General features: G+C 44.0%; 3 protein-coding genes, 1 long non-coding RNA gene and 1 other non-coding gene across 7 annotated transcripts; 2 read left to right on the top strand and 3 right to left on the bottom strand.

Annotated features, from left to right (window-relative positions):
• Nucleotides 1-6,182: 6,182 nt before the first annotated feature.
• On the top strand, nucleotides 6,183-9,255 carry NKX2-5 (NK2 homeobox 5). The gene is made up of 2 exons (XM_027519937.1): nucleotides 6,183-6,629; nucleotides 8,142-9,255. The coding sequence occupies exons 1-2, from the start codon at nucleotides 6,299-6,301 to the stop codon at nucleotides 8,780-8,782; spliced, it is 972 nt and encodes a 323-aa protein (XP_027375738.1). The 5' UTR covers nucleotides 6,183-6,298; the 3' UTR covers nucleotides 8,783-9,255.
• A 12,102-nt stretch (nucleotides 9,256-21,357) lies between these two features.
• Nucleotides 21,358-21,476, bottom strand: LOC113879275. Its single transcript, XR_003507257.1, has one exon. It is a non-coding gene; the product is annotated as a 5S ribosomal RNA (ribosomal RNA).
• A 43,847-nt stretch (nucleotides 21,477-65,323) lies between these two features.
• BNIP1 (BCL2 interacting protein 1) lies at nucleotides 65,324-78,407 on the bottom strand. Its single transcript, XM_027520129.1, is given in 7 exon segments — nucleotides 65,324-65,447; nucleotides 65,449-65,618; nucleotides 69,156-69,274; nucleotides 70,897-70,998; nucleotides 74,386-74,477; nucleotides 75,725-75,817; nucleotides 77,961-78,407. Coding segments are annotated over 7 exon segments (687 nt in total). The 5' UTR covers nucleotides 78,045-78,407; the 3' UTR covers nucleotides 65,324-65,420.
• A 471-nt stretch (nucleotides 78,408-78,878) lies between these two features.
• Nucleotides 78,879-82,794, top strand: LOC113879260. Its single transcript, XR_003507254.1, has 2 exons — nucleotides 78,879-79,284; nucleotides 81,281-82,794. It is a non-coding gene; the product is annotated as an uncharacterized LOC113879260 (long non-coding RNA).
• On the bottom strand, nucleotides 82,290-143,089 carry CREBRF (CREB3 regulatory factor). Of its 3 annotated transcripts, none has more exons than XM_027520579.1 (9): nucleotides 142,966-143,089; nucleotides 119,677-119,872; nucleotides 117,428-117,553; nucleotides 114,900-115,986; nucleotides 108,421-108,615; nucleotides 106,280-106,469; nucleotides 104,785-104,858; nucleotides 95,019-95,141; nucleotides 82,290-87,958 (listed from the first exon to the last, which is right to left on the bottom strand). In XM_027520579.1, exons 2-9 carry the CDS (start codon nucleotides 119,683-119,685, stop codon nucleotides 87,843-87,845), a joined length of 1,920 nt encoding a protein of 639 aa, XP_027376380.1. In that variant the 5' UTR covers nucleotides 119,686-119,872; nucleotides 142,966-143,089; the 3' UTR covers nucleotides 82,290-87,842. The 3 variants fall into 3 exon arrangements, with proteins under 3 accessions (XP_027376380.1, XP_027376381.1, XP_027376382.1); XM_027520580.1 differs by lacking the exon at nucleotides 142,966-143,089 and adding an exon at nucleotides 141,413-142,089; XM_027520581.1 differs by lacking the exon at nucleotides 142,966-143,089 and adding an exon at nucleotides 119,960-120,377.
• Between the last annotated feature and the right edge of the window lie 1,090 nt (nucleotides 143,090-144,179).

Here is a 144,179-nt window from a genome sequence, read left to right as displayed (position 1 = left end):
GAGGCCTGTGTGCCGGGGTGAGAGATCCCGCATGCTGCAACGAAGAGCCAAAGAGCCAAAAACAAATAAATAAATAACTTTTTAAAGAAGAGATGTAGAAATCAGGCCAAGTATCCATTAGTGACTAATGAGTCACCTGGAGGCTGGGTGGAAGTTCTGGCCCATTCTTCTAGGCCTTTCTCCGGGCTTCCCCCACCCATCTTCGCACCTTCAACATAAACTCACACACCACCTAGCAGCCAGGCGGATCTGCCTGCTCTCTCCACTTTTGTGTGCTCCAGGTCCTTCTTATGGCTGAACAACTTTGGACAGACAGTCTTTAAAGCAGCCCAGAGGACTTCCTGCCTGTCCCAGCTGGCTAGAGAAGGCTAGACCCTGGGGCAAAGGAAGCCACAAGGCTGAGAGATTACAGGGGCCTGGGAGACATGGAGATAGTATTTCCAAGACTCTACTCAGACTGACCAGAAATCAAGACCAGTTTATAATCGGTGGGGCCCAGCGCACAACAAATGAAATGTGGAGCCTCTTGTTCAAAACTTACCAAGAATTTTCAGACAGCAACAACAGAACACAGAGCCCTTCTAAGCTCAGGCCCGTGTGAGTGCACAGTTGGCAGACCCATGAAGCCAGCTTTCAGGGAAGGACAGGGTTAGTTAAAGGGGCAGGCAGGAGAAGGGTTCCCCCCCACCCCAGATTTCTACAGCTCAGATTTTAGGGTAGAAGTGAACTGGGGGATTAGTCGTAATAGCCAAAAGGTGGAAACAACCCAAATGTCCATCAACTGATGAATATAGAAGCAAAATACGGTATACCCATACAACAGGATATCATTCTGTCATAAAAAGGAGCAAAGTACTGATATGTGCTATAACATGGATGAACCTTGAAGAAAACATTACGCTAAGTGAAAGAAGCCACATGTTACGTGATTCCATTTGTCTGAAATGTCTAAAATGGGTCAATGTATAGAGACAGAAAGTAGATTAATTAGTAGTGATCTCGAGCTGGGGAGGTGGGAGATAGGGGAAGGCGTTGGAGTTGGTGGCTAAAGCCTACAGGTTTCCTTTGGAGATGATTAAAAAAATGTCCTAGAATTAGTTGTGTCATGATTGCAACTGTGAAAATATTGAAAGTCCTTGAATTGCATACCTTAAATGGATGAATTATATCTATTATCTCTCAATAAAGTTGTTACCTAAGAAGAAGAGAAGATTAAGGATGTGGGGGAGGTGGAGGGGGTAAGAAATGGAGGAGATTGTGGAGGAAATGGAAGAAGAGGGGGAGGAGGAATTTTAAATGTCTCCCTCCCCTCTCTCCCTCACTCAGGTGAACTATATGTCAGAAGTCCCCTTGGCTTTGGCGAAGCCAGCAACCCCAGTCCAGCAGCCTGGCCCTCCTCTCTAGCTACGTGGGGTATGTACTGGGGGAAGGAGTAGTGTTCTGCTTCCTCTCCAGATGATACTTCAGCGATGTGCACTTAAAAAACAATAACAATTCATAGTTCAGTTCAGCCGCTCAGTCTTGTCCAACTCTTTGCGACCCCATGGACTAAAGTATGCCAGGCCTCCCTGTCCATCACCAACTCCCTGAGTTTACTCAAACTCATGTCCCCTGAGTTGGTGATGCCATCCAACCACCTCATCCTCTGTCATCCCTTCTCTCACGCTCAATTTTTCCCAGCATTAAGGTCTTTTCAAATGTGTCAGCTCTTCACATCAGGTGGCCAAGGTATTGGAGTTTTAGCTTCAGCATCAGTCCTTCCAATGAATATTCAGGATTGATTTCTTTTAGGATGGACTGGTTGGATCTCCTTGCAGTCCAAGGGACTCTCAAGAGTCTTCTCCAACACCACAGTTCAAAAGCATCAATTCTTCGGTGCTCAGCTTTCTTCACAGTCCAACTCTCACATCCATACATGACCACTGGAAAAACCATAGCCTAGACTAGACGGACCTTTGTTGGTAAAGTAATGTCTCTGCTTTTTATACGCTGTCTAGGTTGGTCATAACTTTCCTTCCAAGGAGTAAACGTCTTTTAATTTCATGGCTGTAGTCACCATCTGCAGTGATTTTGGAGCCCCCAAAATAAAGTATATCTCTGTTTCCACTGTTTTCCCATCTATTCTCCATGAAGTGATGGGGCCAGATGTCATGATCTTAGTTTTCTGAATGTTGAGCTTTAAGCCAACTTTTTCACTCTCTTCTTTCACTTTCATCAAGAGGCTCTACAGTTCTTTGCTTTCTGCCATAATGATTCACAGGTCTGTAGTTAATCCTGTGTTCGAATCCTGAAATTGTCCCTTTCCGTCTGTGTGACCCTGAACAAGTCACGTCACCTCTCTGAGTGTCTTTCTCCTCTCGGGAGCGATCGAGATAAGCAAATCTGGGATGACGTTCGAGGGCAAATGGCTCCTCCAGTGGGAGCGCAAGACACTGGAACCAGCTGAGCCCCTGGAACAAGGCAAGTCCGGGGCAGGCAAAAGCCAGTGCCGCGGAGCCCGCTGGGACTCTTCCGGAGCCCGAGCGAGGGCGGCAGCCCCGAGAGATGCCCCCAAGTCTCAAGCCCCGGCCCGAAAGGAAGCCAGGACGGCTGAGGGGCCCCGCGGCCGGGGAGCCAGGGAGCCGGGGCCAGGGCCGGGAACCGGCCGCAGCGCCGCTACTCATCCATCAGCCGGACGAAGAGCAGAGGCGCGCTCTCGGCCCTCTGTTTGCTTTCTCGCCAATTATTGCCGTGCCGTAGCCCCTTTGTTGATACAGTAGTCCGAAAAAGTGCTAATGTTCATTTATCAGGGGGCCTGCCGGGGACTCCCACGAGTTGCGATTCTTTCCAAAATATAAACACGGGGCGAGCGTCCCAGACAGAAATCCCCATCTGTTTCCCCGGCGCGGGCCGAGAGCGAGGCGTTGTTGAAGATAAAGCCGAGGATAACGCCGCCTGTCTCCAATGGACGTCTCCCCGGCGCATTAATGACATTCCCGGTGATAGTTCCAGCTTATCTTTCAATTAATCATATATACCTTTTGCGGCCGGCCGTGCTGATTGCAGGAAAGCGGGGGCCGGCTCAGGCCGCTCCGATCGCTTTTCAATTAATAATATTTTATGTGCGCAGAACGCGTTCCAGTCACCCTGGAATTTGGCTCATCTTAAAGCACCGACTCTTTAAAAGGCAAGGAAATGGATAGATTTTCGATCTCTCCTCTCTGCCCCCTTTTGTCTTTCTCTCTGTCTCTGCCTTTCTCTGGACTGAAGGCTGTTTGTTTGTCCTGCTAGTTTGGCCAAAGTGCGGCTTAGAGAGGCGGCCAGGTTGGGTCAGTCGCCCTTGGGAAAGAAGATGTATCCCTGGTGGGGAGAATCAAGTTTCCTCCCTCCCCCCTCCCCCCTCCCCCCTCTTCCCCCCTCCTCCCTCCTCTCCCCCAACCACTGCAGCTTCACTGAAAGAAAACAAAAATGTTTTTACTCAGAAACTGTGAGGACTGCAAAGAAAGGTTAGGAATTACTCTTCAATTACTCTTATGAATTATTCTTTGTCTGCAGACCAACATGGGTCACCTCAATTTTGATTTTGCACGTATTTATCCAGTTTTGTCCTGTTTTCCTCTCTGGCAGCACTAAGGCCTATTTTAGACCCAAGAGGAAATATTACCAGATTCACAGAGGGTGTAAGGGGTTGAAAGTTATCGATTTTGTTCAAATATGGAAGGTTTTCTTTCCTCTCCTTTTCATGACACCTGACCCACAAAACTATTTGTCAGCCTTAGGGACCCCCTCCATGCCCCAAAATAGGTGATAAATCTTTACCGCCTTGATTTGCAGAGGACATGCTGAATTTCTCTCTTCCTTCAGAACTCTCTCTTAAAACACACACACATACACACACACACAAACTAAAAACAGAGATCCCGGATGCAGCCTCAATGTCCCCCATTAAACGGTAATATTTCAGGCGTCGGCTCACACTAATCTTTCAAACTGTCATCGCCAGCCGCCCGGCCAGCCCATTCACTTAACAGCGCTCCCAGGACCCTCGCTCCCAGCTCTTTTCAGCGAGACGTTTAATTGAATCGGATGTGCCTCGTTTGCCAGACGTCACCGCCTCGGCGATAGGCATCCTCTCCCACTCCCCAAAAACATTCTTGAAAGGAGAGGTGGGCCCCCAAGCTGGGTTAGTTGAGGGCAATTACTGTACTGTTGGCGGAAAGCCCGTATCGAGGTAGGGCCGAAGAGAGGCCACTGATCTGTAGATTCGTCGAGGGAGAACAAGGGTTGGGAGGTGGGTGGATGAGGAGGGTTCCTGGGGCTTGAGAATTCTCCATATTTGAAAAAAGTCATCTCTACGAAAGACCAAGCTAACAGTCTCAGAACCGACCGCGGTCCCCGGCTGAAAGACTTGAAGCGGGACTCCCCCGCTGGCACTGACGGCTGGCGCCTGCAAGCCGAGTCGGAGGGCTCCCGAGACTCCGCGATCGCTGTGCGAGGCTCCGCTCCCCTTTGCCCTAGCCCGGGGGCCACAGGTCCCGGGAGTGCGGATCTGATGAGGGGCTGGCTGAGCCCCAGTGTTGGGCCTACGCTTGACTCCTCTCGCGCCCTTCCCAGTGGCGCTGTGCAATGGTTCACCGTCGGGCTTGAGGGGCGCCTTGAGCGCGCAATGCGGAGCCTAAGGCCCTGAGCCCTGTCCTTAGGTTGCCTTTCGCCCTGTGCGCCTTTCTTCTGGGCCAAACGCTTCTTCCCCAGTTCCCAACTAGTCCTGCGCCAGGAGCCGAGCCCTACAAGCCTCCGTTCTCAGAGTCTGCGCGCTCCCCCAGACTTCCCACAGAAGCCTGAGTCGTGGGAAATCGGCGCTTTCCCCCTGACAAGCCTGGCCATCGCTAAGATAGGATAAGGCGGAGACCTTAACCTGGGGCCATTCTGTCTGCCCGGACCCTTCCTGAAATTGTACACAAAACAGAATGCCTTGCTACAGTTTTCTGGGGGTGAGCGGAAGGCCCTACAAGTTTTAATCAGATCTTCCAAGGGACCCAGAGGGATGAGGCGGACTAGCACAGAGCTAGCCCAAGATCTGAGCGGGTAGATTGTTCTGAAACACTCAAAGACTAGTCTGACCGAAGATCCCTACTTTACTGACCCTGGGCTAAAAAGTAACACCCGCCTCAGGCCCTCTCCGCATTTGCCTGGCCCCCTGCCGCCGCCGCCGCCGCCGCCGCCGCAGGGGCACCCTACTCGCAGCCGGCCCAGAGAAATCGTGGGCGGCTGGGTTCAGAGGAGCCCCGCCTGCCTGAGACCTAAACCTGAGCTGGGGACAGAGGCCATGCAGACAAAGGCCTAGGCAGGGAGGGCAGGTGGGGAGAGGGAGGCCAGAATGACTGGCGGGCCCTGAGCTAGGACTCCCTAGCAGACGGCTCTACTCCGAGTCGCCGAGTTGGCCTGCTGGGATGCTGGCCTCGCTTCGTTATTAAGAGGAGGGCCGTCTCTCTGGGGGGAGACTGGCGCCCCCTGCAGTTGTGTTTGTGTAACTTGCACTGTCAGCGGTGCTCCCCCATCCCGCAACCACCCACCTCGCTCTCCAGCTTGACTCATTCCAGGAGTTCCCAGGGCCTGGCCTCTTGGAGAAAGGCCACCACTCGGCCTGTGAGCCAGCTACACAGAATCCCAAGTTCTCCAGAACGCCTCCCTCCGGCCGTCACCCCAGAGCAAACTCTTTCCCCAATGCGTCTCTTCCTATTCAGACTCTTCTACCATACCATCAGTAATAAATAAACGCCTGGAAATAACTCCATCCCCGAAGCCCCACCCACCCAGTCCTTCACTTTCCTATTCTGTTTCAGGTGCTGAGCAACATTTCCTCAAATCCCAGATCCACCCAACCCGGCCTAAAGGTCGGATTCGGAGAATAATCGCGTTCTTTCCTATGCTTGCATCCTGGTAGGATTTTCAGGCTAACGCTAAAGGCTGCAGGAGCGAAAGGAGTCTTCCAAATGTGTCGCGGCCCCTTTAAAAAGCTCAGAGGGATTTTTTTTTTTTTTTTTTTTTTGAGCCGTATGACTATATTAGGTGACACGAAAGTGCTCATCGCTCTTGTCAACGAGGCCCCCGGCCCAATGGCAGGCTGAGTCCCCCTCCTCCGGCCTGGTCCCGCCTCTCCTGCCCCTTGCGCCCCGCACTACCTGCCGCCTGGCCACATCCCGAGTTGGAAGGCGGGTGCGCGGGCGCGCGGCGGGCACCATGCAGGAAGGCTGCCAGGGGCCGTGGGCAGCGCCGCTCTCTGCCGCCCACCTGGCGCTGTGATTCGCGCGCTGCCACCATGTTCCCCAGCCCCGCGCTCACGCCCACACCGTTCTCGGTCAAAGACATCCTGAACCTGGAGCAGCAGCAGCGCAGCCTGGCCGCCGGGGAGCTCTCGGCGCGCCTGGAGGCCACTCTGGCGCCCGCCTCCTGCATGCTGGCCGCCTTCAAGCCCGAGGCCTACGCGGGGCCGGAGGCCGCGGCGCCCGGCTTCCCTGAGCTGCGCGCAGAGCTGGGCCCCGCGCCCTCGCCCGCCAAGTGCGCGCCTGCCTTCTCAGCCGCCCCCGCCTTCTATCCGCGTGCCTATGGCGACCCCGACCCTGCCAAGGACCATCGAGCCGATAAGAAAGGTGAGGAGAAAACCCAAGCTCCTTCACTTCTCTGGGATAGCTTTCGTCCCCAAACCTCGCGGCCCAGAAACTCTGGCGTGAGTACAGAAGAGGCGAGTGCCTGGGCGGATGGTGGAGCAAAGGGGTCTCCGAATGTGAGAAGTGAGGTTGTTGCCAGGGCCCCTGGGCGTCCAGTCGGAGGTTTAGAGGAAATGCTGGATCGTGGTTATCAGAAACAGGAGAGGAAAGAAAGGGAAAATATTTATATATTTTTTCCGGCCTAACAAAGCCCCAGGCGCCGCAGCCCTGCTCCTGGATCTGTTATGAAGTTGAAGTTGAGCGATCTGTTTGTGGTGGACACAGCAAGAAAGATTCTATTTTTTTAAAGGTCTTCTTGAGGATCTGACCAAAACCGCTGCAATTAAATTGCTGCACACCAGAAGTACTTTTACGCACAATTGGAGGAGGTCCAAGACCTTCTCTAGCCCACCCGTTTACCCGGGGTTTCTGGGGTCTTTCCTCCTTTGTGCCAGGAGAGTGGCGTCATTGAAAACAAGGATCTTGAATTTTAAAAAATGGGATACCTCGGACTCAAGAATGATTTTAGCAGCTTTCTTTTTCCATAACAATTTCCTCACGCGGCCAGAGCCTAGGGGGTCTTTCCGGGAAATAGAAAGTGTCTCGAGACGAAAGGCTTGTAGCAATGGAAGAGATGACTGAGGGAGGTGGTCGTATCCCCGCGCACATCCCGAGGTCGGGGGGAAGGCTGGCCGGGCAGTAGAGAATGCGCGGCGGGAAAACCGTAGCCCAACGCGGGGTTGGCAAGAACCCGGGGAGGCCGGGGGCGCGGGTGTAGGGCCGCTGTGAGCCCAGGAAGGGTCTTGTGAGCCTAGAAAGATTTGTCTAGTAGCAGAGGGAAAGTCCCGGAACAGCTGCCGGCGGGCACTGCGGCTTCAATTGGTCCATTCGGATTCGAATCCAATTCGATTTCAAGGCAGGTTCCAAGGCCGCCTGCCCACCCACTGCTTTTTGGGCGCTGCACAGTTCTCACAGCATTTGAACGGGAGCCTTCGATAGATCACCGAACCAACTGCCTATTGACGTTCTATTTCTTCGGTTGCCGTAATTTTGAGACAGTGTGACCAATCCTAGGGTGAGGCCTAGGTCTCCTTCCTTTAACTTCGCAAACCAAAGTCTTCCTAATCTCATTCACTCCAGCGCATCACTGAGCTTTATTTTCTTTGCCGCCTATCTTAAGTCACTGTCCATCTGTCTCACCAGAATGTGACCTACCCGAGAACAGAGACCTCTCTTGTTCTCCAGTGCCAACAGCCGTGCCCGGCACATAGTAGGCAATCAACAAAAGCTGGCTGTCGAGCGGAAGCCCAGTGTACCGTACAGTCTGCCGCAGCCAAGCTAGGGGCTTCAGGCTGGACAGGGGTGGCACCCACTGGAGCCCATCAGCCGGCGAGAGCTCCGGGGGGTTGGGTGGCCGTGACACAGCGTCTCTCTGCTTTTCTGTTCCCCACTCAGAGCTGTGCGCACTGCAGAAGGCGGTGGAACTGGAGAAGCCAGAGTCGGACAGCGCCGAGCGACCCCGCGCACGACGGCGGAGGAAGCCGCGCGTGCTCTTCTCGCAGGCGCAGGTCTACGAGCTGGAGCGGCGCTTCAAGCAGCAGCGGTACCTGTCGGCTCCCGAGCGCGACCAGCTGGCCAGCGTGCTGAAGCTCACGTCCACGCAGGTCAAGATCTGGTTCCAGAACCGGCGCTACAAGTGCAAGCGACAACGACAAGACCAGACTCTGGAGCTGGTGGGGCTGCCCCCGCCGCCGCCGCCGCCGGCCCGCAGGATCGCGGTGCCAGTGCTGGTGCGCGATGGCAAGCCTTGCCTGGGGGACTCGGCGCCCTACGCGCCAGCCTACGGCGTGGGCCTCAACGCCTACGGCTACAACGCCTACCCTGCCTACCCCGGGTACGGGGGCGCGGCTTGCAGCCCCGGCTACAGCTGTACCGCTGCTTACCCGGCCGGGCCGCCACCGACGCAGACGGCCACGGCCGCCGCCAACAACAACTTCGTGAACTTCGGCGTCGGGGACTTGAACGCGGTACAGAGCCCCGGGATTCCGCAGGGCAACTCGGGAGTGTCCACGCTGCACGGCATCCGAGCCTGGTAGAGAAGGGACCGGTCTGGGAGGCCTCCGACCGATCCCACCTCTCAAGAGAGACACTGACTAAAGAGGGGAGAGGGAGGGCTCCGGACACGATCCTGCGATCCCTCGGATGTCACATGCACTCCCACGGAGGCTTCGGAGCTTTTCCCGCCCCGTGCGCCTTTGTTCCCCGAGAGGGAGAGTTTGTGGCCAGGTTTACGCAGCTTGTGGTGAGTGAAAAGGCAGCCTGGTGCCTAGCTGTGGCCCCAGGAGTGCCCTCCGAGCGCCCAGGAGCATCCCTAACCGGCCGAACACCAGCCCATTGGGACTGGGAGCCCGGGCGCAGCAGCCTCGTAACGGCCGCCTTTCCCCAAGCCTGGGCCGGGCGCCCGGGCCCTTGCTGCCTTGCGGCTGCCCCCCGCCCCCACCCGTATTTATGTTTTTACCTGTTTCTGTAAGAAATGAGAATCTCCTTTCCATTAAAGAGAGTGCGCTGATCCGGCCGTGTGCTTCTTTCAGCTTGCCCATTTTTCAGAAACTGAATTTGGAGGGCAGAGAGCCGACCTTGAGTTGTAGGAATAGGTATTCACTGAGCACATTGATGTTGATATAAATAAAGGCTCTCCTGTGCTGGGTCCCATGTTAGGTACTTTCTGGGGTTGTTCATGTCATCCTCAGTAACTCGGGAGAGGGAAGTTCTGTTTTAAAGATTAGCAGACAGGACTGGAGAGATTTAGTGACTTGTCTGGGAACAAATAGCCAGTGCTGGGAGAACTGAGGTTTGATTCTGGGTCTCACTGCAAAGACTGAGGACACAGCCCAGAGGTTCCAACCTCACTTCCTTAAACTCTACTGTTCCTGGCACTGTTTCAGGTAGGGGGCATTAAATGGAGAGTAAAAGTACCTGAGTCCCGCGAAATTGCAGGGCACGCGAACTCATCCTTCTTAGAATAACGCTGCCTGCGGCCCATTTTATAGATGGAAAAACCCAGAACCAAAGCCCTTGTGAAGGTTCTCAGAATGCCCCAGCCCAGCGATACTCAGATACGCCAAATGCAAGTGCAGCATGGGTCCTGTGGCCTGGCCTCTCCGCTGCTCTGCTGGGGAGAGAGCGGAGCCTGGACCACGAAGAGGTAACTGAAGGACCGCAACTGCCTCCTTCTGCGGCCAGGCCCCATAAGTTCACGTGGTCAGGGAACCCTTCTCCCCCATTTGACAGTTTTTTCAGCATTTAACGAATTTTGTCCTAACCCTGACCATCGACCGCTACTGTACAGATTTTACAGATGAGAAAATTGAGGCTCAGTGAAATCAAGCTAAAAACCTGCTCACTATGGGAGTTTCTGGCTGTATGCCCATTTTTCCCCCATCAGTAAAATAAGAATAACAAAAATACTTGCTCTGAGTCCTGAACCACCAGTCCGAAGGGGCTGACTGCAGCTCCTTTACCTCCAGTTCCACTCAATTCTCTAAAAGGGAGGAAAGTGGGAGAGCGTCAGAGGTTTTGCGTTCCTATGGAATATGGGTTTTTTTCTGGATTTTGCCTGGAAAGTACCAGCCCGGTTGTCTGGCCCCAGAGTTCTTGGTGGAAGACAAAACATTACTCCTGGCATATCTTAACCTCATATGCTGGGAAGAGCCCCCAAGCCAGGCCTGGGGCCATCCTGCTGTCAAGCTGAGGACCAAGCAGCTCTGCCAATGCCGGTGGTGCCGTCTGTCCCTCAGGCTCACCCCACCACCTTTGAGGGGAGGGGAAGATGCCAGGAGACTCTAAGTGCTAAGAGCCAAGCTGGATGCCGCTTGTGATACAGGGATGCGGGGTGTACGGGCTGAGCTCTGTAAGGAGAGGGGGACATGCTGCCTCAGAGCTGGGCTCTAGGCCCTCAGACTTGAATCTCTCTGCTGTGAGGCACATGCCGAGGGCTGCGGGAGGGGGATGTGTTCAGCCTAGTGCTTGCGTTCTGCCTCCTGTGCCTACAACCCTACTTCATGCCTTCAGCACTCTCTGAGATGCACGTGGCAGTCCCATCTCCTGGAAGGGCACCAGACCAGTTCTTAATTCAGATAACCCTTTCCTACCGGGCTAGCCACAGCAGGTGGCCTAACTCACACAACCAGGGAGATCCTTCTACCTGGAGCTCACCCACATTCTTGCCCTTCGTCAGTGTCCACTACCTCCTGGGGGTCCTGCACACCTCTGGGCCTTTTTCACCTTACACTCATCTACAGTAACACCGTGTGTGTGTGGTCAGTCGCTCAGTCGTTTCCGACTCTTTGTGACCCCATGGACTGGGGCCCGCCAGGCTCCTCTGTCCCTGGAATTCTCCAAGCAAGAATACTGGAGCAGGGTGCCATTCGTTACTCCAGGGGACACCACCCAGGGATCGAACCCATGTCTCCTGCATCTCCTATATTGGCAGGTGGATTCTTTTTGACTGCACCACCTGGGAAACAGTAACATTAGAGAGAAAAAAATCTTTCTCATATTATCCTGCAAGGTTTTTCTATGGTGCCTCCCTCTCCTTTGTCATCCTTCGGGGACCAGCAGAGTGACTCCAGGGTCTCTCACAAAGGGATAAGAATGGCTGGCTGACTCTGGCTGCACAGGCTAAATGCTTGGGGGAGTTTGCTGATCTAATCCATCTTAATTTGCAAACCGGGAAGCTGAGGACCAGAGGTTAAGGCAATGGTCAAGGTCATACATTCCCTAAGCACAGAGCTGGGAAACCCACCAGGCAGCTACCGAAAGGCAGGGTGGGACAGCGTTTAAGAACGGAGAGTCAGTCTCCTGAAGATGCAGGGGACCCTGCTCTCCACCCTGGGCCAGGCCACGCTCTCACTAGTGGGTGGGGATCTCAGGCTTGGTATCCAGGCTCATTATGGAACAAACTGTAGTTCTCGGAGCCCTGGGAAGCAGCACACAGCTCTTTCTGGCTAAGGGTGTGGGGTCCAGGAGCCAGAGGGCTGAGGGTCAAGGGGTCGTTACTATCTTAAACTAACGACGCCTGCCTTCCCGTAGCGATCCCTTCCCAAGGCAAATCGGCAGATTTGTTTTCCAAGTATATCCTATAAACGACGCATGCTGAGTGAGAAATTTCAGCCAGGACAGAAAAGTGAGAAACCCCGGGCGCCTCCAAAGTGGCAAAGCGCGCGGAGATAAGGATGGTGTGGCGGGCTCCCTATGTCCAGGGCTCTGAGGGTGCACGTAGAGAAGTAGTTATATCTAATATTTAAAAAAAGAAATTAAACAAGTACCAGCCTCACCGACCCAATGGACATGAGTTTGAGCAAGCTCAGGGAGATGGTGAAGGACAGAGAAGCCTGGCGTGCTGCAGTCCACCGGTCGCAAAGAGTCGGACAGGACTGAGCGACTGAACAACAGCAACCCCCTGTGGTTAAAAATTGAGAGATAAGCAGTGACATTTAAAAGAAAAAAGCTGGCTCCACAGGCTAGGATGCGGTTCCCTCAGCCCAGCGCCGCCCTGCACAAGCCGGCAGAGGAGAGCCCCGATTGGGGGTCCCCAGAACGAGAGACCGGGCCCACAAGCCTCTCCCCTTTCCACCGCACTGGAGGCCCAGACCTCCTCTCGCTTCCTCACATTGCTCCCAGCCAGCAGACATAGGTTTTGCCTAATCAGAATAGCCCCCATCTTATTTTGTAGGGCTTTCCCCTTAAATCAATGCCATGCAGCCCATTTCAATACTTGTATTTAAACAAATTTGCAGCAGACCTGCCAGCTTGACGCCTTAACATCAGCTGGAAAACCTGTGCAGCTACCGGGCAGGCTCCCGCGTCCTGGGTCCTGGCCGGGCAGGCCCTTGCCTCCTCTGGGAGGTTGTTCCCAGCTCAGGCTGCTGGCCCCTGGGGAGCCAACAGACCCACCTAGCCCCGGGTCTTGCTGACCTTGCTGCTAGACGGGGCTCCTGGAAAAAGGGACCGCAGCTTAGATTTCACTTGTTTATCATTTGTGGAGCTTACTGTGGTACAAGCATTGTCCTAACTCTTTAAAATAAACCCATCTAACAGTCTTTTACATTTCTGAGTTCTGCTGAGGAATCCATCTTAGGCCCAGAGAGGAGGAATAACTTGCCCAAGATCACACAGCCAGAGCTTGATTTCAAACCGAGGCAGTCTGACTCCAGAGCCCAAGAGCAAGGAAACATTTCATCCTCAGTTCAAAGAGTAGGCACAAAAATGTCTGTTGATTGACTGAAGGGTAGGTACGGCAGTAAAATTAGCTGACAACTCTGCAAACATTTCTGTGTGCCAGACTTATCAAGCACACAAGGTAAGCATGATTCTTCCTCACTTGGGGCGGGAGAGGAGACTGAGGCACGTGGAAGCGGCCCACCCAAGCTCTCACAGTGGGGAAGGCAGGGCAGCTGGGATGCGGGGAGGGGGCGGCTGCCCTGCACCACTCTGATGCTTCTCAGGAGAGCTTACTGCAGAGGGGCGTGGGCAGTGAGCAGTCCTGGCAGGCTGGTTCCCCGGAGCCACGTGCTCCCCACCCCGCTCCCACCCACAGCTGCCGAGGATAACAGCGGGGATTAGTGCCTAACATCTGTTCTTGCTTCCTTTGTGCCAGGCCCAAGGCTAAGTGCTGAACCTGCGAATCTCATTCTGTCATTTCCCAAGGAGGAAACTGAAACTCAGAGAAGTTAAGGACATTGACTACCTAATGCCACTCTGGCAGTGTGGCCTGGGGAATCCTGGGGAATCCAGATGGTTCCAATAGAGGCCTGGCTCTTTGAACCACTCTCAGGGGTTCCCAAAGTTGCCTAAAGACACAAACTGCTGGAGTCTGGGACAACCTCAACCCCCTCCCTGCCCCAGCTCCCTTGAGTTGGACTCCTTGGGGAAGGCGCCTGCAAAACCACATTTGTAACCAGGTGATTCTCATCATCTGGCAAGTTGGAGAACTGCATCTTTTCCCAGAGGCCTCTGATTCTGCAGGCTCCTCTCTTGATGGCCTGGGAGAAGCTGGAGTCAGATTTCCCCTCTCCAGGGCCTGCTTTTCCATCTCAGGGTCTCTGTGTGCTTGCTAGGATGCAGTGGCTGAGCACAAGCCTGGTAGCCTAGGGACCCTGGGAGCGGGGAGGAGGGCAAAGGGAGGGAAAGAGGAGGAGAAGGTGGGAGAGTTACTGGGGACACAAGTGGCAGAGCTCAGACGGAGAGGAGCCACCCTGTGACTTACACAGCCAGCTCCTGCCAGTGCTGCCTGCACGGACGGCAAGGGGAGTCGAGGGGGGGACGCTTCAGGGACAGTCCACCTGTTCTGCCCAAATCCTAAGCTCCAGCTGGAGCCCCAGAGGGGAGTAGGGTTGAACCAGACTCCATAGGCGTTTCAGTTCAGTTCAGTCGCTCAGTCGTGTCCGAGTCTGCAACCCCGTGAATCACAGCACGCCAGGCCTCCCTGTCCATCACCAACTCCCGGAGTTCACTCAAACTCATGTCCATCAAGTCAGTGATGCCATCCAGCCATTTCATCCTCTGTTGTCCCCTCTTCCTCCTGCCCCCAATCCCTCCCAGCATCAGAGTCTTTTCCAATGAGTCAACTCTTTGCATGAGGTGGCCAAAGTATTGGAGTTTCAGCTTCAGCATCAGTCCTTCCAATGAACACCCAGGGCTGATCTCCTTTAGAATGGACTGGTTGGATCTCCTTTCAGTCCAAGGGACTCTCAAGAGTCTTCTCCAACACTACAGTTCAAAAGCATCAATTCTTTGGCGCTCAGCTTTCTTCACAGTCCAACTCTCGAATCCGTACATGACGGCTGGAAAAACCACAGCCTTGACCAGACGGACCTTTGTTGGCAAAGTAACGTCTCTGCTTTTCAATATGCTATCTAGGTTGGTCATAACTTTCCTTCCAAGGAGTAAGCGTCTTTTAATTTCATGGCTGCAATCACCATCTGCAGTGATTTTGGAGCCCAAAAACACAAAGTCTGACACTGTTTCTACTGTTTCCCCATCTATTTCCCATGAAATGATGGGACCAGATGCCATGATCTTCGTTTTCTGAATGTTGAGCTTTAAGCCAACGTTTTCACTTTCCTCCTTCACTTTCATCAAGGGGCTTTTTAGTTCCTCTTCACTTTCTGTCATAAGGGTGCTGTCATATGCATATCTGAGGTTATTGATATTTCTCCCGGCAATCTTGATTCCAGCTTGTGCTTCTTCCAGCCCAGTGTTTCTCATGATGTACTCTGCATAGAAGTTAAATAAGCAGGGTGACAATATACAGCCTTGACGTACTCCTTTTCCTATTTGGAACCAGTCTGTTGTTCCATGTCCAGTTCTAACTGTTGCTTCCTGACCTGCATATAGGTTTCTCAAGAGGCAGGTCAGGTGGTCTGGTATTCCCATCTCTTTCAGAATTTTCCACAGTTTATTGTGATCCACACAGTCAAAGGCTTTGGCATAGTCAATAAAGCAGAAATAGATGTTTTTCCAGAACTCTCTTGCTTTTTTGATGATCCAGCAGATGTTGGCAATTTGATCTCTGGTTCCTCTGCCTTTTCTAAAACAAGCTTGAACATCTGGAAGTTCATGGTTCATGTATTGCTGAAGCCTGGCTTGGAGAATTTTGAGCATTACTTTACTAGCGTGTGAGATGAGTGCAATTGTGCATAGGAGTTTACAGGGTGCCAAAGTTTCATCCGGCCCTCTGTCCACTGGAGGCTATAAAAGGTTTTGTCATTTGCCCTGTTGAAGAAGTTAAGGAGCAGCCTAGCTGAATTCTAACACCAAACCCTCTTCTTTCCAGCACACCACCAACGAACCCCACCCCACCCAAATTCCAGCCTACAGAAATCTCAGTTGCCGCACTGACTCACTTTAATTCTGCCTCTCACCCCAAAGTAGTTTCCTTTGCCTTCGGCTTCTTAGGGTAGGTTTACCACACAAGGCTGGCACATTCCTGCCTCTGGGACTTTGCACTGACTGTTCCTTTTACTTGGAATGACCTTCCCCAGATATCTGCCTGGCTGATGCTTCATCTGTTTCAAGTCTTTACTGAGATGTCGCCTTATGAAACACATCCAACTATCGTATTTAAAATTGCATCCTCTGTGGGAAAAATAGAACCTTTCTCTACACTGTTGTAGGAACGTAAATTGGTGCAGCCACTATGGAGAGCAGCATGGAGGTCCCTCAGGAAATTAAAAATTTAAATAAATTTAAATTTATTATTATAATTAAAAATAAATTTGCCATATGATCCTACAATCCCATTCCTGGGCATATATCCAGAAAAGCTGAAAAGTCAAAAACATGTGCACCCCAATGCTCATAGCAGCACTGTTTATAATAGCCAGCACTTGGAGACAACCTGGATACCTACCAGCAGATAAATGGACACACACACACAACCTAAGATTATCCAGCCAAAAAGAAGAATGAAACAATGCCGGTTGCAGTGATATGGATGGACCTAGGCATTATTATACTATTATTCACTTCTAATACTTATAAGTGAAGTAAGTCAAAGACAATGCCATGTGATATTACTTATATGTGGAATATTTTTAAATGATACTGATTTACAAAACAGAAATAGACTTACAGACACAAAAAAGAAATCTTTGGTCACCAAAGGGAATAGATGGGGAGTGGGGAGGGAGAGATAAGTTAGGAATTTGAAATTAAGATATACATAATACTGTATATAAAATACACAAACAAGGACCACTGTATAACACAGGAAACTATATTCACATCCTATAATGAACTGTAACGGAAAAGAATATGAACAGATATATGTGTGTGTGTGTATGTGTATATATAACTGAATCACTTTGCTGTATACCAGAAACTAACACAACATTGTGAACCAACTGTATTTCCATTTTTAAAATAGAACTAAAACAACTATAAATATATTTATTGACTATAAATAAATTTATTCTCCTAATTTTTCATTTCATTTTTAAGACAATGTTCCAAACTTATCTTTCTGTTTTTTTCCTAGAATTTTTTTTTTTTTTTTTTACATTTTTGGAGTCTGTTTATTTTAAATGCTTTTTTTTCTGGTATGTGTTTTCTTTAGAAAATGATGACCCCCTGATCTAACTGTCTTAGAACAGAACTTTCTGTTATACACTCACAAATATATAGTCTGGTATTTGAAGTTCCTTCTTTCTACCTCCTGATCCTACCCATCCATCAAGGTCCATGTCATATGGCCCTCCTTTCTGAGAGTGTCCACCGTTGTTAGAGAATTGACTTTGTAACTTAGCAGTCACCATAGTGTCTGACTCATCTCTACGCCCACAGTGCTCAACAAGGAACAGGCTACGGAGTAGGTGCTCTCATCTGATGAATGAATAGGTGAATGAATAAAGCCTGCGTGTGGGAAGCAGTACACCTACAGATCCATAATCTCCTGTACTTCTTCTCACACTCATGGCATTTGTAAGTCCCGTTGTAATGCTCTCTCTGCTGCTAAAGTGTGGGTTCCATGTAGGAAAGAAGTGTGTGCCCACCCTGCCCAGAGCCTGCTGGTAGCAGGCATGTGATAAATACGCAGTGCCTGAGGGACTTCCCTGCTGGTCCGATGGTTAAGAATCTGCCTTGCAATGCAGGGGACATGGATTCAGTCCCTGGTGGGGGAACCATGATCCCATATGCCAAGGAGCAACTAAGTCTGTGAGCTGCAGCTATTGAGTCTATGCCACAAGTAGAGTCTGCTATGAAAGGTCCCACATGCTACAAAGAACCAGCGCAGCCAAATGAAGATATAAATAGATATTTCTTTAAAAATATGCACTGCCTGAATGAAGGAACTGATTTGCTTACTCTGACTTGCAAGGTTAAAAGTTGCATTTCCGGAAAAATAATATTTTAAGAGTTTATTTGAGCAAAGATTAATTCAGATAAGGCAGCACCAAACTGGAAGTGGCTAGAAGCAAAGGAACCAGGGCAAAGACTTCTACTGAGGAATTGCAGAAGCAACACAGAGAAACCATCTGACTGGCTGTACTTTAAAGTCTACTCGGTTGGCTATTTGTGATTGGTTGTCCCTACTGTTGTGGGTTTTTGTTTTTTTTTTAATTGGAGTGTAGTTTATGTATAATGTTAGTATAGTGTTAGTTTCTACTGTACCGCAAGGTGAATCAGTTATACATATATATATATCTCCACTCTTTTTTAGATTCTTTTCCTATATAGTCCATTACAGAGTATTGAGTAGAGTCCCCTGTGCTATACATGCATGCGGGCTGAGTTGCTTCAGTCGTGTCCAACTCAGTGTGACCCTCTGGACTGTAGCCTGCCAGGCTCCTCTGTCCATGGGATTCTCCAGGCAAAAATACTGGAGAGGGTTGCAGTTCCTTCTCTGATGCTATATGGTAGGTCCTTGTTAGTTATCTATATTGTATATAGTAGTGCTTATATGTCAGTCACAATCTACCAATTTATCCCTCTCCCCTTCCCTCCTGGTAACCATAATTTATTTTTTACATCTGTGACACTATTCCTGTTCTGTAAATAAGTTTATTTATAACATTTTTTTTTTTAGATTCCACATATAAGCAATATCATATTTGTCTTTTTCTGTCTGACTTAATTCATTTAGTATGATAATCTCTAGGCCAATCCATACTGCTGCAAATAGCATTATTTCTTTCTTTTGAGTAATATTCCGTCATATACATGCACCACATCTTCTTTGTCCGTTCATCTGTCGATGGGCATTTAGGGGTCTTCCTGAAACAGTGCCACAATGAACACTGGGGTGCATGTACGCTTTTGGATTATGGTTTTCTCCAGATAAGTGCCCAGGAGTGGATTATTGGATCATATAGGAGTTCTGTTTTTAGTTTTTTGAGGAACTTCCCTACCCTTCTCCATAGTGGTTGCATCAACCTACATTTCCACCAACACTGTAGGAGGGGTCCGTTGCTCCACACTCTCTCCAGAATTTGTTGTTCATGGACTTTTTGATGATGGCCATTCTGACTGGCGTGAGGTGATACCTCATTGTAGTTTTTTCTTTTCTTTTCTTTTTTTAATATTTATTTGTTTATTTGGCTGTACCGGGCCTTAGAACCATGTTGGAACATGCAGGGATCTTCAATCTTGCATTGCAGCACTTGGTATCTCTAGTTGCAGAATATGAAGTCTTAGTTGCTACATGTGATATCTTGTTCCATGACCAGGATTGTACCTGGGCCCTCTGCTTTGGGAGCTCGAAGTCTTAGCCACTGGACTGCCAGGGAAGTCTCTCATTGTAGTTTTAATTTGCATTTCTCTGATAATTAGTGAAGTTGAGCATCTTCAAGTGGTTTTTGGCTATCTATATGTCTTCTTTGGAGAAATATCTATTTAGATTTTCTGCCCATTTTGGAAAAAGAATTTTAAATATGCCTATTTGCAACTTACTCATCACCTTTTCAAACTTCCCTCCTCTGCTCCTCCTTGGCAGCCCTGAAATTGGTTCAATACATATTTAGTAAATATTGTGCAAGGCACAGGGGAGCCCACCAAAGAGTAAGATCCCTGCCATCATGAGTCTTTGGTTCTGATGGGGAGACAGACAGTAAACAGATAAATATTTAAGATTTATTTAAGACAATTATCTTGCTGAGAAGCAAATTTGGCTAGATGATATGACAGAGGCTGCTGGGAGCAGGTAGGTGGTGGGGGTAGGGGGAAAGTGAAAGTCCCTCAGTCGTGTCTGACTCTTTGCGACCCCATTGACCATACAGTCCATGGAATTCTCCAGGCCAGAATATTGGAGTGGGTAGCCTTTCCCTTCTCCAGGGGATCTTCCCAACCCAGGGATCAAACCCAGGTCTCCCACACTGCAGGCAGATCCCACATTGTGGCAGCTGAGCCACAAAGGAAGCCCGGGGGTAGGGAGAGAGGTATTTTCCTTCATTTTTATTGATCGATTGATGCCCTGGTCCTCACTGCTGCGTGGACTTTCTCCAGCTGCGGTGAGCAGGGCTGCTCTGTTGCGGTGCGTGGGCTTCTCACTGCAGTGGTTCTCCTGCAGAACACGGGCTCTAGGCGCTCCGCCTCAGTAGTTGCGCCGTGCGGGCCCAGCCGCTCTGTGGCATGTGGGATCTTGCCAGATCAGGGATCAAACTAGAACAAATAATTTCAAAATTTGTATGGAAACGCAAAAGATCTTGAATAGTCAAAGCAATCTTGAGAAAGAATGGAGCCGGAGGAATCAGTCTGCCTGACTTCAGACTTTACTATAAAACTACAGTCATCAAGACAGTATGGTACTGGCACAAAAATAGAAATATAGACCAATGGAACAAGATAGAAAGCCTGGAGATAAATCCACGTCCCTGTGGGCACCTTATGTTCAACAAAGAAGGCAGAAATATACAATGGAGAAAGAACAGTCTCTTCAATAAATAGTACCAGCAAAACTGGGCAGCTAGGTGTGAAAGAATGAAATTAGGACACTTCCTAACACCATACACAAAAATAAACTCAAAATGGATAAAAGACCTAAACAATAAGACTAAAAACTACAAAACTCTTAGAGGAAAACATAGGCAGAACACTCTTGACATAAACCACAGCAAGATCCTCTATGACCCACCCCCCTAGAGTAATGGAAATGAAAACAAAAATAAACAGGACCTGATTGAACTTAAAAGCTCTTGCACAACGAAGGAAACTATAAGCAAAGTGAAAAGACAACCCTCAGCATGGGAGAAAATAATAGCAAATGAAACAACTGACAAAGAACTAATCCCCCAAATATACAAGCAGCTCACAAAGCTCAATATCAGAAAAACAAACAACCCAATTAAAAAGCGAGCAGAAGACTTAAAGAGACATTCTCCAAAGAAGACATAGAGATGTCTCCTACATACAGATGTCTATGTCTTCTATCTACACATAAAAAGATACTCAGCATCGCTTGTTATTGGAGAAATGCAAATCAAAACTACATTGAGGTATCACCTCACACTGGTCAGAATAGCCATCATAAAAAAATCTACAAACAATAAATGCTGGAGAGCGTGTAGAGAAAAGGAAATCTTCTTGCACTGTGGGTGGGAATGCAAATTGATATAGCCCCTGTACAGAACAGTATGGAGATTCCTTAAAAACCTAGAAATAAAACTACCATGCATGTGTGCTCAGCCGCTTCAGTCATGTCGAACTCTGTTACTCTATGGACTGTAGCCCACCGGGCTTCTCTGTCCATGGGATTCTCCAGGCAACAATACTGGAGTGGGTTGCCATGCCTTCCTCCAGGGGGTCTTCCCCGCCCAGGGATTGAACCTGTGCCTCCTGTGTCTCCTGCATCTCCTGCATTGCAGGTGGATTATTTACTGCTGAGCCACCCAGGAAGCCCATAAAACTACCATGCTGCTGCTAAGTCGCTTCAGTCGTGTCCGACTCTGTGTGACCCCATAGACGGCAGCCCACCAGGCTCCCCCGTCCCTGGGATTCTCCAGGCAAGAATTCTGGAGTGGGTTGCCATTTCCTCCTCCAATGCATTAAAGTGAAGTCGCTCAGTTGTGTCCAACTCTGTGCGACCCCATGGACTGCAGCCCACCAGGCTTCTCCGTCCATGGGATTTTCCAGGCAAGAGTACTGGAGTGGGGTGCCATTGCCTTCTCTGTTTAAAAGCCTACAGCACCCGGTATTCCCAGGTGGTCTCCCATCCAAGTACTAACCAGGCCCAACCCTGCTTAGCTTCCGAGATCAGACGAGATCGGGCGCCTTCAGGCTGATATGGCCGGAGACAAACTACCATATAACCCAGCAATTCCACCACTGGGCATATACCCTGAGAAAACCATAACTGAAAAACATCCTTGAGTTTCATTGTAACCTTTATTTATAATAGCTAGGACATGGAAGCAACCTAGATGTCCATTGACAGATGAACGGATAAAGAAGTTGTGGTACATATTCATGATGGAATATTACTCAGCTATAAAAAGGAATGCATTTGAGTCAGTTCTAATGAGGTAGATGAACTTAGAAAGTCAAATATTATAAATTAATACATATATATGAAATCTAGAAAAAGAATACTGATGATCCTACTTGCAGGGCAGCAACAGAGAAGCAGATATAAAGAACAGACTTTTGGACACAGTGGGAGGAGAGGGTGGGATGATTTGAGAGAATAGCATTGAATCATATATACTACCATATGTAAAATAGATAGCCAGTGGGAATTTGTTGTATGAGGTGGGATAGGGGTTCAAGAGGAAAGGGACATATATATATATATATATGTATGTATACTTATGGCTGATTCATGTTGATGAATGGCAGAAACCATCACAATATTGTAAAGTAATTATCCTCCAGTTAAAAATAAAATTACATTTGAAAAAAAACCACCCAGTGCCCTGCATTGGCAGGAAGATTCTTAACTACTGGATCAGCAGGGAAGAGTCTAGGGGAGGCATTTTAGACTTTGTGGTCTGGCAAAGTCACACACTGAAGGTGACCTTGAAGTCCTGAAAGTTTAGCTGCAGCAACCGTGGGAAGATCTGGGGAAGAGAGTTCAAGGCGGAGGCAGCAGCTTGTGCAAAGGCCCTGGGGTAGGAATGACCTTGACATGCTCCAGAAACAGCAGGCGTGGTCAGAGGTTAGGTGGTTAGGTGGGGGGTGGAGGAATATGATGTGGGCTTGAAGAGGTCAGTCTCATAGGCATAAGGCAGATTGACTTGGTGGTTACAAGTCTCCATTCCCCTGTGCAGTATTTCTACCCAGACTCAAATTTCTCTGACTCTTGACTTTGGACTTTGATAAACAGATGTTAGCAGATATGACACAAGCTGAGGCTTGACATGTGCTTTCCAGGAGGGGCTTACTCCTCTATGTTTCTGCCATTGCCATGGGAAGAAACAGCTCTGCCAGCCCACGGGACTAAGGAGGAAGAGAGACTCTTGGACCTGACCTATGGACCAAGCCTCTGCCAAACTCCATCCAACCTCCTTAACCAAACTCCAGCCAACCCAAAGATGTGTGAACAAGAAAAGCTAATGTTTTCAAGCCATTGGATTGGTGAGGAGGTTTGTTTCATAGCATTATTGTGGATACAGTTAACTAGTAGATGGTCATTGCAGGAAGGAGGATATGTAGTTAAAGGGTAATGAGGAGCAAGCTGGGAATCCTTTCTTTCATGGCCCTTAGATGGTGGCAGGCGGGTGGTCATGGGGGTGGGGCAGTTGAGTTATACTCTATTTGTCCTTTCGTGGGGCACAGAACATGACTTCATTTTTTCCCATCACATTAAATTTAGCGTGGCCTTGTGACTTGTGAGCAGAAACAGTATCAACATGCCACTTCCGGATGAAAGCTTTAGGAGCCAGAGCGCTGTTCTATCTGTCATTCTTCCTCTGTCAGGACAATCAGTAAATCTCACTTCATCTCACAGATTTTGCTCCACTTCCCCTGCTCCCAGCTCGGTCCAGGCTACCATATCTCTGGCCTGGTTGACCACAGTGGCCTCTAGCTGATCCCGACTTTTTCACACTGCTTCCCTGTGTTAAAGGGAATAATGACCCCCACTGACGCCCATGCCCTCATCCCCAGAACCTGTGAATGTGCCAAAACAAAAACAAACACAAAAAAACAAACCAACAACAGGAAGCAAACGCCCATGCGGATGATTCATAAAGGTTTTGAGATGGCGAGATTGTCCTAAATTCTCTGGGTGGGCCCCATGTCACCACGAGGGTCCTTACAAGAGGCCAGACAGTGAGAGTCAGAGGGAATGTGAGGACAGCAGGCGAGGTTGCCGCGATGCAGCCAGGGGCCAACAAATGCAAGCAACCTCATGAAAGTAGAAAAGCTAAGGAACAGACTCTCCCTGGAGTCCCTGGAGGAAGGCATCTGTGCCAACATCTCAATTCTAGGACTTCCGACTTCGTTGCTGTAAGATGATAAATCTCTACTATTTTAAGCTGCTGTTCACGGTAACAGAAGATGAATCTACTTCCCTACAGTCTGTTCTCCACTCAGTAGTCAGAGTGACCTATCAGAAACTGTAAATTGGATGCTATCACTTACCTGCACAAGGTCCTCCAGGTATCCCCCTTGCTTGTAGGGGATTCTGAACTCCTTGCCTGGGCAGCTGGCCCTGCCCAATTCTCTAGACCTATTGCTCACTCCTGATCACCAGTTCCTGCCTCGTTGGCTTTTCCTCAGCCTCTTCCTGCAGATCTCTTCTGCCCATGATGTTCCTTGCCTCACTTGTAGCCTGTGTCTTCTTCCCTCAGGACTCAGCTTGAATGCAGCTTTCCCAGAGAAGAACTTTCTGAGCCCTGGTCTAAACTGGGTGCTCCCATGTCCTCTATTTCAGCAACTTTATTAGAGTCTGTGGTTACACGTTTGCAGGTGCATTGCTATATCGCCTTCCCTTCCAGACTATAAGCACCAGGAGGGAAAGGACTTGGCAATCAGAGCCAATACTTATTGAGTGACTACGAAGTGTCAGGTTGCACTTGCAGCGTTCTATTGAATCCTCACAATAATTCTGTAGTTGGACATCATCCTTATTCTTTTCATAGGTAAGGTCCAGAGTCTCAGCTCACAGGACACCAAGAGTAAGGGGCAGAGCCAGGACTGAACTCAGAACCCAGGCATGCTGGTCCAGAGCCCATTCTTTAATTCACTGGACTCTATTGCTTCTGTCTGAGTCATCACTACCTGGTACACAGTTGGTGCTCAATAAATATGTGGCAAATGAATGGTTGTTATCTAGAGGTACATCACAGGGCTGAGGATATGTGTGCCCTTAAAAGAGTGGGAATGCTGGACAGAGCACAGCTGCATTGGTTAACACACAATACACAGATGAAAAGCAAAAGACGACAACACCAAACTGGAGGCGTCCATGACCCGACTGCCCACCTGTCTCCCGTGGTGCCCTGTCCCTGGAATATCAGGTCCATGAATCAAAGCAAATTGGAAGTAGTCAAACAGGAGATGGCAAGAGTGAACGTCGACAATTTAGGACTCAGTGAACTAAAATGGACTGGAATGGGTGAATTTAGCTCAGATGACCATTATCTACTACTGTGGGCAAGAATCCATTAGAAGAAATGGAGTAGCCATCATAGTCAACAAAAGAGTCCGAAATGCAGTACTTGGATGCAATATCAAAAATGACAGAATGATCTCTGTTCGTTTCCAAGCAAACCATTCAATATCATGGTAATCCAAGTCTATGCCTCAACCAGCAATGCCAAAGAAGCTGAAGTTGAACGGTTCTATGAAGACCTGCAAGATGTTTCAGAACTAACACCCAAAAAAGATGTCCTTTTCATTATAGGGAACTGGAAAGCAAAAGTAGGAAGTCAAGAAACACCTGGAGTAACAGGCAAATTTGGCCTTGGAATTAGAAATGAAGCAGGGCAAAGGCTACTAAAGTTTTGCCAAGAGAATGCACTGGTCATAGCAAACACCCTCTTCCAACAACACAAGAGAAGACTCTACACATGGACATTACCAAATGGTCGACACCGAAATCAGATTGATTATATTCTTTGCAGCCAAAGATGGAGAAGCTCTATACAATCAGCAAAAACAAGACCAGGAGCTGACTGTGGCTCAGACCATGAACTCCTTATTGCCAAATTCAGACTTAAGTTGAAGAAAGTAGGGGAAACCACTAGACCATTCAGGTATGACCTAAATCAAATCCCTAACCATTATACAGTGGAAGTGAGAAATAGATTTAAGGGACTAGATCTGATAGACAGAGTGCCTAATGAACAGAGGTTCATGACATTGTACAGGAGACAGGGATCAAGACCATCCCCGAGAAAAAGAAATGCAAAAAGGCAAAATGGCTGTCTGAGGAGGCCTTACAAATAGCTGTGAAAAGAAGAGAAGCAAAAAGCAAAGGAGAAAAGGAAAGATACACCCATTTGAATGCAGAGTTCCAGAGAATAGTAAGGAGAGATAAGAAAACCTTCCTCAGTGATCAGTGCAAAGAAATAGAGGAAAACAATAGAATGGGAAAGACTAGAGATCTCTTCAAGAAAAGCAGAGATACCAAGGGAACATTTCACGCAAACATGGGCTCGATAAAGGACAGAAATGGCATGGACCTAACAGAGGCAGAAGATATTATGAAGAGGTAGCCAGAATACACAGAAAAACTGTGCAAAAAAAGATCTTCACAACCCAGATAATCACGATGGTATGATTACTCACCTAGAGCCAGACATCCTGGCATGCAAAATCAAGTGGGCCTTAGGAAGCATCACTATGAACAAAGCTAGTGGAGGTGATGAAATTCCAGTTGAGCTATTTCAAATCCTAAAAGATTTGTGTAAGCGCTGTGAAAGTGCTGTACTCGATATGCCAGCAAATTTGGAAAACTCAGCAGTGGCCACGGGACTGGAAAAGGTCAGTTTTCATTCCAATCTCAAAGAAAGGCAATGCCAAAGAATGCTCAAACTACTACACAATTGCACTCATCCTCACACGCTAGCAAAGTAATGCTCAAAATTCTCCAAGCCAAGCTTCAGCAATACATGAACCATGAACTTCCAGATGTTCAAGCTAGTTTTAGAAAAGGCAGAGGAACCAGAGATCAAATTGCCAACATCTGCTGGATCATCAAAAAAGCAAGAGAGTTCTGGAAAAACATCTATTTCTGCTTTATTGACTATGCCAAAGCCTTTGACTGTGTGGATCACAATAAACTGTGGAAAACTCTGAAAGAGATGGGAATACCAGACCACCTGACCTGCCTCTCGAGAAATCTGTAGGCAGGCCAGGAAGCAACAGTTAGAACTGGACATGGAACAACAGACTGCTTCCAAATAGGAAAAGGAATACATTACAGCTGTGTATTGTCACTGTGCTTATTTAACTTACATGCAGAGTACATCATGAGAAAGCTGGGCTGGAGGAAGCACAAGCTGGAATCAAGATTGCCAGAAGAAATACCAATAACCTCAGATATGCAGACGACACCACCCTTACGGCAGAAAGTGAAGAACTAAAGAGCCTCTTGATAAAAGTGAAAGAGGAGAGTGAAAAAGTTGGCTTTAAGCTCAACATTCAGAAAACAAAGATCATGGCATCCAGTCCCATCACTTAATGGCAAATAGATGGGGAAACAGTGGAAACAGCACAGACTTTATTTTATGGGGCTCCAAAATCACTGCAGATGGTGACTGCAGCCATGAAATTAAAAGATGCTTGCTCCTTGGAAGAAAAGTTATGAACAACCTAGACAGAGTATTAAAAAGCAGAGACATTACTTTGCCAACAATGGTCCATCTAGTCAAGGCTATGGCTTTTCCTGTGGTCATGTATGGATGTGAGAGTTAGACTATAAAGAAAGCTGAGCTCCAAAGATTGATGCTTTTGAACTGTGGTGTTGGAGAAGACTCTTGAGAGTCCCTTGGACTGCAAGGAGATCCAACCAGTCCATTCTGAAGGAGATCAGTCCTGGGTGTTCATTGGATGTTGAAGCTTAAACTCCAGTCCTTTGGCCTGATGGGAAGAACTGACTCATTTGAAAAGACCCTGATGCTGGGAAAGATTGAGGGCGGGAGGAGAAGGGGACGACAGAGGATGAGATAGTTGGATGGTATCAGTGACTTAGTGGGCATGAGTTTGAGTAAACTCCTGACAGGGAGGCCAGGCGTGCTGCAGTCCATGGGGTTGCAAAGCGTTGGACACGACTGAGTGACTGAACTGAAATAAACTGTCCCGTCCCTGTTAAGTGTATGGCTTGCAAATATCAAATCACTATGTAGCATACCTAAAGCTAATGTAATGTGGCATGTCATATATATTTTGACTTTTTTAAAATATGTAATCTGGGGATAAATAATAATGGAAAACTATATTTTAAAAAAGATATGTGTATATGTATAAAACTGGAAAGTTTTAGTTACTCAATAGTGTCTGACTCTGTGACTCCCTGGACTCTAGTCTGCCAGGCTCCTCTGTCCAAGGGATTCTCCAGGCAAGAATATTCGAGTGGGTTGCCATGCCGTCCTCCAGGGGATCTTCCCTACGCAGGGATCAAACCCAGGTCTTGCGCATTATAGGCAGATTGTTTACTGTCTGACCCAACAGAGAAGCCCATGTACATGTGTGTGTATATATATATATATATGTATAGAGTGAGTTAGTAGCTCAATTGTGTCTGACTCTTTGTGACCCCCAGGGAATAGCCCACCAGGCTCCTCTGTCCATGGGATTCTCCAGGCAAGAATGCTGAAGTGGGTTTCCATTTCCTCTCCAGGAGATCTTCCTGACCCAGGGATTGAACCTGGGTCTCCTGCATTGCAGACAAATTCCTTACTGTCTGAGCCACCAGGGAAGCCCATATGTAAATATGCTCATATATATCACTGTACAGACCATACTGAATCAGTTTGATATACAGCAGAAATTAACACATTGTGAATCAATAAAAATTTCAATTAAAAATTATTTTCCGGTGTATAGCGCATAGAGTTTCATCTTATTAGAACTGAAACCAAGCTCTACCTTAACAGTGTTTACAGACAAGGAGAGAGCCATCCAGCCTCACTGGAGAATGATGGGTTTAAACCCTGACAGCATCTCCTGTCAAGGAAATGCACTCTTTGGTCCTGCAGGAATCATCTTCAAAGCCAGAGAACCTGGTTTAAGCATGGCCTTTATAAGATGCTAATCATGGCCTGACTCCCGCCAACCAGATGGCTAGGCCGCCTTCCCCTGGTGGAATGAGGGGCCTGCTCCATGCAGCTGTCCAAGCTGGGAGCTGACATGAAGATGCTGGAATCTGTCTGCTCCGCTCTTTCATCCGCAGCCTCTGGGACCTGCAGTCCAGAGTCAAGAGTGGGGTGAGCTTCAGGGGCTGCAGCAGGTGAGGCCTCGCCAGCAATTAGCTTCCATGCCCAGATATTTGCTCCTTTTCATGTTCCTAATCTTTTTACCAGAAATACCCTGGATTTTGTTCCAAGCTGTACTGGAAGCATCACCCTCTTCAGAGGGCACTGGGAAGTCAGGTGTTTTCAACACTGAGGTCCCTTTGGAGAATGGCCCTCACACTGAATTTTGAAGTTCCAAAAGCATCACCAAGCTACTAGGGAGAACGTCAGCATTAATGGAGCACTCCTAGACAACAGGTTAAGAGAGAATTTTGTATCAAAAGAAAAATTAGGTAAATTGGACTTTATCCCAATTAAAAACATTTGTGCATCAAAGGGCACCATCAATAGTATAAAAAGGCCAATCCACAGAATGGGAGTATGTATTTGCAAATCATATATTTAATGAGGAATTAATATGCAGAATATACAGAAAACGCCTACAACTCAACAAAAAGCAAACAACCAGAGACTTCCCTGGTGGCCCAGTGCCTAAGAATCCACCTGTCCATGCAGGGCACACAGGTTCAATCCCTGGTCTGGGGCCCGTGGGCCCAGCTAACGACACTCGCGTGCCCAGAGTCTGTGCTCCGCAACAAGAGGAGCCGCCGCTTGCTCCACAACTGGAGAAGGCCTGTGCACAGCAAGACTTAGCCAGAAATAAATAAACTAACTTTTCAAAAAATATATATATATAAACTGGATTTTAAAATGGGCAAAGGAACTTAAATAGACATTTGTCCAATGAAGATATACAAATAAGCCAATAAGCACATGAAAAGACAGTCAATATTATTAATCATTGTGTGCGTGTGTGTTCAGTGGCTCAGTCGTGTACAATTCTTTGTGATCCCATGGATTGCAGCCCTCCAAGCTCCTCTGTACATGAAAATTTTCAGGCAAGAATACTAGCGCGGGTTGCCATTTCCTACTCTGGAGCATCTTCCCAACCTAGGGATCGAACCTGTGTTTCCTGCGTCTCCTGTCTTGGCAATAAGATTCTTTACCATTGAGCCATCATTAATCATTAGTGAAATGCAAATCAAAACCACATATCCATTAGGATGGCTACCATCTAAAAAAAAGAAGGAGGTGGAGGTTGATGAGGATGTAGAGAAGCTGAAACACTTGTGCACAGCTGGTTGGGATGTAAAATGATGCAGCCTTTGTGGAAAACAGTATGGCAGCTTCTCAAAAAATGAAACGTAGAATAATCATATGAATCAGCAATTTCACATCTGCATACATATTGGAAAGAAGAGCAAATAGGAGTCAAAAATATCTGTGCACCATGTTCATAGCAGTGTTATTCATGATGGCCAAAAGGTAGGAACAATCTACATGTCCAATGTTAGATAAGGGAGTAAATGAAATGTGGAATATATACACAATGAAATATTATTCAGCCTTAGAATGGAAGGAAATTCTGACATATACTACAAGATGAATGAACCTTGAAGACTTTATGCTTAAATAAGCCAGTCACAGAAGGACAAATACTGTACGATCCCATTCATATGAGCCCCCTAGAGTAGTCAAATTAATGGAGACAGAAAGTAGAACCCTGGTTTCCAGCAACTGGGGGCAGTAGACATGGGGAGTTAGTACTTGATGGATAAAGCATTTTAGTTGAAGAGGATGAAAAACTTCTGGAGAAAGATGACGCTGACGGTAGCATAACAATGTGGATGTACTTGGGGCCACTGAACTACACACTTTAAAAAAATGGTTAAACAGTAAATTTTATGGTGTATCTTACCACAGTGAAGCAGAAAAGGTGGTCAGCCAAGTAACTGAACCACAGACTCACCCTTGACCTTGTCCCCCTCCTCAGCTCCATTGGTAAAGACATAGCGATTACAGAGCTCTCGGGATTTACATTCTAAATATCTGTGGCAGGTTGATTGCAAATTAGCGCCAGTTATCCTTCTCTCCATAAGCCTCTTATCCTTCTCCATCAGAGGGCAGACAGACTGAAAACCACAATCACAGAAAACTAGCCAATCTGATCACATGGACCACAGCCTTGTCTAACTCAGTGAAACTATGAGCCATGCCATGTAGGGCCACCCAAGATGGACAGGTCATGGTGGAGAGTCCTGACAAAACGTGGTCCACTGGAGAAGGGAATGGCAAACCACTTCAGTATTCTTGCCTTGAGAACCCCATGAACAGTATGAAAAGGCAAAAAGATAGGATACTGAAAGATGAACTCCCCAGGTCGATAGGTGCCCAATATGCTACTCAGTGGGGAAATAACTCCAGAAAGAATGAAGAGACAGAGCCAAAGCAAAAACAACGTCCAGCTGTGGATGTGACTGGTGATGAAAGCAAGGTCCGATGCTGTAAAGAGCAATATTACAGAGGAACCTGGAATGTTAGATCCATGAATCAAGGCAAATTGGAAGCGGTCAACCAGGAGATGGCAAGAGTGAACATTGACACTTTAGGAATCAGTGAACTAAAATGGACTGGAATGGGTGAATTTAACTCAGATGACCATTATATCTACTACTATGGGCAAGAATCTGTTAGAAGAAATGGAGTAGCCATCATTGTCAACAAAAGAGTCTGAAATGCAGTACTTGGATGCATTCTCAAAAATGACAGAATGATCTCTGTTCGTTTCCAAGTCAAACCATTCAATATCATGGTAATCCAAGTCTATGCCCTGACCAATAATGCCAAAGAAGCTAAAGTTGAATGGTTCTATGAAGACCTCCAAAACCTAGAATTAACACCCAAAAAAGATGTCCTTTTCATTAGAGGGGTGGTGGTTCAGTTGCTCAGTCGTGTCTGACTCTTGAGACCCCATGGACTGTAGCCCACCAGGGTCTTCTGTCCATGGGATTCTCCAAGCAAGAACACTGGAGTGGGTTGCCATTTCCTTCTCCTCATTATAGGGGACTGGAATGCAAAAGTAGGAAGTCAAGAAACACCTTGGAGTACAGAATGAAGCAGAGCAAAGGCTAATAGAGTTTTGCCAATAGAACACACTGGTCATAGCAAACACCCTCTTCCAACAACACAAGAGAAGACTCTACACATGGACATCACCAGATGGTCAACACCAAAATCAGATTGATTACATTCTTTGCAGCCAAAGATGGAGAAGCTCTATACAGTCAGCAAAAACAAGACCAGGAGCTGACTGTGACTCAGATCATGAACTCCTTATTGCCAAATTCAGACTTAAATTGAAGAGTGTAGGGGAAACCACTAGACCATTCAGGTATGACCTAAATCAAATCCCTAATGATTATACAGTGGAAGTGAGAAATAGATTTAAGGGACTAGATCTGATAGACAGAGTGCCTAATGAACAGAGGTTCATGACATTGTACAGGAGACAGGGATCAAGACCATCCCCATGAAAAAGAAATGCAAAAAGCAAAATGGTTGTCTGAGGAGGCCTTACAAATAGCTGTGAAAAGAAGAGAAGCAAAAAGCAAAGGAGAAAAGGAAAGATACACCCATTTGAATGCAGAGTTCCAGAGAATAGTAAGGAGAGATAAGAAAACCTTCCTCAGTGATCAGTGCAAAGAAATAGAGGAAAACAATAGAATGGGAAAGACTAGAGATCTCTTCAAGAAAAGCAGAGATACCAAGGGAACATTTCATGCAAAGATGGGCACAATAAAGGACAGAAATGGTATGGACTTAACAGAAGCAGAAGATATTATGAAGAAGTGGCAAGAATACACAGAAGAACAGTACAAAAAAAAATCTTCATGACCCAGATAATCACGATGTTGTGAGCACCCACCTAGAGCCAGACATCCTGGCATGCGAAATCAAATGAGCCTTAGGAAGCATCACTATGAACAAAGCTAGTGGAGATGATGGAATTCCAGTTGAGCTATTTCAAATCCTAAAAGATGATGCTGTGAAAGTGCTGCACTCAATATGCAAGCAAATTTGGAAAACTCAGCAGTGGCCATGGGACTGGAAAAGGTCAGTTTTCATTCCAATCCCAGAGAAAGGCAATGCCAAAGAATGCTCAAACTACCACACAATTGCACTCATCCCACACGCTAGTAAAGTAATGCTCAAAATTCTCCAAGCCAGGCTTCAGCAATACGTGAACCGTGAACTTCCAGATGTTCAAGCTAGTTTTAGAAAAGGCAAAGGAACCAGAGATCAAGTTGCCAACATCTGCTGGATCATGGAAAAAGCAAGAGAGTTCCAGAAAAAACATCTATTTCTGCTTTATTGACTATGCCAAAGCCTTTGACTGTGTGGATCACAATAAACTGTGGAAAATTCTGAAAGAGATGGGAATACCAGACCACCTGACCTGCCTCTTGAGGAATTTGTATGCAGGCCAGGAAGCAACAGTTAGAACTGGACATGAAACAATAGGCTGCTTCCAAATAGGAAAAAGAATACATCAAGGCTGTATATTGTCACCCTGCTTATTTAACTTACATGCAGAATACATCATGAGAAATGCTGGGCTGGATGAAGCACAAACTGGAATCAAGATTTCCGGAAGAAATATCAATAATCTCAGATATATAGATGACACCACCCTTATGGCAGAAAGTGAAGAGGAACTAAAAGCCTCTTGATGAAAGTGAAAGAGGAAAGTGAAAAAGTTGGCTTAAAGCTTAACATTCAGAAAACAAAGATTATAGCATCTGGTCCCATCACTTCATGGCAAATAGATGGAGAAACAGTGGAAACAGTGGCAGACTTTATTTTTTTGGGCTCCAAAATCACTGCAGATGGTGACTGCAGCCATGAAATTAAAAGATGCTTGCTCCTTGGAAGAAAAGTTATCACCAACCTAGGCAGCATATTCAAAAGCAGAGACATTACTTTGCCAACAAAGGTCCATCTAGTCAAGGCTATGGGTTTTCCAGTGGTCATGAATGGATATGAGAGTTGGACTGTGAAGAAAGCTGAGCTCTGAAGAATTGATGCTTTTGAACTGTGGTGTTGGAGAAGACTCTCGAGAGTCCCTTGGACTGCAAGGAGATCCAACCAGTCCATCCTAAAGGAAGTCAGTCCTGATATTCATTGGAAGGACTGATGTTCATTGGATGTTGAAGCTGAAACTCCATTACTTTGGCCACCTGATGCAAAGAGCTGACTCATTTGAAAAGACCCTCATGCTGGGAAAGATTGAGGGCAGGAGGAGAAGGGGATGACAGAGGATGAAATGGTTGGATGGCATCACTGACTCAATGGGCATGAGTTTGAGTAAACTCTGGGAATTGCTGATGGACAGGGAGGCCTTGCGTGCTGCAGTCCATGGGGTTGCAAAGAGTTGGACACAACTGAGCGACCGAACTGAACTGATCCATCTCTCCCTGAATCCATGTCCTTTACAATGTGACTTTGCTGCTCCTCTCATCAAGAAGTAGAGTCTATTTCTTTAGCCCTAGAATCTGGGCTGGGCTTGCAGCTTGCTTACTCCAGTAGGATCTCATAAAGTGGTGTGCCAGTTTTGATCTTGTCCTCAGGAGATCTTGACTGCTTCTGCTTGCTCTGTTGGAACCCTATCACTGTCATCAGGGTGAGCCAGAGGTAGCCAGCTGGAGGATGAGAGACTATAAGAGAGCCCAGTTACCGGCTCAGGTCATCCCAAACCGTCCCACAGCCAGGGGGCCCCAAACACATAGTGAGGCCAGCCATGATCACAGAGCTGATAACATTCAGTTGACATGAGTAGGCCCTGCCAAGACCAGAAAACTGGCCAGTTGACTAGTAAACTCAAGAGCAATAATACATGTTTATTGTTTGCAACCATTCTTGGGGTTGGGAGGAGGGCTGTTATGCAGAAACAGCTGGCTGACGCAGTACCGCCACCAGCACTGTCTTCTACTCTAAGGAAGCGGATTGACATTAACCTTAGTTTTTCATCCTTCTGAGAACCAATTTTTTCAATGGCTAATGGGAAGGAAACTTTAAATTTAAAAACTTCAGCAGAATATTTGATTGACAAACACTGATTGATTTGTTCTAATTTTTCAAGGTTTTTTATCTTTGATGAGTGAAGCGTTTTTCAGGTGAGAAATGGCCTTCTGCTAGCTCTCTGATTCTTGTTCTGTTCCGAGTTTTCTTTTGTGCTTGTTTCTCTTTCCAGTGCACACAAGCTGTGTCATGACGGGTCTGTGGGGCTTTTCACCATGTTTCCTACCCTCCCCTTCATGGCCTTGCTTCAGTCTTTTTCTCTGTGTTTTGAGAGAATTCCTCTTTAATTCATAAATTTAGTATTTTGTAGTATTCAAATTCCTGTCGCTTCCTCCATGACATTTAAAATTTCTGATCATCATCATTTTCACCCTCTAGAATATTTTTCTGATTCTCAGATTATTTTCTTTTCATTACTGCTCAACCTTGTTTTCCAAAGGCTGTGTCCTTTCAGATCTTACTGAGAAGATAAATGACAACTTGTTACATATATCCCTGTATGAATGTAAAGATGTTACATACATCTTTCTGCTGCTGCTGCTAAGTCGCTTCAGTCGTGTCCGACTCTGTGCGACCCCATAGATGGCAGCCCACCAGGCTCCCCCGTCCCTGGGATTCTCCAGGCAAGAACACTGGAGTGGGCTGCCATTTCCTTCTCCAACGCATGAAAGTGAAAAGTGAAAGTGAAGTCGCTCAGTTGTGTCTGACTCTTAGCGACCCCACGGACGGCAGCCCACCAGGCTCCTCCGTCCATGGGATTTTCCAGGCAGGAGTACTGGAGTGGGTTGCCATTGCCTTCTTCGTACATCTTTCTGACCTTTTAGTGATTACATTTTAAGGGAGATTATTCCTTTCGGACTATAAAGAAAGCTGAGTGCCAAAGAATTGATGATTTTGAACTGTGGTTTTGGAGAAGACTCTTGAGAGTCCCTTGGACTGCAAGGAGATCCAAGCAGTCCATCCTAAAGGAAATCAGTCCTGAATATGCATTGGAAGGACCGATGCTGAAGCTAAAACTCCATTACTTTGGCCACCTGATGTGAAGAACTGATTCACTAGAAAAAACCTGATGCTGGGAAAGATTGAAGGCAGAGGAGAAGGGGACGACAGAGGGTGAGATGATTGGATGGCATCACTGACTCAATGGACATGAGTTTGAGCAAACTCTGGGAGCTGGTGATGGACAGAGAGGCCTGGCATGCTGTAGTCCATGGAGTTGCAAAGAGTCGAACATAACAGAGCGACTGAACTGAACTGATTGCTTTTGGGGTTTTTTTTTTGGCTGCATTGTGTACCTTGTGGGATGATCTTGTTCAGTCCTTACCAGGGATCGAACACGGTCCCCAGCAGTGAAAGCACCATGTTCTAACCATTGAACCAATAGAGAACTCCCAGGTGACTTTAACTTTAATTCCTCCAGGTAGACACTTTCTTTTGATCTGCTGAATCCTTTCCATATTCTAGGTAATTCTGCTGTTTGTTCATTCTTATAGGAATGGTGGTTTTCTTAACCAGTGGAGTGGTGGTGATGATGGTGGTGGTGGTTGTAGTGGTGGTGGTGGTGGTGATGGTGGTGATGGTTGTGGTGGTGGTCGTGGTGGTGATGGGAGTGATGGTGGTGGTGGTGGTGATGGGGGTTATGGTGGTGGTAGTGGTGGTGGTGATGGTTGTGGTGGTGGTGGTGATGGTGGTGTTGATTGTGGTGGTGATGGTCGTGGTGGTGGTGATGGTGGTGGTGATGGTGGTGGTCATGGTGGTGGTGATGGTGTGATGGTGGTGGTGATGGTGGTGTTGGTGGTGATGGTTGTGGTGGTGGTGGTGATGGTGGTGTTGGTGGTGGTGGTGGTGGTGGTGATGGTCGTGGTGGCGGTGATGGTGGTGGTGGTGTTGGTGGTGGTGGTGGTGGTGGTGGTGGTGATGGTCGTGGTGGCGGTGATGGTGGTGGTGAGGGCGGTGGTCATGGTGGTGGTGGTGGTGGTGGTGATGGTGTGATGGTGGTGGTAGTGGTGATGCTGGTGGTGGTGGTGGTTATGATAGGGGTGGTGACCTCACCCCAGGGCCTTGTCAATCCTCATTGGTTATATGCAGAGCAGCTTCACCCTGAGTCTATAGGAGAGGTTCCTGAGGGCTGTGGTCACCTGGAATCCGTCTCTAACTGGTCTTGACCAGAGTGGGAGGACCAGCCACATCCTACGCCACAGGCAAGCAGAGCCTGTAACTGACCAGCCCTTAAGGAGTCCCTGTGGGACAGACAAGGACTTGGCTGAGAGAGCAGAGGGCGTTGGAGCAGGGAGGGTAGGGAGGCCTTCCATGGGAGGGCTGTGGGGTAATGGATCAAGCTCTGGTTTAGCACCCACTGCCTTATATTATTATCCCAGCTCTGCCACCGTGAGAGCTTGGGGGGTTTATTCCACCTCACTGAGCCTTGATTTTCTTGACTGTAAAATGGAGTTAATAGTGTACTATTAGTACACTAATAGTAACTCAACAAATGTTACTTCCCTTTCCCATTTTCCATGAGTCTCAGTTCAGGCAAGAGGCTAGGCCTAGATCCATCTGAGATCCCAAAGCTGAGATTCCCCACAGACAATCTCAGGCTGGTGGAATTGGAGGTGGGGTGTCATGGTTAGAGCGAAAACTTTAGCCCCAGACAGCCCTGAGCGCTGCTTCCCAGCTGCGTGACCTTGGCTAATACACGTGCCCCAGCTGCACCTTGGGTCCTTAGGCATTGTGGGGTTGATGCTGTACCACCTCACGGAGCCGCTGTGAGAGGATGCTGGGACACGAGAGCACTCTGTGAACGGTGTTTGTGAAAGGATTTGGCAATCCCTGATGTGGGTTTGTATAATGTAGTTTGAAGAGAAATATTTCAGTGTTGCTGTGTGTGCTCACTGGCCAGGAACCAGCTGGTCTGAATGTTTCTTGCGAGAGAGATTGACAAGGGCACACGTCCACTCTGCTGTCACTGTCCCCGGTCACCGTGGCTTCATTCAGAGCGGGCACGATTGGCCTGGAGAGGGACGAGTCAACAGCCCTCCCCTGGTCATATTTGACCGTCACACAGTCAGAAAGGAGGGCTCAGCAGGCGCTGCTCCCATGCTGTTCTATATTTACCCCTCCCTGGTCTATCCATGGGACCGGGTGTGTGCTGATCCCTGCCCAGCGCCTCCCTGGCTCCCAGGGGCTCGTTATCACGGGACACAGACCCCTTATCTACGTTGAAGGCTCAGGCAGCAATTTGCTTTCAGGTTGAAACCTCCTCAAATCAATTTCGGATGCTTTCTGTGTGACAGCCTGTGGCTGTGGGCACCTCCCTGGTCCCCTTGACTGGTCTCTGCCTCTCGGCAGTGGTTCAAAGGAGCTTTTGGAAACCTTTTACCCTGCCAACAAGTCATCATTCATTCATGCACTCAATCAATGCTTATTGAGACCTTGTGCTGGGGGCTGGGGATATAAGGGCTCATAAGATATATATGAAGACACGACCCTTCCTGCAGCTCATAGTGAATAAAATAATCATGTGGTAATGAGTGCTGTCTTATGAAGAGCCAGCAGAAAGATAATAAAAAGATTGCCTTTGGATCGTGTGGTAAGCTCCCAACGCTGCTGCGTTGGGTCCCCAAGAGGCACCCCCCCAGGGGAATATCATAGGTGTTCCCCCAAACCTCCACATCCTGCTGGTTCAGAACTTTTAAAAATTATTTCTTTATTGAAGTATAGTTGATTTACCATGTTGTGTTAATTTCTGTTGTGCAACAAAAGGACTCAGTTAATTCATATATACATTCTTTTAAAAATTCTTTTCCAGTATGGTTTATCCCAAGATGGATTGGAAAGATCCCTTGGAAGAGGAAATAGCTACCCAGAATACTCCAGTATTCTTGCCTGGAGAATCCCATGGACAGAGGAGCATTGTGGGCTACAGATACAGGGTCACAAAGAGTCGGACGCAACTGAGCCGTGCACTGTGCAGTGTAGTAGGACCTTGTTGTTTATCCATTCTATATGTAATAGTTTGCATCTGCTGCTGCTGCTGCTAAGTCACTTCAGTCGTGTCTGACTCTGTGTGACCCCATAGACGGCAGCCCACCAGGCTCACCCGTCCCTGGGATTCTCCAGGCAAGAACACTGGAGTGGGTTGTCATTTCCTCTCCAATGCATGAAAGTGAAAAGTGAAAGGGAAGTCACTCAGTTGTGTCCAACTCTTCGCAACCCCATGGACTGCAGCCCACCAGGCTCCTCCGTCCATGGGATTCTCCAGGCAAAAGTACTGGAGTGGAGTACCATTGCCTTCTCCCCCCAAACTCCCAGTCCATCCCTCCCACACTGCCCTCCCCTTGGCAACCAAGAGTTTGTTCTCTATGTCTGTGAGTCTTCCTGTTTCGTAGGTAAGTTCATCTGTGCCGTATTCTAGATTCCACGTATGAGTGATACCACATGGTGTTTGTCTTTCTATCTTGTTTAGTATGGTAATGTATGGTGTCGTCTATGTTGCTGTGAATGGCATCATTTTGTTCTTTCTTATGGCTGAGTAGTTTTTCATCGTGTATCTGTACCATATCCTCTTTCTCCATTCATCTGTTGATGAACATTTCAGTTGTCTCCATGTCTTGGCTATTGTGAATAGTGTTGCTATGAACATAGAATATGTGTATCTTTCTGAATTAGAGTTTTGTCCAGATACATGCCCAGGAGTGGGATTGATGGATCATATAACAACTTTATTTTTAATTTTCTGAGGAACCTCCGTACTGTTTTCCATAGTGGTTGTGCCAACTGACATTTCCACCAACAGTGTAGGAGGATTCCCTTTTCTCCATACTCTCTCCAGCATTTGTTTGTAGACTTCTTAATGATGGCCATTCTGGCTCAGAAGTCTTATCAACATCCTGGGATCATATCCTTAATTCAAAGGTTGCCCACGCTATAATGGGCTGAACTGTGTCCCTATACAGATATGTTGAGGGTCTCAGCATGTGACCTTATTTGGAAATAGGGTCATTCCTGATATATGGGGTCATTAGGGTGGGCTCTATGGTATCCTTACAAGAAGAAGAAATTGGACACAGAGACAGATGTGCACCAGGGAAGATGATAGAAAGAAGCAGGCCGAGAACAGCCAAGAGACAACATAGACAAGACTGGAGCGAGGCAGCCGGGAGGCAAGGAGTGCCAAAGACCACCGGCTACCACCAGCGGCTGGGGGGCAAGGAAGGCTTCTCCCCTAGAGCCACCAGACGGAGATGGTCCTGCGACCCCTTGATTTCAGACTTCCAGCCTCCAGAGCTCCGAGAATATAGTTCTCTGTTGTTTTACGCCACCTACTCATGTACCAAGTCCTCAGTGAGCAGTTACTCTGTGCAGACACTGTGCTAGATCTAGGGACACAGCTGGGGCCTGGGCCCAGCCGAGGGGTAAGCTGGTGTAGGGCCTGGGGCAGAGGTGCCAGGTCCAGGGCACCATCACGGAAAGGCATCTACGGCTGAGACTGGAACCAGGGCCAGAGGAGGTGTGAAACCACCCTCCTTGGTGAACAGAGCTGGGAGGGGGACTGTGAGATGGGACTTCCGGGGCGACCCCTCCCATCCTCTGGGCTGTGGTCATCACCAGGTTGTGCTCTTGATGGGCCCAACACAGCAGATGAGGCTTCTACTTCAAAAACTCCAGTCTCATCCAATAGTTAGGCCTCCCTGAGACTGCCCCAGATGACACTGGATGGAGTTTGGGGGCATCCCCAAAACTCTCCATTCACATGTACCAGGGTGTTACCAGTCTAACCCACATGTCACTCAGGGCTCACTCAGGGCCGTCGTATCAGCATTCTGTCTGCAAGGCCCCGTGTGTTTGCCCCACGCCACGCCCTCCCCAGACCTGTTCTCGTGTGTTGACCGCATGCCTTGTCCAAGACAGAGCAACCAAGGTTAAGATCCCTGACTTCCTCGGACTATTGATAATGTTCCAGGTATCTGTTGCTGTGGAAGATAGCCAACCTATGCTTAGTGGCATCAAACAACCACCATTTAACTCTTCCATGGGTCAAGAATTCAGACAAGACACAGTGTGGGTCCAGACTGCATTCCACCCGCCTACTCTGGCCCTCTGGGCTCTCCCTGAACTGGCCAAATGTGTGCCAGTTCACACAAGTGTGCCACCCCCTGGCCAGCATGGGCCCGAGGACCCGTGACCCTCAAAGGGTGTCACTGAGGCCACAGCTCCTGGGATTATCCCTCCAGAGGCCCTGAGTCCCCAAGGGGACACAGAAACTCACCTGGACCTCTGGATCCTCAGCCTAGAGGTGATGCCCCTCATTCCCCACTAACGACTCAGCCACCTGTCTTCCCTCCTTGAACTCTGCTCCACTTGAAGCGGCACAGATCCCCAGCTGGGGCTTCAAAGGCGTGGGGGATGGGGGGATTGAGTGGCCCTAAACACAGGAATCGGAGCTGCTTGCGATTCTCTAGAGTTCCCGCCCAAACTCATAACTATTCGCAGGCACAGACAGCTGAGCTCTGTCTGCGCTCTTGAAAGGGCTGCCTTTGAAGCTGACAGTGGAGTGCTGAATGGCTCCCCTGAGTGGGCACCACACCCAGAGAGGAGGAGACGGGGCCACCCCTGGAAGGGCCACTCTGTTAAAAGGACCCATGGCCACTTCCAGGAGGCGAGAAGAGCAACAGGAGGAATACACGTCCCTGCCAGTGACCTCTGGTCCCCAGTGATGACCATGGGATCGAAGGGGACTGAGAGCCCAGGGACAAAGCCACTTCTCTTTTCAGCTGACAAGCTCCAGCCCAGCCTTTTCCTGATGGACAGTGAAACTAGAAGAAAAAGCCCTTGCTCTTTGGAAGTGGGGGTTCTTTCCTTCCTTACTCCCTTCATTCATTCATTTGTTCTTTCATTCAGAGTGATTGAGAGCCCACTGTTTACATGGTCCTGCTGGGCTCAGCACTGGAGGCTGCCAGGTGGCCAGGCCAACTCCCCCCGCCCCCAGACTAGATGATCAGACCAGCATAAGTTTACATCCTAGTCCAGTTTCTTGCTAGCTGAGTCTCCCTGAATGGCGGCCCCTCAAAGATACATCCACCTCAAATCTCTAAACCTGTGAATGTGACCTTATTTGGGAAAGGGGCATGCAGCTGGAGCTCAGGAAATGTTGGCCATTTTTCAGTTGTTCTAAGTCCCCCACCCCACTGCCTGGCTGTAAACGGAGTCTTAGTCTCCAGTGAATTTCTAAGTCGGACCCTGAGAAAGATGCAAAACTTGATTTTGATACCATGTAGACCACCCTGAATTGCCTGCATTCCCTGGCATTTTGTGTGAAGGTCCTTGGGCTCCTGGACAAGAATGAACTCTAAGGGGATTAGACAGATCAAATTCACAAGTGTACAAGCTAAATACACTCTGCACTTGAACTCCTGCCCTTGAACACCACTGTGTGATGAAGCATGAGTGAAATGAACCCCAGCAGCCAGGGTGAAGCCTTCTTTATTTATATTCATCTTCAATAACTCCTAATGTTTGGAGGCTTTTTAAACTTTTTGTTTGGAAATCACTACAGATTCACAGGAAGTCACAACAGTGCAAACGATTCAGGGTTCTGTGGCCCCTTCGCCCAGTCTCCCTTAGTGGTGACCACTGCTTATAGAGCAGGAGTCCACTGTCAAAAGGAGACCGACCCGGGTATAATACTGTCAACTATTATTCTGTTCTTGCCAATTTTTTCCATATGTGTTCACTTTTGTGTGTGCGTCTATGTAATTTTATCCCAGGAACAGACTGGTGTCACCACCACTGAAATCAAGACCCAGACCAGATGCATCCCCACACAGGATGCTCCTCATGCTTCCCTTCACAATCACAGGTGTGCATACCTCGTACCCTGGCAACCTCTAATCTGTTCTCCATCTCACTAGCTTTGTCATTTTGAGAGTGTTATATACGTGGACTCGCAGAGTAGGCAACCTTTGAGACCAGCATCATTCTCCTGAGATCCATCCAGGGGGTTGCATCTATGAACAGTTTGATTTCTTTTACCGCTTTTCATTCTATTGTAAGGATGAACCCGATTTTGTTTAGCCATTCATTGGTTAGTCTCATAACCAATTTAAAAAGTAGAGAAGAGACAGCCACTGTACCGCCATTCCACTTACGGTGACGTTGAAACCGGTGGCTGACGTGGTTTTGGTTTCCATTCTGCCAGGCCTGAACTGTCCTAATGGACCTCCCAGGGCTTAGAGGTAGCACTGCCCCAAAAGGGGACACGTTGGCCACGGTGGTAGCAGTGTCTGTGTAGAGACGCAGCCTGGCCTGGGCCTGTCCAGACGCCCGCCTCCATCCTTCCCTCGCACCTCTGTGGGCCCCACTGTGGCCACACCCACTGTACCTGAGCACCCAGAACACAGCGCCTCCAGACACACGGCCCTTCTCACCTCATGCAGCCGGCCCTCTGCCACTGACTACAGTCCAGCATCCCAGAAGACAGCACCTCCTCGGCTGCACCCAACATCCAGCTCAGACCAGGATGTCCCATTGAGGCCTGCCCACCAGGGGCCACCATCCAGCCCACACACTGAGCTGGGCTCCCTATGTTGACTCACAGACCAGGGCCTCCTGGGGCCCAGGAAGAAAGTCAGCCAGAGAAAAAGAACCAACAAGACGAAAGCCATGGTCTTTTGCAACCGTCGCTTTTGCTGTATTTCATTCATATTTGAAGAAGCAACAGAACAGAATGTATAAGAGGACCTTGCTTTGTTTAAAAAAGAAAATAACTTGCCATATCTCATCAAACCTAAGATGCTCTGGTTTGTAAGACGACCACTGCTTTATGTACCACAAAGAAAGAAAATGTGCTTCCATTTAAACCACAACACATGACTGCAAGATGTCTTGAGTTCAGAGATGCTCACAGTAAAGCCATGTGCATCTTGGAATCAGATGAAATTCAGGATACAAAAGTTAAGAAGCACCTCCTGGAATGGCAACAGCTCTTCTCTCTTCGTGGAGCACCCCATGCCCACCTGGGTGACTGCTATTTACTCTAAGAGTTCAGCTCAGATGTCTCCTCCCAGGGAGGATGCCCCAGGACATTTGGACTCTATTCTGCGAGCACAGGAGTTGCAAAATGATGGCCTGTGTGTGTCAGTCTGATGCAGAGATGTGTTTTGTTTGGCCTGAGCAGGGTTTTGTTCTTGTTTTGCCCGTCATCAAAACTTTTTTGAAAATCTGACATCAAAATAGGAGAGAGCTGTTGTATGCCTTAAAATCTAAATATAGCTAAATTAACTACAAAATTAATTAAATACATACTTACGTTATCTTGGTAAAGTAACAAGAATTGCTGAACTGATAAGGCTTTCTGTGATGGAATATAAATTCGGGAAGTTGTGTGGATCATCAGTGTTGCTTTCTTCTAAACAAACACCCTACTGTGAATCTGGCCTTTCTTCCTGTCGGCAAGCAAAACAATGTATCAGATCAGATCAGTCGCTCAGTCGTGTCCGACTCTTTGTGACCCCATGAATTGCAGCACACCAGGCCTCCCTGTCCATCACCAACTCCCAGAGTTCACCCAGACTCACGTCCATTGAGTCAGTGATGCCATCCAGCCATCTCATCCTCTGTCGTCCCCTTCTCCTCCTGCCCACAATCCCTCCCAGCATCAGAGTCTTTTCCAATGAGTCAACTCTTCGCATGAGGTGGCCAAAGTACTGGAGTTTCAGCTTTAGCATCATTCCTTCCAAAGAAATCCCAGGGCTGATCTCCTTTAGAATGGACTGATTGGATCTCCTTGCAGTCCAAGGGACTCTCAAGAGTCTTCTCCAACACCACATTTCAAAAGCATCAATTCTTCGGCACTCAGTCTTCTTCACAGTTCAACTCTCACATCCATACATGACCACAGGAAAAACCATAGCTTGACTAGATGGACCTTTGTTGGCAAAGTAATGTTTCTGCTTTTCAATATGCTATCTAGGTTGGTCATAACTTTCCTTCCAAGGAGTAAGCGTCTTTTAATTTCATGGCTGCAGTCACCATCTGTAGTGATTTTGGAGCCCAGAAAAATAAAGTCTGGCACTGTTTCCACTATTTCCCCATCTATTTCCCATGAAGTGGTGGGACCGGATGCCATGATCTTCGTTTTCTGAATGTTGAGCTTTAAGCCAACGTTTTCACTCTCCTCTTTCACTTTCATCAAGAGGCTTTTGAGTCCCTCTTCACTTTCTGCCATAATGGTGGTGTCATCTGCATATCTGACAACTGAAAATACTGAGCATGGCTGAAAACCATAGTGATCTTGCAGGAATCTGGACATTTTACATCCATAAGGTAAGCATTTGGAATTTGAACCAGCCATTTCTTTTTATGTTTTTTTTTTTCTTTTCCTTTTCCAAGGAAAGATGCAGTAAATCTCTAGCCAAATGCATGTTGATCCTTTCACAAGCCTCCCCTGTCTGGATCACTAAGGTGACACCCCTAGCGAGCAGCATGTGACCCAGAGTATGGCATCAATTTCCAGGATCCATGCAGGGTGTTTTTGTTTATCTTTTGGTTTTTTGCTTGTTTGTTTTCTTCTCAATTAGTGGCTAACATTTAAGAACCAAGAGTTTCAAAAAATCCAACTATCTGGCTTTTCTAGGAAAACCTGAACGTGTGACATTCCAGAGCCGGGGTCCCTGCTTGGCCTAAAGACATTTGTGTTATGACCCCTGCCACAGGCAGTAGGAGCACAGAGGGATTCAAGGAGGGTATGGCATGAGCTTCTGAAAGAGGGGCTGATGCCTAGCACTGATTTAATGAGGAAAGACTGATTGGGATCAATCAGAAGCTGCTGGAGTGATTCAGGCAGGAGAGGGGGAGGCCTGAGCTGGCATGAGGCTGCATGTAGAAGTGGGGGCCTCTGTGACTGACCAGGGAGAAGAGCTGAAGACACGAGAAAGGGACTTCCCTGGTGGTCCAGTGGTTAAGACTCCATGCTTCCACTTCATGGGCTCGATCACTGGTCTGGGAGATAAGATTCCACATGCTACATGGCTGAAAAAAAAGGATATAGGAAACGGGTCTGGTTTCTGGCTTTGGCACTAGAGGCCAGGGAGGGTGGAGAGGCTTCCAGGTGGGGATAAAGTTGCAACCAAAATTGGCAACCCTGGGGTTGATAAAGGCTTTGACACCCAGCTTCTGCATCCTCTGTGACTGTCCTATTTAAGCAGGCATCCCTCACCTACCTTCCGCAACCTTCTGGTTTGGTCTTGGGCCAGAGCCCTGTGATGAAGCTGAGGATTGGGCTGAATTTCAAGAAGAGCCAAATCGCAGGCTTTGGGGTAATGGTAATCCCAGCTCTGGGTTAGACCAGTTCATGGTAATGGAACAACTGGTGATAAAAGGGAAAGTAAGCTGCAAAGGCCATTGAGGGGCTGCAATGGGACCTGAGGCGTTTGCAGGGAGAATTTTTGCTTTACGGCCACACTGCTCTTCTCTGAAAGCCCTGCTGGGGAGGGCACTGGCCTTCCAATGTGTGTGCATGTGTATGGGGTCAGTCATGTCCTACTGTCTGTGACCCCATGACCCCATGGACTGTAGCCCACCAGGCGCCTCTGTCCGTGGAATTTTCCAGGACAAGGTACCATTTCCTTCTCCAGGGTGGCCTGCCAATCTCATCCTCTTAATTTCACCCACTTCCAATACCTAGGGGCTGTATCATTAAGGACACTTGGAGTGCAAGTAACAGAAACCCAAAGTAGAAGAAGCTAATTTTTGGCTGACCTACCCAGGGAAGCCAGAGATACACCTGGTTTCAGGACTGTCTGGATCCAGGGACTCAAATGATACCAACAGGATGCTATCCCTCTGTCCTTCAGCTCTCCTTTTGAATAGACTGCCCACAAAGACAGTCAGCCTATAGCTTCAAAATCCCCTCCTTCAAGTTTATTGATCCCAGATGAAGGGAATGCTTCTATCTAGAGAATTCCAGCAAACATCCCAGGGCTGATGCTTGGTGGCCTGGCTTTGGTTATGTGAGCCAATCACTATGACCCCAATTGTCCAACTCTGGCATAGGGGGTTAGGTGAGTGCCACCCTGACCAAGACTGAGAGTGGGAAAGAGTGGTTCCACAGAGGAAAATCCCAGAAGAAGGGGACTGGACGCAGGGCAGGCCCACACACAGGATATCACCACAGAGCATTTGCCTTTCAACCCTGAGGTGAGAGGGAGGAGGAGCTCCTCCCCTGCCCAAGGGGAAAGGGAATTCTCCCAGACCATCTCCTACCGCAACCAAATAACCTCCTCTGTGCTCAGCTAGACCCACTCCCCCTACCCCTAAAGAAAGGGGGGAAGGACCTCTGGATAGCCAGGGAGCCCCCCTCCCCCACCATGACTCTGCTCACACCTGTTTTACATCACAGCAAAAAAACTAGGGAAGGAAACAACTTTGAGTATGTTAAAGTACATAAGGAAAAACATTAACCATGTCAGTAAAGACTTTCAAATCAGAAAGGACTGGATGTATTTGGGTCAGAGGATTGAGAACAGTAAAGACTTTCAAATCAGAAGGGACTGGATGTATTTGGGTCAGAGGATTGAGAAAATTCTGGATCACTAACGTCATCCACTCAAAAGTATCTCTGCTATTGCTTTCCAGGATTTTGGTTTGGAAAATGGTTAATAATTTGGTTTCAGCTGCTGCCACATTCCACACAGGCCTTGGGATTACACAACCCACTTTTGTTCCTGAGAAGAGCTGAGGGTGACGCCTATAACTTGCTGGATAGAAATGTTTGAAGTCAGCATGGTGTGGAGTAACATGAGCAGCAGGGCTGAAAGATGGATGTAAATATTAGCCTTGAAAGCTCACCTTCCCGAGTAAATCCATTTTCCAGAAAGATGATGTCTGAGATGTCTTTTCTGACCTGCGGTGAGTCGGCGCCCCAGGTGGGAGGGAGCTGAGGAGCCCATGAAACGCTCTGCTACCTGGGAAAGATACATGTGGAGGAGCAGCCCTTAGAATGGCTTGCCCCCATACATCACAGCAGGATCCTCTATGACCCACCTCCCAGTATATTGGAAATAAAAGCAAAAATAAACAAATGGGGCCTAATTAAACTTAAAAGCTTCTGCACAACAAAGGAAACTATAAGCAAGGTGAAAAGACAGCCTTCAGAATGGGAGAAGATAATAGCAAATGAAGTAACTGACAAACAACTATTCTCAAAAATATACAAGCAACTCCTACAGCTCAGTTCCAGAAAAATAAACGACCCAATCAAAAAATGGGCCAAAGAACTAAATAGACATTTCTCCAAAGAAGACATACAGATGGCTAACAAACACATGAAAAGATGCTCAACATCACTCATTATCAGAGAAATGCAAATCAAAACCACTATGAGGTACTATTTCACGCCAGTCAGATTGGCTGCAATCCAAAAGTCTACAAGCAATAAATGCTGGAGAGGGTGTGGAGAAAAGGGAACCCTCTTACACTGTTGGTGGGAATGCAAACTAGTACAGCCACTATGGAGAACAGTGTGGAGATTCCTTAAAAAACTGGAAATAGAACTGCCTTATGATCCAGCAATCCCACTGCTGGGCATACACACCGAGGAAACCAGAATTGAAAGAGACACGTGTACCCCAATGTTCATCGCAGCACTGTTTATAATAGCCAGGACATGGAAGCAACCTAGATGTCCATCAGCAGATGACTGGATAAGAAAGCTGTGGTACATATACACAATGGAGTATTACTCAGCCATTAAAAAGAATACATTTGAATCAGTCCTAATGAGGTGGATGAAACTGGAGCCTATTATACAGAGTGAAGTAAGCCAGAAAGAAAAACGCCAATATAGTATATTAATGCATATATATGGAATTTAGAAAGATGGTAACAATAACCCTGTATATGAGACAGCAAAAGAGACACTGATGTATAGAACAGTCTTTTGGACTCTGTGGGAGAGGGAGAGGGTGGGATGATTTGGGAGAATGGCATTGAAACATGTATAAGATCATATATGAAACGAGTCGCCCGTCCAGGTTCGATGCACAATACTGGATGCTTTGGGCTGGTGCATTGGGACGACCCAGAGGGATGGTATGGGGAGGGAGGAGGGAGGAGGGTTCAGGATGGGGAGCACATGTATACCTGTGGTGGATTCATTTTGATATATGGCAAAACCAATATAATATTGTAAAGTTAAAAAATAAAAATAAAAAATGAATGAAAAAAAAAAAAGAATGGCTTGCCCTGATCCCAGTTTGCTCAGCATGAGAACTTTAGAAGTCCAGACCCTACCACTCGAAAAACCTGAAAACCACCTAAATGCCCCCAAAAGAATGGAGGTGGGTGAAACCATCAGGTTCATTCACTTACTCAGCAAATATTCATTGAGTGCCTTTTATGTGCCAGCGATTATCTCTGGGTAAGAGGTTTCCCAATAATTTTTTTTTTCCTTCTGTAGAATTTGTCAGTGTTTTCCCAATTTTCTCAATAAGCCTGTATCACTTTTATCATCAGAAAAAAAAAAATCAATGATCTCATTCAGTAAGCACAAAATCAACAAAAGGAACTCATGCTCGGAGACCACGCTGGCAGCAGGCACCAGTTACCTATTGCCGTGTAACAAATGTGCCAAACGTAGTGGCAAAAACTAACAACACTCATTCATTCGTCGTTATTTTCTCTCATGGTCCTGGGGTTGTCCAGGCTCAGCTATACACTTCTCAGTTTCTCACGTACATTCGACATCAGATGATGGCTGATGCTGGAATCATTTTGAAAGTTTCCCCGCTCGCACGTCTGGTATTTAAGGCTGGCTGTTGCTGGGACCTCAGCCTGGCTGGAACACCAGCAAGTGGGCTCCTCGTGTGGCCTGGCCTTCTTTTTTTTATTTTTTTATTTTTATTTTTTTGGCCTGGCCTTCTTTACAGCATGGTGGCTGTGTTCCAAGGGGGAGTGTTCCAAGAGAGAGCCAGAAGGATGCGATGTTGCCTGATGACCTTGTCTCAGATGTCACACAAAAACACTTCCACTGCAGTCACAGAAGCAAAAGTCACGGAAGTCAGCCTATATTCAAGGGGAGACGACTTAGACTCCACCTTATGACGGGAGGCTTGTCAGGAAATTTGCAAATATCTTTAACAGGGATTACACCGTGTTTTCCTGAATCAAAGCTCCCAAGCACCTCTGTGATCTTTCAACACCAGCAGTCATCCTTCCCACCACTCTGTGAGTTCCTGTCTTATCTGTCTTCTCAGCATCCCTGCCCCCTACTTCAGACCCTCTACTCTCAGCAGGAGACCTGGTCCCCTCAAGAAAGGGAAACCAGACACAGCAGATGTCCCCACGCATACGTACTCTTAGGGCTGAATCTGAACCCCCTTTCCAAGGTGCCCTCTCTCCGCTCAACTCCTCCATGACCTCACCCAACCCACTGGTCCATCCTTTCTCTCCCTTTTCCTTCACATTCTTGGAATGTGCTCTGTTTCTTGACCCTAAATAAGCCAGTTCCTCAGAGCCTGGGGGAGGGAACCATTCAGAAAGTTATTGCAATCAGGCGGCCCAGGTCAGATCAGGGCAGTGGGAAAAGGCAGGAAAGGGTCGGCTGAAAGCAAGCCCCTTTGAACACGGCTTTGAGGTTTCCGGTTTTTTGTCTCATGCATCATGGTATCTTTCTTACTAAATATGTCAGACAGAGTTCCCTCTGTCCTCTTAAGTCCCAGAGCAGCGAGTAGTCATGGATCCTGCTGTGAAGAGGCTGAAAGACAAAGCCTTTCCAGAGAAGCAGAGTCAGGAGGCAGCAGGAGCAGGGTCCTGGGGCTGAGAGTGCCTTTCTCAGAGGCTGAATCAGTTATCCTAGCCTCGAGAAGGAGGGTGGCCGCTGTCACTCCCTGTCTGCAGATTCCCTATGGCGGTGTGCAAAAATGCTCTCTCCAAGCTTACTAGTTAAGTGGAAACTGGCTGTGATGAACCTGCACACAGCGCCAGAGTGACATCAACGCTGCACAGGGACCCAGGGAGAGGACGGAGAGCCTGGCAGTGGTGTTGTAAGGCTGCGGGGTCACAGTTCACACTCATCAGCATATCCAACACCCCATCCAACTGTGTGGAAACGACTTCTGAAAAAGCAGAACAGCTTTGGAAGAAACAATATCACCTAAGAAACCTAGAAGAGAAGTCATAAGTGACAAAGAAAAACAAATCAGGAAGCGGCATTTGTACTGGATACCTTATGGCATTATTTTGCGTTGAATACAAACACACTCACTGTATGTGTGAAACAGTTGTTTAAATGCTGGATATTATGCTGGAATGTCTAACAATCCCAAAATATCTGATAAGCTGTGAGGATAGGAGTCTAAGAGTGTATATTTGCCGTGATGTTTGGGGAAATCAGTTGGGATTTCTGGATGGACTGGATATCAGGATGGTTCTTCTCCTTCAAATCAAGGATGGCGCAGCCTGTTGCCTTCTGAAGTCCACAGCTCAGGATAGGGGTTCAGGACTGGGGTGATGAGCAGTGCTTGTCCCCAGTTCCCCACCTGATGCCAGACCTGGTCATCATAGGTCTTCACGGCTGCCACTCTGCTGGGCAAGACATCATATATGTCTCATTTCAGTTGTGGATCATGGATTTCCAGTTGAGGGAGAGCATTTTTTCATCCTTTATTGGTTGGTTGTATCTCTTGACTCCCATTAACTTCCTGGGCACAGAGAGACCATCTCTGGCTGGTGCCCTGAACTCCCTCCAGTCTAACCTTTAGAAATCCCCAGGGTCTCTGACAGGCTCTCCCACAAGCAGCTTTCTGAACAGGGCAGACAAGCACATTCCAAGAAGCAGGGCTGTCTGAGCTCTGCTGGGAAGGAGTGTGACTCCGGCACCTACTTCCTCTCTGGGTTCCTCTGCCTTCCTCCCAGAAGGGGAGGTTGGGGGCCTTCTAGGCTTTCCTGGGGAAGTGCCCAATTAAACACCAGCTGGTATGGCCAGAGAGTAGACACAGTGTGGGGCACGTGACCAAGGGTGTGTGCCACTCGCTGGGGCTTTGGGAGAGCCTTCCACACCACAGAGCCACTTGTCATTTGGAAATGCCGAAAGGAGCTGGGAGGCACGTTCAGCCAGATGGTCCGACTGTCCTCCATGTGCTCTAAGGCCATGCGGCTCCACACGGCCACAGGCTCCACGACCTGCAGAGTGACCTTCATTACCCAAGGGCACTGATCACCTGCATCTGTACCCTCGGGGGTCCCTGTGGGTTGGCCCTGAGCAGAGGGCTGGGGAAGGGGCCCTGAGTTTTAAACACTGCTGGCCTTCTGACTTGATCGGTAGTGGGTTAGAGAAGATAATGACATTTCAGTGTGTCTTGCTCATTAATTGTTTTTGCGTGAGAGCAAGCCCCCCAGACCACAGAACCAATCATACACAGACACGAACGACTGAGCAAAAATTTTTAAAAAACAAAACAACTGTCCCCTAGATTTACTTTTAATTTACAACATGCCCTCTTATTATTATTTTTTTTTCAATTTATCCACCCTCAAAGCCTGAGTTTTTAGTCTCTTATGGCTGAAAGAAGTTGAGCCTCAGAGAAGTCTAGGAACTTGTTCAGTATCAGAAACAGTAGAGCCGGGGAATGTAAAAACTGTCTGGAAAGCAGTCTGGCAGTTCTTTTAAAGAGTTAAATCTAGAGTTACCCCATGACTCAGCAATTCCACTTTCAGGTACATTTCCAAGAACAATGAAAACATGTGTCCATGCAAATACTGTTACAAAAATTTTTTTTTTAATTTTGAGATGATATATATATAAAAAAAAGACCCATGATAACCAATGTTTGTTCAATACATTTTTAAAATGAGAAGGGAAAAAAACTCTTTCATGAATGTTCATAACATACTCATGATAGCCAAAAAGTGGAGACAACCCTAATGTCCATCAACAGACAAAAAGATAAACCAGACTTCCGTGGTGGCCCAGTGGTTAGATTCCATGTGTCCCGTGCAGGGGGCATGAGTTTGTTTTCTGGTTGGGGAACTAAGATCCCACATGCCATGCAATACGGCCAAAAAACTTACGTTTTTTTAAAGAAACATCAACAAAATGTGGTCAGTCTATACACTGGAAGATTATTCTGCCACGGAAGGAATGAAGCTCTGATAAAACCTACTATAACAACACAGATGGGCCAAAACCATTATGCTCTGTGGAGGAAGCCAGTCCCCAGAGACCACATTTTATATGATTCCAACCACATAAAAGTCTAGAATAGGAAAATCTATAGAGATGGAAGTAGATTAGTGGCTATTTAGGGCTGGGGGTGGGATTGGGGAATGGAGGAGTAATTGCCAACAGGTACCGAGTTTCTCGTTGAGGTGATGAAATGTTCTAAAATTGTGGTGATGTTTGCACATACCTGTGAATATATTGGTACTAAAACCATTGGATTGTTCACTTTAAGTGATAAATTGTACAATATGTGAATTAAATCTAAACAAAGCTGTAAAAAAAAACAAAAACTGTCAAAGCCAAGGCTTGCCATATGAGCTTTTGAGTAATAACTTCATCTCCTCTTTCCACACATCAGGCTGAAGGTCAGTGCATGAAGTGCCTGATTGAGCCCCAGAGGCATCTGCTGGATGGTGAGTGCTGGCAAACAGCCCGATTACACAGCCTAGCCAGGAAGAAAGGATGCATGCTAATAAAAATGGAGGATTTTAACAAAGGACGTATGTTAATACAAATATTAACCAAGCGCTATTGCAGGGGGAAAGTAACTGAGACACCCTTTGAACTATGGGATGGATTAACTGTGTCACGGAGTACAATGCAATCACAAAAAATGATGTACCAAATAAAATCTCCAAGTCCATTAACAGAGAACAGAGTAAATCATTTACAGGGTGTCCCACAGTGGTGTGCCACAGAGCCGTTTGAAAGAATGCGGCAGCTCTATGAAAACTGAAATGCAAGGATCCTAAGAGATACTGATGTAGGTGCAAAACTGCGCATAGGATTCTTCCACTTGTATAATTTTATATACACACGTGTACATATATACACACACACAGACACACACATATACTTGAGTACAGGGACAATATTTAAAATATTTAGCAATTGATAGAGCAGATAAAATTGTGGTGCTGGAGAAGACTCTTGAGAGTTCCTTGGGCTGCAAGGAGATCAAACCAGTCAATCCTAAAGGAAATCAATCCTGAATAGTCATCGGAAGGACTGTTGCTGAGGCTGACGTTCCAATACTTGGACCACTTGATGTGAACAGTCAACTCACTGGAAAAGACCCTGATGCTCGGAAGGATTAGAGCAAAAGAAGAGGGTGGCAGAAGATGAGCTAGTTAGATAGGATCACCTACTTAATGGACATGAATTTGAGCAAACTCCAGGAGACAGTGGAGGACAGAGGAGCCTGGCATGCTGCAATCCATGGGGTCAGAAAGAGTTGGACATGACTGAGCAACTGAACCTAGGGTACCATCCAGTTAGCACGGATGCTGGCAGATATTGCTGCATCCACACTGAATATTAAACCCGAATTTGTGAATGATACATTAGAACATTTCTGGAAGGAGATATAAGAAGCTAATGTCAGTGATTGTGTATTAACTAAGGAGCTTTTGACTGAATGTAAGATTATACCCAATAAATACTCAACTTTTACAACTCAACAATAAGAAAACAAACAACCTAATTAAAAAATTGCCAAAATATTTGAATAAACACTTCACCAAAGAAGATTTTCAGACAGCAAATAAGCATAAAACATCATTAGTCATTGCTGGTAAGTCACCTCAGTCGTGTCCGACTCTGTGCGACCCCATAGACAGCAGCCCACCAGGCTCCCCCGTCCCTGGGATTCTCCAGGCAAGAACACTGGAGTGGGTTGCCATTTCCTTCTCCAACACATGAAAGTGAAAAGTGAAGGTGAAGTCACTCAGTCGTGTCGGACTCTGTGCGACCCCATGGACTTCAGCCTATCAGGCTCCTCCGTCCATGGGATTTTCCAGGCAAGAGTACTGGAGTGGGGTGCCATTGCCTTCTCCGTCATTAGTCATTAGGGAAATACAAATTAAAACCACAATAAATGCTTTCACACACCTACCAGAATGGCTCACGTTTAAAAGGTTGACCATACAAAGTGCGGGTGATGACATAGAATAACTGGAATTTACTCACACAGCTGGTAGGAATTTAAAATGGGGCAAACAGTTTGAAAACACCTTGACAATTCCTTAAAAATGTAAACATACACTTTTTGATTCCAACCACATAAAAGTCTAGAATAGGGAAATCTATAGAGATAGAAGTAGACTAGTGGCTATTTAGGGCTATTTAGTGGCTATATAGACTAGTGGCTATATGATCCAACCAGTGCTTTCCTAGGTATTTCACCACCTACAAATGAAAGCCTAAGTTTATACAGAGATTCTACATGAAAGTTTATAAAAACTTTACTTACAGCAAAAACTGGAAATGACTCTAATGCTCATTATTCAGTTTGGACAAACAGTGATATATTCACATGATGAAATACTACTCAGCAACAAAAAGGGATGGACAATTGATACATTCAACAAATGAATCTCAAAATACTTATCCTGAGTGAAGGAAGCCCATAGTTACACTAAGTGCAAGGAGCCACACTCCCAAAATAGTGTGATAGTGACTGGAAGCAGGTCAGTGGTTACCTGGAGAACATGCAGGGGTGGTGGAGGAACAGGGAGGGCCCATTGGCCACAAAGGGCCGCCCCGCTTCCGGGGGTAACGGGTATGCTTGTCACCGTGGTTGCTACTGTATGCATATGTCAAAGCTCAGTTGTGCAGTTTAATTATGTGCAGTTCATTAATCATCAATTTCATCTCAGTAAAATCATTTTTAAAGTAAAAAAAAAAAAAAAAACACAACAGTTCTTGCAATCTGAATTAATATATTTTTGAGAAAATAGAAAAGAAAAAATACACAACAATGTACTCCCAAATGTTAATGGCAATTCTCTCTAGACGGGGTTATGACTTCTTCCTATCTTTGAGGGGAGAGTTTTGTTCTGATTAAATATGTGCTCAGTCACTCTTGTTGTCCAACTCTTTGTGACCCCATGGACTGTAGCCCACCAGGCTTCTCTGTCCATGGGATTTTCCAGGCAAGAATACTGGAGTGAGTTGCCATTTCCTCCTGGAGGGGATCTTCCCAACCCAGGGATCGAACCCATGTCTCCTGCATCACAGGCAGTTTCTTTACCTGCTGAGCCATCAGGGAGGCTCCCCTGATTAAATATACTTACTAGTTGTCCTGCAAGTGGCACATCTGGCGTTGCTTTCACTCTGACGAAAGCATGCCTCCACCGACCAGAAACTTCCCACAGACAGCCTTCATTAATTGGGGTGAAACTCCTAGCTAAGGGAATCTGGACGGGGCCGGCCCTTGGGTGGTTGAACACTCAGCTGCACCCCATCACTACATCCCAAGGTTTGGAATCCGCCCTGCACTAGCTACCCCTTCTTAAGCATCCCCATGATTTCCTGGTGGGAACCGACCCCTCCTGCCTTCCATTCTGTGGTTGGTGGAAGCAGGGTTGTCTCCACCCCCGTGCTGGGCCTGACCAGTCAGGACATCTGCCCAGTCAGGACATCTGGCCCCCTCGGCTGCAAGAATGAGGGCAGGGACCAACGCAGGGATTTTCGGGAACTCTTAAAGAAAAGGCCCTCTCTTCTGGGGTTCCAAGCTAAGAGGATGTAAGTCTGAAGCTGCCTGTGGAGGAAGAGGGAGACTTGCCACCTCAGGCAAGTCCCCTTGAGAATAAAGCCAACATGGAGAGAAACAGGGAGATGAGTTCCTAACATTGTAATTAGAGCACCTGAATCCACTGAATCCACCTGAATCCACAGTGTGATTAAAGCCACTCTCCATGTTTTATGAGCCAGTGAATTCCCACCTAAGCAAAAGGTTAGGTGACTGCCCTGCTCCTAAATGCCCCTCGCCAACCCCAGGTCAGCAGGGATCCTCACCCCTCAACCCCTCCCTTTAGATCTCTGTGGTTGCTGGGTGGGGTCCGCATCAAGACAGAGCGGCGAGACCCTCTACCCATATTGTTTGGTCTCCCTTATTCTTGCTGTTGAGAGAATTCCAGAGGCCCTGGAGCCCAACTGCCTGATTTGAACCCTAGATCCATCAGTTCCTAGCTGTGTGATCTGGGGTATGTTTCTGGTCCTTTCTGGGTCTTAATCACCTCTGCTATGATAACACTACCTACCTTATAGAATTCCTGGATTAAGTGAAAAAATAAGTAAGCAGTCAGTAAGTTTATTAACATCATCACCACTGCAGAACATAAAAGTAAAAGTCAAGTCACTCAGTCGTGTCCGACTCTTTGCAGTAGCCTACCAGGCTTCTCTGTCCATGGGATTTTCCAGGCAAGAATACTGGAGTGGGTTGCCATTTCCTTCTCCAGGAGATCTTCCCAACCCAGGGATTGAACCTGGGTCTCCCGCATTGTAGGCAGACGCTTTACCGTCTAAACCACCAGGAAATTACAGAACATAAACATAAACACCTGACCAAATATTGTTTTTGGATCTCTTTATAATTGCTTACCATTAATTTTATTTTGACTGCCATTGGCTGTTTCTAAGCAGTCTAAGAGAGTTGTCACTTTGCTCCCAGGGTTTCGGGGGCCCCTTCTAGGACACTCACCACCTGCTACTCTGTCTGGCTCCAGGTCTGTCTCCGACAGGCTGCAGGCTCTGCAAGGCAGGTGGAATCCTACCCTTCAGTCCTCGGCACCCAGAAGAGTGTAGCCAGCATTCACATGCAGGAAGGTTCTGGAATCAACTGGGCGGATGAGGTCATTCAGGAAGGCAGTCAGAGCTTGCAGAGTCTAATGAGACACCTCCTTAGTCCTCAGATACCCTGGTTTCGAAACCTGTTTGGATGGAGGCAGAGAATGCCCGGAAGTGCTGTGGACTGCTAACCAGGAATACCCTTCTGAGAAGTGCTAACACTTCTGTCAGGAGCACTCTGTTTTTCATACCAGTCAAGCTGTCAGATTAAAACTGATGGGCCATTTCCTCAATTTTCAACCCATATTCATTGGCTATTCTATGGATTCATTTCATCCAGGGCAAAAAAAAAAAAAACACCTCTTGGGGGAGGAGGTGAAGAGCAAAGACTTAATAATAAAAAAGAGAACATTTTACACTGAGTTAATTCTACCCATTGACTTTTGTTTTCTAGATGGATTAGGAAAGATGACGAATTTGCCCTGGTCTGCTCTGTCCCACTCTCAGCCCTTGCCCATTTGAGAAAATCTGCTCCATCCCTGGTCCTGAGTTCCTGTCAATCCCGGCATTCACTTCTTGGCCTAAGCGCCATTTCCCCCAAAATAAAGTCCCAAAGAGAAAAGGGAGTGGATGCAGTGGCCATTGAGGTTATGGTGTGAGCTCTTGGCTTGAGTTCTGTCTTTTAATCCTCCCAGTGCCCCTAAGAGAGGTCTGCGCTGTTGGCTGTCCCTGTGCTCCAGAGGAGGGAACCACAGACGGGCAACCACTGCCAGGGAGAGGGCAGCTCACCTTCTGACCACCCCCACTGTGGTGCACTGACACCGCAGGCCCTGGGGCTTTGCTGCTGGGTACTGAGAAGAGGGTGACAACACCCGCCTCCCCTCACCCCAGCCTGCAGCCCTTCATTCCCGACAGCATGGCTGAGACTCCCGCCTGGTATCTCTTAGATTAGCCCCCAGCTATTTTTATTCTGCCCCTTGCTGAGGGAAGAAACACAAGTTTGGACAAACCCTCAGGCCGGGCCCCAGGGGAGACCACCACTGCCAAGGAAGAAAATGGAGCTGATTTTACATGTTACCATCTTTTTAAAAACATCTCTTTTCCTTAGAAGCATCACCAAATTGAGCCACCCTGCCAGACTGCCTCCAGCAGGGCCTTTTTGACCCCCTAAACTCACTCACACAACGGATGGAGGCCGACTTTCAGAGTCATGGGGACTTGTGCCTGTTGAATTAAAGTCCCATCTCCTGGGCTAGTGGGAAGAGGTGTTCTGGAGAGGCGCTTGCTGATGGGAAAAGGAACTGGAAGGGTGTCAGAAACACAGGGAAGGCTAGAGAGAGCTAGGCTGTGCTGGGAGGGTGAGGTCAGGGCTGGGCCAAGGTGGGGACCTCAGGGACGTCTGAATGAAGGTGACGGGGTCCAGAGCTCACCTGAGTGGAGATAAAGCTTTGAAAACCTTTTTCTACTTTTGAATCTTATTTATTAAAAGTTTAACAAATGTATTTTATTGAGGTGTAGTTGATTTACAATGTGTTCATTTCTGCTGTACAGCCAAGTGACTCCGTTACACATATATTCTTCTTCATATTCCTTTCTGTTATGGTTTAATCACAGGATACTGAGCATAGTGCCCTGTGCTACACTATTTTTAAAGGTTTATTTTGTTGGGGTTGGTTGCAGTGCTGCTTCAGTTCCTGCTGTATACACGACATGTTCTTTTTCATAGTCTGTTTCCGGAATCCTTGATGATGCCCTCTAGACGACAGTGACAGCTCCGAGGACATGGGTGGATGGCCTTGCCTTTGAGAAGAGGTAGCGAACGAGCGTGAGGAAGACCCAAGCCAGCACTTTAGGCTGAATAGAAGATAAAGCAAGAGGAGGCAGGAGTGGCCAAGGAGGGACGAGGAAAATGGAGAGGGGTGTGTCACAGAGGCGGGAGGTCTCTGGGAAGATGCAAGGAGTGCTGGCCAATGCTGAGGAGGTAGGCGGGGCAACACCTTCAGACCAGCAGCCTGGAGATAACCGATGACCTTAGCAGAGCTTGTTTTGGGGAGAATGATGGCAATCAGTTCAGTTCAGTTCAGTTGCTCAGTGAAGTCTGACTCTTTGAGACCCCATGGACTGCAGCACACCAGGCCTCCCTGTCCATCACCAATTCCCAGCACTTACTCAAACTCATGTCCATTGAGTCGGTGATGGCATCCAACCATCTCATCCTCTGTCATCCCTGTCTCCTCCTGCCCTCAATCTTTCCCAGCATCAGGGTCTTTTCAAATGAGTCAGTTCTTCATATCAGGTGGCCAAAGTATTGGAGTTTCAGCTTCTGCATCAGTTCTTCCAATGAACACCCAGGACTGATCTCTTTTAGGATGGACTGGTTGGATCTCCTTGCACTCCAAGGGACTCTGAAGAGTCTTCTCCAACACCACAGTTCAAAAGCATCAATTCTTCATAATAGAAGACAGATCGAAGGAGCCTGGGGAGTGGGAGCTGAGGAGACGTGTCACAGAAGTCTGCAGAAAAGAGAAAGACAAAGCAATGGCTCAAGAGGGAAACCAACTCTTCCATGTCTTTTCCAGAGGGATGCCCTCTGCCTGCACAGGTCCCCCCAACCAGCACCCAGGACACCGGCCTCATTGCCATTCTGTGCTGTCCTGAAGGGCAGGGCCTCCACTCCTGTGCAGTCCTCGGGGCCCTAACACACGCGGGGAGCTCAACAAACAGTAGGTGCTTTGGATGATGCTGACCACAACAGTGACAACAGCAACGGAGACAGTGATGAAAATACAGATTCCCGAAGGTCGGAAGATCTCCTGTTTGGAGGATTAAAGGAATAGGTAGACTCCGAGAAATCTAGCTGGTCAGAGCACCTCCTCTGTCGCTGGTCATCTCTGTCAGTCCCTGTCTGCTGATTCCTCCTTTCTCTTCATCCTTATTTCTTCTCTGTCTGTACTTAGGTCTCTGGGTGATTTCATCCACCCTCATGGCTTTAAATTCTGTGTGCCAGAGATTTCCAAATGGAAGATTTCCAAACCTGCCATCTGTCACTTTGACCTGGGTGTCTTTATGTAGGGCACAACTTTTGAAAGAATGACCTAGTCCAAGGACACAACATGAACTGATTAGAATCAAATGGGACCATGAATGGCAGACAAGCCAAACCTTGATCCGGAATCAGCAAGTGAAATGGCACATCCAGAGGCGCCATGACAGTTCCAAGGCACTGCCAAAAGACTAAGGAGTGGGTGGTGGCCCAAATCCTGGACATCTCCACCCCTTCCCCAAAATAGTTGGAATAACCCTCCCACTCATTACCATATGAAATTACCCAGCCTATAAGAACTAACCCCCCCACATTTTCTGCCGCTCTCACCCGCTGCGATGGAGCGTGCTGTGGAGTGTGCTTCTCTCCCAATCTGAATAACTACACTTCTTACCTATCACTTTGTCCCTCACTGAATTCTTTCTATGATGAGACGTCAAGAACATGAGTTTTATTAGGCCCTGAAACCAGGTACCATGGATTTTGGCTGGGTTCAAGTCCCAGAACATGTGTTCAAGTCCCAGTCTGAGACAAACGGTTTCATTGACACATCTCAACGTGTCCATCTCCTGCCTGCCTTCCTCTTTTGGTTACTCAGGGCCAAAATCTCAGAGTTCTTTGCTCTCCTTCCTTCAAAAATGATATCCATTCCTTCAGGAAACCCTGTCCAGCTGGGTTGGTTCTCCTTTCAAAATACACCCAGAATGTGACCACCTCTCACCACCTCCATGCTGTTGGCCAGGTGCACGCCACTATCACCTGCCCCCAGGGTAGCCGCCATTGGCCACCGAACTGGTCTCCCTGCCCTGCCCGTGTCCCCTTCACTTTTGTTTTTTCAAACAAACATTTAAGATTTATTTGGTTGCAAGGTCCTAGCCGCAGCACACGGATCTTCACTCTTCATTGTAGCATGCGGGATCTTTAGTTGCGGCATGTGGACTGTTATTTGCAGCCTGTGGGATCTAGTTCCCTCATCTGGGATCCAAGGGCCCCTTGCATGGGGATCTGAATCTTAGCCACTGGACCACCAGGGAAGTCCTCAGTATCCCTTTCATTTTGTTATCAACACATAAGTCCTATGAAGCCACTCCTCTGCTCCAAGCCCCATGATGACTCCCCATGTCTCTTCGAGTACAAGGCCAATCCTTCCAGTGACCTACCAAGCAGTCACGATTGTCTCCCCCTGTCTCTCTGACCACCTTTCACTCCGGTCCCTCTCACTCTCTGTTGTAGCCATGCTGACTTCCTTGCTATAGTCACCACATTTGCCAGTCATGGTCCAATTCCGCCCCACCACCCCCCCCGCCCACCCAGATCAAGCAATTCTCCATCAGCTACCCACTCCAGTATTCTTGCCTGGAGAATCTCATGGGCAGAGGAGCCTGGAGGGCTACAGTTCATAGACTTACAAAGAGTCGGACACAACTGAGCACTAACAGTTGCACTTCTTTTTCACCTGGAGATAGCGTCAGATCTCCCGTATTAAGTCCTCTGGGACTCCTCCCGACCCCATCCCACCACCCCCACCTTGACTGCAACCACAAGCCCAGTCCGTCACCTCTGCTTCTGACCAACAGGCTACAGATGGGAGGTTCCCAGGAACCCCTCCTCCTTGGGTCTGACAGTTTGTTAGTGTGGCTCACAGAACTCAGAGAAATACTTAATTTACAAGAGCAGCACCAGTTATTATAAAAGGATGTGGCTCAGGAGCTTCCAGATGGAAGAGACGCAAAGGCCTGGGCGCACCTGAGCTGGAGCGTCCCTGCTCTCCCAAAGCGCACCTCTCCCCTCAGCCTCCAGATGCTCACCAACCTGCAAGCTCTCTGAATCCCATCCTCTGGGTTTATGGAGGCTTCGTTACATAGTCACGGTTGATTAAATCACTGGCAATGGGTGACTGAACTCAATCCCTGGCTCCTTTCCCATCCTTGAAGGTCAGGGGTGGGGCTGAGAGTTCCAACCCTCTGATCATGTGATTTGAGTTCCCTTGGTCACCAACTCCATCCTTAGTGCTTTCCCAAGTCACTTTATGAACATAACAAGACAATTTTATCACTCTCCTTCAGAACACATTCCTATGGTTTTAGGAGTTCTGTGCCAGGAACATGATGAAGATATTCAATATATTGAATATATTCAAATATATTCTGTATCTTATTAAAAATCACAATGTCACAGATGCTCTTACTGTAGTCCTTTGCTCTAGATGGTCCCTGAGTGGTGCCTTCTTCCCCCAGCTGTTCACTCTGCTCAAACCTTGCCTCCTCAGTGAGGCCAACTGTGACCCCCTTGCTTAATATTCCAAACCTTCCCTCCCTCCCCGCTTTCCAAATCTCCATTAGCTAGTGCCACATTTCCCAAAACACTTATTTTCTAACACAATGAATAACTTATCTAGTATGTTTTTTATTGAAGTATGTTCAGATATTAATACTACTAATTTCAGGTATACAGAATAGTGATTCAGTATTTTTGCAGATTACACTCCATTTTATTACAAGGTAACGGCTGTAATTCTCTGTGCTATACACGATATCCTTGTTTACCTACTTCATACACAGCAGTTTGCATGTTAATCCTATACCCCTCCTTTGTGCCCCTCCCTTACCTCTCCTCTTTGGCAACCCCATGCTACAAGTTCCAAGATGGCAGGGAACCTTTGTTTTGTTCACTGAATATCCCTAACACAGTGCCAGGGACAAAGGAGGTGTTCAGTAAATACCTGAATAAACAATCCCTTGAAGATTGTTCTAATACTTTTAATACCATGAGTATCGGCTCAGCAGAGTAAATATAAGCTTGCCTTATATTAAGGACTTTGGGATAGTTAAGGACTTTGGAAACATCATGTACTCACTGCTGTTAAAAATGGATAACCAACAAAGACCTATTGTATAGCACATGGAACCACTCAATACGTGCCAGCCTGGATGGAGGTGGGTTTGGGAGAATGGGTACAGGTATATGTGTGGCTGAGTCCCTTCGCGCTTCACCTGACACTATCACAACACTGCTAATCGGCTACACCCCAATACAAAATGTTTTTGGTGTTTTAAGTTTTTTAATTAAAAAAAAAATTAAAAATTAAAAAGTGAATTAAGGTAATGCGTGAAATGTCTTCCAAAGACTATACAGGTGAACTTTGTTCATCTGCATGTTTGTTTAAAAATATATATACAATAACATTTCATTTGGATGAATGGAAATAGTCTACAGCAAGACCGTAAGCATGAAATGTGAGCACTGCCCCCTCCTGGTTGAACATGGAGACGCGGCCTCCGGCACCGCCAGCCCCACTGGGGACAAGTTAGGCTGGCTGATGGGGGTTGCAAGACATGCTGTCGAAGGCGTTTCAAACTGGGTCAAATTCAACCCTATTTTCAGGAGGCAAGAAGAGGAATAACGTATCAAAGGCAGAATTTTAGGGAGTACACAGCCCACACATTTACATATCGTGAAGAGGATGTTGACAATTAGTGGGAAGGAGTAAAGAAAAACGTTAAGACAAGACAATCCTAAAATGATCACATCCATCTGCTGCACTTACAGCTGGAATCTGAGTGGGAATTTCCCATCTGTGCTTTAGTCTCAGCTTTAATTTGACTATAAATAAGACACACGCGTGCACAACTTACATTGAGCAGCTTCTGGGCCGGGAGCTGTTTAAGGATGATATATATAAACTGTGCACACACTGTAACTCAGAACCCACTCAGTACACTAGTCAGTCTGGGGCGTGCAGCCCATCTCTCATAACTTGGTCCCAGGATGATCTGACACTTCATAACGGAGGCCTTAACGTTGACACCCTCTGCTCAAACAGATGCAAACAGAACTTCTGACGCCCAGGCCAGCCTCCCCTGGAGAACCTAGCTGTTTGCTTCAGGAATTCTCAGGGCCCAGAGGCCTGACAGTGGCTGGATCTGGGAAGCCTGTGGCTCAGTCAGACAGAAGCGGCACTTGCTACTTTGCATTCTTGTGTGATTCTCAAATGGACTCCACAAGCATCTATATGTGGACCATCACCCCCACTGCCCAGGTAGGGAGGTTGAGGCTGAGTGGCCTAAGGCAACTTGCCATGGTCATGTGGTTTCTTAGCAGCATAACCAAGACTCAAAAGGTTCAAATGCACACGTTCTTTCCACTTTCTCCTCTGCCCCCACATTACCCTCCCAGGGCCTCTGGGGCTATAAATAGTGGGGAGGCTGGGATCTTGTGGGTGAGGTCAGCCAGGCCTTTAGCACAAGGAGACACTAACGTCTCCCAGCCGGGCCTAGCTTGGGCCCTGCTACCCGCCAGGTCTCAACAGAACTCAGGCCCAGACAGGCCCCAGCTTATCACTGGCTTCACTCTCCGGGTTATATTTAGCCCTCGCCCTCACACAGAAAGGTGTGGGCCAGCCCCTGAGACGGTGCGCACCCCCAGCCACTGTGCGCAGAGGGGGCGTCCGCCTTGGCCTCTTCAGATGCTGCCGCGAGCCGCCGCCAGCGGACGTGCACCCTCCTTGCTGAGGGCCTGCGCGATCTTGTCTGTCTTGCTCGTTGAGGGACCATGGCAGCCTCTAGAACACTCTGTCTCTGTGTGGCTGTTGCTTAAAAATTCTTTGCTGAGCAAAGAAGTGAATGATCTGAGTTCAAGTTCTAGATAGCTGGACTTCAAGAACAGGCACATGAATTCCCAGAGGAATGCCTTAGAAAACCAAGTGCATTTCATGCTATTAAATACAGTCAACTTTATTCAAGGAATGGATGTTTTCATCCTCCTTCTCCCCCTCTTCTCTTTCCTCCTCCAGATCTGGCATTAAGGCTGCAGGGGAGGGGCATGGGAGGGACACCAAATCCTGGGGGCCGCCTGGGTGTCCCACGTGGCCGCACCCACAGTGCGTGAGGGCTCCTGGTGTCCCTCAGGGTCCCGATGACAGGCTCCCTCCTCGTCCTCTGCTCAGCCCGTCCACCAGCCACCTGCAGAAACTCTCGGGGCTGTGTCTCCATCTCACCTGCTGAGCACCTGAAGCAGGCTGGGGCCAGAGTTCAGGAGTGCGGCCAGACCCTGACAGCAGAGTTCAGAGGGCAGAAGCCGGCAGCTCTCAGATCTCACAAAAACGGAAAGAGCCGTTTTTTTCAAAATATAGAGGACTGTAGCAAGAAAGAGCGCCAGTGCAAGGAAAATGAGAAGCTTGTCTGTCAGCTCTCGGCGATTATATTTTGTGATGAGCTTCCGTCCCAACTGGATGGTCCCTGACATGGATTTGAATTCTTCATTTGCATCCAGGATAGTCCGTGAAGAATTAACTGAAACAAGAGGGAGGGAGCATGACTCAGAAACTGTATGGCACCAAACCCAGAGACTTTGCTGGCTGGGTTCCCAGTGTAACACTGCGCTTGGGAGCAAGTTCCCGAGCCAGAGCAAAAGATGTGAAGACAGGCAGTGCAGAGGAGCACAGAACAAGGACAGGGCAAGGAGAGGCAGCTCCCTGGGTTCCATCCAGCTCAGAGAGGGATGAGGTTTGCTGACACACATTGTCACAGGGCCCTAACTAGGGAGGACTCCTAACCTGACACCTTAAACCTCCTCCCAACGTGGACACCAACAGGGAAAAGGGCAGACACCGGTTCCTTTTCTCACCACCAACCTCCACTTTCTGGAGGAGGCAGGCACTGCTGAGAAGAAATGGTGGTCACAAAACTAACCCAGGGGACTGTGGATAGCACTGTGAGGTCTCTGTGGGGACAGGACTTTGCACCTGCGAGGTGCACCCTGCCAGGACGCCTGCTGGTCAGATCTGCTCTTCACAGGATCATGAAAGAGCTGGGGTGTCCTGGGCCCTGCCACTTGCCCTCATACAAGCCAGTCCTTTAGCCCAGGGACGCTGGCTGTAGTGTTAAACACATGATGCCCGTGCTCCAGCCCCCTGGGAAACCTGCGAAGAGGCCACAGGATGCCCATGCTCCAGCCCCTGGGAAACCTGCGAAGAGGCCACATGATGCCTGTGCTCCAGCCCCCTGGGAAACCTGCGAAGAGGTATGCACCCCTTAAGGTTCATTGTACCCATGTGACAAACGAACCGGAGTGCCGGTTACTAGGCCTGACACCTGGGGAAGGCTTACCTGGCAAGACTGCTCTATTAAGCCTAACAGGGCATCATCAGGATATCCCCGGAGTGAAACGCTGTCAAGTGAGAAGGCTGGGTGTGAAGGACAGCGTGTGAGATGTTTCCATTTATGTGACAAAGGAGGGGATAACTAACACCTGCTTGTGCTATGCACGCTGGAGAGTCTCAGAGGCTACGAGACAAACCGGGAGCAGTGGGCGCCTCTGGGGAGCAGGCCGGGAGGTCTGAAGGCAGAGCTGTTCCCGCCTGTGCCGTCCAGAGCTGTGCAGCCGGTGCTGACTGCAACAAGTCACGCGGCCCCTGAGGGAGTCAAATGTGCCCCATCCAAACCGTGATGTCCCTATAGGCAAATACCCACACGATTTCAGAGATTCCGTGTGAAAAAAGAAGAATGTAAAATCTCTCTCAATAACTTCCACTATGAATTGCATATTGAAATAAATATATTACAATCAATATATTTGTAATATATTGCAATCATATACATTTGTAATATATTGCAATATATTACAATCATATATTTGTTTTTACTTTTTTTAATGTGCCTAATGAAAATTTTAAGTATGTGGCTCCCATGATGTTTCTATGGGACAGTGCTGACCTGGAGGGTTTTTCCCTTAACTACATCATTCATATTACCTTTTACAAAATTACAAGCCAGTAAGCAAATAAATTGGAGAAGGCAATGGCACCCAACTCCAGTACTCCTGCCTGGAAAATCCCATGGATGGAAGAGCCTGGTGGGCTGCAGTCCATGGGGTCGCTGAGGGTCGGACACAACTGAGCGACTTCACTTTCACTTTTCACTTTCATGCACTGGAGAAGGAAATGGCAACCCACTCCAGTGTTCTTGCCTGGAGAATCCCAGGGACGGGAGAGCCTGGTGGGCTGCCATCTATGGGGTCACACAGAGTCGGACACGACTGAAGCGACTTAGCAGCAGCAGCAAGCAAATAAATTACGAGAGGAAAGAGAGCAGTAGCTTGACAAGCACAGGGGTACAAACAAACACTCATGCAACAGAAGTCCCCTCATCCTCTTTCTCCATGCCTGCTGCCACGCTGAAAGCCCAAGACTCTCTGAAGTAAAAATCTAACTGGCTTTTCCATTTAAACTTTCTTTACAGAAAACTTTAACCATCACAAAAGCAGACAGAATAGAATCATGAATTGCCATGTGCCACTGCCCATACCCAAGAACCATCAACTCCCTGGTAATCCTGTCCCTGCAAGACCCCCAAACAATTGTGGCCCCCCTACAATTGTGCAGCAAATTCCAGACATCATATCCTTAATGGGCTAAAAAAAAAAAAAAAAAAAAGACAAAAAACTGCAGTCCTAATAGATTTCTAAATCAAGCTGAATTTATGCGTCACAAGGCAAGGATTAATAACCGTTCTTCGATGGCCATCTCACCTATAACGTGTGCCCCAAAAACAACCCTCAACACCCCAGAAACCACCAGGATCTGTACCCCCTTCTCAGCACGTAACTCTACGGCCAGTTTCTGATCCGCCTGCTGGGCTGGGTGCCTGTTACTCACATGAGAGCAGAAAAGCCCTGCACTCCAAGGCCAGGCGGGCTCCTCCCTCTCACATTCTCCTTGGGCCGTGGCCCCAGTGCACTCTCAGAGGTGCCCAGCTGGTTCCGAGCCCAAATGCCCAGAGAAGTTTCAAACACAGGCAGTGACCTCAGGGACAAGCGCCTTGATTTTCTTTTTGCTTCTGCCTGTTAGGATAGTGCACGGAAACAAACAAAAGAGTGGTTCAAAATGCAGATAATTTCTAGGGGTGATGGTGGTATTGTTTTTTTGTTTCTTGTTTCAAAAGTCTCTTATCTTTTAGAAAGATATATGGAAGCATTTATATGGATGGCGTCTGAGATTTGCTTCAAAGTAATCGAAACGGGGGCAGGGTGAGGACAGAGTTGAGGCTGGCCAGGAGCTGGCCACAGCCACAGCTGGGTGGTGGCTCCTGGGACTCGTGTCCCCGGCTCTCTACCTTCATCTCTGTGCGACTCCTCCAAAGGCGTCTCAGAGTAAACCCTCTGCCTCTGTTTTCCTATAGGGAGGATGCTGGGAAAGCTGCTGGGGAGAACCAGATGGTCTCAAGAAGCTCAGCTTCTGACTGTATCTTTCAAAAGGAGCTCACAGGACTTCCCTGGTTGTCCAGTGGGTAAGATTCCACGCTTCCACTGCAAAGGGCGTGAGTATGATCCCCAGTAGGGAAATTAGGATCCCGCATGCTACACAGCACAGCCAAAAAGTAAAAAATATATATACAGATATATAAATAAAAGGAGCTCACAGGAAAAATAACACTGGGGAGTACAATTGTAAGTGGGTGTCCTAGTAGACCAGCAGGCAGCCAATAACTGATCATCTCTCTGCCTCGCCAGAAGGGTCCCCAGAGCCCGAAATGAAAAACAGACTGCCAAGCCCTTCCTCCAGGCCTGTTGGCACCCACTCTCCAGGAGAGCGCCTGGGAGTTCTTCCGAACATTTTGATGGGGTGTGTGGATCTTTCAGTACAACTATAAAAACCAAAAAGGGAAATGAGAGCAGTGCATCCCAAATGGGTAAGACCAAGCTGTCACAGAAGAGAGAAGCCACACAGATCAGTGAAGGCGGGGCAGATGAGGGCAGAGGTGGAGGAGCCCAGGGGTGAGGGCCATGGAGCCCGGCGGCAGCCTCCCACTGCAGGCCTGGCCTGACTTTACCCAGCGTCTGCATGGCTTCCTCGCTCTGCTGGACCTGCTGGGACATCATCCTGCTGATCCCCATGAGGCTCTCTGTGATGGCGCTGGACGTCTGGGCCAGGCTCTCTTTGGCAGTTTTCCTAGAAGTACAGAGTAGGAGGAGGAATGTCAACAAAAGCCCGGCTCAAGAAAGCCCTGGATTCAAACAAGATCCCACTTTTTAATCTATCGAATCAGCACATGTTTTTTAAATGGTCATACTTAATGGTGGCAAAGGACTTCCCCTGATGGCTCAGTGTTGAAGAACCCACTTGCAACACAGGAGACTCAGGAGAAGCGGGTTCGATCCCTGGGTTGAGAAGGCCCCCTCAAGGAGGAAATGGCAACCCACTCTAGTATTCTTGCCTGGGAGAGTCCATGGACAGAGGAGTCTGGCAGGCTATAGTGCATGGGGTCACAAAGAGCCTGATATGACTGAGTGACTCAGCACATACGCAAAATGGTGGCAAGGGCATGGCGAGAGCACGCACTTGAAGACTGCTGGTAGGAACGTCCACTGGTGCTCCTTCTGAGAGCCAACTGGCGATATGTATTAGGAGCCTTAGCGATGTTCATGCCTTTGACCCAATAATCTCATCCCTGGGAATCTCTCCAAAGGAAACATACAGAATGTGGACAAAGCTTTACGTACTGACATGTGCCCTTGTGTGTTATTCACAGTACTGACATAACAAGAAATATAAACACACACAAGCAGAGGATTAGTTATAAAGAGCTTTTTAAAAAAAACAGGCAAGTCTTTGTGAAGATAATAATACTAAGTGAAGACTAGGAGACTATATTTAATGTTCGGTTCAGTTCAGTTGCTCAGTTGTGTCCGACTCTTTGCGACCCCATGGACTGCAGCACACCAGGCAAGCTCAACATGAGTTTGAGCTCATGTCCACTGAGTCGGTGATGCCATCCAATCACCTCATTCTCTGTCATCCCTTTCTCCTCCTGCCTTCAATCTTTGCCAGCATCAGGGTCTTTCCAAATGAGTCAATTCTTTGCATCAGGTGGCCAAAGTATTGGAGCTTCAGCTTCAGCGTTAGTCCTTCCAATGAACATTCAGGACTGATTTCCTTTAGGATGGACTGGCTGGATCTCCTTGCAGTCCAAGGGACTCTCAAGAGTTCTCCAACATCACAGTTCAAAAGCATCAATTCTTCGGTGCTCAGCCTTCTTTATGGCCCAACTCTCACATCCATACATGACTACTGGAAGAACCATAGCTTTGACTATGCAGACCTTTTGACAAAGTAATGTCTCTGCTTTTTACTATGGTGTCTAGGTTGGTCACAGGTTTTCTTCCAAGCATCTTTAACTTCATGGCTGCAGTCACCTTCTACAGTGATTTTGGAGCCCAAGATAATAAAGTCCGTCACAGTTTCTGTTGTTTTCCCATCTATTTGCCATGAAGTGATGGGACCAGATAATGTATGGTACCATACTGACTTTATAAAAAATATGGAAGAAAAAATAATGAAAGGAGGCAATATATCAAAATAGTTGTGAACAACACAATTCGTGCTTTCACTTTGTGATTCACATTTTACCAATTTACTAAAAATAAGAATGTATTTCTTTTATAGTTAAAAAAAATTACTTATAAAATATCAATTTTATGCTGAAAACAAGAGAGGGCTCCCCACAGTAGCTTTTGCACCTTGCCAACTGCTGTCTATTCTGTCATCAAAACCCAGAAAGACAAGACACATACCTTTGCCGGAACAGGTCTCCTCCCTGGAGGAGTTCTGCCTTCTCTAGGTTGTCGATCGCAATTTTGCAAGTGAGGTTAGCCTTCCTCCATGAGGTCTGATTGCTGGAATTATAAAAGCCATGTGTGAGTTTCTCTTGATGCCAACAGGCTGTCAGTCAGTTCAAGTCACAGCAGTCTTCCAGCCAGGGAGTGATGGGGAGGCCACCTGTGTGTAGCCCAGAGTCCATCAGCCCTCCCACCACTTCCTCTTCTTGGTTGCCCCAGAAGCTGTTTCCATTCTCCTACCAACCATAACAGCCCCTTTCCCCCAGGGCAGCCAGAGTGAGAAGCCTGGTCATAGCATCCCTGTGTTTACAGCCTGCAACGGCTCCACTAAAGGTAACATCCAAACTGCCCAGCTGGGCGCACGCGGCCCTGTTCGGTCATCTCCTACACGTTACTGCTCTGCCCGTGCTGCGGCTTGGTTCTGCTCCTGGGGAACCATGCCTCGTTCATCTTTGTATCACCAATACCCAGGACAACAGTTATTGACCCATTAGCTGCTTGATCAATATAGGCAGTAGGAAGTAGAAAAATCAGTATAAGACAGTTTTCTTCAATATTTCTTCAAGGTTTGCTGTTCTTTACACCAGTGGTCCCCCATCTTTTTGGCACCAGGGCCTGGTTTCGTGGACGACGATTTTCCCATGGGTCAGTGGGGATGGAGGGTAGCTTTGGGATGATTCAAGTGCATTACACTAGGGTGCACCTTGCTTCTATTTTGGGGCAATCTCAGGGTACTCCACCTTGACTTTAGGGTTAAGGTTCGTGCTCTTCTAAGAAGCTAATGCTGCCACTTCTGGGACAGGAAGCAGAGCTCAGGTGGTAATGCGAGTGCTGGAGAGCAGCTGTAAATAAAGATGAAACTTTGTTCAATTGCCCACCACTCAGTGCTGTGTGGCCTGGTTCCTAACAGGTCATGCACTGGTGCTGGCCTGTGGCCTAAGGGCTGGGGACGCCTGCTTAAGAAACCACAGGCCAATAGTGGACAACACAAACACGTTGTACTAGCAGGGCCTGGTCTGACGTGATTTATTCACATTCTTTACCTGATCTTTGTGATGACTCAAATTAGTAAACAGTTTCCTGAAGTTAGAGTGGAGGGGGGTCTTTGTTTTTTGTGTGTGTAAAATATTTTATTGACATATAGTTGATATATAATGCTGTGTTAATTTCTGCTGAAAAGCAAAGTGTCTCAGTTATACATATATTCTTTTTCATATTTTTTCCATATGTATGGTTTATCACAGGATATCGAATATAGTTCCCTGTGCTAGACAGCAGGACCTTGTTGCTTATCCATCTTATATACAGTCGTTTGCATCTGCTAACCCCAAACTTTCAGTCCTTCTCTCCCCCACTTGCCCTCCTCCTTGGCCACCACAGATCTTTCTGTGAGTAAGTGTGTATCTGTTTCATAGCTATGTTCACTGGGCCGTAGCTTAGATTCCACGTATCAGATGGTGTTTGTCTTTCTCCTTCTGACTTGTCTGCTAGCGTGCTAACCTCTGGGTCCGTCCGTGTCGCTGCACATGGCATCAGCTCAGACTTTCTCATGGCTGCGTGGTGCTCTGTTACATATACGCGCCACCTCTTCTTCCTCCCTCCTCTCTTGACGGACATGTCGGGTGTTTCCATGCCTTGGCTGCTGCGAACAGTGTTGTTCTTTACCTGAACGCAGCGGTACGTGCATCTTTTTGAATTACAGCTTTGTCTGGGTATATCCCCAAGAGTGGGACTGCGGGATCATATGGTAACTCTGTGTTTAGTTTTCTGGGAAGCCTCCATACTGTTGTCCATAGTGGCTGCACCAACTTACACTACAGTGAGACCCTTGTTGATGGACTAGAGTTAACTGGGCTCCTCAGAGAAGCAAACTCATGTGCTAGAGCTCTTACACAGCTGGCTCAAATCAACTGTGCTAACCTCCAGAATATTTAGAAAGGCAAACGAGAGTCCACGAACTGATAGGCTGGAGTTTTGAATAGCACCTCTGAGCTGAGAATGTTCAAATGAGCTCTCTGATGCCTGGCCAGCATCTACGATGCTGGCTCACACGTGAATTAACTACATTTTTAACTGTTTACAAGGGCGTTCTGCTGGGCCCTGCAATGCAGAGATGAGTGAGCCTGTCCTCAGGGACTCATATTTACTGGGGAGAAAGACAAACAAAGTATTTACTGTACAGTGTGACGAGCACCATAATCCAGGTAAGCACAAGTACTGTTTCGACATGCAACTGCCCAAGTATTAATTTACTGCTTTCTCTCTTCCACCCTGGAATTAGACATCCTGAATGGCCACACTCAACTTTAAACCCATGCTGAGGTGGTTTTGCTGGTGTAACTTGATAGATATTACACAAGGAGTCCTCTTTACTCAGTCCTTATAACTGAGCCCCCATGGTGGCAAGGGAAACAAAAGCCATCATGACCCAAAGTATCACTGGTCGCCACCCACACATCTCTGCCTCCTCACAAGAGCCTCCACCGTGCCCGTGTCTTCGTCAGTCTCTGTCCTCCTGACAGCTGGGCATTATAAACAGAGCTGCTGTCAGCAAGGATGATGCTGGAGCATCACTCAAATCAGACACAAAGTGCAAGTGAAGTCGCTCAGTCATGTCTGACTCTTTGCGACCCCATGGACTGCAGCCTACCAGGCTCCTCTGTCTGTGGGATTTTCCAGGCAAGAGTACTGGAGTGGGGTGCCATTTCCTTCTCCAGGGGGTCTTCCCCACCCAGGGATCGGACCCGGGTCTCCCGCATTGTAGACAGATGCTTTACCGTCTGAGCCACCAGGGAAGTCCCAAAGCTGTAGACAAATACAGACGTGACAAAGACCAGGTAACAAGATGAAGAGAAAACCTATGAGGACGAGGACAGGACAGGGACTTCAAAAGAGAAGGATCTAGAAACGCTGATGGGGACCTCTAACATTTCTGCAGTAACAACCCTCTTTCTGACTGTCGTGGGAACAGCAACTGTGAAGGGTCAGGTACTGTTTCATGCTGTCAGACGGCTTTGCTGGAAAAGTCCCCTAATTCAACACCAAGAAATAGCATACACTTCAATTATATAATCAAGGATTAGCATGCAGCTGCAATGAAAACTTCAATTCTATTTAACATAAGCTTATTTAATTTTTCGTAGCTTCCTACGTTTTGGTCTGTCTTAAGTAGGTTCACCTCTGGTGGACTTTTTCTGCTACCAATTCTCTTTAGATTAAAAAGGACCTTATATTACAAAAGCAACCAATTTTTTGCTTTTTTAAAAATATAAAACACGGCCTAATGTTGAATACGCTTTTGCACACTATGCACAGTCCCACCTACCCAAGAGCCCTGGCTCACCCCCCAGCTTCGGCAGGTTTATTAGGCAAACTGAGGCACAAGCCTCACTGGGAGCAGGCGGCCCAGCAGCGGCCACTGGCAGGAGGCCAGGCCCCACCCACCTGAGCATCTGCTTTTTGTGATTCTCCACTTCTTGGAGCAGAACTTGCTTCTCTGACTCTTTGTCTTGCTCTTTAGCCGACTGCTCGAGCTCCTTTGGGAGGAAATCAGCTCTAAGTTAAAATGATTTTGAAAGGTAATGAAACACTGGACAGCACTTCTGTTTCTGCCAGTTATGCAGCAGCACTGGAAAGCCCGCCTAGAACAGGAGACTCATACCAACAGGAGACTGGTTCATACACAACAAACACCCTTTTACATGGATAGCTGTGTAAAAGGAAAGAAAAGACCATCCTCAAGACCTCAAAATGAGAAAGGAACTACGAGTCAGAGCAGTCTTCCTATGAGGGGTGTGAGGCTGCCCTGGAGCAGGAGATGTGTTCCTGCAATCCAGGACATGCCTGAAAGGAAAAGGGAAAAAACTACAATAACATAGGAGCCTTCTGATCCCACTCTGAGATACGATGGAAGTAACACACTGCTATCTGTTTCTACATGCTCTCAACCTTGGTACATATTTCATTTTAGACTGAGGGGCAAACACGGTTTTCAAGTCCATGTGGGGACAGAAAACGAAGCCTTGGCCACCTGAGGTTGGGAATTGGAACTAAGACCATTGCAAAGCCAGGAGCACAAAGGGATGCAAATACCCTCAGTGAAAAGGTGAGCTAGGAAAATGTCTGTCAACCAGCACAGAGAAATTGTGGAGTTTTTTGTTGTGGGATCTGGCTAGAGGGATATAAATGTCTCTCCCGATTATAACCATGGCACTCCCCTCACATGGGGCAAGGGAAGTTCATCCTCCCTGAGTGGTTCAAGAATCTCCACAAGGAGAAACGAACATAAAAAGTGCTCCCAGACCTGTGGTAATCCCAGGAGACCTGGCAAAAGCAAATGCAAAAACCTCTGAAGAGACTTACATTCAACCCAGGTCGCACAAAAGCCCCATAGGTAAGGCCTTCTGAAAAGAAAGACTCAGAGCCCAAAATAACCAAACACCAGGACACAGCCATCCGCCACAGTGAGGGACAGCAGACCTCACTTTCTTTTCATCCAGAACTCTCTCTAGTTCTCTGTGACAGAACTTCCATTTCCCCCACCTTGCCTCCCTCGCTCCCTTCTTCCCACACGCCCATTCTTCCACTCAGCGATGGTGCTCTATCTGTACATCACGAGGGATATGCAGCGAACACCAGGAGCAGTCCTGCTGTCATCGAGTTTACACTCCATTAAAGAATCTAGATTTTAAACAAATCATTAACTTAACACATTTGCAAAACCTCTCCAGTGCACATTCTCTTCTTTCCCCAGGCGCAGCATCCCAGCTCCGCACTCACTCACCTGTATTCTGTGCCGCAGTTGCTGAAACTTCTCTTTCACTTTAGTGTTCAGTTCAGTAAGTGCACTTAATGGTCCTGAACAATCTCGAATATCCTAGGAGACATTGAAGAGATGAACGGGCCTTTCTCAAGGCAATGAGAGGAAATGACACCGGCTGTACAATGTGAGAGTTGGCTTAGACCACAACTCAGTTGGACCTACTGGCTGTAATTCACCCTAATCTTTGGTGTTTACCTCTGTAACACAAGCAGAAGCATTATAATTTACATTTTTTTCATCCCTTTTTGGAGTTAAGTCAGAGCGAGTAACATTGAAGCATAAGCAGAAAGACAACAGTGCAACTTCCCTGGTGGTACAGCGGATAGCAAATCCGATGCTGTGGAGCAACTAAGCCCACACACCCCAACTGCGGAGCCTGCCTGCTGCAACTGCCGAAGCCCTGTGGGTCCTAGAGCCCATGCTCCGGAACAAGAGAAGCCACAGCAACGAGAAGCCCAGGCACTGCAACAAAGAGCAGCCCCTACTTGTACAATCAGGGAAAGCCCATGTGCAGCACCGAAGACTCCATGCAACCAGAAATTAATAAGTTTTTAAAAACAGAAACGAACTAAGGAACTAATAAGTCTTGACGTTTAACGGAACACCACCCAGCCATTATGAAAGACTTAAAGCAGCTTGCATATCTGACAAGGATGAACACCTGAGAGAGTACTATAACTTTAGGTCTTTCCAACTTAAAAATGAGCGATGCTATATTCTTGGCACATGACAAGACGAACCTCTTTAAGATAAACTGCTTGATCTAATTTTACAAACCATCTATTAATATTATAAATCAGTTTACAGACATGTTCAAATGTAGATTTAGAATTTGTTTCTGGACATTCAGAATTACCAGGGCCAGGTAAGGCAGGCCCTAGAGCCAGACCACGTGGATCCAAATTCTAGTTGCAGCAATTTATCAGATGTATAATCCTGAAAAAGTTACTGAGGCTTCTGTGTCTGTTTCCCCATCATTACCCACTTCATGACCAGGTACCCACATAAAGGGCTTAGCAGGAGTTGCCACTGTAAGGATGTGCTAAATCTAGCTATAATCAATTGTTCTCTTCAGGAGAGAGTGAATCTTAGAGAGTGCAAAATGGGGCTGAAGCAATTTAGATCACCTGAAAAGCCAATTTCATTTTTATGAATCCTAAATTAATTTTTCTAGAATTGGCCCAGATGTTTTGTAGTTTATACATGGGAAACGTGAAGTTCAAAAAGTTTAAATGTTTGTATCAAGTTGTTCTTGTTCTCTAGATTACTCATTAAATCACAGTTCCATGCAACACTTAATGGCTATTAATTTGGTTTATTTTGCACCTGATTTCCGTGGGGAGCTTACTTTCCTTCACCTTTTACCACAGCTAGATGAAGACTCTTACTTACCACCTAAGGTTGAGTAACATTGCTGGAAATGGAAACCATTTGCCCAAAAGCAAAATTTAAAACTTTCGGTTTCTTTTTGATAAACTAAAGGAACTATTTTTACATTCCCAACTCTTGCCTATGCCAATTGGTTTATTGAACTATTACCTTCAACCCTTAACTGGCTTACGCAAAGGATCTCAATCCCCCATCAGTTAAACGAAGTAGACGCCAAGAGTTTTCTCTAGGATGACTTTCATTGTCCGTGTCCCAGTTTTGCCATTATCTACTTTCTGCTCAGACAGACTCCTTCCTCATTTACAACATCACAACTCCGGTCTAGGTCACGTTCATTTCACCCAGTACCTCCTGGGCCGCGGGGCATCAGACCAGCAGGGGGCGAGGCTGATGGCCTACAGGACGCTACTAGAGGACGGGGAGGACGGGGTCAGAAGGCGGGGCCAGGCAGGATGACAGGTATGTTTTGAGGCCGGCTGGGGGTGGCGAGGTGACGGCCAGGGGTGTGTAGGGAAGCGGCCACATAGGGGAAGCCCAGTTAGGAGTGGAGGTAGAGGAGGGGGTGTCCTGGAAGAGGGCGAGCTAACGGCAGTCGTACGGAATGCCAAGGCCAAGGATCAAGGGGATGGAGGGGACGGGGCCAAGGGGCGAGACAGTTGAGGGGTAGTGGGCAGGGAGCTGGGCCAGTGGCCTCGGAGACATGACCAAGTGGGGAAAGCTGGGGAGTGAGACCGCTGAGCTCACAGAAGGCCAGCTGAGCTTGGATTTAGGGCTACTGGACCCTGGCGGGGATCCTGGGCATTAGTACCTGAATAAGCGCCTTCACCTCCAGATCGAATTTGACAATCTCTTGGTTACAGATACGGACGTGGACATCTTGGGCAGCCGCCATGTTGGAAATGCCGGCTACGGGAAGCCGCGGAGCCCAAGTTCCAACGCGTTTTCGTACCGACTTCCTTTTTAGCCTCCGGGTCTTGCGGCAGCGCCCCCTAGAGACCGGGCCTGAGGGGAGAGAGGGTGGCGGCGCCAAGTCCTGTGGCCTTTGGCTGACACGTGGGAAAAATCAGCCGGCCTCTTGTCGTGGACCTAGAAGACGTAGAGAAAGAAAGGAGGGAATTGTCAGGACGCTTTAACAGGGGCGTCTCCCCATATTCTGCCCATCAGCCATTCTAATGACTGCATATTTTTTGCACAGGGAGGGGAAAGATTGGAAGAAAATTATCCATTGGTATGTCTCTGGAAGGTGGAATTAAACAATTTTTTATATTCCTTTTAACTTTCTTGTATTTTTCGTATTTTCTACAATGAATATAAGTTGTGGCGTGAAAGAAAAAAATGACAAATGTTATCATTACTTTTTAAAATGTATGAAATTCAAGGCAGTTTGCTAGGGTTAACAACTCCTGTCAGTTCAGCCCACGGTTGGAGGGATCGTTCTAAAATGTGCAACTGATCAAGTCACATTCCAACTTACACCCCTTCTCTGACTCCAGGCGTTTCCCTTTTGTGTGCAATTGGTTTTAATAAATGGACTTTGCTGGAGTAGCTTTGATGGATTAATGTAGTTTTTAATGGAAATAAAAGTGAGTCGCTTAGTCCTGTGACTCCATGGACTGACTGTAACCTGCCAGGCTCCTCTGCCCATGGGATTTTCCAGGCAAGAATACTGGAGTGGTAGCCATTTCCTTTTCCAGGTAGATCTTCCCGACCCAGGGATTGAACCTGGGTCTCCCACATTGCAGATTCTTTACCATCTTTAGAGCCACCAGGGAAGCTTAAATTACTTAATGGAAATAATTAAGAACAAACCTTCAACAGATGGAGGCTCATTGCATTTTTTATTATTAACTTGTCCAAGATTCTTAGCTGGACCTCAAGGGCATCAATCACCCCACCAGCCCTGTCTCCTTCCTGGATTCTTCAAGCTCTTTTTGGAAGTCTAGTCCTGGAGAGAACACCCTCCCTTGAAGTGTTCATCACACCACCGCATCCAATAGACTGGCTGTGCATCGCATCTTGGGCATCTGCCCTGGCTTGAATCCTGCTTGACCACCCGCTTCATCTCTCTGTGCTTCAGTCTCCTCAGAGGCTAACTGCCGGCGATCACAGCATTGACTGGAGGACTAAATGAGGTAATACATGAAAAGCACCAAGCACAGTGTAGTAATGTGGTACGTGGTAAGAATGCAACGCACATGACTGCTCTTACTGTACTGATACTTTTGAAGCACTTCCCTTGTGCCAGCCACTTTGAACTAAGTGTTGTATGTGTTATCATTCTAATGTAACTCTCATAACCACCCTGTGAGGTAGAATTATCCACTTCTTACAGATAAGGAGACAGGCACAGAGAGACTAATGACTTGCCCAGCCCAAATGGAATTGCTAGGTCAAAGGATAGATGCATTTTAAAATTTGGATACATGCTACCGAATTGCTTTTCAGAGGTTCTATCAATTTACACTCCCAAGAGCAATGCGGTACTAATGCCTGGTTTCTCACAGCCTTGCACACACGGTGTCTTTACAAACACGAGGATTTTTGCCAATTTGATCAAGTGAAAAGTGCCATCTTTTAATTTTCATTTATCTTATCATGAACTGAAAACTGTTTTTATTTTACTATCTGCTCATTTTTCTATTAGGTTGTTGGTATTTTTTTGTATCAGCTCCCAGAGCTATAGCTTTATCTTAGTCAATAGAATTTTGACTTGGCTTATGGTATTTTGGGCTTAAAATTTTATTTGAATTTTTTTGCATTTAGATCTTTACCCATTTTGAAGTATGTGTTGGCTTATGGTGTGAAATATAGAGCCAAGTTTACTTCCTCCAGAGGATTACCCAGTTGTTCCATCACTATTTTCTGAACAATCCATCTTTTTCTCACTGGTTTCAGATGCTGTATTTACCATATAAATTCTTACATCTGAATTTACTTCTGTACTTTCCATTATATTCTCTTGACCTATTCATTCATGCACCATAATGACAGCTCTAATACAGTTTAATGTGCTTTAATGTTAGGATCAGGCACCCCATTTTTTTCTCCATGTGAACTTTAGTTTTAATTGTATTATGTCTCACTGGGATGGCACTAAATTGTTACTTTAACTTAGGAAGACTGACAGCTGTATGCCATTGACTGCTCCTATTTAACAGCTTCGTCTATCTTTCCATTTGTTCAAGTCTTCTTCTGTGTCGTTCGTAGTATTTTAATGTTTTCCATAGAGCTTTAACATTTTCTGTTAGGTTCATTCTTGGCAACATCTTAAGATTAAAACCCTTAAAAGAAACTGAGGTTGATGTTTTTCAAGTCACTCAAACGTTCTGGATTCTCAAGTAGAAGCTCCCTATTTAAGACAGTGAAGAAACCCAAACTCTGCATGTAGTAGATGGGCCCACGTGATCTTGGGCCCTTTCCCATCGTGCTTCTTGAGGGAAATTCCTCTGCAACCAACGGTGGCCAACTGCATCTCCATGAGGCAGTTACAGAAGAAAACACAGCTCTTTTCTCCATGCTCCCACACACTCCCTTCTAATAAAAAAGACTCAATTCTAAGCCCTTTAGCTAGAGACCATCTTTGCAGGATAGGTATACAATTTGGTGACCTGCACTCCCCATCACCGACTACTGCCAATGCTGTTTTGCTCTCATCACCTTTACCTAATCCTGAGACTAGCTTTTGGCTACTACATCTACTAGGTTTTGGCTTTAATTCTTTCTGGTTTTCAAATCCTAAGCCCACGGTCTCCCTCCTATATAGAAAACCATCCAAATACTGCCTGTGACTTGGCCTGGTCGCTTACAGAAGAGTATGCATGGCCTCTTGAATGCTGCAAGCAGACTGCCATTTGAATTAAGAGTTCTATACCATGTAAGTTGGGTCTGGGGTGACTCCACACCAGTCTAGTCTAGGTCTAGTCTGACTTTTCTGTAAAATGGACATGATCATCTACCTGACTGGTCACAGAAAGCAGCAGGTGACTTCCCTGATGTAAAAGCACCTAGCAGCGGCTTAACAAATGCTGCCCTAGCCTTCCAGAGCTTTCTAATGCTTTCTTCCTATTCTGAACCTTTCAGCTGGGACATGAAAGTAATTCCGAACTAATGTTTTTCTCTCTGGCTAAGGTGTTCTCCTGGTTCTGAAATCAGTGTCGGCAAGGAGGAACAACTGAACCACCCATCTCACTGCACGCTACCCACAGAAGGTTCAGTTTCCTAAGAGCTCTACTTGAAGGGCTCACCTCACCCAGCTCCTTCAAATGCCCAGACCTCGACAGAGGCTCCTGTGAGGTTAAGCCTGCAAGCAGAACCAGTCCATGAGGGGCTGTGTCCACTCTGCTTCCTGACTGCCTATCACTATCACTCAAATGAAGCAAAAAGGGCTTCTTCAAGGGACCAGGGATATCATGAGCACAGCCTGTCAATCCTCTCAACACCCCCACTGGATGTGGTACCAGTGTCCTTAAGGTAATGTCCTCCGTAGTGATGTGCCTAGAACCCTTTGCGTGTGTAAAGCTCTTGTGTTGTTCTGTGGTCCTGTTCAGACCATGTGGCCTCCCTCAGCAAACTGAATATTCCTGGAGGTCTCTTAATTTCTTTCCAGCCAGTACCTAGCACAAGTCTTCACAGAGTAACTGCTAAACGAATGTTTGTCGGCTGAAGGCACATTGCTGCAGTGAGGTTCACTCAGGTCCACGGATTTAAGGGTTCTATGTACACGCTCAGCCAAGCTTGGGATTTACTGAGAATTATGAAACACACATACAAAAGCTTAAGTCAGGCAAGCCTCAAAATACTTTATTTCCCTCAAAGAACTCACGTGGCCAGAGAATCAAGAAGAAATAAGGATAAACTATGTTCTAAACTATAAAGAATGTGTTTCTGTCAATAAATACTACTACGTAGTAACAAAATTTAACTACCAAGTTGAAAAATCAGCTCTAAGTGTTAAAAAATGTTAGCTCTTTGTACACTACACCAAGAGAGGGGCAGTGCTATCAAGAGTTCACTGCTGTCTCTAGTTCAGAATTTTGTTGCAGTGGCTTACTTTGAAGGGTAGATGGTCACCTCAGACAGCAACAGAAAAGCAATGGGAAAAGGAAGGACGAAAACACGAGGCAAACAATTGAAAACCTTTTCTTTTCAGCTTTTTTTATTTTAAATTACAAAGGATGTTGCATACACTGATGAATCTGTATCTGACTAGAAGTGCTGAGGGGCTGGAAGGTGACAGAAAACAAAGGCAACGATTGTATTGCCTTTTCTTCTGAAAAGAAAAACTGCACAACTATTAACCAACATTTAATAGAATAATTTTTAAACAGCTCATGCGTCAACAAGATAAAATTCTTTCTAGACAACAGACAAGACTGAATCCAATAAAAAGTTTCATAGCTCCAGTTGGCGGGGAGGGAAACAAAACTACAGAATATTCATGATAGCATTACAAACAGGATCCTACGCGCTATGCCAAAGAGGTCGCCACATTGTATGAACAAATGCTCTGAATTCTTGCCCTTCCGCTCTTCTCTTGTGACTTCTTATGTGCGGTCAGCCCTAGTATCACTGTTAACCACAAATGCTAAGTTATAGGACAAATCCTAGGGAAAGAAGGTTAAAAAAAAAAAAAAAGCAGGCAGTGGAATACAATGTCATAAAAATGTGGCGAAAAGGCAGATACAGTACACACATATACATTTCTGTTATTTGGTTCTGAAAAAAACAAAGGGCGAAGGGCAAGACACAGTAATCAGTCCCGCTCACATCCACCCAGGATTTAGTCAACTACACAATTGTGTTTACACTGTGATGAAAGAGGCAAACCCGGTTCACCCAAACTTGGCACATTGAAATACCCAACTCTGATGCTCCTCACCAGTCACCAAGTCGTCAGTTCCCAAGTACTATTCAGAAGTAGTCTTAAGGTTTTGTTCCCTTACCACTATCCCCAAACCTCTCTCTTCTAAAGGAAGATGGCAATTTGGCATAATTCAGTCCCTAGGTGTAATTTCTAGATTTCAGTCAGTTTGCTCAGCACGAGGATTATGCTTCAACACATAACCCCACTCGCCCCGGAAGGGTAAAACTGTCAGTAGTACTGTCGTCATCCTCCCCAACACGCTTATTCCTTAAAACGAAACCACCATTCCTACGGCTGACACTCATGGTTACACCCCAATGTGTTTGAAATATTAAAAAAAACATGGAGTCATCTTCTCATAATGCCCTTATTAAGATTACAAAGATTACAAAAGAGCCCACAAGTATTACGGCACTGTGTGAGACTTATTTGTCATGATCTGAGGGAAGAACAAGACTGCAGTTCTGTGCAAAGTTGTGGGAATGGCCTCAGTTCCATGGGAAATGGTATTCCACAACAGACTTCACTAGAAGGAGAATTGAAACCTTTAACACTGAAAGCATAATTCAATGCATTCTCAAAATTCAAGTTTCAAGATTTGGAGAGATGCTAACATTCTGTTACATAATTAACTAGAAAATACTTGAACAGCATTTTAGGAAGACTATATAAAGAAAGGGAACATAAGTTTGTGTTAATTCCTGCTGAAGGCAACTTGAATTCGTTTCTTAGAAAGTTAACTAAATCTTAGCAGCTAAAATATTTTTAAATGTATGGAATAAAGAAAAGCACATCCATTCTTGACATTTTGGTGAATAAACTAACAGCTTTATTAATGAAGGCAAACATCAGATAATTGTATGAATATTATATATAAAAAAAGAAATCCAAACTAACAGCATTGTATTTCAAAAGTACTGTACTTCTGTTTCTTTTAAAGAGACTTGTCATCTGTTTTATAAAACAAACAAAATGAGTACTCTTTTCCTAAAAAATTCTGGAAAAATGAAATGGTCAATTTCAAGCTGATGAACTGAACACACCTTTCTTTAAATGCAGACTATTGCTAAGGAGCAAATAAAGTCAAGCATCAGAAAGAAGATGTATGACAAATTCATGAAAGTTAGGAAAAAGGGATGTAGTGAAATTACTGCTAATCTTTCCCTCTCATATTCAAAGACCATTCAAAACTGGTCTTTCATACAAATATAAAATAACAATAAAGAGAGGGAATTTAAAACCATACTCATCTGAAATCCTTCATGATGTTTTTATAATAGCTCTGATTCTCTTACCAAAAAGTTCAAAGTGAAAGAGTTAGGAAGTAAAAGGGAATGAAGACGTTTTGTTTTAAATGTACAAGTAAGGCACAATATAAAGCCACATCATAATCTGTCATGAAGGATATAGGAAAGGACAAGAGTCGTACATGGTACAGTAGAACAAGCAATCATACTGACTGAAAAAGTGTGGCACCCAATTCAAAACTCAGACAAGATCTTAACAAGGACAACCGGACAGCATGCTTTCACATGGAGACAAACTCTATAAAGAATCCAGTGTATCTGAAACGAGGAAGAACATTTTTTGTTTTTTTAAATCATAGTAGTACTAGAGTCAAAGTTTGTAATTGCTTTGGGAACAATGGGTTTATTCGAGGTGAATTCACAATGCTTTCACTTAACGTAAGATTCTGGACTTCATTATGAGCTATCTGTATACCATGAATGAACACAGAAAACCTTTAGAGAGCTCTTCTCTAATGATCTTCACCCAAAAATACATGCCACAATTTTCAAAAACAGAACATGTACAATTGTTGGGGTTTTTACGTTACCCTTATAAGATTTGTTTGTGTGATACACTAAACGTATATATTTTAATGACAATAGAGGAAGCAGATTATTACTGGCATTAAAGTACAACCATTTCTAGACGGTTTTAAATGCCACAGAGTCCCCTGGTTAAAATGTAAAGCTGCACAGCTTGCCTATGTCATCTTTATGATAAAGTTAAAACAGCAAGAGGATTTAACTTTCACTCTACATTTTACTGCCAGGTTTTTATTTAGATCAAGTATCGCTGCAGCATTCTGACCAGCCCAGATTTAGCAGCAAATGGCAGGAATCATATAAAATGCAATTTTTTTTTAACAAAGTGCTTTTTCTAAGATATACATACATATATAAATAGGTAGGTACAAAATAAAGTGTCAACATTAAAAAGCTCAACTATTTAAAAGCTTTTAACTATTTAACTTAAGTAGTACATATAAAACACTGAAATGCAAGGATATGGAATCTACTAAACAGATTCAAAGTCTTTTTTTTTTGAAATGCAAGACCAAAAAATCAAATTCTGGTTCGCAGACAAGAAAAAGGTATAAAAAACCAGAATTCCTAACAGAGCAGCTAGAAAGGGGCAATTTTATAAACCTCATCAGCGGAGTCTCTACCAATGAAGTGATTTTCACCTGATTGCAAAACTGCCGTATTCTGGAACATATTTCAGTTTCCCAGACACACTCTGTCAAAACTTCATATACCTCCAAGATACAAACCTGTGCTTTGCCTTCTCCCACCTAAAAATGAAAACCATTGACCAATAAACTTACATTCTATTAAACCATTAAATCTGAGCTTATCTGTTTAGTGTGAATGCACTAACCATGTACAAAATTTCCACCAAGCACACAGGGTAATCTTGTGCATCACAGTTCAGCTAAGGTGTTAAGACAATCCTTCTTGGAGATTCTTCTTCATAATGTCAAAGAAGCATGAAAGCAACATTGCTCTGTTGTTACTGTGCGTATTAGAACCAAACCTTTATAAGCTATAGCTTCACATGCTATCACTTACAAATGGGAGAGGGTGGTGGGCAGGAAGAAAATAAAAGGAAACACGCTGTAGAGACAAAATATAATTAAAAATAAACTCTCCAAGGGGTATGGAGAAGTAGTTGGAGAAATAGATATCTTCCCAGCAGCTAGGTCTGAAATTTTTGGTATTTTTTTTTCTGGCTAAAGAGAATTTTTTTTAAAAAGATAGAATTTTTAAGTTATCAGTTTTCAGAGTTCAAAACACAAAATCTGAAAATAAAACAGTGAGAGAGACAGGATGGAAAGATTTGTAGGGAAGGTTTATAACGCTGCCTTGACATAAGAAATTTCTCATCAAGAGGTAAAGCTTTAACATAGTTAAAACACTGACTAATGAAGCTGTTTTGTGTGAACAAAAAGAGCACCTAAAAACTAAATGTGTTAATATTTCTCAGTTCTAGAAACTATAGAAGAAGAATAAGTCACATGTTAAGTTTGAAGAAGCTAGTTTGAAAATACCTGTACAAAAATATAAAAATCTATAAATTTTTTTTTGTTTTAAGCTTGTGTTGATCTTTGAAAATATTACATGCACAATAATACATCAATTGGAAAAGTGGCAACTAAAGAATTAGATATTTTTAGCTTTTTTCTTTCTTTACATATATATACATAATACAATAAAAATAATCTGTATTTTGGTTGTTTGGTGGAAGTATACTACAACAAGCTAAATAAACTTTTTAATTTTCAAGGTCAAAAACTATTTTACCAATAGCTTACTAAAATGAAATATATTAAAATTTCCTACAATAAGTGCAGAAATAAAAAGACTTACAGACACCTAAATGGCCACCAACTTATCTACTATGGAAGCGAACTAGAGGAACAGCAAAATAATATCTGTGTGTGTGGATGCTCCTTCTGTAGATAATTGGACCCAAACAGAAATAAAATTCACAGTTCAGTAAGATCCCTAACCCTGACCTTTTCGTTTTTCTTTTTTTTCTCCTTTTTTTTCATACATTCATACAGTATCATGTAAGCTGTGCAAAACTTTACTTAGACTGGCAGTTTGCCATATCAGTTGCATTTGTCTTTGGTACAAAAAATAAAACAATCGCAATAATGTGCAAGTATTTGTCTTCTTCCGGTCAAGTACCGAAATATGAGTTTTCTAGAGCCATCTTTTTTTTTGTTTGTTTTTTGTTTTGTTTTTTATACAATACACAGACTCTGTGGCATATATCTACATTTCAACATAGTCCTATATACATTCAAAAATTTTGAAAAAGAGTTGGAACAAAAAAACATTTAAACCCCATAATTTTTCCACCTATATATCTTGTTTTTTTTCCTCATTAGGGTTTTCATCATACAAAATATTACCAGTTTTATAGTTTCCCCAAAATACAAGGCACAAAGAATATGCTTTTTTTTCTTACTTGCACAGACATTATATATATATATTTATATATATATTTATATATACCATATAGAGCTCGGAAAATGAACATCTAATATGGCACATGGGCATGAGTGCTGGGTTGTGCCATGTACAAGTGAGAGTAACAGTTGTGGAAAATTAGAACAAAAAGCAATAATTCTAAAAACAATCAAAACTGACTGTTTAAAAAAATGCTTCCTCAATTTTTTTGTGTGTGGTTCAGAGCATAAACCTGCCACAATATTTGGCATTTACTATTATCTTCACTCTTTCTAAGTGTCTTGCTTTAACAGATTTTGTAATCTGTATCTAAACATCTATTTAAATGTATGATTTTCAACTCTGATGCCTGTAGCAGTTTTAACCATGGTTTATGCTCTGAAAAATGCAATAATCAAGTATTTTGGATCATGCTTCACTTATGCTACTTAGTTCTTAAAACAATGTAACCTAATTGTAAATGTTTACATAATGCTAAACTGACATGCAAAACAGAATGAAAATTTACAATGAATAACGTGACAAACACAGACATTTCTGACCAGTGGTCCAATGAAGCTGATTACACTTTTGATGTTGGTATCCTTAGTCCTACAAGGCCTCCAGTGGGATTGCCTTCTGCAGTCTTCTCTAACACTTGGTTAACAAATTCTGAGGTTTGCCCAGCAACTGGGAGACCTGAAGAAAAGAGTAAAAGGCACACTTAGATATATAAGGAACAGGAAAATCTGAGGGTCAGGGGTGGCCCTCAGCTTGATACGACTCCTAGATGAGTGCTTGCTGCTTGCTACTACAGCCCAGAAAATAATTCTACCCACAGTAACTAGTGCCCACAAGACTAGCAGGGTCCAACCAAGAACAGTCCAAACCCAAACCCCAAGCCTGCCAACAGACACTGTTTCCTAAAACCTGCCAACGTGTCTTTTTCCTGTTCTCTCACAGCCAGTCTCTTCCAATTGCTTTAACTTCACTATATCTCGTGGATGGGCTTCACCCATGTGACCAAAAATACATATCTACAGGATGTTTTGAGTCATTTTTTCAATAAGGATTCGATCAATCTTATGTGCATTTTTCTTCATTTTAAAGGTAAGTGGATAAATAAGCAAACTTGGAAGAGGAAAGAAAGATGGGAGATACTACAAGTATGTTTATTTTTTTTGTCTTCCTCATCCTCTATGACTGAGATTGAAAATATCTGATTTATTGATTTTCAATAACAGAGGTATATATGTTTTAAAATATAATAAAAAATAAGCAATTAAAAGGAGATGGAAGCAGAAAAATCTATTTAGTAACTGCTTATAAGGAGTCAATATACCGTAAGAGAGTACTGACACCACCCTAACCATGTGATCAAGTTCACTGGGACCAATAAGTGGACAGACTGATACTGTGTGTTTCTTCTTTTCAAGACTTTTTTTTTGATGTGGACCATTTTTAGCTCCCTAACCAGGGATGGAACCCACACCACCTGCATTGGAAGGCCAAGTTTTAACCACAGGACCATGTATGTTTCTTGACTGACATAATGAGAAGGATATAACCTACAATGTATTCTTGCCAAGAAAATTTAACTGTATCTGATTATGGGGAAACATGAATTCAGATGCTGGGACATTTTACAAGATCAACTACCTGGATTTTTTTATGGAAAGAAAAAAGACTAGGAGACTGATTTAGATTAAAGAAGAAGAACAAAAAACTAAATGCAACACATGATACTTAATTGGATCAAAAACAAACAAGTTTTTGATACAAATTGGATCAAAATTTGATACAAATTGGATCAAAAAAAAGTTATAAAGGACATTACTGAGACAACTAGGGAAATTTAAATATGAACTCCACATAGATGTTATGGCGATGTTGAACCAGGAAGTGCCAATAGTATTGTGTATAGGTAAGAAAGTGTCCCTGTTCTTGAGGAACACATGTTGAAGTAGTAGTTAGGGGATGAAAAATCATGTTGTAAGTTATTGTCAAATATTTATAGGGAAAAATGTAGATGGAGGCAGAACTAAAGCAAATGCAACAAAAATATTAACACTGGTTAATCTAGTTGAATGACATGCAAATGTTCACTGGACTATTTATTTCTACTTTTCTTGTAGGACTGATATTTTAAATGAAAAGTTGAGAAAAAATTAAGTACACATTATAATTAAAAAGTGAGCCTGCAAGACAAAAATGCAGAAGTAGAAAATAATCAGAGAACACATACAAAATGAAACTACAATAATATGGATGACAACAGAATATGAATAGAATGACAACAGAAACCAAGAAAGTCATATGAACAATCCTAACAGAGCTTTCGATGACAGAAGTTAAAACCAAACATGTATCAATAAATAAAAATGAGTGAAACACATCCATTAAACAAAAACTCCTGGGGACTCCCTTGGCAGTCAAGTGGTTAAGAATCCACCTTGTAATGCAGGGGACACGGGTTTGAGCCCTCATCCAGAAAGTAGGAGCCCACATGCCATGGGGCATGCCCATGTCCCACAGCTGCTGAGCCTGTGCTCCAGAGCCGACACCTGCAGTTACTGAAGCCACGCCCAGAACCCACGCTCTGCAAGAAGAGAAGTCACCACAGTGAGAAGCCCACGCACAACCTGAGAGCAGCCCCCGCCTGCCGCAACTAGGGAAAGCCCATGCCCGACAATGAAGAGCTTATGCACGGCAATGCCGCCAAAAGTAAACTTTTAAAAAAGAAAGAAAAACTCCTAGACTGATTAACAAAGAAAAGCCAAACTATAAGTTATATATAAAAATCCAGGAGTGAATTTATGGTATTAAAATCAAAATGAAGTCTACATTTTAGTCTAAGACCTTTTAAAAAGAGATCTCATATAAAGCAATACAGAAAGACTGAAAATTAAAGGGTAGGCAAAAAAGACAATTCTCAAAATGAGAGAAAATAATTACAAATCAAGTAACTGACAAAGGATTAATCTCCAAAATATATAAGCAGCTGATGTAGCTCAAGATCAGAAAAACAAACAAACCAATCAAAAAATGGGCAGAAGACCTAAATAGACATTTCTCCAAAGAAGACTAGATGGCTAATAAACACATGAAAAAACCCTCAACCTCACTTGTTTGTTAGAGAGATACAAATCAAAACTACAATGGGTATCACCTCCACCAATCAGAATGGTCATCATCAAAAAATCTACAAACAATAAATGCTGGAAAGGATGTGGAGAAAAAGGAATTTTCTTGCACTGCTCGTGGGAATGTAAATTGATACAGCGATTTCTTGAAAAACTAGGAATAAAACTGCCATATGACCCAGCAATCTCACTACTGAGCATATACCTTGAGAAAACCACAATTCTAAAAGACACCTAGATGTCCACTGACAGATGAATAGATAAAGAAATAATCGTACATATATACAATGGAATATTACTCAGCCATAAAAAATTTGAGTCAGTTCTGGGGAGGACCTGTTATACAGAGTGAAGTCAAAAAGAGAAAGACAACATCATATATTAATGCATATATTAATATATGGAATCCAGAAAAATGGTACTGATAAACCTATTTGCAGGGCAGTAATAAAGATGCAGATATAAAGAACAGACTTGGGACACAGCAGGGGAAGGAGAGGATGGGATGAACTGAGAAAGTAGCATGGAAACATATATATTACCATATGTAAAACAGACAGCCAGTGCGAGTGTGATGCAGCTGCAGGGAGCTTAACCCAGCTCTGTGACAACCTACAACGGTGGGGTGGGATGGAGGATGGAAGGGAGGTTCAGAAAGTAGTGGACATACGTACACCTATTGCTGATTCACGATGATATATGGCAGAAACCAACACAACATTGTAAAGCAATTCTCTTCCAATTAAAAAAAAAAAAAAAACTAATGTGGAGGTTTAAAAACTCTTTTCTATACATGTAAATTTCTGGATATCCTGATATGTTTATGTCATTGTTCCATCTGAAATTCTGTTTTTCCTTTATCTTGTCCTAATCAAAGAACAAATTATAAGTTGATTTCCTCAATAAAATCTTACCAAAAAGAAAAAAAGAAAAAAAGGGTAGGCAGAGTTACCAAGCAAATATAAATAATAAGAAAGTTGTATTCATGACTGTAATATCAGACAAGATTGAATTCAGGAAAAAAGCTGTAAACAAAACCAAAAAATATATGTTCTTAAAGATAAAGTCATCTATAATGAAGGGGATGTAACATACAGCATGGTGACCATAGTTACTTAATAATACTGTGCTGCATATTTGAAAGTAGGTAGGAGAAAGGATCTTAAAAGGTCTCATCACAAGAAAAAAATATTTTGTTAACTATGCATACTGATGGACGTTAACTGGACTTATTGTGGTGATCATTTTGTAATATATACTAATATCAAACCAGTACATTATACACCTGAAACATAAAATGTCAATCACACCTCAAAAAATTAGAAGCAAAATGAAAAAATTAATTCCTGAAGTTAAAACTAAAAGGAATGTAAGAGCTGCAAATAAACACAACAGATAATGCATCTGAGAGAACAGCAGTGAAAAAGGAAAGAATTTTAAAATTAGAAATGAAGAGATCTTCTTAAATTTGAGAAAAAGTGAATATACCTCAGAAAATACTGAAGATAGGCAAAGAAGATTCAATCCACAAATAGTAAGTATCCCCAAAGAAGAAAACCATAGCAAAGGAACAAATTAAATACTAAAAGATCTGAAGTTATTTATTGAAAGAGCACAGAGTGTATATGAGACTACCGACCTAAAATGACCAACTCCAAGACATAGTCTAGTAAAGTTACTAAGATTTAAATAAAAAGAAAAAAAAATCCTGCTGACATCTGGGCAAAAATAGCAAATGACATAAGGGGAAAAAAATCAGACAATTATTAGCTTTTCAAAAGTAATATTTTATGCCAGAATAAAAATGGACAAACATATTTAAAATACTCAAGGCAGGAGAATGTGAGTAAAGGACTGTATCTGGTAAAACTGATCATCAGGTATAAAGGGAAAAGCACAAAATTATCAATATGCTATGCTATGCTAAGTCACTTCAGTCGTGTCCGACTCTGTGCAACCCCATAGACAGCAGCCCAACAGGCTCCCCCGTCCCTGGGATTCTCCAGGCAAGAACACTGGAGTGGGTTGCCATTTCCTTCTCCAATGCATGAAAGTGAAAAGTGAAAGTGAAAGTGAAGTCGCTCAGTCGTGTTTGACTCCTAGCGACCCCACGGACTGCAGCCTACCAGGCTCCTCCGTCCATGGGATTTTCCAGGCAAGAGTACTGGAGTGGGGTGCCATTGCCTTCTCTGACTTATCAATATATAAACCTTTAAATTAAAAAATAAAAAGGCAGGAAGAATTTTTTTCTTACAAAACATTAGATTCCTCTCTCTACCTAACATAGGAAGACTATGTAGAAATAAAAGTCTTTTAGGGAAACAAACTCAAATGTTTACAATGTAATGTGGTAATATCAACAACTAATACTTACTGAGCATTGAGAATCTGTGTTCAGCAGTATGCTAAGTTCTTTATACGTACTCTTTCCATTTAATCAACACAACTGTCCACATTTTATAGATGAATAAAATTAGGTTGAGGGAAGTGAAGTTACTTCCCCACCGTCCTCAGGTAATAAGTGGCAGGGTCAGGACTTGAATCTAGAACTGATTTCAAATACTCTCTTTTTAACCATTATGCTAAATGAGCTTTTGTGTTTTTAAAACATATCTTAATTTCTGCATATGACCAGTGGATATTGCTAGAGCCAAAGAGAAACCACCAGCATTTTTGTGTGTGTGTAAAAAGATAGGGAATAAGGCATGCAGAACCTGAAGCATCTTAAAATAATAAAAATGTTTCAAGAATGAAGATAAGTGTTCAGTGGAATCCAATGTTACATAGAATGTCAAGAAAAATAAATCCTCAAGTAAGTCTATTGGACAAGGCACTTAGTGGGCCACCTGTGAGTTATACAGATATGTATTAAACTATCTAGAGATGAGTGTCAGATGACAAGGCCAAGTGATGCTACATGGTTACAGTGCAAGCACTTGCAAGTAGCAGAACTTATTTCTATTCCTAGTCCCCCTACTTGTTGGCTATAGGACTCATGGCAAGTTACTTACTACCTTGTTGGGCTTCCAATTCCTTATCTGTAAAACCAGGATAATAATACCTCCTTCACAGGACTGTGGAAGTAAATGACTAAACAACCTTAATAGTCAGATCCTGGATCACAGTAAGTACTATACAAATGCAAGCTGTTTACCCCTTTCTAGACTAACAAACTCTTTTTTCTTGTTTCTTAAGTATCTCTTTCATATCTTCTCCGTTGGCCTGCAAACATGAAAGTTGTCAAATTTCATGAAACCTTTGGGTTAAAATCTATATGCAGTGCTACTTTTACTAATGATTCCCAATTGCCATTCAGAAACACTAGTATATTTTACATTCATTATGAACACAATGCTGACAAGAGAAACTAATAGTCATTTCAAAAACCATGATAAACTTACTAAGTACATGGAAGCATTCAACATGCATTTATTTTCAATGAAATAAAATGCAGTTATTTTAGCAGCAGATTTGGTATACAGGAATATTTCTGTATAAACAGGAATAAAATAAAATAGTCTTGCTCACTCCACTCCATCTAAGAATCTTAATTTCTTCATAGCAATTACCACAATATTATTATTTCTGGTTTTCTGTTTATTCTTTATGCTCCATTTTTAGACTGCAAGCTTCTTAAGAAGAGTAGCAACAAAATCTTTGCTTAATCCCTGTGTTCCCCAACATCTGGCACATAGTAAGGCATTGAAAAAATTTTGTGGAATGAGTGAATTTATAATAACTGGGTATCAGAAAAGCTGTCTTAAATTCTAAAATATTTACAATTGAATTTTTTTTAATAATAGTGTTTGGCACTCTAAATTCAGGTAACAAAGTAATGATTGAAAAGTAAGCTCTAATTCTTTTAAGTGAACTGATTCAGTATACAGTCAGCATTCTGGGTGAAAATGAACTGGAAGAAAATTTCCAGGTAAGTGAAATTTACTACTATACAGAATGACGATGTAAGAACCAGTTTTTAAGAGATAATCTTAGAAAAAACAGTTAAACAAAGAACCAATTTTACGATGCTTCAGGGTTTTCACAGATTGTGTTATGCTGTAATGCCCTTGGGATGCTACTGATCACAGGCTGATCTGACTTGCTCCTATGGCAGCTAAGCTCTTGGTTCTCTAGGGTTCGAACGTCTTTGTCTCCATTAGCTACCTCTACCCTCCCTGTCAGGTATCACTCTGCCTGACTTCTGTTTGGCCGCCTCTCTGTTCCTCCCTATGTGGCACAATCTGTTCAGGGATGGAAAACCAGGTAAGCAAGTTTGTTAGAAATCTGTGAAAGAGTAAAACAAGTAGGTAAGAATCTCTACAAGTATATACTGCAGGCTTGGCAAGGTCAAGGACCTTTATTTTCCCCAAAGAAGGTTAAAGTTGCTAGAAGTTTATCTCTCGCAAGTGTTAAAATAGTTCAGTGATGAAGTCTAAATAATAAGCTGTGGTTACCAGCAGGATATGTTTATGAATGCTAAATCTTCTTGTAAAGGAAAGTAACTACAATGAGAGCACTTGAGTTTTTCCTTAAAAGAATTTTTACTATTCCCTTGAGTCACATGCCTTACACTGAATGTTGTTATTTGTTATTAGTTTATCCAGTATTCTTCTTACCAAGAGTATCTTTAATGAGGATTTCAAGCTTCTGTCCCATGTTGGGTCCTCTCTCCTCTCTTGGACTCTGTACTCGGTTTACAATCTCTTGCTTGATGGAGTTGATTACAAACAATAAATTATCTGTAAGACAGAATAGGACACTTGGAACATGTCACTAACATGGAAAAATTTACTTTTAATTGTGTAATAACAGATAATTAAAAATGAAGAACATATAAGAAAACATTAGGCAGTGATGGCTGCAAGCTTTCTTATCCAAAGTGATTAATTTCAAATGATGTGCCACTTTTGTAACAGACTGCACACATGTATCAGTCTTCACTGTTCTGCAAGCAATTTGTCCTACTTGTCTTCACAGCTTTAAGACCTATGACAGTGTCTGATACTGACTCAGAGTTTTAGTAAATGTTTATTAAATAAATCAAAGCTCTTTAAAGACAAAGCTTTAAAAACAAAATTCTCTGCCTTTAAGAAGCTTTAAAAAAAGAGCAAATTTAACCAAAAGTAAATAAGGAGGAAAATAATAAAGATAAGAGAAATCAATAAAACAGAACACACACAATAAAGAAAGTTAACAAAGTCTAAAGCTGGTTCTTTGAAAATATCAACAAAATTGGTACTCACTCCCACTCTAATCCCCATCCCCAGCTAGACTGCTCCAACACCTATAGCTAGAATGAAAAAGGGGTTATCACTTTAAAACAAAGCCATTAAAAGGATAATAAGAAAATACTATGGTAACAAACTAAAAAACTTGGGTGAAATGGACAAATTTATTGAAAATGTCACTTAACATGAAGAAAAGGAATATCTGAACAGCCCATTTCTAACAAAGGAGTTGAATTTATCCAAAAATACTCCCAAAAGAAAACTCAGAGAGTTTTAATGTAAAATTATATCAAATATACAATAAAGAAATAAAAGCAATCTTATCAGACTTTTTCAAAAAAGAAGATCATGACTGAATTCATTCTATAAGGTAGTGTCCTTAAATACCAAAGCCTGACAAAGACATTACAAAAAAAGAAAATTAACAAACCAATATCCCTTTTGAATATAGACCTAAAAATCCTTGACAAAGTATTAGCAACAGACTCCAACTTAAAATATCAGACTGCTGCTGCTAAGTCGCTTCAGTCGTGTCTGACTCTGTGCGACCCCATAGACGGCAGCCCACCAGGCTCCCCCGTCCCTGGGATTCTCCAGGCAAGAACACTGGAGTGGGTTGCCATTTCCTTCTCCGATGCATGAAAGTGAAAAGTGAAAGTGAAGTCGCTCAGTTGTGTCCGACTCTTAGTGACCCCAAGGACTGCAGCCCACTAGGCTCCTCTATCCATGGGACTCTCCAGGCAAGAGTACTGGAGTGGGGTGCCATTGCCTTCTCCAAATATCAGATTAGAATCTGCAAAATATTTGACTAGAATCCTGCAAAATATGTGCAATAGACTCTAAGTAAAAAGTAAAATAAATCATAACCAAATACAGTTTATTCTAAGAATGCAAGGTTGGTTTAATAAAAAATTAGTTAACATCATTCACCATATTAACAGGGGAATATGTGATATATTACCAGAATAAAGGAGAACAATGATTGCTCCAATAAATGCAATTTAAAAATAAAAGAAATGACAGTATTCCCTATCTATTCATGAAAAACAAAACTAGGAAAACAAGGAAACTTCAAACAATTGAGGGCATCTCAACTACCAAAAAACCTACAGCCAACATCAACTTAAAAGTCAAAGTTTCCCCTGCAAACAAGGCGGTCACCACTTCTATTCAAATGTCCTAAACATTGCAATAAGGCAAAGAACAGAATTAAAAGGCACAGAAATCAAAAGGAGTAAATAAAGCCATTTCTATTTGCAGGTGACAACTACTTACATAGAAAATTCCAGGGCATCTACACACCTACTATTGGAACTAATAAATTTAGCAAGAAAATACGGCAGGAGTAATACACGGAATTCTTTGGTGGCCCAGTGGTTAAGAATCTGCCTGTCAATGCAGGGTACATGCGTTTGATCCCTGGTCCAGGATGACCCCATATGCCTCAGAGCAACTAAGCACAAGGGCCACGACTACTGAGCCACATGCTGCAACTACTAAAACCCGAGTGGCCGGAACCGTGGTCTCCAAGAGGGGCCAGTGCAGTGAGAAGCCCGCGCACAGGACCAAGAGCAGCCCCCGCTCACAACTAGAGAAAAGCCAGGCACAGCAATGAAGACCCGGCGCAGCCAAAAAATAAATGTTAAAAAGGGTATAAAACAAAGTTCCATTTTACATATTAGCAACAAAGAATTTGAAATTTCAATAATGAGTCCATTTACAATAACATCAAAAATATAAAATATTCAGGAATAAATCTAACAAAAGATGTTCAAGCACTGTACATTAAAAACTATAAAACAAGTCAGAGAGAAATTAAAGAAGACAACCAGATGAAAAGAGATCCTAAGTTCATGGATTGGAAGCCTCCATTTTGTTAAGATGATAATTCCCTCCAAATTGATCTACAGATTAAAGCAATTCCAATCAAAATTTCAGAAGACTTCTTTTATAAAAAGTGATAAACTGGCTCCAAGATTGATAGTGGTCATGCAAAGGACCTAGAAGAGTCAAAACAACTTTGAAAGAAGAGAACAAAACCGGAAGACCAACAAGGACGAACACTACCAAGACTTTTATGATCTACTATAAAACTACATTAAGATACTGCATATTCACATAAAGATAGAAAACAGCTCAATGGAATAGAATACAGAGTCCAGAGGTAGATCCATACATATAGGATTAACTGATTTAATAAAGATGAAAAAAAATCAATGGAAAAAGGAAGTCCTTTCAAAGAACGGTGCTTGATCAACTGGGTATTTGTTTGTGGGGATAAAAAAAACTGTAAAATCTAAAACTATATAAATCCTAGGAGAAAATATACACAAAAATACAGTTTTGAAGTTGGCAAACTTTCTAATTAGAATACACAAAAATATAAAATGAAAGACTAACACATCAGACTTCATCAAAATTTAAAATTTCTGCTCTTTGGAAGATGTCAGTGAGAAAACAAAAAGGCAATCCAAAGATTAATATAAAATATTTTCAATATATATGTCAGGTAAAGAACCTGTATCTACAATAAAGAACTTTTAGAAGACAAAATTTTTAAATGGCAAAATATTTTAAAAGACACTTCACCCACATACACACAAACAAAATATATAAACAGCCAATAAGCAAAGATGTTCAACATCATAAATTAATGAAATACAAATTAAATGATATACTGCCACATATCTATCAGGTTGGTTAAAAGTAAGAAGACTGACCTTACCAAGTGTTAGCAAGAATATGGACCAACTAGAACCCACCTATACTGTTTCTGAGAATGTAAAATGGTACAGCCACTTTGGAAAACAGCTTGGCAGTTTTTTATAAAGTTACTCACAGATATTTAACCAAGAGAGATTAAAACATATGTCCACCCAAACACCTCCCCAGGAATATTCATAGCAGCTCTACAGGCATATGTCTATAGCAGTTATAGCAACAGCAAACAATTTTCACCAACACATGAATGGATAAAGTGCAGTATATCTAATACAATGGAATACTACTCAGCAAAGAAAACCATTTAACTATTGATATAGATGGAGAAATGTTTAAATAAATATGCAGAATGAAAGTAGCCAGGCAAAAGAGAAGAATGTATGGTAGGATTCCATTAATATAAAATTTTAGAAAAAGTACACTAATTTATAGTGACAGAAAGCAGATTGTGGTTACTCAAGAGATAGGAAGAGAGAGAGGACTAGCTTACCAAGGGGCACTAGGAAACTTTTGGAGGTGATCAAAATGTTCACTATCTTGACTGATTTCATACATATGTACATATGTCCAAAGTAACCATATAATCCTCTTTAAATACGTGGAGTTATTTTACTTTAGTTATACCTCAATAAAGTTGCGGGGTGTTTGGGGGGAACACACCTCCAGTTTCAACACATGAAAGTCCTATGGTCTGAAGTAAATCTCTACTACTTCAGACACTGCTTTGAAATCAATGATTTGTTATTCCTTATCTTGTAAAACTTAGAAGAAACCAATCTAGACTAATACTGAAGAGGGAAATCAGAAATAACTGGCAGGGGGAGGGGAAGTAATTTAAAACTACATGCAGGGGGACAATATATTAAAAAATGTGTCACTAAACAAGGAAAGCACAGCTGACTCCCTAAACCACATGAAATAGGAAATTTATGCTTGTTTCTCAAATAAACAAGAGAGAAAACCATTAACTCAAATATAAATAAGGACATTTACATGCAGGCTGGACTGATGAGAAGCAAAAAGCTTCTCCATCCTCAATAGGTAAAGCAAATTACCTCACTGTTTAAAAGTGAGAAGAGCACTAAAAACTGAAACAGCAGAACAGCTCTTCCCAACCTGGGCAGTGTCCATTCCAGAACATTGGGGACAGGCGGGGCAGAGGTGAAGGGCTCTACCGTCAAAAACTTCTAGGTGAGGAGATAAAAGCATCTGGCTCAGAAAGTGAGGACCAACCTTAAATTTCTAAGTCAGTCAGTCGCTCAGTTGTGTCAGAGAGTTTCATGACTCCATGAACTTTGGCCCACCAGGCTGCTCTGTCCATGGAATTCTCCAGGCAAGAATACTAAAGAGGGTAGCCATTCCCTTCTCCAGGGGGTCTTCCCAACCCAGAGATAGAACCTGGGTTTCCTGCATGCAGGTGGATTCTTTACTGTCTGAGCCACCAGGGAAGCCCGAAGTCTCTTAAGAGATCCCTCCTGTTCTGAGTTCATGATCATCCAAGAATCTTCCAAAATTGTAACCTTACATAGCTTGTCTGGGGATAAACTATGTTAATCAGGATGAAGGTCCTGTCCTCTTCGTAGCTTTACGTCTCATTCTGAGTCAACAAATCTACATTTGACTCACAGAGCTCACAGAGTTCCTGTGAGCCTTGGTAGAAGGAATCAAGAGGAGGAGGAGGTTTGGCAGCATAGGACAGGATGAGGACCACAGTTGTGGGCCCTGAAGCCAGTCCTTGGAACAGTGCTAGTTGATGACAAATTAAAATAGGCAAGAACAATACAGTACGTTTTTCATAAACCGAACTTTAGTCTGAGAGTATGCCTGTCTTAATTTTCTAACACTAAAATATTCTTCCCTGTATGAAATGACAGTAATTGTAGATATTCTTTTTAATGTCCTCATGTGGCAAAATATAAAGTTTGCAGCCCTATGGTTCCCAAGTCCCAAAATTTGTTCCCAATGTCACTGATTTTAGAAACCATTGGGTCAATAGGTAATGGATAAAAGTGTTCCACAAAGCAGTAACAGTGACTCGCAGATATTTAGAGGAATCAAGGGCACCATCCCCTTAAGAGATATATGCATGTTCCATGGGAAGAACTTGCAAACCCCATGCAATCTGGCAGAAACCAACACAGTATTGTAAAGCAATTATCCTTCAATTAAAAATAAATAAATTTAATAAAAAATATATACATGTGGCAAAATACACAGAAGTAGTAACTACTACATTGCTTCTAACATGTCTTCTAAACCAAGTCAAGGTTGCGCTTCTCAACACTGGAAAAGAGAAGCTTGTAAGACAGATGTGGAAGACAGAAATGAATGAGAAGGTCCTTTTCCTCTGTGCTGACTAATTGAGAAGAAAATACACCTAGAGATAAGTTTTTTTTCGTACATGAAAATATCTACAGGCTTTAAGTTAGCTTTGGGAATAATAAAAATTAAAGGCCATCAAAAACTCAATTTGAAACAGAGGAATACATTCAGAAATATACATATTCCTGGCTCTTAACCAATTTCCCAATTGTTCCCCACCCCAGAACACAGAAAATATGTGCTTGTGGGCTTACACATACATATATACAAGCACAAAAATATATGGCCATACAGATGTGTATGATTATGGCTAAATTTATTAACTGAACAACACACAGTTATATGCCTACATGCATCCAGAGAAAAAGAGACCCAGAAGGGTTCCAGTGACCAACCACATCTCCCTGCATTATGAGTCAGCTGGGTTCTATTATAAAATGAAATAAGAATGCCCGTGACATTGGAATCATTATATATATACTTCAGTTAAGTTCAGTTGCTCAGTCATGTCTGACTCTTTGTGACCCCATGGACTGCAGCACGCCAGGCCTCCCTGTCCATCACCAACTCCCGGAGCTTTACTCAAACTCATGTCCATTGAGTTGGTGATGCCATCCAACCATCTCATCCTCTGTTGTCCCCTTCCCCTCCTGCCTTCAATCTTCCCCAGCATCAGGGTCTTTTCCAATGAGTTAGTTCTTCACATCAGGTGGCCAAAGTATTGAAGTTTCAGCTTCAGCATCAGTTCTTCCAATGAACATTCAGGGCTGATTTCCTTTAGGATGGACTGGTTGGATCTCCTTGCAGTCCAAGGGACTCTCAAGAGTCTTCTCCAACACTACAGTTCAAAAGCATCAATTCTTTGGTGCTCAGCTTTCTTTATAGTTCAATTCTCACATCCATACATGACTACTGGAAAAACCATAGCCTTGACTAGATGGACCTTTGTTGGCAAAGTAACGTTTCTGCTTTTTCACATGCTGTCTAAGTTGGTCTAACTTTTCTTCCAAGGAGTAAGCATCTTTTAATTTCATGGCTGCACTCACCAGCTGTAGTGATTTTGCTGCTGCTGCTAAGTCGCTTCAGTCATGTCTGACTCTGTGCGACCCCACAGACGGAAGCCCACCAGGCTCCCCCGTCCCTGGGATTCTCCAGGCAAGAACAGTGCAGTGGGTTGCCATTTCTGCCGGGAGCCGGCATATTGCATATTGAGTGCATATTGCATATTGAGTGCAGCACTTTCCACAGCATCATCTTTCAGGATCTGGAATAGCTCAACTGGAATTCTATCACTGCCGGGAGCCAGCGTGAGGAACTCTGCCCGTGGCAAATGTCATGAGGAAGGAGGCTCGGCATACGCAAAGGTGGGATCGAGCCTCAGGAGTCCCCGTGGAAATTCTCGAGCATCTACCCCCAAAACCAGAGTCTGCCTACTTTCTGCTTTGTGCTTTCACCTACACCTCTGACTTTACGGGGGACTATCCCCCACTACCTCTCTCTGAAAAAAGAGTTAGCTTACAGCTCCAGTTAATAATTCCTGGGTGTGACAGTGTTTCAACCTACAAACTCCTTTGGAAATCCTCTAGCCTGCTTGAATAGGTTTCTCCGGCCACATGTGATTGTTCAGAGCCTCCCAACTGTGAGAGGCAGGAGATGTTCTAAACCGTCTAAACACAGATTCCTTTGAGTAGTTAAAAGATTGATTAGAAATTGTATTGGTGAAGGGTTTTTCACTTGTTGGGCCAATGTTTGCTGCTAAGTTTCCATATCCCTTACCTGCTGTGTCCCTGGCAGTGTATTGATTAATATAATTGGTGTAAGTAGTAGCTTTAATGTTTGTAACCTTGGACCCTTGAGTTAATTCTTTTTTGTTGTAGCCCACCACACCTTTGCCCTATAGGAATGCAACTTTAATGCTTTTTGGAGGGTGGCGCCTGCCTAATCACCTTTGGAGAAAAATAAGTTTTCTGAAGAAAGGGTCTTAAAATGTTAACAGGCCTCCGGGCCAGAAGATGATGCAAATCACCTAAACTTTTGCATATGATTAAGTTTGCAGGAAGAAAGCCTGGCTTAATGCATGACTCTACCCCTTCCCCCATCATCCTCTATGCATAACTTAAGGTATAAAAACTACTTTGGAAAATAAAGTGCAGGCCTTGTTCACCGAAACTTGGTCTCCCCATGTAGTTCTTTCTCTCACCTTCTGGCTGAATTATTCAGCCTCTTTTCTCCACTGAATTTCCTCACTGAGCTATCCTCATTCTATTACTCTTTATATCTTTGATGAATATTTAAATAAATAGGTCGCCGATGCTGTCTCTCCTTCGAATAGCCTGGATCAGCCGGGGCTGGACCCCGGCACATTTCCTTCTCCAATGCATGAAAGTGAAAAATGAAAGTGAAGTCGCTCAGTCGTGTCCAACCCTCAGCGACCCCATGGACTGCAGCCTTCCAGGCTCCTCCATCCATGGGATTTTCCAGGCAAGAGTACTCGAGTGGGGTGCCACTGCCTTCTCCACCAAGGCAGGAGACTCAGGTTCAACCCCTCGGTCAGGAAGGTCTCCCAGAGAAGGAAATGGCAACCCACTCCAGTATTCTTGCCTGGAGAATCCCAAGGACAGAGGAGCCTGGGGGGTTACAGTCTGTGGGGTCACAAAGAGCTGGGCACGACTTAGTGACTGAGCACACATGCATGCACAACACTTACTGAACACTTATGTGCCAGACATCAAATCATGCTGGAGTTAAGAAAATCTCTGGAAACAAATAATAATCAATCATTTAGCCACTGTTGCACTTTCAGATACAGCTTAGCCCAACAGCTAACTGACAGTGAAGAGGACAATTTTAGAGGCAAAGGAACATATGAGCTCTTATGACACGAAGCATAAGGAAGAGTAACCAGGAAAGGGGGAGGGAGGGGTGGTCCTTATTATGGAAGATCAAAAGCAGAGCTTCCCCACCCTCTAGTTCACTATAAAAGGTTCCAAGTGTGAGATAATGATTTGCTTTCCCTGGTGGCTCAGCTGGTAAACAATCCGCCTGCAATGCAGGAGACCTGGGTTCGATCCCTGGGTCAGGAAGATCCCCTGGAGAAGGGAACAGCTACCCACTCCAGTATTCTGGCCTGGAGAATTCCATGGACTATATAGTCCATGGGGTTGCAAAGAGTTGGACACAACTGAACGATTTTCACTTTCATTTTCAACCCACAGGGACCTCCTCCCATGAGCAGCCTACTCCGTTATACTCCAGGATACCTTAGAGATGACACCTTTCTGCATGTGCCAGGATGTGAAATATCAGGAAGCACTGATCTAAACCAACGGATCCCAAGTAAGTACTAGAATGGCTGTGTAAGAGTAATCTGGGGTAACATTAAAAATATGGATTTGGGGGTTCTACTTGCATAGATTATAGTTCAGAGAACCTGGGGAGAAGTCTAGAAATCTGTAGTTTAATATGTACACACAGATGATTCTAATGAGCAATCACATTTGTAAAACACATTTCCAAACTATCCATTCAAAGGTTAAAATATACATTAGTCAATAAAACTGGCTAACTTCACACATAACTGTAAAATTGAAGTCAGAGTTTACCATGGTCACAAGAGGAGATCTGGCTTGGGAGCCACAGATAGACACTAAGAGAAGAACATGAATAAATAAGAGTATAGCTTACTGAATAGATGAACAAAAAACAGAGGCTGGCCTGGACTTCCCTGGAAGTACAGTAGACAAGAATCTATCTGCTAGTACGGGCAGTACAGGTTTGATCTCTGGTCCAGGGAGATTCCATATGCCACAGGGCAACTAAAGGCCGTGCAAAAGTACTGAGCCCAAGATCTGGAGGCTGCGAGTCTCAACTACGGAGCCCACCGGCTGCAAGAACAGAAGCCCGTGCACCTAGAGCCTGAGCTCCGTAACAAAAGAAAGCCCGAGGCAGCGACCAACACCCAGTGCTACCAAAGACAAAGCTTAAATCAAAGCGGCTGGCAGAAAGCTGGGCAGAATACAGGGAAAGCCAGAAACAAAACCAAAAATAATAAAAAGAGAGCAGTCAGCAAGGTAGATGGAAATTAATCAAATCCGTGTAAGTGTAGGCTTACCATATTCTGTATTGAGGCCCCATAATTTCACTTTATTAGCTTCATACTGCGCTTTTTTCTTTAACCGACAAGCCCTGGGAAAGGAAGGAGCAATTACTTCATTTGTTTTTTTAAAGTGAACATTCAGAATATGCTTTTTGCTACTGTCATTTTCTAACAGCAACCAAAAAAATCACTGTCTACTGATGTTTACATCAAGGGCCTCAATTACCCAAAACATACAGTATAATCGTTTATCTAAACTTATTTCTTAAAATTTCACCATTCAAAAAATAAAGCTATGGCTAATATACCAAAATAAACAGAAAGTGACAATCAAGTGTTGTAAAAAATGTGAAGTAAGTGAACCCTCATATGTTGCTTGAGGGAATGTAGAACAGTACATACAGCTACTTTGGAAAATAGTAAATATTTTTTTAATTTACTTCATTACTTTGGAAGCAGCTACTTTGGCATTTTCTTATAAAGTTAAACACACTAGGTATTTACCCAAGAGAAATGAAAACTTATGTTCACATAAACACCTGTAAGTGTGTGTGCGTGTGTGCTCAGCTGCTCTGTTGTGTCCAACTCTTTGAGACCCCATGGACTGCAGCCTGCCAGGCTCCTCTGTCCATGGGATTTTTCAGGCAAGAATACCAGAGTAGGTTGTCATTTCCTCCTCCTGGGGATCTTGCCAACCTAGGGAATGAACCCGCATCTCCCACACTAGCAGACAGATTCTTCACCACTAAGCCCCCTGAGAAACTCAAGGAAACATTTATGGTGACTTTATTTGTAACCGCCAATAATTAGAAACTACTCAACTATCCTTCACCTGGTGAACAGATACACTGAAGTATTAATATATCACTTCAAAGGACTAGTACCATCAATAAAGAGTATCAAACTGTTAGTCCACACAACATGGATGAATCTCAAATTCATCCTGTGTGAAATCAAAGCCAGACTCAAAGGATGCACAGAATGATTTCATCTGTATTCTAGAAAAGGCACAACTGTAGGAACAGAAAACAGATCGGTGGTTGGGAGGAGTCAGGGTGAGAAAAGGAGTTCACTTTTACAAAGAGGCAAAGGAAAATTTTTAAGGTGATAACAACATTCAGTATCTTGATTATGGTTGTGGTTACATAATTGTAACCACAAAACTCACAGAAGAATACACTATAAGGGAAGACAAGTAAATTATACTCAATTAAAAAAAACCCTGACTTGTTGCAAAACAAACAAAAAATAAAGCTATGATAAAAATTTTCATTTTTATACTACAATATAAGGCCCTTGAGTTCATTCACTTCTCCCCTTTAAAAACTTATTCCATGAAGCATAAGTACCATCATTTATTTTCAAAGGAAAAATTATAATACTCTCATTGTTCTATTTATAAAAGGATATTTCTGAAAAAAATGGCTGAAGGCCATCTCCTCTATGAAAGCTCACTGAAGTCTAACCTCACCTCCCTTCAACTACATGAGTGAACATGATTACCATTTACCTGGAAGCCAGCTTATTTTTCTCCTTCCTTGACCTTGGCCGGGCTGTTAGGGGAAGCTCACTGACTGGAGTCAGATCACTAATCACTTTATTCAGCTTCCGCAGTTCGTTGCCTATCTGGAGCAGTTTTTTAGGGTTTGGAGTCAGGTCTTCCACATCTGTTCTCCGAGACTTCTTGACTGCATATTTTCCTACAGATGATTTAAAAGAAGTTTAAGTGAGATCATTTTATTTAACAAGAGATACATTTTCTATAGACATTTAAAAATCCATCTCTCTCTTCCCTTTTCTTTTTCAGCATATGAACAATCTACGGAAGGAGGGCTGGACTCCTCTTCTTCCCACCTTGTGACAGCAAGAAATGGAGGTAATATGGCACAACTCTATCTTTTTCCCAGCCCTTCTCCATCTTAAGGTTTGCAGCCCCACTATGACAGATTCTTAATTATTTGCTGCTGCTGCTGCATCTCTTCAATCGTGTCCGACTCTATGCGACCCCATAGACAGCAGCCCACCAGGCTTCCCGTCCCTGCATGGAAGTAATAATCAAATCTCAGGACTATAGTGCAAGCTCATCTGCACATAAAAATCAGGGCTCGGATATAGTATATGGTCAGGAACAAATTTGGAAATTTTACCCAAACCAAGACGTTTATACCGCTATGACTGAAAATATGTCAGACCTATATATTCCTGTGTTGAACTCAAAAGTCCAGCAAATAAGGATTGCCTTTTCAGAAACTCTGTCTTCAGTCAGGTTGATACACAACAGTACCCAAGACTCAGAAAGACCTTCCCTACCACTGCAGGCAAGAGGGATGGCTCTGTCCTCTGACGGCAATACCCTGAACAACATTCCTAGAACTCATTACATGCTACTTGGACCTGTTTATTGGACCTGTCTTTTCATTTCTGGCAGAAAACTGATCCCAAGTCAAAAACCAGGTCTTCCATTCACTGAAAGGTAGTAGAATACAGACCTGAGTGCTATGGAAAGGGAAAATGAGGTACAAATATACTTCTGATACACCATCTGTGTCACAAACGCTTAGCAACTTAAATCTGTAGCAGGAGCAACTAATAAACTGTTTATTGAGCTTCAGACCTACTAGTGCCCTCTACCTTCTCAGTACAGACTTTGGATTAAGGTAAAAATAAAATTTGTGCAGAAGAAATTCTACTCAATTACATCCTCTTGGGTTCATAGTCGAAATCTGGCCTAAGACTATAAGCTTCTCCTGATTCCTACTGTTTAGTTTTTCCTACTCCATTCCTTCTCTCCACAATTATTCTTTCTTTTCCTTTCCATTCTCTCTTCTCCCACCACAATTTTGATTCCTATCTCCCTGTTTACATTTAGGCCTGGAGACTGGATAAGAATGAAAGACAGAGGTGCCGGAGCCCATTCTCTTCCTCCTCAATCCTTCTTTCTTGCTAACAGCAGCTGCAACAGGTCAGCAATCAGCAGGCTCCTGGTCATTTCCTGGGTAGGACAGGTAGACTAAGAAGTGACTAGAAATCATTTTTACGCAAGCTTTCCTCCTTGTTTAGGTGATGGCTGTTAAAACTGAAAAAAGCTATTCACTAATGAAGAGCAATCACAGCAAATACAGAAGCTCTATTGCTCTACTCTCCCATTTGTTAGGAGGGGTTGAACCTATATACAATGTTTAATGATTAAGTATTGTGATTTACTATCTCTATTTGAAAGTGACTTAAAATATTAGGGACAGATGGTTACTAAGACTTACCATGGTGATCATGAAATGAACTGAAAGCGACTCAGTCGTGTCTGACTCTCTGCAACCCCATGGACTATACAATCCATGGAATTCTCCAGGCCAGAATACTGGAGTGGGTAGCCTTTCTGTTCTCCAGGGGATCTTCCCAACCCAGGGACCTAACCCTGATCTCCCACATCACAGGCAGATTCTCCACCAGCTGAGACACAAGGGGACCCCTTGCGGTGTGCATGGTGCACGCAAACGTCACTACGTAATATACCTGAAACTACGATAACGTAATATTGAATGTCCACTATATTTTAAAAATAAGAAGAAGAAATAAAGAAAGAAAAAAGAAGGAAAGGAAGGAAGGAAGGGAGGGACACACACAACACGTATGATCAAAATCCCCTCTCACCATGGTGTAAGCCGTTTTTCTGATACATGTTACTTGGCAAGGTCTCTCGGTTCCATTCAGATGGCCTCAGCATCCTCTCTTGCTGTGATGGTGTGAGTTGCTCACTGTACTCCCAGAAGTACCTTCTTTTACCTCTCTTCCGAGAGGTAACTGAAGTCATCTCCTTCAAGTCTTCCACAGAATCATTTTCATAGCCTTAAAAAAAGAAAATGCCCACCCCCCAATACTTCTTAAGTTTCACAAATTTTAATAAACTAAGCAAGAAAAACAAAAAGATTCCTTCTATTTACTACTTGACACATTTCACCTGAAAACATCATTAGCATGTCAGAGAATAAACAAAATCTGTAAAAATGACATTTAATATAGATATTTCTAACTCATAAAATATTCAGAGATTAATAAACAGAAATAACTACACTGTGTATCTTCCTTAGGTTTCTCTTTGGTTAGTACACAACACTTTTTTTGTATCATCACATAATATTGAGAGAATAATGAAATCCAGCTACAGGAAGACAATCCAATCTAAAAATGGGCAGAGACCTAAGTGTACATTTCCCCAAAGAAGACATACAGATAGCCAATAGGCACACGAAAAAGATGCTCAATGTCGCTACTTGTCAAAGAAACACAGATCAAAACCACAATGGGTAACACCTCTCACCAGTCAGAATGGCCGTCATTAAAAAGTCCACAAGCAATAAATGCTGGAGAGGATGTGCATGTTGACGGAAATGTAAGTTGGTAGAGGCACTATGGAAAACAGTATGAAGGATCCTTCAAAAACTAAAAAGAGAGTTGCCACAGGATTCAGCAATTCCACTCCCGGGCATATATCCAAAGAACACTCTAGTTCAAAAAGATACACGCACCACAATGTTCACAGCAGCACTATTTATAATAGCCAAGACTTGGAAGCAACCTAAATGCCCATCGACTGTTGAATGGGTAAAGAAGATAGAATACTACTCAGCCATAAAAAAGAACAAAACCATGCCATTTGCAACAACATGGACAAAAGTACAGATTATCATATTAAGTGAAGTCATACAAAGAAAAATAAATACCATATGATATCACTTATATGTAGAATCTAAAATATGATACAAATGAACTTATTTTACAAAAGAGACTCAGTTCAGTTCAGTGCAGTTCAGTCGCTCAGTTGTGTCCGACTCTTTGCGACCCCATGAATCGCAGCACACCAGGCCTCCCTGTCCATCACCAACTCCCGGAGTTCACTGAGACTCGCATCCATTGAGTCAGTGATGCCATCCAGCCATCTCATCCTCTGTCGTCCCCTTCTCCTCCTGCCCCCAATCCCTCCCAGCATCAGAGTCTTTTCCAATGAGTCAACTCTTCGCATGAGGTGGCCAAAGTACTGGAGTTTCAGCTTAAAACAGACTCATGGACATAGAAAATAAACCTGATTACCAAAGAGGAAAGTGGGGGGAGGAATAAATTAAGAGTTTGGGATCTGTGGACAGAAACTACTATATATAAACAAAAGATACTACTGCATAGTAGGGGACTATCTACAATATCCTATAATAGCCTATAGAGAAAAGAATATGAAAAAGATTTTATGTGTACATAACTCAGGCACTTAGCTGCATACTAGAGACTAACGCAACACTGCATGAATCAACTATGTTTCAACTTTTAGAAAAGGAAATGCAGTCTCTACCATTAGTTAATGATGGTACTTAGAGACTATACAATTTCTTTGATGTCTTTATGTATTTGAAACATTTCCAGACAGAAAGCTGTTGCATTTCTCGGATGGTAACCTACCAGGCAGAATTCTGTCAGGCAGCAGTGCAGTGGTTTTCTTCCTACTTCCCACCCTATCCTTTTTGTAAAAGTACAAGAATGACAGTTCTCACACAGGCTATTCAAATAAAAACATATGCCTATTCTAACTAATATTTTATCAGAAGCAATTTGAATTTACTTCACTTTTTAAGAACCTATCTTCCCTACTAAAAGGAAGTTTCAAAAAAAATTCTGGGCCACTGGAACTACTGGTTTGACCCAATACAGGATGATCTGTAAAACTAAAATACCCTCAGAGCACATCCATCTTACAAGTACAAATGGGCTGTGCACAGAATATGTTGTTGTTCGCTAAGTCACATCTGACTCTGTGACCTCATGGACTGTATGTAGCACACCACGCTCCTCTGTCCTCCACTATCTCCCGGAGTTAGTTCAAATCCATGTCCACTGAGTCGGTGATGCTATCTAACCATCTCATCCTCTGCTACCCTCTTCTCCTTTTGTCTCCAATCTTTCTCAGCATCAGGGTCTTTTTCAACAAGTCGACTCACTCTTCACCATCAGGTGGCCAAAGTATTAGAGCTGCAGCAACAGTCCTTCCAATGAATATTCAGGGTTAGTTCCCTCTGGGATTGACTGGTTTGATCTCCTTGCAGTTCAAGGGACTCTCAAGTCTTCTGTAGCACCACAATTTGAAAACATCAATTCTTTGGCACTCAGCCTTCTTTCTGGTACAGCTCTCACATCCATACATGACTACTGGAAAAACCATAGCTTTGACTATACCTCAACACAGACAGGTGCACCAACTGAAATACTCCCATCAGTGTCAAGAACTGGCGTCCCACATTTAAGTGTTCTTGCCCGGAGAATCCCAGGGACGGGGAAGCCTGGTGGGCTGTCGTCTATGGGGTCGCACAGAGTCGGACATGACTGAAGTGACTTAGCAGTAGCAGCAGCCCAAAGTATAAAGGAAACACTTTCACATGTAACTTTCTCAGGCAACCCATCCCCCCGACACTTTATTTGATATGTTCCTCAGGTGGCCTAGATTTCTGGGAAAACACTGTCTCTCTCATTTAAGGAATGTACTCACATATTTTGTGAGTACTCACAGGTATTTCATCTGAGGCTTCTAAGAACCTGGTAGGAAGAGGTTATTAACCCTATTTACACAAACATGCTCATGGAGGTTTAAGTGATTTGGCAAAGCTGGGACTGGCTCAGGCCCCACGACTCCAGCTCCAATTTGGCTTCCTACTTTTCCTGTATCTATCCAGTTGAGTGGTCTGAATAGAAATTTTTTCCCGTATATATTCCATGTTAAATCCAAACTGTCATTAGGATTTGGACTTCTCCTCTCCTATCCAAATTAGTTATCAGTTTTGCTTAATTCATATGTCCAGGCTTTTTCCAAAACAGTGTTTAAGGGTATCCATTTTCTTTAACCTAAAATTTTCTAAAGTATATACCATAAATTCACAATAACGTGTGTGCACACATAAATACACACACAAAGGATTTGTTAAAGTCTTTCAATTACAAGACTACTGTGATCAAGTAGCATGCAGAAAAGTTATTCAATATATTCCAAGATCACTGGTCTTGCATTTAAGATGATTAAATATTTCTCCAAGTGTGTTCATAGGAACACGATTGCTGTAAACTATGCCCTCAATCCCAAGTGAGCTCTGTGGTCAAAGAAATTTTAAGAAGCACTCATCTCGCCTCTCTCGCAAGTCACAGCGCACAGAAGAGCAGCAGACCAAGAGACCCCAGCTGCACACAGGCCCACTAAACCTCAAGCTACATGAAGACAAGAGTCGTGCCAATTCTGCTGACCTCTGCACAGCCAACAATTAGTACACATAGCCTCCAACACAAGACAGATACACCCCCCACTGTTTTTTTAAACAAATCAGTGATTTGTTTAATGTACAAATGTACATTTCCCATGGAGACTTTTCTGTTTTCTTTTCATTTGATGGATCACCATATTGATCTAATTCATTCCTTCCTGACACAATTACCAAAAGGTAGTCAAAAAGGTGACACAGACGCCTAAAAGTCTGATCACACACCTTTGATTAGTGCAGGTTACTGCCATTAAGCTGGTAAAGCCTATCATGAAAATGTTTAGTAGGAATTACAAACTAAACTCTCATTCTGGGGACCTAAATCTTAGTCTTACAACCATGTAATTCCATGACCCCAAACAGTTGTTGCTTGTCCTCAGAACAGGCTCTATTAAAACTTGGGAGCAAGTCCAGAGCAGGGACTGAAACTCCATTTTACACCTTTCCTGGGGCTTTGTAGACTCAGGCACTGTTGTAGCCAACTGCCAAGAAACAGCATCAAGGGAGCTAGTCATCACAAAAGGGCCTTTGTACACTGTCTGCTGCAAATTAAACCAATCAACCCACTCTAAAACTAGCACTCTCAAGAAACTATAACCATCCCACTTTTCTGCTTCAAAGAATTTCTTCTTGCCTCTCACCAATTCACATTTGTATTCTTAAAGTAGCCTGTTTAGCTCTTTTTTCCAAGAAGGGAAATTTTCATTAGCAAATGTGAATAAATCCCCAAAATACCACAAAATATCATTGATTTGAGGTTAAAGCATTTCATTTGTTGACATTTGTGAGACGCGTCCAAGTAATCCTAACCAAAGAGGTTTTACTTCAAGTCAACTGGAAGTGAGTGAATTAAATGCCATCCAAACATTTAGCATTGTTAAACAGCACCAAGAGGAAGGCTTCACCTTGCCAAGTGCCAGCTAATGCATCTCTGTTTTAAAGCGGTGTTGGCTGCTTAACACCAACAAACTCAAGAATCAGGGTTCTCCTACCAGGACAGGGCAAGAGAATGTGGCAGGACAGAAAAGCACCAGCTGTAACAAGGCTTGCCCTTCCCTACGAGAGTCAAAAGACAGAGAAAACGGAAATGCGAGTCAGGTTATGAAGTGGTTTCTCTTCATAGGCCTACTCATCTCTCAACACATTTATCCAGGTGAAACCAAGTCAAAAGATCAAGGATGAACTTAAACCGCAGTTAAAAGTCAAAGAAAAGTGGGAATTCCCTAGTGGTCCGGTGGTTAGGACTCCACGCTCTCAATGTCAAGGGCCCAGGTTCCATCCCTGGTCAGGGAACTAAGATCTCATCCAAAAAAAAAAAAAGTCAAAGCAAAGCAAACCTAAAACCAGAAGCAGAATAAACAGTATAGTCCTTGCCCGCCTTGACTGGTGATGGCAGAATTTACTCCCTCAGGAATATTTAAAAGGAATATTTACATACTCCTTTTAGTGTCAACTGGTAAAGAAATTTTTCTTCTCTACACTTTCCATTTCCTAGTTATTACTCCTTGTCTTGATCCTTCCCCTCCCTTCTACCCTAATTCTAAATACGGGATTCAGAACAGTAGGGCTGACCTGTCAGGCTGTAAGGACCACCAACAGCACTCTGGCCTCCCCATGGGAGGGAGCTACGTAACTACCACTAACTGCAAAGACAACTCTCCTTCAAACACCTCAAAGCAGATCCATTAACTGGCTGAGAGAAAAGTTTTCTTGCTAAGTAGAAAAGACAACTGGTTCTATCGAGACTATACTGAGTACTAAAGTAAACCAAAGAAAATGCACAAACCCTGTTCCTCCACAGCAAAGTACCTTTTCCTTACTTGAAACTCCACCCAAGTCAAACAATTTAGTTGTATCAAATGCATAAATCTAAGCATTTATGCAACAGAAAAAGTTCACTAAGACGAAAGTCTCTCAGCAATAATACGCTTCACTGGCCACAATACAGCTACTGCTGCACCTGCTATGGCTCAAAAACCTTGCTGGAGATTAAATATCAATGTTTATATTGCCCCAAATTCCAACAACAAAAGGGTTCTCTTTGACAATTCATGAAGTTTTTAATAACTTGGTCTTTTATGTAGAAGTTATAGTATTAACATTATTTTTGAAGAATAACTTTCATTTAAATGTGAAGATCTTCACCTCTTTGTGAATTTTTAACTCTATGCCACTTGGAAATACCATTTTCATAAATAAAAACTGCATGAGCCAACCGTGACAAGAGCCCAGCCATGTACATGCTGAAGTGAACCAGTTCCCCACAGATTTCATTTTCTTTTTCCCTTTTATTTATAATGTGCTGTATATAAACAGAGCAGAGACTCCTTCATGCTCATTAAATTAAAGCATGTATTTTTCTTCAATGGAAAAATACTGTGCAAATGAAAGATGCAGCAGACACAAAGAAAAAGCTGTCTTTTACATTATTCATTAAACAGGCTTCGTTGGTTATTAGGCATGAGTAATACAAACCATCATCACTTGATTCACTATTCTTGGGATTCCAAACTTACCTTAAGTCTAACAGAGGGACAAAGGCAGAAATAGGAATATTTTTAAACCAATCAAGTTTGGCATCTTGGCACAGCTGCTCAAAGAGTGACAAATCAGGTCACTTAACATAAGATAAATTAAGAAGCAGCCCTCAAGGAACCAGCATATGAACCACACATGAGCAAGAATGATTATTTTAAAACTGTTTAAATAGATAAGAACAAGTATATATCCAAGCCAAGATACTAAGTCATTTAATCTCCAAACTCAGACAAAGAAAGTCCACAGCAAAACTATTTCAAGAGAGTAGGAAACAGTTTGGTAAGCCTCCAAATAATGTAATACCTGGTTCAGAGAAAGTGTCACTAATGTCATCATCCTTGTCATCTTCATAATCCTCTTCCTCTTCTTCCTCTTCCTCGTTTTCAGAAAGTTCGTGCTCGCTGCCAAATCCTTCATCGTGGTCCTCGTCATCAACATCCTCCTCATCCTCCTCATCCTCTTCAGGACTGCATTTGGTTGGCTGTTCACCCAAGTTGTCAGAGACAAAAAGGGAATAATTGTGCTCTTCTTTTTTCTGGGATGAATCTGAGACCGATGTGCTGGCAGAAAGGCTGCTACTCTCTCCTGCTGCAACTGACCCAGGCCCCTCCTGAGGCAGGGGACTGAGTAATAGTTCCTGGGTTTCTTTAAAAGGCAAAGCTGGAGTGGCATGACCCTGCAGAGGCTCTGTCCCTTTTTTCTCTGGTCTCTTGGCTACTGCACCACAGTAGCAGGTGTTTTCCTTTGCTGCATCTGCATGAACCTGGCTCAAGAGAGGCCGGCTCTGCTGCACTGGGTTGATCTTTACCTTTGCCTTTTTCACATAGTCTTTACATTCAACATGAAAGTTCACTTTCTCATTATGATACATGTTGGTCTTCACCATGATTTGTGTGCTTGAAGTGGGTTTACTTGCTTTTTGGACACAGTCTGACAAAGGGACCTCAGCTTGAAGAGTCTTAGAAGAACACACAGGGGCAGCTGCTCTGCTTGTGATCTTTTTACCAGGGAATGAAGAGGCCAAGGGATTTTGTTTGACACTGAAAAGTGAGTCAGGGTAATAAAGGGAATCAGAAACAGACTGTGAGTCCTCGCTATTGAGCTGGGCCAGAGTTGGAGTTTTACTTATGACCTCTTCATCTTGGTAAGGGCTGGAAAAGTCATCAAGACCCAAGTAATCCACTTCTTTTGTTCCCCAGATGTCACAGCTGGTTAGTTTGGTGTACTTCGTTAAGTCTTCACAGTATGTATCCCACTGTTCCCAGTTTGAGGTTAAAGTACCCTCATTATCTAGGACATCTGTGAAAGACTCCAGATTTTCAATGTCTTTGCAGTCCTCCAAAGAAAGGAAGTTGTCTCTAGGATTCTGTTGGTAGTTCATCTCTCTATCCTGAGAAAGGTTAAAAAAAAAATTACATACCATATTTAAGGAAAACATTAATAACCTATATCCTCACTTTCATGTATTAGGTAAACAGTACTCAACCTTTGGTCTGTTTTAAGATAAAGACTACTTACATGTCACTCTACCATTCCATATAGTATCATTTCCTTGGGCAAGGAAAAAAAAAAGAGGGAAACTATGTCCCCTGAGAAACTTAGGCATGGTCAAGGGCTCTTGAACTTCACTATAAACACTCTTCCTGAAAAAGTTTACATTTCCTGATCTTTAACTCAGAAAGGATTTGGAGATCTTCTTAGAAACAAGCTTCATTTATAAAGCAAATAATAAAGGCCTTTCCTTCATCATAGAAGAATCTGTCCTCCTAAGTCAGAACTTATACACAGAGTGAAGAGCAATCCACAGAGAGCTGAAACTCAGCCACAGAAAGATGAAATCTTTGGAAAGAACCTGTACCAACTCTTGGGCTTGGGGAATAAAATACTTCTCTCATTAGTACTGTACTTCTCATGAGTAGAGATATAATTTTTAAAATGTCAGTATGACTATGCAGCCATTAACAAGAATACATGTAAGCTCTAATGTATTAAGATGAAAGGCCACTTACCATGTTATGTTAGGAGTTAAGCTACAGAATACTGTATTAATATGTCATACAATTTAAAATATTCATATATTAATTTATTATTAATTTTACATGCATAGAAAAACTCTGTTGGTCTTAATTACCTTTAGGGAGAAGGTTTGGTGGGTGGAGGCTCAGTAAGAAAATGAGGAAATTTTCTGTTTTCCAGTCTGTTTTTGTTCTGTATCAATTTTTCCATTGGTCTGTTTGCTTTGTTTTGTTTTTCCTTTTGCTTGCATATGTGTCTTTGTGTGTTTTACCAGTTTTACTGAAGTAGAGTTTACATACAACAAAATTCACCTCTACAAAGTGTACAACTCGATAATTTTTTAGTAAATTAACAGACTTGTGTCAGCTTTCCAGTTTTCATATACCTATGCTGCTTAAATTGCATGTAATTTAAATTATTCTTAAGTGTCTATTTACCTCAAGAATAAATGATAAGTATATTCAGATATTGCTTGGAATTGCTATTTTTGCCTCACATTCTCTGTAGTACATGCCTTGCTCAATGTTATCATTCCTAAATATCCTAGCTGAAAAGTCTTTTAACTGTTGGGCTAAAAGATGCCTTCTCATCCTCATTGTCAAAAACTAGATCTAAGGATGTTTAGATCTTTCCTCCTACTATTTTCAATGGCTTCATACATCCTGCCAAAATACTATGACTGATACTAATATGCATTAAGTTTGGCCTAATCACATTCTTTTTTATAAAGAAGGCTTAAAAAGGCCTTTATAAATAAAAAAACTATACCTTTACCCCAAATTGATTAAAGCAGAATCCAAGAAAATGTTACTTACCAGTTCATACATGAAATCTGGATCTGAACTGTTTGCTAAGAGATCTGTGCTCATCAGAGTCTGTTCTGAAAAGGTGTGGCTTCGAAAGGCATCCCCAAAAGGCGGATCCATTCCGCTTACACTAGGCTACAACAGAGTGATTTTAATTTTGCAAAGTTAATGACTGCTTCAAGGCCAATTACATACAAGATCCACCACCATACCTATCAAGTAATTATTTTCAGAACAATTTTGTATTTTTTTTCCGCTTAACATTAAAACAACACTAAGATGCATTAAACATGGGAAAAGGAACAGAGTGGCAATGGTTAATAGTACCTAATTTCTAAAAACTAAAGCTTATTTAGGCACCGGAGTCAGCACATCGTGCCCTAATGAGTACTTTTATTTATTAGCTATATAACGTGTCTTCAAACCCATCTCTAACACCACCAGCTGTTCTAACTCCACAAAGTAGAGGATCCCCTGCCATTTCCTGGAGTCAGCAGAGGTAGCAAGACAGTCTCACTCTACACTCCTCAATGAATTCAATGTCTTACTTCCCCAAACAACTGAAAGACCATTTGGGCATCTCTAGTCCAAAAATGCCTCCAGGAATGTGATGGAGATAGGATGAGCCAAATATCAAAAAATCTGCTGAGTGAGGCCAGTAACTGGAATATGAACTTAGTAGCCTTAATCTTGATCCCTAAGAAGGGTACAATTTCTAGGACAAAATAAGAAAGGGAGAAAATAAAAAGACTCAGCACCCAGAGTTAATGCTCCTTCTTTTTTCTTTGTCCCCCCTTTCCCATTTCAGTATCTATACAAAACACTCCAGGGTGAAGTTCAGGCTAACACTCCTAAAAAGTGGCCCACACAAGTCAAACTCCTCACTTTGAAATCTAACTTGGATAAAGAAAGAAGATGGGAAAGAATAAAAATTCCCTCTTTACCTTTTTGTTATTTTCCAAGTTACTGTCAAAACTTTAAAAATTTATATTATAGTCTACTTGCTTATATTTCTCTATTCATATACATATACTTTCTACCTAACAGTGACTGACCCATTTTTATGCACTTTTTCATCATGTTTTTCTTTATGAGTATGTCCCATCCCAGGGATGGGTGGCTCAGTTGTAAAGAATCCACCTACCAATGAAGGAGATGTGGATTCGATCCCGGGGTCGCTAAGATCCCCTGGAGAAGGAAATGGCAACCCACTCCAGTATCCTTGCCTGAGAAACCCCATGGATGGAGGAGCCTGGAGGGCTACAATGTACAGCGTCGCAAACAGTCAGACACAGCTTAGTGACTAAACAACTTCCCATCCCATTCTTTTGTTCCTAATCTTCTGCAACCTGTAGGCTGCCAAGTTCAAAGTGTTTTATGGACATAACTTCAAGTATTCAATAAACAGCAAATGAAACTGTGAATGGGAAAGAACTGGAAATAGGTATCTGTAGTCCACTTGCTCTAGTGGTTGGGGTGGAAAGAGGCCACTGGTCCACAAACCCCTTTCTTCCTTCACTGCCTGCTGGACCATCTCAGCAAGTTGTTGATTTCCTGTGCTCAAGGCACAGTTCTGCCTGGCCCCACATAAAGCTACCTTATAGTCCCTGGCCTCTCATTATTTCTAGGTTTTTCACTAGCACAAAACAGGAAAGGATAAGAGCTAACCATTGGAGGGGGAAGGGAGGACGTTTGGACATGCAGAGCGGGGAATAGGAGGGTTCATTTATTCTTTCAGTGATTGCCTCAAACCAGTAATTACCATAGCATAAACAGTCATTCTTAGATATGTTTTGTGGGAGGTGTGTGTGTGTGTGTGTGTGTGTGTGTGTGTGTATCTGGGAGATATATATAGGGGTGGGTGGGTGTGTGTGTGTGAAAGAGACATTTGCAGTCCCTCACCATTTCCTCCTAATTGAATCCGATGGGCATGAAGGGAGAGGAACAATGGGAAAAAGAAGATACAGGGGAATGAAATGGGCTTTCTGTGGCAGATTAATTTTCTAGGGATTTGGTTTAGCCCCCATAAAAGTCAGCACTTCTGTCACCTTTTAACCAATCTTTCGTTCACATTGCTCCATGTGTCAAGCTCAATGAATTTCAAAGCTGTGGCAAAGGAAGGATATCTATTCAAAGCCAGCTGACAGCAGCAGCAGAATGTCTTTACATACAGCACAGAGTCGCACTAAGACCCGGAAAACCTACAGACCTGGCCGCAGCAGGACTAGAAAACCCTGCCCCTGCCCTGTGTGGTTTACCTGAGGCATTTCCAAGCCCGGATCCTGAGAGTCTGAGCCCACACTTCTCTTTGTTCTTGTTTGTAGATTCCTTTCCAGCTTTACTTTTATTTCAAGACCAAAGATGATTTTCACAACAAACAGCAGGTTTTCCAGGATGCCTTCAATTCAACTGCTTGGATCACTTGTTTTTTTTTCTTAATAATTCTGTGCGAATCTGTCAAACAACACAAAGTAACTTCACTGAAAATGCCACTAAAAACAAGTTGACCTTTCAAAAAAGACATTAACAAAGAACACTTACCAGCATTGTGATTTTAATATTAAGAATGTGGCTGTTTTTAGTACCAACTATACTGAAATTCAACATCTGTCCCTTTGTTTCTATAACAGGATTGGTCAATAACCAATTGGCACCGTTAAAAAAGAAAAAACAAACATCAACGAAATTAACATAGGCCCATTTTTCCTGTGATCTAAAAATGCATTTTACTTAATGTTAAAATAAAGCTCCCATTCACTTTATGCTTTATATGAGAAAACAATGTATCAACAATTCCATCTACTGTATAATCAATACTACTAAGTGAATCCACATTTTATATCCCTCATAAATCTACTAGAACAATGAATACATAATTTAGAATTTAACATATCCTTTACATTAAATGGGCTTCCCTGGTAGCTCAGATGGTAAAGCGTCTGCCTACAATGCTGGAGACCCGGGTTCAATCCCTGGGTCGGGAAGATCCCCTGGAGAAGGAAATGGCAACCCACTCCAGTATTCATGCCTAGAAAATCCCACAGACCAAAGAGCCTGGTGGGCTACAGTCCATGGAGTCACAAAGACTCGGACACGACAGCGACTTCACTTCACTTCACTTCTACGTTAAATAGGGTTTCCCACGTGGCTCAGTGGCAAAGAATCCGCCTGCCACAGGAGACACAGGTTCAATCCCTGGGTGGGGAAGATCCCCTGGAGTAGGAAACTGCAACCACTCCAGTATTCTTGTCTGGAAAATCCCGTGGATGGGGGAGCCTGGAGGGCTGTGTCCATGGGGTCGCAGAGTTGGGCATAACAGAGCACGCGTATCACATTCATAAAGGCATATGCAAATTACTCTTTGAGTTATAAGTGAAAGCTGTCCTTGAAGTGAGAATTATTCAAGTTTTGAATATGTGTATGTTGAGAGGGGAAACAGGAATAAGTACTACTTTGCAGAGTGGTTTCAAGGGTTAAACTAAATGACTTCAAATCACCTGGCAAAGGGTCTTGAATGTGGTAGAATCTGACAGGTTAGTTCCCTCTTCACTCCTCTGTGAAGGCTTTAATCAAGAAATAAACAGCTATACCTACTTCATCATCTCTTTCTGGATAAGTGGTCCTCAAAGTGTGATCCCAGAACCAGTAGTATCAATATCAACCTGGAAATTTGTTAGAAGTGCAATTCTTGGGCTCTAGCCCAGATCCACTAAGGCAGAAACTGTGCAAGTAGAGCCCAGGAAAGTGTTTTAACAAGCCCTCAGGATGATTCTGCTCCTCCCTAAAATGTGAGAACCTCTGTTTTAAACTGAATTCCTTACCCTCTTCAGTCTAGATGCAGTGTTATTTCTTAGATTGAAGCAGAGTGCCAATTTAAGCTATGCTGCCCTCTGTAGTTAATACATTCTCTGGCCTAGAGCTTTACAGTGGTAAATACCAACTTCAGAGACCTCTTGCTGAACAAGTAAGTGAGAGTCAACAAGGACTCGATAACTATTCTACTCAGTTGGATTAGTACTTAAATTGAATTATCATCTGCATTTCCGAGATCTTTGTTGGGCTCTTCTCTCTAGCTGGCTGTCATTCCCAGGGCACTGTTCTAGCACCTTCAAGTGCTCAACCTGGGCCTAGAAACAGCATGAACTATGCATCTCAATCCAGTGCTACAGTTTAAATGGACCGATGCCTGCTCGTGCCAAAGGCTAGTTCTGGCCCAAATGCCCTTTAAGTGGCTTCATGCCTTGAACCTACTGCTGATATGCAATCTCAGTCCTAACTCTTCCCCTGACTCCTGTGTGAAACAAGGTCAGCTGTCTCTTCCAGATCTATTACTTAGATCCCCCTCCCCCCAAAACACAAAGCACTCAAGCGATGCTTTCAACAAAGTGGACTGGTTAGTGTGTGTGTGTTAGCTGCTCAGCCGTGTCCAACTCTTTTGTGACCCCATGAACTGCAGCCCGCCAGACTCCTCTGTCCATGGAATTTTCCAGGCAAGAATACTGGAGTGGGTTGCCACCCCTTCTCGGGGAGTCTTCCTGATCCAGGGATCAAACCTAGGTCTCCTGCATTGCAGGCAAATTCTTTACCATCTAATCCTGGTCTGGGAGAAAAGTTTGATACTCTTCTAAAACCTGGAAGTTACCCTTTCTAGCAACAGGGTTAAAGGCTCAAGAAGATGTTCAGTTCTCATCAAGATATATTTACTGGCATCTACTATAAACACTATGTACCAACAGCGTGGTTTGGCATTTACTACAGACACCATGTACCAACAGCGTGGTTTATCAGGGAAACACTGGACAAAAAAGGCTAAGTTCCAGTCACAGTTCTCACTTGAAAACTCTACAACATTGGGTAGGTCAATCTTTCTAAATTTCATTTTCTTCATCTCTAGAAAGTAAGTAATATTATTCCTGCTACCAAATTTTCTAAGCCATAAAAATCCCCCCCCTTTTTTTTAACCATCTGAGCCACCATTTGTTGGGCTCTTTTACCATCTGAGCCACCAGGGAAGCTATAAAACTTCCATACGAATACAAATATTCATTTAAAATGTTATTTTAAACACATGGCAGTAGAACAAACTTGTCCATGCATTAGCAAAAAGAGCACTTGTTTGGGAGACAAGAGGCTTGGATTCCAGTTTTGATTCCATAATTAAATAGGAGAGTAACCAAGATGTCAGAGTAGAAGGAACCTAAATTCACCATCTCTCATAGGCACACCAAAATCACAACAATCTGCAGAACAAACTGTTGAAAAAGACTGAAACCTACCAGAAAAGATCCTCAACAGCTAAAGACATAAAGACAGAAAACCACAATGAGATCAGTACAATGAGCATACTTGCAATATAATCAAATTCCATATCCCTGAGATTGGCCAACCACACACTGGAGAATGATTACATTACAGAGATTCCCCCACAGAGTGAGAGTTCTAAGCCCCACATCAGAGACCCCAGCCTTGGGATCTGGCACCAGGTAGAGCTTCTAGAGCATTTAGCTTTGAAGGCCAGCAGAGCTTAATTGTAGAAGCTTCCCAGGGAAATAGCGATTTCACTCTTAAAGGATGCACTGCTGTTATTGTTCAGTCGCTCAGCTGTATCCAACTCTTTGCCACCCCATGGACTGTAGCACGCCAGGCTTCCCTGTCCATCACCAATCCCAGAGCTTGCTCAAACTCATGTCCGTTGAGTCAGTGATGCCATCCAACCATCTCATACTCTGTTGTCCCCTTCTCCTCCTGCCTTCCATCTTCCCCAGCATCAGGGTCTTTTCCAATGAGTCAGTTCTTCGCATCAGGTGGCCAAAGTATTGGATCTTCAGCATCAGTCCTTCCAATGAGTATTTAGGATTGACTTCCTTTAGGATTGACTGGTTTGATCTCCCTGCAGTCCAAGGGACTTCTCAAGAGTCTACTCCAACACCACAGTTCAAAAACATCAATTCTTTGGTGTTCAACTTTCTTTTTGGTCCAACTCTCACATCCATACATGACTACTGGAAAAACCATAGCTTTGACTAGATGGACTTTTGTCAGCAGAGTAATGTCTCTAGTTTTATTATGCTGTATAGGTTTGTAATAGCTTTTCTTCCAAGGAGCAAGTTTCTTTTAATTTCATGGCTGCAGTCACCATCTGCAGTGATTTTAGAGCCCAAGAAAATAAAATCTGTCCATTGTTTCCCCATCTACTATTTGCCATGAAGTGATGGGACCAGATACCATGATCTTAGTTTTCTGAATGCTGAGTTTTAAGCCAGCTTTTTCACTCTCCTCTTTCACCTTCATCAAGAGGCTCTTTAGTTCCTCCTCACTTTCTGCCATAAGGGTGGTATCATCTGCCTATCTGAGGCTGTTGATATTTCTCCCAGCAATCTAGTAGTAGAAAACTACTAGAGCTCATCCATGAATTTGGTAAAGTTGCTGAATATAAAATTAATATACAGAAATCTGTTCCATTTCTGAATACTAACAAAGAAATATCAGAAAGAGAAATTAAGGAAACAATCCCATTTACAATCATGTCAAAAAGAATTAAATACCTAGGAATAAGCCTACCTAAGGAGACAAAACACCAGTACTCCAAAAACTATAAAATGTTAATGAAAGAAACTGAAGATGACACAGATGAAAAAGATATACTATGTTCTTGGACTAGAAAAATCAATATTATTTAAACAACCATACTACCAAAGGCAATCTACAGAATTCAAAGAAATCCCTATCAAATTCACAGAACTGGAACAAAAAAATTTTTTTTAATCTGTAAGATTAAAAGACCCTGAGTAGCCAAAATAATCTTGAGAAAGAAGAATGGAGCTGGAGGAACCAAACTCTTCAGACTACTTTAAAGTCACAGTAATCAGAACAGGATGGCACTGACACAAAAACAGACACACGGATCAACGGACCAGGACAGAAGGCCCAGAAACAGACCCACACACTTACGGTCAGTCACTCTGTGACCAAGGAGGCAAGGCCATACGATGGAGAAAAGACAGTCTCTGCGTGGTGCTGTGAAAACTGTACACTTCATGCAAAAGAATGAAATTAGCACATTCTCTAACACCATATACAAAATAAAATAATCCACTCAAAATGGATTAAAGACCTAAATGTTAAGGCCAGATATTATAAACTCCCTAGAGAAAACATAGGCAGAACACTCTGAAATAAATCACAGTGATTTTTGGGGCGATTCATCTCCTAGAGTAATGGAAATAAAAACAAAAATAGAATCTGCCTATTGATGGAGGAGCTGAGGAAGAGCCTCTGGTTCGATACTTGGATTGGGAAGATCCCCTGGAAAAGGAAATGGCAACCCACTCCAGTATTCCTGTCTGGGAAATCCCATGGACAGAGGAGCCTGGCAGGCTACAGTCCATGGGGTCACAAAGACTCGAACACAACTGAACAACTGAGGGCACACACACAGCGAAATTTAAAAGCTTTTGCACAGCAAAGGGAACCATAAACAAAAAAAGACAACCGAGGAACTGGGAGAAAACATTTGGAAACAACACTATCAACAAAGGATTAATTTCCAAAATATACAAACAGCTCATACAGCTTAATATCAAAAAACAAACAACCCAATCAAAAAGTAGGCAGAAGATCTAAATGGACACTTCTCCATAGAAAACATACAGCTAGCCAAGACGCACATGAAAGATGCTCAATGTTACTAATTATTAAAGAAATGCATATCAAAACTACAATTAAGTATCACTATATGCCAGTCAGAATGAGCATCATTAAAAAAATCTACAAACAATAAATACCAAAGAGGTTATGGGGAAAAAGGAACTCTCATATATTGCTGGTGGGAATGTAAACTGGTGTAAACACTATGGTGAATAGCATGGAGGTTCCTTAAAAAACTAAAAACGGAGTAATCATATGATCCTATAATCCCATTCTTGGGCATATATCTGGAGAAAACTCTAATTTGAAATATACATGTACCACAACATTCACTGCTTCACTATTACCGTAGTCAAGACATGAAGGCAACCTAAACGTCCACTGACAAAGAGGAAGGGATAAAGATGTGGTATACAATGGAATACTACTCAGCCATAAAAAATAATGAAATGATGACATCTGCAGCAGCATCAATAGACTTAGAGATTATCATATTAAGTGAAGTATCCCAGATAGAGAAAGAAAAACTGTATAATATAGCTTATTTCTGGAATCTAAAGAAATTATACAAATGTAAATGAGCTTATTTACAAAACAGAAATGAACTCACAGACATAGAAAGCAGACTTTTGGTCACCAAAGGGAGGTGGGGGAAATGAATCAGGTGTCTGGGATTAACATATACACTATTATATATAAAGTATATAACCAACAAGGACCTACTGAAGAGCATGGGGAACCATGCTCAGTATTCATAATAACCTATAAGGGAAACGAACCTGAAAAAGAATACATATATATGTGTGTATGTGCATATACATACATATGTGTGTATAACTGAATCTCTTTGCTGTACACTTGAAACTAATATAGTACTACACATTAACTATATTTGAATTAAAAAAATAAATAAACAGCCTTATGAATTAGAATAAGTTGCTATTTCTTATCTCCCAGACTGAGGAATTACAACTATTCTCTCTTAACTATGTAATAGAGATGTTATGAGATTTAAATGATATATTAAATTAAGATGTAGTAATGAAATAGATCTGAAAGGTGATTATTATCAATAGGTATATTTTGCCAATGCATTATTTTCTCCCACAGCTAGTCCAGCTCAGAAACTCAACATCTGTGACAGCTGTTAGCAACAAGGCTGTATATTTTCAAGACACCAACTCCCAAAGACAGGGTATCCACTATGCAGAGAATGGAGCTTGTTCTCCTGGGGAAAAGGTCTTCAGTTGCTCCTCCTAGTCTCTTAAGCTAAGTTAAGTCGCTTCAGTCGTGTCTGACTCTGTGCGACCCCATAGACGGCAGCCCACCAGGCTCCCCCGTCCCTGGGATTCTCCAAGCAAGAACACTGGAGTGGGTTGCCATTGCCTTCTCCAATACATGAAAGTGAAAAGTGAAAGTGAAGTCGCTCAGTTGTGTCCGACTCAGCGACCCCAAGGACTACAGCCTACCAGGCTCCTCCATCCATGGGATTTTCCAGGCCAGAGTACTGGAGTGGGGTGCCATTAGGTGGCAGCAAAAAGGATGAGACGTGGGTCAATTCTACCCCAGGCAGCAGGGCCTTTATAGTGACAATAAACTCACCCAATCTCTAAAACTGATGACTCAAGCTCACAATACCAACTATCCTCATCCCCAGCATTTTGCACCCATTTCACAGAAATACTTGGTACTGTTCCAAACATCTACTGTGAAACAGCCAAGAAGAGACAAACTCCCTGACCAAAGCTGCAAGAGGAAAAAAAAAAAGAATAAGGGCTTCTACAGCAGTTACCATTAAACAGAATCTTCCATAATGACAACTGCTCCAAAACTATCTCCTACACAGAAGGCACATTAGATGGCCAAGTAACACTAGGAGGAAGGTGTAGTAACATGCTTCTGGGGGAAGCCTTCACACTTCTGTGGGCTCAAGAATATCCATATTCTACTCAAAGTTTTTGATATTAAAGCATGTAAAAAGTTAATGATCATTTCCACATGTCTGACCTAAGGAATATTCGTTCCTAAGAATTTTAAACGGTTACCCAACAGAAGTGTTGTAAGGTTAGGAAAATATCATGTTAAAGCTGTTACACTGCCTTTATGCAGAATCTCTTGGAAACTTTAAGATACTAGCTTCTAATGTGCATTATAAATCACCAATAGATGAACAGAGCAGATCTCATTTCTCAAACTTATTTGATCATAAAATCCCCCACCCTGCCCTCAAGCTGACCTCAAGGACTGGTGGTTACGCCAGGAAGAAACAAAAACCCAACAATGACAGCTAGGGGAAAGGCTAAATTAATTCCCCTAGTTATTACTTCCTCATTCACAGCTCTAGCTCACTAGTCCCCAGTACAGTTTTATGAGTCTTTCAAGAAAGAGGACTGTGGTCCATCAGAAGTAATATTTACCAATAGATTTTCTGTACTTGGGCTCATTCAAGACTACTCAACAAGAGCTCCTAGGTGCAGGAAGATACTTCAGTAACAGAGAACTACTTTTCTAAAGCATCATCCTAAAAGATGATGCTGTGAAAGTGCTGCACTCAGTATATCAGCAAATTTGGAAAACTCAGCAGTGGCCACAGGACTGGAAAAGGTCAGCTTTCATTCCAATCCCAAAGAAAACAATGCCAAAGAATGTTCAATTACCACACCATTGCACTCATCTCACATGCTAGCAAAGTAATGCTCAAAATTCTCCAAACAAGGCTTCCAACAGTATGTGAATGGAGAACTTCCAGATGTTCAAGCTGGATTTAGAAAACGCAGAGGAACCAGAGATCAAATTGCCAACATCTGCTGGATCATCGAAACAGCAAGAAAGTTCCAGAAAAACATCTACTTCTGTTTTATTGACTACACCAAAGCCTTTGACTGTGTGGATCACAACCAACTGTGGGAAATTCTTAAAGAGATGGGACTACCAGACCACCTGACCTGCCTCCTGAGAAATCTGCATGCAGGTCAAGAAGCAACAGTTAGAATCTGACATGGAACAACGGACTGGTTCCAGATTGGGAAAGAAGTACATCAAGGCTACATTGTCACTCTGCTTATTTAACTTCTATGCAGAGTACATCATGCAAAATACCAGGCTGGATGAATACAAGCTAGAATCAAGATTGCCAAGAGAAATATCAATAACCTCAGATATGCAGATGACACCACCCTTATGGCAGAAAGCGAAGAGGAAGTGAAGATCCTCTTGGTGAAAGTGAAAGAGGAGAGTGAAAAAACTGGCTTAAAACTCAATATTTAAAACACTAAGATCATGGCATCTGATCCCATCACTTCATGGCAAATAGATGGGGAAACAATGGAAACAGTGACAGACTTTATTTTCTTGGGCTCCAAAATCACTGCAGATGTTGACTGCAGCCATGAAATTAAAAGACACTTGCTCCTTGGAAGAAAAGCTATGACCAACATAAACAGCATATTAAAAAGCAGAGACATTACTTTGCCGACAAAGGTCCATCTAGTCAAAGCTATGATTTTTTTCCAGTAATCATGTATGGATGTGAGTTGGACCAAAAAGAAAGCTGAGCACCAAAGAATTGATGGTTTTGAACTGTAGTGTTGGAGAAGACTCTTGAGAGTCCCTTGGACTGCAAGGAGATCGAACCAGTAAATCCTAAAAGAAATGAGTCCTGAAAATTCATTGGAAGGACTGATGCTGAAGCTGAAGCTCCAATATTTTGGCCACCTGATGCGAAGAACTGACTCATTGGAAAAGACTCTGATGCTGGGAAAGACTGAAGGCAGGAGAAGGGGACAACAGAGGATGAGATGGTTGGATGGCATCACTGACTCAATGGACATAAGTTTGAGCAAGCTCTGGGAGTCGGTGATGGACAGGGAAGCCTGGTGTGCTGCAGTCCGCGGGGTCGCAAAGAATCAGACATGACTGGACAACTGAGTTGACTTCTCTAAAGCAATGAAATGGGCTGAATGATTTATTTATAAGCAGCGACAGTACCACTTGAAGACAGTCACAGCTTCAGTCGCTTTCACAGCCCTCCCCACCAGACCCTACCCTAAGTTTTTCTGGTTTTCCATTTGAATACACATTGAGGCTTACTATGTTCATTAGGCAAAGTGAAAGGTCAAGCAGGATGACAGGAAAGGTCAGAAGACTTTTAGTAAAGGTTCATTCTCGAGACTGCTCACAACACTAATCCAAACTTTAAAAGCCAAACCCCAAGAGCTGACTAGTGTGACCCAGGGAGCTCACACATATCCAAGAGCTCCTAAATTGTGCCCCTTCCCAATCTGAGGGTTCCAGCTAATTCCTAAGAGTCCATATATTAAAAAAAAGTTGACATCGAGAAAAATATTGTTGTTTAGTCACTAAGTTGCATCCGGCTCTTTGTGACCCCACAGACAGTAGCCCACTAGGCTCCTCTGTTCACGGGATTTCCCAGGCAAGAATAATGGGAGAGGGTTGCCATTTCCTTCTCCAGGCAAGAGACATAAAAATTGCTTTCTAAATGAAAATCCTTATCAATAGGCCAATACTGTATATATGATGGTTAGAGTCCCTAGAGGTCCCCTTCTATGTGGCACCAACTTAGGCCACGGCTCTTTTTTATTATCTTGTAGAAACCAGTTCCTCACAATGGTAAGCAGCATGCCTGAATCATCAGAATACATGTTAAAAAATCTGACACACCCATCCAGGATGGTTAACAGCCAAATAATGGAAAATAACAAGTGTTGGTGAGGATATGGAAAAATCAGAAACGGTGTGCACTGCTGATGGGAATGTGAAACAGTACAGCTGAGAAACAGTTCAGTGATTCCTTAAAAAGCTAAACACAGAATTACTGTCTGATCTGGAAATTCAACGTCTGGATACATACCCAAAGAAATCGAAAGCAGGAACTCAAACAAATACATGTACACCCATATTCACAGCAGCATTATTCACAAGAGCCAAAAGGAAGAACAATCCCAGTGGTCATTAACAGATGCACACAGTGGAGCATTATTCAGTCATAACAGGAATGCCGTTCTGATACATGCTACAACATGGATGAGCTTTGCAAACAGCATGCTAAGTGAGACAAATCAGACACACGAGACAAATACTATACGATTCCACTTAAATGAAGTACCAGAAAAGGCAAATTCATGGAGACAGAAAGAAGAGAGGCTACCAGAGGCTGGGAGAGTTATTGTTTACTGGGTAAAGAATTTCTGTTTGGGGTGATGAAAATATTCTAGATATTTCAGAACAGTGGTGATGGTTACCCAAAACTGTCAATGCACTTAATGCCACTGAATTATACACAATGTGGTTTAAATGGTAAAATTAATGTTTATTTTACCACAAGCCAAAATTTTATGATTATCATTATTCTGACTTGCCACACACAGCTTACAGGATCTTTGCTCCCTGACCAGGGATTGAACCTGTGCTTCCTGCAGTGGAAGCACAGAGTCTTAATGACTGCCAGCGAATTCCCCACTAGGAAAATTTTTTTAAACACCATTTGTGGTAAGAAAGGCCATCACATTTATAGTTATATAATTTATATATCATGGTTTATTTTGATCGTTCCTAAACGCTGCTAGCTTATGTTCATCATTCCTTTCATGTGGCAGAGTTCTTGGGTTCTCTCTCTGTAGGTGGTAACCATCCTGACCCCTAATTTAAATAAATCGTTTCCCCTGCGATTTAATCCCCAAGATGAAAGAAAGGGAAGGGGGAGAGGGAGGAAGGAAAGACCGCCACACATTCCATCCAAACTGCTACACTTCAAATGCCCCACTCAATAATTCTTTTCTTTTAGAAAACTACTTACCACGAGTTGAACAAAACAGACCTGCAGAGGCTTACTAAATCAAGCTGTTTTACCAGTCACCAAACCACTGAGGACGCAGAGGCTGACTATGCAAGGGATTCATTATAGAAAACGTGGGGGCTGTGTTCTCCCTTCATCACATCGTATAAACCCTATGAACCTGTCACTCCTTTCTACCCTTCAACAGCAGCTCTCTACAGTCCAACATATGGGAAACAAGCAAGCAAATTTCAAACTAGATGGTTATCCTAAACAGATGTTAATCCAGTTGGGATGTGATCCTCCAGTCGTAACACCTTGTGAACTCCTCAACCCTGGGCAGCCCAATAGTCTCCTTTTATCCTCACACTCAGGATTCTAAAAATAAGGAGGTAAATCGGGTTGGTGGCAACACTTAATTAAAACAGTTAAAACCACGTTTTCCTGAAAATCCTGAAGAGCTGAGAAAATATACTAAATCTCAAAAGTGATCTCTCCTTGGAATGCTGTCTTAGAGAAAGACACGAGCCCTCTCAGAGAATTCCTTTCCAAAATCTTTGTTGTTCAGTTGCTAAGCCATGTCTGACTCTTTGCAACCCCAGGAACTGCAGCACCCCAGGCTTCCTGGGCCTTTCCTATCTCCCAGAGCTTGCTTAGACTCATGGCCACTGAGTCAGTGACACCATCCAATCATCTCATCCTGTCACTCCCCAAACTCTGGCTCAACGATAACCAGAGACAAGACACGAGAGCTTATTTAAATCACTTTCGGAACCAATAAGAAAGACTATGAAGGCAGGTTTCTTTCAGTGTGAGTCGAATGGGAAGAGTTTTTATTTCTGAAAACCATCAGCTATTAAATACTAGGGTCTTTCTGCAGTCTTAATACCTGCCAATTAAGTTGTTTGAACCATAAGAATAAAAGACAGAACCAAAGAATGCATTTCTAACCACAGCCGCCCTTGACAGCTCATGACAAATGCTCAGTTTCTATTTGGTGCTACTGTTCACAGATTACGAAGCACACTACCATACCCTGCCACTGAATACAGCCCGGTGGAGTGATTAGGGTTAGTATCAGCATCATCAGCACCCTCACCCTCTGTCCAACCGCCGGACTCTAATTCGAAAAGTTCACCAACGATGGGTTGTCCAAGGTCATTCAGTAAATGGATGCCTCTGTGCAAACTATCAGACTGTCTCTATCGTCAACGTCTCAAAGGTCATCTCCAAAGGCCTCCCAAATCTGTGTCTTCATCCTAAACACACCAGTGAACCGTCTCTACTGAGACCCAGGTACAGGTATTTTCCTAGATCACTTACAGCCCATGACCTCAGACACAACACGCCACCTCCCCACTCAAAGGTTTATTCTGTCAACAGTACCACCATTATCAGACATTCAGGTGTGTGACACTGATCTCAGCCTTGACTCTCTTCCTCCTCCCCACTTGCTGTGTTCTAAATGACATCAGCCTCTTTATTAAAAATAAACCGACAATTTAACCTTGTACAGAGGATGCATGTACCTGTCTGACTTTGCCTTTCCCACTTTCTCAACCCCTGTTGGAACCTTATCATTTTCTATTTACTGTCCCAGTAATTGCCCTACAGATCTCTTTGCTTCCAACCTTTCCCTCTCTCCACTTCTTATGCTCCATTATCAAATTATTCTCCCTAAACTACCACATCATATTAGCAATGTGCTGGTAAGTTTTCAGCAACTAACATTATCTCCTGGATAATGTTCAAAATACTCAGACACAAGGAAACTATCTTTCAATACCCTAACTTCCACCCCTCTCTAATAAATATAACAGTATCAGCTTAATCTTACAATCTCCCCCAAGTCCTCAGTTACAATCCCACTTCACTAAGGATCTCCAGCAGTGAGACTCCGGCTTTTCATGCCTTTGCTTATGTTTTTCCTCTTTCTCCTCCCAAACGCTTGCCTTTTCTATCAGAGATTGTAAAATCTTTAAGAATGACTATTATATCTCATGTCTATTACTGCAGTGTCAAGAGTAATGCTTTGCTCAGCACGAGCATCCAGACAAGAGTTCCATGAATAGGAAACCTCCTAAGACCACGGGTCATTCTAGATAAGGAGTCAGAAGCGTGTCATTCTTCATACAGAAAGAGGACATTACAAAGAAGTCATTCAATATATATTTATTAAGCATCTTTCATGCGCTCCGAAGTATCTTGTACAAGCTTCTACAAGCTTGTTAATTTGAGTCTTGAACCACTCCTGAATTTTTTTTTTTAATTTCCAGGAAGAGTACTGTTCAAATTTCAGTCAATTTTAAAGATAGTAAATAATTTTTGTCTAGGGAGGAGAGAATAAAGGAAAGAATAGGATTAAAACTTATTTAAACCAACTGAATCCAGGCACTAGACTAATGCATGTTACACTATTCTCTCTCCTTTGCTTTCTCTATTTCACACACACACATTTGTAACTAAGACAAATATTTTATTCAGGTTCAACACTGGAGTTTTAAAGAATCATTTCACTTTCTGAACTGTTCTACAAAAATCTACAAAACATAAAAAGGAACAATACAATTAAAGGTAGCAGCACAAAAACAGCAGTGCGTGTGAGAGCACACCTGAGCCACGCAGCAGCGGGTCAGGGAGACACCCACTCGGGCCGACCCTAACAGCGCCAGTGCTCTGGCAATCAGAGATCTGGGCCCTTCCTCAAAATTTACTGTCTCCTGACTCCTTTCTCAGAGTTGATGCTTTTCAAAAGTAGCATGAATGTATATACGCTAGAGGCAATTTTTAAATTCCCTTCAAATTCCTTCCTAGTGTGAAATGGGCTATTATATGCCACTGGCTCAGGACTATACAGGTACAGAGGTTATGGCCCAAGGGCTACAGAGGTTGTGAATACAGTTGAATACACTGAGAAATGGTGGCTGCCTCTTTGGCTCTACTACTCCTGAAAGGGCTTCTCTGGTAGCTCAGCAGTGAAGAATCTACTGGCCAAGCAAGAGATATGGGTTCAATCCCTGGGAAGATTCCCTGGAGAAGGAAATGGCAACCCATTCCAGTATTCTTGTCTGGAAAATCCCTTGGACACAGGAGCCTGGCAAGATACAGTTCATGGAATTACAAGAGTCCAACATGACTGAGTGACTAAATAATCACAACAAAATGAGAAGCAAACTCTAGATTCAAGATATAAAGTTCTGCTGAGTATCTGGGATTTTGTTCCACATTCTCACCTGTTTTATCTGTAAATACAAGAATTCCCCAGGGATACTGTGATTCATGATAATATGTAAAGAATCTAGCCCTGGCACAAAACAGACACTCAATAAATGGTGGCTATTTTTTGTTTTCTGATTCCTTCCTCAGTATAAGATGTTCCTCAGATATGGCTGCTACTGAATATACAAACCTAAATTCAACATGGAATCCTAACTTGAATTCCAAACTTAATTATCACAAACCCAGCTGCCTGAATCTAGGGTGAATAGAGGATATGCAGGCAGCACAGGCCATGTGACACCCTCACTCCCGCTGTGTGAGGGTGAGATGTCCATTATGCCGGTTTAATCAGCAAAACAATCTTTGGGTTCACAAAGTAGTTCATAAAGTTGCAAACTAGTCATCTCTGTACACAATAAAGAACTGGAGAAAAAGTTACAAGGAAAAGGGCTTCTTCTGAGAGATTATTGCTCTTTTCTTCAAAAAAATCACATACATTTTACCTCTTTTTATAGTCATTTACACTGGCTTCACCAAAGAGTCTGAGTAACTGGAGGGAACAGATTTATACAAAACTTATCTTTGTACTTAAAAGACCTTACACAGTTTCTGAAGAACACACACACATACACATACAGTTTAATCTACACTATACTTGTCTCAACAAGGTTCACAATACATCAAAACAAAGGAGGTAGACTATCCCAACTGCTGAGAAAACATAGCTTTGAATAGAATCAGCGCTAACAGCAGAGAAATTCAAGGAGTAACCAGAACCTAGTCCCATTCTTCCATTAGACACTCATAATTCTTACGTCCCCCCAAGGAGAGTAAAGAAGAAAATTCATTTACAGTAACTTAATAGTTTTTAACTTGGGAGTTTGGGAAACCAGCAAGTTATTGTGCTAAGGTATAAAACAAGGTAACAAGAGCCTAATAAGGTCAATCTACTAAGAGTATGTACAATTTAAAACAAGAGACAAAAACTGCAGCTGTTTCTTTCTTTGTTCATTTTTGTTTGGCTGTGTGGCTTGTAGGTTCTTAGTTCCCCAACCAGGGACTGAACCTGGGTGTTGACAGTGAAAGTACTGAGACCTAACCATTGGACCACTGGGGAATTCTCAAAAAAACGGAAAATTTAAAGCAAAGTTCTCAAACTGAATCACAGCCATAAATCAATAAATAAATAAATCAATGCCTACCTATGGATTTTGTTCAGCCGACACAGTAGTGTCTGTAAAAAGTTAAATTTTAACTGTCAGAACTTGAATTGGAAATCTCATAAAATTTCTGTATCCTGTTATCAAATACCTCTCTCTTGAGGGGGAAAAACACACCTGACAACACTGGGGACGTACTCCCAGCACAATCACCTGAACTGGAGTTGAGAGCCATCACCTGACATTGGCCTGTGCTTTCCAGCTTGCTCCAGTCACAACTCTACCTCCAGGTGAAATGTAATGTGAAAACAGGTATTTAAAAGAACTATACAGGAATGTCTATAGCATCTTTATTCACAATAACCTAAAAGCTGAAAGCAGCCCAAATAGCCATCGACTGGTAAATGGATAGACTGTGGTACATCCATATGATAACAAGTACTTAGCTGATACTTGAAACAACATGAATAAATCTCAAAAGCATGATGTTAAGCAAAAGCAGTCAGACTCATAAGACAACAGATTCTATGACTGTACTTATATGAAATTACAAAAAAGAAAAAACTGTGGTGACAGCAAGTAAACAGTAATTGCAGCCGGAGTGAAGAGGGGCATGAGGGAACTTTCTGTGGTGATGGAAATATTCCACATCATGACTGTAGAGGAGGTTAAATAACTGCACACATTTGTCAAAACTAAAAGTTGAGTGAATTTATAAAACCTGTTCCTCAATAAAGCTAGTTCTAAAAAGAGGCATTCAAAAAATACTATAAAACTACAGAGAAGAGTACTACTATCTCTACCTGGGAAAGTTTGGGAAAATTTCAGGAAAAGGTGAGATTTGAATTGGGTCTCGTCACACAACAAGTTTAAGGCACATAAGAAGTAAAAAACACAAAATATAAGTAGTAATATTCTGCACTGTAGCCTATGAGAAGAGGCATCTCTGAACACAAAGGAAAAATTCGTCAAAAAAGGAAATTCACAGAAATGAATAATTAGTACCTGGATAAGTATCAAAGGCAAGTTGATCACATAAGATGTCCCAAGAGGGAATCAACTCAGACATTTACTGCTGTTTATATGCAAAATTAACAGTACTGTGAAAGAATTTTTGTTTTCTTTTCAAACAAAGCAAAAAGAAAAGGAAGAAAAGGAAAAGGAACCTAAAGAGAGTAAAGGAAGGGATGGAGGCGAGGAGATGAAGGTAAGGGACACACTGCGTCAGAATCAAGGGCACCTGGAGCCCACAGATGAGAAAACAGAAAAAGGGAGGCATGTCAGGCCGTGATGAGGGGCTAAAAGGAGAACTAAAAACCAGGGGAAAAGAGCCCAAAGTCAGAGCGCCAGAGAACAGAGGCCTGGGAGTGCAAAGCAGCCCCGTGGAATCAGAGGGAAGGGAGAGCAGGAGAGTTCTTCCCCCACCCCCTCCAGTCGCACAAAGCAGCCCCTTCCCTTCCTGCCTCTGCCTCTGCCTCTGCTGAAGTCTTCCCATACCCAACCCCACTCCATACATCTTGTACACCCTTCAGACTTCTCTGATTTCTTTCACTAGTCTTCAAATCCCAGTTTAAATGCCATCTTGTCTGGGAAGCTTTTCCAGGCAGAATCCACGTTGTTCTAAATACCATAATGTTGAACTGTAATATCTGTCTCCTCTACTAGTCTATGGGCAACTCCAGCAGAGGAGTCAGTAGCGAGGATGAAACCTTTACTAAAGAGCAATTTGAAAAACTATAAAGTCCACCTAGTCTTCTACAACGATTCCCAGGTGACTCAGTGGTAAAGAATCTGCCTGCCAAGCAGGAGATGCAGGCATGATCCCTGGGTCGGGAAGATCCCCTGGAGAAGAAAATGGCAACCCACTCCAGTATTCTTGCCTAGAGAATTCCATGGACAGAGGAGCCTGGCAGGCTACAGTCCACTGGGTCGCAAAGAGTAGGACACGACTTTGAGACTAAACTAGTAAGTCTTCCACAACAAGTCTTAAAGCAGGCTTCTTGAAGCTTTTCTGTTTAAAGGGTACAGTGAGGGAATCCCCTGGTGTTCCAGGAGTTAGGACTTGGTGCTTTCACTGCCAAGGGCCCTGGTATAATCTGTGTGTGGTCAGGGAACTAAGATCCTACAAGCCACACAGTACAGCCAAAGAAAGGAGTACAGTGTATCTTTCAAACAAGAGTACATCTACCTTACCGCCAGTGTCTCCCTACACGGTCAAAGAGCATTTTAAGTTTTGTTTTCATTTCTCAGTGAATGGCACATATAAAACAGAAGGAAAATTGCACCAGGAATAGCGTATAGCAGTCAAAGTAGGAAATTTATCTACAAAATAAAAGGGGGAGCTTCAATTTGCCAAAACAAAACATTACTTGGAAGAAAGCGTTAAGTGTTACACAAGGAAACTGAAGGACAAAAAACAGCAAGCTCATGATGCTCTCACGAGAAACTTGTCAACGTCAACAATATCGAAAGATAAGTAAGTGAAAACATGACTTTGTAACAAAACATGTAAATATGGTTTGGGTGTTGTCCAAAGGACAGAATGACAGGATGATCAGAGTTGCTGGAAATTAGTGAGGAAATGAATAGCTCATAAGGCTGCTGGGGGTGAAGACTTCCAACACGAATTTTGGAAGAAATGTCATGAACAGCTGAAAAGGCTTACAAGGCTTAGCTAGCAACAGAATGAGATAGTACTGCATTCACAAAGTACCACTGCGTGTGTGCTAAGTCACTTTAGTTCTGACTCTCTGTGACCCTATGAACTATATAGTCCACCAGGCTCCTTTGTCTATGGGACTCTCTAGGCAAGACTACTGGAGTGAACTTCCATGCCCTCCTCCAAGGGATCTTCCCAACCAGGGATCAAACCCTTGTCTCTTGTGTCTCCTGCACTGGCAGGCAGGTTCCTTGCCACTGTGCCATCTGGGAAGCCCACTGCAGTCCCCTGCATCAAACTCTCTCCACATCTAACCCAAGTTATTGGGATACAACAGACTTATTAGCAAGAATGATTTTACATATTTCTCCGTAAAGGGACCCTTGCTATGTAGATGAATAATTATCCCAAACATCTAAGAAGAAATTTTGCTCACATTTGTCAAACATCTAGAGACCAAGTGTGCCAAGAGCTAATGACAAATTCACAGGACAAAGAACAAGGTTTTTGGTTGCTGTTTTCCTGGAAGGAGTACTTGAGTCTAACTAATAGAATGTACCTAACAACAGCAACAACAAAAAATAAAGGGATTTTTAAGAAATCATCAAAAAAAAAAAAATCATCGAAATAGTTTTTCTTACAAAAAAGGGTCAATTTTAACATGTAGACTTTTTGTTTGAGGAGCAGATGGGGACTAATTACTCCCTTCCAACCCCAAGGTCTCTACTAATAGTAGACTGACTTCACTGCCTTCTATCTAGAAGTTTTTAGCAATCTACTCACATGGACGGAGGAGCCTGGTAGGCTGCAGTCCATGGGGTCGCTCGAGTCGGACATGACTGAGTGACTTCACTTTCACTTTTCACTTTCATGCACTGGAGAAGGAAATGGAAACCCACTCCAGTGTTCTTGCCTGGAGAATCCCAGGGATGGGGGAGCCTGGTGGGCTGCCGTCTCTGGGGTCACACAGAGTTGGACACGACTGAAGTGACTTAGCAGCAGCAGCAGCATTTATTTAAGCAGTTCAAAAACACTAAAAGGTGTTAGGCACTGGGGATACAGAAATAAGAGGAAGACTCTGACCTCAGGTTGCTCGCTGTTAAGTAGGTAGGGAAACACTGTAGAGTGCAGAAAGTCCTAATAAAAGAGAAACTGAGAGGCAATCACTAACAGAAAGAAAATTAAATACGTATTTGCTAGGCGGTTTCAAGCAAACCCGAAGTATTAGCATATTCAAAGTACAAGAGTTTGAGAATAATTAACAATTTCCCAATAGTCCTGTGAAATAGAAAAAAAATCACTAATCCTTACCATTAACAAATTAATAAACTGAATCACTCATAGTCACCCCGGCAAACATAGGTTAACCAGAACTAGAAACGAGACTGAAGGCCACAGGATGCGTTTTGGTTTTAAGAGGTCAATATATTCTCTTTTCTAAATTTTCATGCTCACCCTGAAATCCAGTTCGAATCAACAAGACTGGTGAAATACTACATAAAAACAAAATAGAAAGCTACACATGAAAAAAGTACTTGCCTGTGTAACATTTTTAGTTACGGCATCTCCACTTCAGTGGGCACTTAGCACTGATATTTTCCAAGGAAGGGGAGGGGCGGCAACCTACATTTTGGCGGTCTGGTTTGAAAAAGCACCCTATCCTATTTAGGGAATTCTACAAAGAGCTCAGGCAAAAACAAACAATGTGGCTCCCAAATTACATGTATGATATATATAAGATCTATGTGTGGTATCTGTTCACTCGACCAACTTCTCTCCAAATAGTTAACACACTAAAGTTCTTAGATACATTTTAAAGTCAAATTTTTTTCAAACAGAATGCATCTCTAAAATAAATAAGACTTGACATTCCCACATTTGGTTTAAACAGGTTTTCAGGAAGACATCTATTCGCAAATAAAAATGCAGAATAAAATGTAGACATGTGGTCTTAATCTAAAAGTTCTTCAAGGCATGAGATACATACATTCTGCAAGTGCTCAAATATTACCCAAAGTTCATGTTTATATACGATGCAATAACTTAACATCCAAGTACTTAAAACCCAGAGACTGATGTCTTGGAACATGGGTCGACAGACAAACTACAGCCTTCAAATATAGCCTGTTCTTATAAATAAAGTTTTATTGGATTATAGCCCCAAACATACTGTCTATGGCTGCTTTCATGCTACAATCTGCAGACCCGAGTAGGTGTGACAGACACTACATGGCCGACAAAGCATAAATATTTACTACTCCATCCTATACAGAAAGTCTGCACAGGTTACTCTATCTTAGAATCATTAGAATCAATGATCTGACAAATTTATGTCCAGTCCAAGAGTTCATCTACTCTGAAAGCTGAACTACTGAATATGGTAAAAGAGGATTTGTCCCCAAAACATCCAAGTACAAACCTACACGGAAAGAAACCTCTGCTGAATCACTGAAAGTCATGTAGTTGTCAATCTACACCAAAAATTAAATTTTAAAAGCAAACGGTGAAAAAAATAAATAAAAGCAAACAGTGAATTTAGTTCACAATCTTTTAAAACTTTGCTACAGTAACAGAATCAACATGCACACTCACTGTGCTTTCATTGTCACTTGTACTTAGCTCACCACCACCAGGAGACATACTAATTATTCCTTTATTACTTACACTTGCATCCAAGAACCTACGCACATTAAACTAGTAAACCAAGACATCGTTTCTGGAAAAGTTTGTTTCCCTGTCATGACAGAGAATGGGATGGTAAGTGGAGGTAATCTCTTCTTCTAGATATATTTAGCCCTTCTATGCTTATTAGTCTAAAAATTCCAAAGATGCATTATTAATCACATAAAAAAGTTACATCCAAATAAGTCTTGTTGAATCTATTTGTCATTCTTAGAATAAGACAAAATAGGCGAGCAAATACTTTCATTTGCCATAAAAATTATATTTAAGAACTCGAAGTCTATCAAATAATCAGGATTTATATTTTTATATATCCTTAACAGAACTGTGAGTCAATCATATCAAATACAGAAATCGATAAACCATTTATTTACCAATTATTTTTCTCCAGTTAACAAAATAGGAGATAATTGCAAATTCCTAAATACATACAGTCAACTCTTGAATAGCCCCTCACGATATACCTAAGGCATGTTCCTGAGGACAAGTGTTTAACCAAAGATGCATCAACAGCCTGGTACCCTTGAGAATACCAAGAGAGTCACAGGTTGTAAGGTGATGTTAACAAAGAACTAAATTAAGCATCTAATACGGCCGACGTGATGCCAAAATAATCATAAAACAAAGTAAAATAAGTGATTTTCTAATTACTCATACCATTCCTCTTTCATCTTTGGTGTTTCTCCTAGCTATTTTGGATTACAAGAAAATGGGAAAAAAATATTTAAAAGTACAACCAAGTGACAATCAGTTTACCATAAATCACAAGATTTATACAGACGACTCATTTTTTGCTTTTTTAAAAGCAGTCAGATCTTGATCCTATTTCTCACCTGCAGGGTATTCCCAAGACAAGAGTCCTAAAGAACCTTCAAACCTAAATAATTTTCTCAAGACTAAGTTTTCTCATGTAAGTATATTTAAGGGCTATCAATTTATGTAAGCAGGAGGGGCAAATTACTACCAGGACCAGGGCAAGCACGAAGGGCCTGATCTTTAGAAGGTATCCTGATGAAAAAAATGGAGACCCCGCCCAGCCCTTAACTTTCTCGGCTTTTCTAGTCCTGGTCTCCTCCGTGTAAAATCCAAAAAAAACAGAACTTCCTCCTCACTGCCTCCTTCTATCCGGGGCCTGGTGCACAAATTCAGACCGCTAGTTATCCAAGTACCTTCTTAAGGCACTCTTAAGGCTCAAGCTCGCTCAGAAACAGCAAAAAGGTTTGCCTTCTTGGGTTAAAGGAGGGCAATTACAGGGTTTGGCGGCCGGGTTTGTCAGGAAGCTTAAAGCCGAGAAAGAGGGAGAACCCAGAAACTGAGCTCCATCTACTCCCAGGAACCATCCCCAAGGGGCGGCTAGACTGCCCTCGGTACTTCCCTGCCTCCTCTGCTCGGGTGGGGAGAGCGGTGGGTCGGGGTGAGGCTCCCCTGAGCTACTTCATCGTCCCCTCGGACTCGCCTTCGGACACCCGAAACGCCCCCGGCCCGGTTCCCTTGCCCTTTGCCCTGTCTCCTCCCCTCTCAGTGACCCACCGCCACCGGTCCCCTCCCATCTAACATGGCCGCCCCACCCGGCCCACCCCCGACACAGCCTAACAAATGGGGGGGGGGGGGGGGTCCCATCACACCGCCTCCCCCAAGCCCATTGGCGCGTCAGCCTCCGTCTGCCTGCTCCATTGGATGGCAGCGTCTGCCACTCTGCGCCGAAAGCTCCGCCTCCAAGCCGCTTCAAGCTGCTTTGAGAAGACATATAAACAAATCCCGGGAGGGAGGCCCCTCTCGGCAGTCACTGGGGCGGGGACGAGAAGGGGGAGCGGCTACCCCCGAGACACCCCTGCCTGGACCCCCCCCAACCGCAGCCCGCGCCTCCTCGTCTCCTGCCAGCCTGGTTCCAACCTTCGTGGCCCCGGCCCTTCCTCACACGCCCCTCTCTCTCCTCCTCCCCCGCCAGCCTCGCCTCCCCTCCCTTCCCCGGCCCCTCCCACCCGCTCGCTTCTCTGACAGGCCGGTTGCCGGCTGCCACGGCCCCGGGCTCCGAGGTAGCGGTAAAGGGCCAGGAGGCCTGGCAGGGCGGACGCTCAGTACTGCCCACCCCTGGCCTAGCCTGCCGTCCGCCCGTAGGTCCCTCTACCGCTGCCCCGCGCTTTTATATAACCGTCCCGGGCCGGGGGTGGGGGAGGGGAGCCGGAGTCCCCGTGACCGGCAGGCGGCAGCCTGCAGCACGCGCGCCCCCAGACTCGGTCCTAGTCCCGGCCCCCGCCCCGTGCCGACCCGGCCCAGAGTCCCGGCGCTGCCGCCTCTTAGGCCAGCGGCCCTCCTCCGCCCCCCGCCCGGCTCGTCCACTAGCCCAGGCACCTGCGGGCTCCGGGCGGAGGGCAGCGGACCTCACCTGTGGGTGTGGGGGCGGCTCAGGCGCTGGGTCTGGTTCCACTGCAGGGGCCGCGGCCCCTCTCCATGCTGCCTCGGGTTTGTTTTGTTTATGTCCTTCCTGACGGGTTCCCGGAAATCGCGTGACTCGCCCCCCTCACGTGGGCCGCGGCGAGGAGGAGGAGAGAGGCGGGGGCCCGCCGGCCTCGGGCCAATCGCGAGGCGCCCTGCAGCTCGGCCAATCAGGAGCTCGGGCCGGCAGAGTACCCCTATCACATGACGCGGGAGGGGCGGGTTGCCGGGAAAAACCAGGAAGAGGGGGCGGAGCGGGGGCTAAGCTTGTCGCTGCCGCGTGGGCGTGGGCCGTCTCTGATACTTAGCTACATTCGCATTTGTCCGGGATGTTTTGTTTTCAAATACTTTCACGTCCAGCATTATATCTAATATTACAACTACGCGGCGAGGCCTGAAATGCCCGTATGCCCATTTTACAGTTTAAGTTCACTGAAACTTGAGGGAAGCTACGAAAACGGCATTAATTTAGGAGGGGGATTGATTGCATCCAGTGTTTTATGAATGTCCACAACAACCCCATCTGAACCACTTAATTCAGTGAGAAACTGACCTTGCCTGCAGCTGTTCGTTCATTCAACTTATTGCGCACATTTGCTCTAGACACTGGATTTCGTGCATCTTTAAAACGGCGTTATGTACACAATCGTACATACAGAATGCTACTAGAAGCGCCTAGACAAACAAGCCTATATAACACTTTGACCTGAGTGTTTATGTGTGTGTACGTTCCCTAAATCTGTTCATAATAACACTCAGTGGTAATACACAAATTTTTTTAGGCGGGGAAATTAAGGTTCAGAAAAGTTAAGTTACTTGCACAAGGTCAAGCAGCTTGTAAATGACCCAGCTGAGACTAGAACCCAGTCCTGTCATCACAGCCTGTGCTTCCAGGCTGCTCTTTATGTTTCTTAAGGGCCCAGAATTCGTCTTCTGAGCACAGTACAGAAATATGATTTTAGTAAGCAAAAGGAAAGGAGGATGTGGGAACAGAAATCCTTGGCCAGATTCCTTTAGGATGCCAGTTTTCTCTTAGGAGTAATTGTCTTTGAAAAAAAAGGTGGCTTCTCTTTGCACACATGTAGGGAAGTAATCATGTGAGTGTCAAAACCACACTTTTGAATCAGACTTTCATAGACCATAAGCTTCAAAAGGACAAGGGCC

The sequence above is a fragment of the Bos indicus x Bos taurus genome, chromosome 20 (genome assembly GCF_003369695.1).
Source record: "Bos indicus x Bos taurus breed Angus x Brahman F1 hybrid chromosome 20, Bos_hybrid_MaternalHap_v2.0, whole genome shotgun sequence".
NCBI classification, from domain to species: Eukaryota; Metazoa; Chordata; class Mammalia; order Artiodactyla; family Bovidae; genus Bos; species Bos indicus x Bos taurus.
The sequence above is the reverse complement of the archived record's forward strand: the minus strand, read 5'-3'. Positions and strand labels throughout refer to the sequence as shown.

What these genes read in the sequence shown, in the direction of transcription:
- NKX2-5 (XM_027519937.1), top strand. Translation starts at nt 6,299, where the DNA reads ATGTTCCCCAGCCCCGCGCTCACGCCCACACCGTTCTCGGTCAAAGAC. An exon ending in CCATCGAGCCGATAAGAAAG is followed by an intron (nt 6,630 to 8,141) that starts GTGAGGAGAAAA and finishes TTCCCCACTCAG; the next exon opens with AGCTGTGCGCACTGCAGAAG.
- CREBRF (XM_027520579.1), bottom strand. An exon ending in CAGATTTCATGTATGAACTG is followed by an intron (nt 115,987 to 117,427) that starts GTAAGTAACATT and finishes AACCTTTCTCAG; the next exon opens with GATAGAGAGATGAACTACCA. An exon ending in GGGCCTCAATACAGAATATG is followed by an intron (nt 95,142 to 104,784) that starts GTAAGCCTACAC and finishes TCTGTCTTACAG; the next exon opens with ATAATTTATTGTTTGTAATC.